This window comes from Pezoporus occidentalis, unplaced genomic scaffold (assembly GCF_034315485.1).
Source record: "Pezoporus occidentalis ecotype Australia unplaced genomic scaffold, CSIRO_AGI_Poc_V1 ctg23, whole genome shotgun sequence".
Taxonomy (NCBI): domain Eukaryota; kingdom Metazoa; phylum Chordata; class Aves; order Psittaciformes; family Psittacidae; genus Pezoporus; species Pezoporus occidentalis.
This window is the reverse complement of record NW_026914180.1, coordinates 5,025,951-5,170,129: the sequence shown is the minus strand read 5'-3', so window position 1 is coordinate 5,170,129 and position 144,179 is coordinate 5,025,951. Positions and strand designations below refer to the sequence as shown.

The following is a 144,179-nucleotide window of genomic DNA, read 5'->3' as shown; positions in this document are numbered from 1 at the left end:
GAAGCAGTGCTAATGCGATCCTTGGCCTACAAGGATGAAAGGGAAAAAATAATCTTTGAAAGGTGCATCTTTACAAACAATGGAATTGTTTCAGATTTTCATGAGGCCTGCAGGCACTGTTTATGCTGAGATTGTTAAATATAATTTTTAATATTTTGCATTTGGAATGTTAAAATAATTTTGGTTTTCAGGCCTGAAAAGAAGTGAGTAAATCCAGGAAATATGAATTTAATAATCCTGTCCTGGTTCCAGTAAAATTAGGAGCAGCATCCAGAGCATATCCGGGTGCACAGGGAGTTGAGCTGTTGCCTTAAAGCCCAGTGCAGGATCCTATGTAGCTTATTTTAATTCCAGTTTAAGTGAAAGCAAATATTGCTGCGCATCGGGAGTGAAACCACAAGGTCAGGACATGTGTTTGGGGTAAAAATATTTGTTTTGTTGTCCTGTGACCTAAATGTGAAATAAATATTAGATTTGCTCAGTTTGGTGTAAACAAATGTCCGTTTGTATTACCGAGGAGGAGAGGTGACAAGGGATGATGTGTGTGACATGACTGCAGAGGGTCTCTTGGCCACCAAACTCACATCTGGCTGCTGCCCAAGGGCAAGAGGACTCGGACATGGGATGTGGTGGGAGCACCATGCGCTTTGTGCAGCTCTGCCCAGCTCACTCAGCTCTAGGGACAGATGGGGACCCCTTAATCACCCCATGCTTATCTGGACCAGCTCTCTGGGACACCATGATGTCTCCCTTGAAAAGGGGATGTGCTCACAGGAAAAATATACTTGGGAATGCTGTATCATTCCAAGTCTTGAGTCTTTTGATGACATTTGCTGCAAAGGAATGGATTATAAATCTGCATGCAATTACAGCAACATCCTTTTGATACGACACACAGGCGCTATGTCACAGACCCGTCATAGGGTTTTGCTGCGTGGAGGAAGCTTATTTTACAAGAAGGGTACAGTTTTGATTTGGTTAGTTTGAGGCACTAAAATATTTCATTGCTTTTCTCAAACAGAAGGGGCCTCTGGTGGTCCCGGGTCCAACCTGGCCCATACAGGGCCAGTTGAGAACAGGCTGCTGGAAGCCACCTTCTGTCAGGTCCTATGTGTCTCCAAGGATGAAAAGGCACCCTCCCTCTGGGTAACTGGTATTGTTAAACATGCTAACATTTTGCCTAAGTATTGCAGAATCATGTTCCATCTACTATATTCTTTTCATATTCTTTTCTGGAGGGAAAACAGACCCAAGAGTTAAAGCAAGATTAGCCTTAAGAAATCCCAGATTCAAAATCTGGGACATTCAGATTTCTGCCGAGCTCTGCTTCTGCTTCTGCTCCTGCAGCCTGCACCAAGCAGAGACAGCTGAAACATTACTTGCCCATCTAGCCTTTTCTCTGTAAGTCATCCCCATGCTGTTTTCTACAGCAGTAAGCACTGGTTTTAATTATTGGACTGTGATGAATGCAAATAAGTATTAGTCTAAGGATTGCTCATGAACAATTCCTTTGGAATAGTCACTGTTTTGGTGTAAGCTTTGTTGGCTTTGCCAAATGGAGCCCTTTCTACTTGCAGAGTTTTTCTAGAAACAGGAGTGTAATAAGTGTACAGTATCAAACAAGTCTGTTCTGGCACAGTATTTTGTATGAATAACCATTTTGTGCTAACACAGTGGAAGCTGCATTCTGATGTTCACAGGCATCAGAATGTCCAACTGACATTCAAAGATTCGCAAATCATGAATCATGTGATCCCACAAATAACAACAAACTAACCTGGTTGCTTTCATTGAGGAAAATGATTGTGAATCACTGTGTACTGTGGGCTCAATCCAACAACCACCAGCGTCAAAAGGAGTCTTTCCACAACTTCAAACAGGCGGGGAGCTGAGCTGTGTTTGCTCAGCTTTACTTGCTGTATCCCTCACCTGCATATGGCATGATGAAATAATAGAATTTATCAGGCAAGCAGGAATATCCTAGAGCAGCCAAGAGTGGGCAAATGTCATCTCCTGACTGCATATGTGCAGCTCCCACTGATGTCAGTAGGGTTATGTATGGGCAAAATCAGGTCAGGCTGTGGTGTCCTACTTTACGTGCCCTGTGGTATTACACTCAATTAAGTTTTGTCTCCCAGGACGCAGCCTCCCTCCCACTTAAGTCACCAGGAACTCTGTCACTATACAATAGTGCAGGAGAAGGCATGAAATACTCATCTTTGATCTACAGCGCAATAATGTTTAACTCACATATTTGGGAGCATGCAGCTGCACTTTGAAAAGCAGGGATTAAAACCAGCAGAAAAATAAAAGGATCCATGAGATCCCAATGTGGGACATCTTCAGGAGAAGGTAACAGCTTTGCAAGCCCATGCACAGCCTTGCAGAGCATGGTGGTCTGAGCAAAGCCTTCTTCCCAAGGCAGCAGGTCGTCTTCCCTACCCTCTGCCAACAGCTCCCCACAGCCCCTTGCAGAAAGATCCTAAATATTATGGCAACAGCTTTTAGGCAGCACAGGAGAAACAGCCACATCTTCGGTGTGGGTGACCACACGCTACACTACCTTGAAAGTATTAACCACTGATTATGAAGTGAAACTATAAATAGCTGTAGGAATGCCAGCCGAAGGAGAAAGCAGTAAAAGAAATCCCTCATTACAGAGAAACAAGTTGCAAGAATGATGCTGTGCTTTGAGTGAACTGGGTTTGGCTCTTGCCCCTTTGATGGGGTTTCTTCTGATTTTGAGCATATAGCTTGTTGTCTCTCTGTCTTCGTCAGAGATATGCAGAAAAACATCTCTAAGGGTATTTTTCTCTGGTCTATGTGGTCTACATGATGAGAAACACAGTGACTCAGATACCATCTACTGCCTGAGTGTCAATCTGGGGAATCTCCTCTGTGCATACATGGTAAAACCCAAGGACTCTCCAGAACCTTTACACAACAGCCTATTTGAAAGCCCTCCTCCTTATATATAATTCTTGGTTAACAAATTGTATTTAATTTTTAAATCTCACAACTGCCAGCATTAGGCATCTTTATATATAAAATAAGCGTGTTTCCTACGTGTTTTTAAAATCCATTCTAAATACCTTTGGAAAAGAAAATAGTTGGCTTTTTACACAATATTAAACTTTGCACACACACGTAAGACACAAGGACACATAAGGCAAGAGCCGGCTCAAGGCTAAGACATGATTTTGGCTTCTGGTTGTGTCTTCATGTGTCTCTTCGTGCAGTCTGTGGGGCCTTGAGGGCAGGTTGGTTCCCCCTGAAGTAGGTACCCACTGTTAGGATGGAGGGGTCTTGGTGGACAACATCTCTGTGGACTGATGAGGGAGCTGAGACACCAAGACTTCACATAGACATTTGCAATTATGTCTCTGAATGTAGGTGTCCTAACTTAGAGATGAATCCTGCCCAAAATGTCACTTCAACCTCCGATTTCTGCGGAGGGTCCCCATGGAATGCTAGGTTACATTTGGGTTTTCCTGGACTCACACAGTGGCCCTGGTGTGGGCTGCATATAGAATTGCCTTAGTCCTGCGGAGTGATGATGCTCTGGGTATTGACATATTCACCCCCTCTCTGTGTCTGCACTGGGGTAAGCCCAGTGTAGTCCAAAGCCAGAGCTTTCTCTGGGGCTGGTTCTCTGCTGTGGGACGAGCTCAAGACTTCAGAGCAGCCACAAACCTCAGCACCTCTCTTTCCAAGTGTAAGGCACACTTGTTCAGCCTTGTCTGCATTGGTATAAACACTGCGCACGTACAGTGTAGTTAATTAAAACTATTCCCACTCAATTTTCCCCTTGGGGAAGGAAGGGAGAAGAGATAGATGCTCATGGGAGAGGTGCTCATCGCATTGCTTAATGTGATCTGGAGGGAGACACACAGTGCTCTGGGGATAAAAGCTGCAAAGGCCGAGGGAACATCATGGAGCGCAAGGAGAGCTGTCCCTGGAGAGAAATTTCCCTTAATCTGAGTGCTGTGTTTGCAGGAGAGAAAACAAGAGACCAAGACCATCCCTCTCCAAGGCAAAGAGGCGTGGATGGAGGCTTGCCCTGACACCCACCCAGTGCAGACTTCTTGCTTGGGACCTTTTGGAATCTTGGGAACCTGCTGTCTCCTAAAGCCCAGTTTCTGGGCAGCTCATAGAAAGGACAGGAGAAGTCACAAGCGGCTGGGTGTGGGCATGACGCAGCTGGGTCTGTGCACTGGCACTCAGCGCCGGTGACTCAGCCCTGATGCCAGGAGCTGTCCTTGGCGTCAGACACAGAATAGCCTCCAGCTCTCCCACTTGCTGCTCCCAAGTTACTCATAGAGACACCACGGAGTAATTCGGGCCTTTATTTTGTGGTGTGTGGATGTGAAAGGGCTCGTTCACAGACAGTGAATGACCTTATCCATGCAGCCAACACTGTGATATGCAGGGCTGTTTTCCACCTCTAGGAAAGACTTGGCTCCCAAGCACAAGGGCAGATGTCCTCTGTGTTAAACACAGGACGTGGGACAAGCCCTTCTAAAGCATTTTAATTTCAAATCAGCTCAGGTGTCTTGCTTTTCTCAGTGTTGAGCAGCTTGGCACTGTGCTGGTGGTGCCACTGTGGGAGGGATGCAGCTGGTACCCACCAGTGCATGGCTTTGTGCTGCTCCACCAGGTACAGTGGTGCTTTCCAGAAAGTGTTGAACAATAATGGGTGCAGAAGGAAAGGTGGAGCTTTGTGGAACTTCACCAGTGGTCCCTGGCAGACGCTGTAGCAGTCTGCAGCAAAAGCTGATGTCCGCGTAGTAAGAAGGACCTAAGCACCACCAGGGGATTTCCATCTCCCTGGAAAAGATCCTGGAGGTGAAAGGGGATTTTGCTTTTCCCAAAACAGGAATAAACCAACTGCACTTCATGATGGCCAGACTTCTGCTGGTGATTAGGGTAGGCGGATTGTCTCTGTGCAGCCCATGTCTAATCAAGGACTGAGCGGCTGGCAGCTGGGCAGCAGCGATGCTATTTTGGAGGGAACTGTGGCACGGGTTCCTCATCTGGGGCTCTGTAGCTTGGATCCCACAACAAGAGGAGCCATCAGGACAGGGCCCAAGTGAGCCCAGATGTCCAAAATGACAAAAAAAAAAGTTGGATTTAATGCTATAGGCTCCCAAGGAGGCAAATTGTCTTTTACAAATGTGAAAGAAATAAAGTTTGGGCTTCCCATGGAGTTGCTCTTTGCAGCAAGAAAACATTTTGCTTGATCACAAGGTGCTCAGATTTAGGGTGTTTTTCGTCTAATCAAGGAAATGTCTGCACTTTTTTTATCAACTGAAGCTGAGAACGAAGTACTTCTAAATACTATTTCACCTTTGGGTATAACAGAATAAGCAGCAAAATTTTAATATCTTCTTGCAGATTTATACATCAGAGCTATTCTTTTCCTATTTATGGGGATCCTGACAGGACAGAACTATTTACTGAGAGTTAAATAATGACATATGTTATCATGACTATCAAACCCAGTGGAAGCTGTTACATATTAAAAATGAAACTCAGGGCCAAGTTTCCTCTTGATGAGCATAGGCACAGCTTTATAAACTTCTTTAAAGTTTCACTCTTTAGACCAGGCTGAAATTCAGCACAAGGAGCTTCTACAAACAAGTATGATTTAGACACATGTGCAAAGAGAGCTGTTCCTTACAAGATATGTCACTGAGAAAAAGAAGCAGGAACAACCAGCCAGACCTTTCAGGACTCGTTCCTTTAGGTGGAATCAAAGTGACCTCTAGTGATTCCCTGTAAATCGTGCAGCTCGGCAGCCGCCAGCACAGAGCGTGAGTGGTGCCGTGGTAACGCTGCTCTCTCATCTAGTATAAATGCAATCGATACCTGATTAAAGCTAAATTATAGCAATTAATGACTGTTACAGTGACCATTCCTACAATCCAAGTATGAAATATTTTCCCCAACTCTACCGTCTCTTTTCATGCAAGTCGCACACTGTTAAAGGAAGATTGTTTTTATTAAGCCCATTAAAAATGAGCAACACAATGAATTTATTAGTAACTTATCATCCATGTGTCTTTTGGCACTGCTGACGTGCTATTCTTTGGGAATAGGCAGGATAGGAAGTGCGCTAGATTTGTGATATAACTCGTTTGTTCCTACATTTTGGAACAGTCACAGGCTGATCACAAAATTATTACCAGTTGTGTGAGTGTGGAGTGTTCCTGAAGGGCTAAGCCATGCCCATCTCCAGGTTCAGCCAGACTGGACATCAGGAAAGAGAGTTTCACCTCTACAAGGTCATTTTTCCCCTTTCAAAATATCAAGTATAAAAAAAAAAAAAAAGAAGCATAGAAAGAGGATTCGTCAGCAGTGGGGGAAACTAAATATATGAATCAGCCAAATTATATTGGTTTACCATGAAAATCAATAGAAAAGGGGGTTAGAAATGGGATGTAATCATTCAAAGGCAATACAGGGGAAGCTCAGTCAGCAGTGAGACAGTTTTGTGCTCTGGTCTAATATACCCCAGGGATATTTCAGGGTTGGAGAAGGCAGCAAAATTCATTGATCCCTTTGGTATAGGAGACAGGGATGGGCACGAAGGAGATGCTGAGCTCTGCTGAGGTTTACAGTGCAGATATCTTTTTTTTTTTAAGTTTTAATACCTTCCATAGATTAAACGTGTCAATCTCTGAACCAGAACTGGGTGGAAACCAGGGCACTATTCCTGCCAAGAGAAAACCACCCAACTGCTTTAGTTTCTATGTGTTTTGGGGAAGTTCATATCTGACCTCTGATTCTTTCCAGCTCCATAAAAGCTCCACTTTTTCCGTGTCCATAAAGGACCACAAGATTTGGCATCTGTGGGAAGAAAGACGAGAACATTGCTTCCCTCTTGCACTTTTTCCCTATTGCCAGCTTTCCACGATGGTCATGCTGGGAGCAACTTGCTGTTTGAATCCTTTCCAGGGTTGCTTTAGCATTCCCTGTAATTTTCATGGAGGCTCTGCCTCAGTCCCTGTAATGAAACGTGCTCCCTTGTTGTGGTCAGTTCTACTTTCATCACCCGCTTGCAATAAAGCTCCTTTTTTTTTTTTTTGCCTGGATTTGTCAGCACCTTCCACTCCCACCGGTGAGTATTATTCAGGACATTCCTAAGATACATTTCAGAACGATTTCTCATGGAAATGAGAAGTTTTGCAATGGATGCCATTTGACTTGCTGGCTTGCCCTGACCCCTTGCCTGCCTTACTAGCCCTGTGAAGGGATTCTGGGGGACCATCTTGCCTCTCTGAGGGATTCATGGGTAAAACTGGGCTGTATTCCTCATAACTGCTGCTCTCTACACCTAGAATGCCCAGATCAGATCTGGATGCTGGGCTGTTATTGTCAATCTATGGTTTCACTTGTCATTGCTCAGGAGCATCTCCTGAATTCAGCCTCCTCCACCCTGGTGCATGAAGAAACTTGAATGACTAAAATTAAGCACATGTTTGTCCAGGGCTTAGAAATTAGCCAGAGAAGATGGATTTGTCATCAAATAATGAACCCAGCTACCAGAAAAACCTAGCCCAGTCCCTCTGCCCTGCCTGGGTAAGCCTTCTTCAGAGCCATGACTAGACGAGCCAAGTGAAAGGTCCTGTCCATGTTTCTGTGTTAAATCGAATATGGCTCCACCTGTGTGTGCTTTTAAAGCTTAGGGACTGAAGGAAAACATGTTTATATGCTGTGAGAAGCAAAGCCAATAAAAATAGGTAGGCAAAAAAAAGCAGGGTGCTCAATGCAGGATGATCTGGCGTTAACTGAATTATCTTCTAGACCTGGATCTCTTTGTTGGTGTTAAACCAAACCAGCTTCTTTCTGTACTTTCTTTCACTTCTTTCACAAAGAAACTTGCACATTTTATTAAGTGCCTTATAAATTTTATTTTCATTTTGGATAAATTGATATAATTTTAATGAAAGGCAGCAGCCGCAAAAATGCATTTTGTCTTGAAGTAGTCACTCTCTCGTAAAGAACCATTTCCTTATTTTTAAAGCCAGGGCTGCAATAATCTGCAATACTTGCACAGCCTTTCAGTCCCAAACCTGAAAGCTGTAAAAACATAATTTATTTTATACATGCATGCTGTGGGTTTATTTTTCCAGCTAAGTAATGGGAATACAGAAGCTGGTTTCACTTTTGTGGTCTAATAGGTCAGTGCAGATTTACTATTTTAAACACGTGCAGCCATAAATACACAACAAAACAAATTGTTGCTACTGCTGTGATCCAAACCCCAAATTAAAACCAAATACAAATTAGAAATCCCCTTTAGAAATCTCATCTGTCTAAAGCTGCTGAACTATCAGCTTGATGCCAGAACTTCTCAGACAACAACAGTGCATAATAGTTGGACTTTTTACCGTAATTTTACTAAACCTGTTTTTTGTTTGTTTTGAATATCTAATACTTAGAGGCATTTTTAAGTATCTGACTCTGTGAGCCATGTGATTGCATGCAAATCTCAGGTTATGTTGTTTTTTTTTTCAAGTTAGCTTCCAGCTGTCATCATTTGCGGCAGAGATGTTACAAAGCTGAACCTGCAATTGTGGAGACCTGGAGGCCAAAATAAAAATGATAATAAAAGAAAATTAATATAAAACTTGAGTTTAAAATGGCCTTGTATTTATGTCATGGTAACATTTGCACAGCTTAAATTGGCATCAGGAGACGAGTCAAAAGTAGCACAGTGGGACATCTAAACAACTCAATGCTAGAAGCTACAGAGAAGTATAAACCAGCCAGCCCACCCAGCTCAACTGTCTTCGAAAGAGTAGGTCACCCTGGTCATGCATGGGCACCTGTCTGAAGGAGGTGAAACGTGATGGTGTTGCATATTTTATAAAAGGTCCACTGCTCTCCAAAGGAAAATTTCCCTAAGGAAAGTGGCTTCGACAACCTGCTCCTTAGGAAATGTCTCATTGGATTTATTGGGAGTTAAAGCAATGGTGGGGCGCAGAAACAGAGACTACTTAAATAGCCTGGAGAAATAAGGGGTGCTTAATACATTCCTGCAGACCCTTCACAACTATATGTCTGTGGAGTTTTGGTTTTCCTGCCCTGGCACCCAAGAATGCTGAGGAGGGGGAGAAGGAGTGGAAGGGTAAACACTAGGGATGGGGAGGTCCCTTCTGCTCCCGTCTCCCCAACATCTCCTGGCACGGGTTTCCAAATGGAGACAACCTCCCTGACTTCCCTTGTACCAGAGGGGGAGGAGTCACAGAATGGTAACAGCACAGCACAAGGCTCCCTGGCTCTGGGGGGAGCTGCCAAACACAATTTGGGGCCAAATATAAACAAAAAAAAAAAACAACATAAAGAGTTTGACAATAAAACCTTGTGTTAATTGAAATGACAATGTCCTCACTGATTGCCCGAATGCAGCGTGAAGCCCTCTGGAGATACTGAAACTAATGCCTGTTCTCCCTGCATCTTCCTGGGCTGTGTCTGTGCTTTATCCAATTTTGTGATACCAGTAAAGTTGAAAATGCATTTCTAGTCCTCTTTTGGCACTATTGCACAAGGTAGAATCAGGCACTAACACAGCTGCAAGCAGATTGTGCTCCTGGAGACAAGCTGGCAAGCCACTGAGCATTAGAGAAACCAATCTTTTTGAAGGTTGACAAGGAAAATTGCCAGAATGCAGGTTTTGTAGCTCAGCTTTCTTTTGGAAAAGGCTAAAGTTTTTGAAATATCCAGATAAAGATGAAGCTGAGCAAGGGTAACTTCATTCACCCTGCAGAGAAGGAGGAAGTCAAAGATACCTGGCTTAAAAAGTACCACACCATGCTTTGCAGGAGGATGCTGATCTTGAGCATGGAAGGAACCGAAAAATGGCTTATGCTAACAAGGGTATGTATAGAAAAATGACTGAAACTATCATGGAAGTTAAACTTGTTCTTTTATGTCCTTAAAACAAGCCTTGCTACTCTCCATCCAAGAACAGGAGGGAACCAACATGTGAGAGGACACATCCAGGAAGGATGATGTTAACCATATCCATCAAATTGGCTCTGTTGGCAGGTGAGTGGACAACTGCAGAGGTAGAAACTCTAATTTGTAGTACAGAGCAAGTGGCCTGAACAAGCACAGTGCAAACTTCTTCCCAGCATTGCACAACAAAACAGAAAATGTTTTAGATGAAAGAAGGATCAAAGACAGAGAGCCAAAGAGAAAATGGGATATATGGTACTGGATTGATTGGGTCAGTTAATGTAGAATGATGCTTTGATAAAGTCAGCAATCTTATTTTTAGACAGAACAATTGATCTAAGAAGAATTTGCAATGATGCTACATTAGTATATGCTAACTAAGCCCGAGAAGATAAAAACAAGTGTACGAGCTGAAGGCTTGGCAACGAGAGGCTGCGGAAGGTTCACTGTTAAAACGGAAGGAAGACACAAATGGATTTCCTCAAGCATGGATCATTTCCCTCCTCTATTCTAATACCCCTGGCAGAAATTTAGGAGTATGCTGTGACAGGTCACAGGACAAGAGCTGCTGTGGTCAATAAAGGTGACCAAAATGCTGGTCAGGAAGCATGAGATGACCTTGACTGCATAAGAGAAATTATGTGAAAATGAGTAATCAAAAGTGCTCCTTGTGTACATAAGGAGTAAACCCAGTGATTTCTATTGGGAACTGGTGGTAAGAGACGAGAAATGAGTCCTACAGGCATTAGCAACCTCCATGTAATCTTAATAAATGTAGCACACCCATGCAAAAAGCTAGTATGATGCTAAGAGGTATCAGGAGAGGTATTTCCACCAGCGTTAGGGGAAAAGCTTTGGGAAGCAGCACATATGGGTTTGAAGATGAAGTTTTTGCTTAGGGTTAAAATGAGTCTGACGATGACAGAGATGTAGGAAGAAACTGAGGGGATTATGAACTTTGAAAGATGAAGGCTTAGAGATGGGTCCTCTGCTGAAAGTTGCCCATTCTTCATGCACGTTAACGCTGGCCAGCCACACCAGTTATGGAAAAATAGGCAATCAGCGATACTTCACATCTCTCCAGGAATTTCATCAGGTTTCACAGCTATCTCTATAGCTAATTATTTGTTATTTAAAGCAGCGTTTAGCTTGCACTTACATGTCAGAACAGATTTTCAGGGCTGACAAGCCTAACCTGTAGGTGTAGGAGCAACAGTTAAGAGATGGATAGATGCACAGGTCACACTGAAGATACCCATTCAGATTCAAGCACCAGTGAAACAGGCATGTCAAGCCCAGAGGTTAGGGGTTTGGCAGGAGAGAGCTCCAGACAGCCATGGGACAGTTATGCAGAGCCGCAGCCCTGGATGCCCAGAAAGGCTTGCTTATGGCTGCGGTTATTCTTGGTGGCTGCAGTGAAAGGGCTAGTGTGACGTGGGTTGGGAAGTGATGACTTGTGTGGTGTGGATGGTGTGAGCACAGGACAGCAGTGCTCCTGTCCAGGAGCATCACCCCACCACAGAAGGGTGCATAGGGCAACACCCGAGGGAGGGTTCAATTTCAGGCTGTTCCTGCATAGAGAAAGGGAGTGCCCTGGTCAGAGCAGAGCCCAGTTTCTCCCCAGTGCAATGAAGGGATCTTTGCCTGGACAAATTCAAGCACAAATATCTGCCCCCAGCCCCAAGCTCTCAGCAGCAACCTTGCCTGCCCATGCCGCAGCCTGTTGCAGGACCTGCCGAGCCCGGGCAATGCTCTGAACAGCTGATGGGGAGAGCTGAGACTGCAAACCCGTAATTATAGAAGATGAATTTGCATGTCATGCTGGCACATCATTTTCTGTTAGATTTGCTGGATGAGTGCTTTGATCAGAGGGCAGGGTGCTTCCAGGGCGAGCATAAGCTCTGTATCTGAGCACACAGAGCCACGCTCCCTGCTAGCTTTTCTCCCATTCTGCATCTTTCCAAGGACTGGCAGTGAGTCCGAGCCCCATGTTAACGGGTGCTCCAGCTCCTGCCTGAGAAGAGCTGGGAGCTTCCCATTCAATTACACAACAGATGTCCATTTAAAGGCAGCCAAGAGGAAATGGGGAAAGCAGAGGAGCGGCTGGGGCCTTTCCTTCATCAGGAATGTGAGTGTCTGAGCAAAGCCTCATTGCCTCCCTGGGTTTCCAGGTCCAACCCCCCAAGAATGAAGCCTGTGCTGCTGCTCAACGCTGTTCCTGTCCACCCCAGTTCCCAATTCACTATTTCTCCCAGTGAGTTTCCTTCTGTTCAAGAACCTGATTTCCTTTAATATATCCACAGTTATTATTGAATCAAAACCTTCCGCTTTTCAACTCCAGGTAAAGAAAATTACAATTAACCTGATTTGGTTGTGAGTTAATTCATTTAATCTCCAGGTGCCTTTAGTCTTGAAATTAGTGCCCCTAAAACACTGCTAGATAGCATTCAAATCTCTTCCTTTAATTATGTGTGTAATGAAGCTCATTTAGAAGGCAGCCAGCAGGATGGAGACCACACTGCAGGCTTCACTCTTTGCCACCACCATCCAAATCACTTTTTCCAGGTTAGGCTGACACTCAAGACTTTGGTCCCCTGCCCTGGATGCGGCAGCCGAGGGATGCTCTGTCACCATGGCCAGCCTCCCAGCACCACCCACTGGCTCAGGTCCTGAAAAGAGCATCCAACAACAGCAGCACCTGGAGATTTTGAGCCCTGCCAAATAGAGAGCAGAAATAGCCTTGGTGGGTTCAGTTTGTGGCATGTCATGGCTTTCCCTGCCATTCCCAGCAGGTAAAGGGGTTTCACTGGCAGCAGTCGCTTCTTATTTCTCCCACCTCTCCCTGCATTAACCTTCCCCTCTGCTGCACATCAGCCAGGCTCCCGCAGCCCTCAAATGCTGTGCCTGAGCAACAACATTGACCTGAACTATTGTTTTCTACCTGACCTCCTCTGTAAGTCTGCAGAAAAGGAGGCTCAGGGGAGACCTTATCTCTCTCTCCAACTACCTGAAAGGAGGATGGGTCAGTCTGTTCTTCAAAGCAACAAGAGGTAGGACAAGAGGAAATGGCCCCAAGCTGCACCAGGGGAACTTTAGATTGGATATTAAGAAAAGTGGCAACTGAAGGGTTGTCAAGCATTGGAACAGGCTGCCCAGGGAAGTGGGGGTACAAGATGTGTGTATGTGGCACCCAGGGACATGGTTTAGTGGTGGACTTGGCAGTGCTAGGTTAATGGCTGGGCTTGATGACCATAAAAGTCTTTTCCAACCTGGCCGATTCTATGATACCTTGGTGTCCTACCTGAGGAGGACAGGAGGGTATGTGAGCTGTACAGCATTTCTACTGAGCCCTCCAGCAAACTTCTTGCTTCCATCAGCAAGGATGGTACTACACCTTGGGGAATCTTCACCCCTGATGCTAAAACCCAGGCAAAAGACTGAGGACGTACAAATCTTGCCATGGCCTCCTTCAGCTGGAGCAATGATGGTGACTGAGAGGACCAAACACCTGCAATGGGCTGTAGGCCCACAGTGGTAGGCAGTGAGGACAGCACAGCGGGTGAGACTAACTCTGGATGCCCCCGTGCTAGGGGATGTGAACTCCTCTGCCACTGCGAGGTGTCATGCGTAGGGTACCTGGGCTCACATGCCCTGGTACAATACTCAGCTTTTCACTCGCTTATGTTTTTGGCAAATTGCATGTTTTCTGCCAGGGTTACTTTGGATGGGCACCTCCATCTGACCACCCCTCATGACAGGTCACCAGGCACCAGCCCGCTGCACCCCCTGCACCAGGAGCTCAGTGTCCATCTTCCCTGTGTGTTCTGTTTGGTCACAGGTTGCAAGCTGCCTGGCTCCTGGCATGGAGTATGAGCGTGGCTGGCTCATGGGCAACCCATGCTATGGAGAGGTGTGTCCTGCAAGGAGCATCCTGCCTGCCACCCCACAGTGCAGCAGGCTGTGTTGTCAGAGCTGGTTGCTTCCTTGCCTGTTCATTATGTTTCTGTCTAAAGTCTTTGCTGGGGATGCCAGGGAAAAAAGAAAATAAAAACCAAACAAACCACCCAAGCCCCTTGTAATTAGTTCCTGTAACTGGGTTTTGAGCCTGGTTACATCTCTGGCTCAGTCTGACCTAAGGTTTTTCACACCCTTTCCAAAATCACATGCTAAAACTGGTTCTCCGAGAATATTCCGGGGCATTTGGCATAAACAATGCTGGTCTAAAATGGCAACAAGGAGTTATTTGGGTTTCTTTGTGTTTCCTCAGGACTTTTCTAATAATGGCACAAGGACCATATCCCCGTCCCTGTGGGAAATGAGGACTTGCTCTCCCTGCCTGCTGCCAGCTCCAGCCCCTGGGTAGCTCAGCAGCTCCGGCTGGCCAGCCCGTACACCCATTGCATGCCTCTCTGCACACCAGCCCTTGCCCAGACCTCTATCCTGGCTCCTCTGGGCTTGGCATAAGCAGGAAAAACTGGCATGACCAACACCATGTTCACCATCACTCATCCCCACTGGCACGGCATCGCTTCTGCCCATCCCATTGCTTCATGTGGATCCCTCCATCATGGAATCTTATTGTAGAGACAGGAGGAGGAAGGGGAAGAGAAGCACATAAAATGGATCTTTAATCAATAAAATGGATTAAAGATGGGCTCAGGCTCTTCTCAGGGTGGAGGGACCCTGTCCCAGGTGGGCCAGGACTCTCCCCAACCCATCGTGTGTGGGCAGCATGAACAGGACAGAGGATTTGGGAGGGGATTGGGAGGTGCTATCCTGGGGGAAGAATTCCTCCCCGTGCCTGTGGTAACTGCATCATGGATTGCTGGCCTGGGGATGGGCAAAGATGTGGTTGAAGGACATATACCAGACTTAAATAATTATGAGGCAGAGGAAGAAGAAAAGCCCTTGTACCATCATGCCCAGTGTAAGTCCTTGCATCCTGGGCAAGAAATCACCTTTCCAATACCTTCTAGAGAGCTGGCAGCTGTTGTTCGCTCTGTCTGTTCCTTCACTGCTGAGGTTCCCCCAAGCCCTGTTTGCACCATGGTGGCTCACGGCAGCCATGTGGTGACCACATCATCATCCTCTGAAGAAACTAGGTAAGTGATGGCAACAGAGCACTGTCAGGCTGCAGTCTGAGTATCCCCCCACCCTCCTGAGCTGACCTGAGTTGGCACACAGTTTTGCCCGGGGAGTAGGCAGCACAACCCCAGACAGACTCTTATGCAGTAATTATTAAGTTAGTCATCTCTTTTGATGTATCCTCATCAATGTAGTAACATAGCTAATAAAGCCAGAGGAACATTGTGACATTCAAGCCACAACCGTTATGCTTACTTTTGCGTCTCATTTCATGTTTCTTGGATGCTCAAAATGTTTAGGGTTTGGTACGTGTTTAAAAAAACCTCAGGATTTGGATTCAGTGTGATGAGTGAGTTTGCAGGTTTCACACTGGAGCACTGTAAGTCCTTTCCTTCCCTGATCTAAGTCAAGGTATTCACCCTTTCTAGCCTGCAAACAAATGCACTCATCACATTCGTTCTCTCTAACTAGAAAAGAAGAAGAAATGAAAGGTGCTTTTAAGATCCTAATGCACATCTTTGCAATAAGAAACATAAGGGCTCTTGCTCTGAAATAAGAAAGGGCTGAGAGACACGGGCCAGTTTTAATCAATAATGCAGGGAATACTTTGGCTCTGGGCTCATCTCTGCAAAAAGATGTTGTGCCAAGGTTTTGAACCTCCCTGGGACCAGAAAGAGAGATGTGCTGAGTCACTAAAGGACATCACCCTATGCAGGAAAAACCTTAGCGCGAGATGCTCGTGAGGGATTTAAGCAGCCTGTGTAGGCATAGAAACTGTCAGAAAGGATCCTGCCCTCTCCCGGGACAGCCCCTTCATCAGCAGCATTCACAGTGTAAGGACCCATTTCACCTCTCTGAGAGGGGGTAATTATTTCTTGTCAGTTAGACTCAATCACTGAACTCCAAACAGCTGGTGGTAGAGAACCATTTAGCCTCATTTAGCACCGTGATAGCCTTTTTAGCTCTTCCACATTTCACACGGTCTCTGCCATTTCGCCCATAAAAAAAAAAAATCATAAAAATTTATGAGGGGGGAAAAAAAGGGCAGAAAATGGAGGCGGCCAAGAGAAAAGGTACTGAAATTTTCTAATGAAGATGAGGTTACATACCCCCAGCTGTTTGAAGTGCAGTGATTGAGGGTCTCACTGATGAGGGATGATTACATTCCTCCTGCTCCTCACCCCCGTTAAAGGCAACGCGCATCCTCCCTCTGGATACGGTTGATTAGCAGTAACACAGGGAAGACCTGGGAACAGCCACATCCTCCCTGTTTCAATACGATCCATGAATTTTCCTGATCTTATTGAATGAAAACAAGCCCTTTTCAATAAGCTAGCACCTTTAAACAGTCTGAAAGGTTTATAGCAGCAGGAACTGCAGGTAACACTATGCAGAAAGGCCAGTTTGTGGCAGTCTTTGAGATGGAGAATATACACAGAAGTGATCTCCTCACTCAGTTAAATGGGGCTCGGCTTTCAGGACTGGTTTTGTCACATAAACTTCAGGCTGGAATCAGAAAAGGACATATTTACAATGCAGAGGTTCTCAGAGAGTACCCTGGGCTCCACCAGCCAAATCCTAGTTAGTTCCCTGGGACACAGACTTTGCATCCAGCTACTGTTTGCAAAGCCAGTTTCGATAACAAAGTTAATAACAATAATAACATAAAAAGCAATTGATAGGAGTGACAAAGAATAGACAGATATCAGAGCCACTGAATATCTGCACAGAAATCTTAAATTCATCCAGAAGCAAACACACAGCAGCCCTTCTGCTTTATTAAAGCCCTGTCTAAGCACAAAGCAGTAAGGATTTGCATGAGTGTTCAGTGTTTGTAATTTGACTTGCTGTCAGCTTGTCTTGAAATGTTAGATTTCAGAAAGATACTATAATTTTTTAACAATTAGACCATGCCAGTGAACAGGATTTTGCCTACATGCGAAAGACTTGATTCCAACCACCACTAACTTAAATATTATCCCTACATGGCTTAAACATTAACATCCCATGCTCATGAGTACCTGCCCCAAGACCATTTTGCTAAATAGATACCTCACACTTGAGAAAGTGCCCAAACCCCCTCTGGTGTGTCTTAGAAAAACACCTGGAAGACCCCAAGCTGTAAGAGCACACAGGTATCCCAACCACTGAATATCTTCTGACCCCTACCAAAACAAGTGCCACAGTGGCCTTTTACCTTTTCCTTTCAAGCTTCTAGCTATTTCCCCAGCCCACATGCCCCGCAGGGTGGGATCCGTGTTAACTAAGGCCGTGGAAAGCATGCAGCAGAGTGTTGTGTACCTGACTCACAGCACGGATATATGAAGGAAGAAGCCTCCAAATCTCCTTTCCTTCTGTTCACACTAGGTCTGCTGTAATGCTGTACTGGGATACCTAAGCTTTGGAAGACACAGCCCAATTTGTTTGTGACCCCAAGAAAACAGGACTGGAAAAGGCTGCTGGGCTATTGAGTCCATCCTCTCTCTGTTGTCTTAAAATCCTTTATGGAAGTAGAACCCTCTCATCAGTAATGAAAAGCAGGTAATAAGTTAAGAACCAGTGGAATATGGGATGAGAATCAGAAGAAATGGAAATGCTCCCAAGCCCTATCCAACCCATCCCTAATGCTGACCACATCTCCACAGAACAGTTTTCCCAGTCAGCATCTTTAATTTTTCACCAGTTGAAGACGTACCCTCCCCTGGGATCCTTTCAAAACATCATGGACGGGTGAAAATGTTTAATGTACATTCAGCAGTTACCAGAATTGACATCTGAAACCGAGGAGCAGTGGCACCGTGTGATGCATCAATTCTCATTGAACCCAACCAAGGATGTTTTCTGTAGCTTAAGCCCTGGTCTTTGAAAGGCTGAATGTGTAGAGCAAAACCACAGAAAATCTTTGATAGCTGAACCATTCAAAAAGCTCCCAAAATAAATATTCCCAATGGGAGGGCTGTAGGCAGGGAGGTGTTTGGTTGCTGTTTTGAAACCCAGCACTAAATCTTCATACTATACATGCTAATGTTCATTTCTGGAAGTGCCTGACCCATCCATCCTAAAAAGGCAGCCAGTTGTCTTTTCTCACAGTTCACTACATCAGCTATCTGCAATTAATTCACGGCTCCTTCTCTTTTCCCAGTGACTCTTACAGCAAACCCCCTTATTTATTAACAGCAGAGTGCACGGTCTTGCACTTTGCAAGATTAAATTTAATCTCACCTCTATTACTCTAATTCTCCAGCTCACCCAATTCCTCTGAGATGCTCCAGTCCTCCTCCTCCTCATCTGAGCCCTCCCTCGTGAGCCTCCCAACACGCTCGGTGAGCACACTCCAACTCCTCCTGCCCAGATTGTTACAAATTAATTAAGGTCAATCAAGACCAATTTTTGAAGCACTCCAGTCGGCACCTCAGAATTTGATTTCAAAGGTTTATTTGTACCTCCCTTCATCACTCCCTTTCCATCCTTTCAACTAGTTTTTGAACCCATGGATTTCCTCCATCACTGCAGTTGTCAGCCGTCTAGTTCTCAAAGCACATCCCTGCATGAATCCTGAAATCTTATGAAATTACAAGTTCATCAGCAGGACATTTTAACTTCTGAAGACCACGTGGACTCATATGCCTGATCCTAACCAGTGCTCTCAAAAAGAAAGCTTGTTCTCCTGTGCTGTGTAATGGTTAACCCATCCAGTTTATTGCAAGAGTGGGCTGATGAGTTAATACTCAGTGGTGCATTAACTTCACTAAAACACAAATCCAAGTCCCAAGACTGCAGATGGACAGAGGCAGGGTAAGAAGGTACAAAAAAAAGGAGATGTAACTCATCAGGTCTGGAGTTTGAAGGGTTTTGGTGAGGTTTAGTTTTACTTTGAGCTTTCTGTAGAGGAGATACAGAAGAGGTGATCCTGCAGCATCAGATGGATATTTACGGTGTGTACCTCTTATTAATTCAAACCAAAATTAAAAGCTGAAAACTAAGGTGGAACTTTGTAAGCAAAGGTGATTATTTATACCTTACTCACTACAAAAAACACCGCATCAGAGGCATTTTTAGATTGAGCTTTCTAAGATCACTGTGTTGCTTGTCACTAACATGTCCTCTATTGAGGTACAAGCAGAAACAACCACCTTGGAGTATCATTAGTCTGCCCCCAGGTTACAATGTTCTCTGGAGATCTACCCTCAATAACGATGATGTGACTTGCTAGTAATGCATCACTGAAAACATATGTGCAGGATCACAGGTGGCCGCTTCCAGTGACAGTAGGGCGATAGTGGGATGGTGTACATTTAACTTCGTAAATAACTTTAACGAACTATTAAGAAACTCTATAAAGTGCAAGGCAGCCGAACCCAATCTCTTTTTATGATACACATTAGCCTCCATTTCTGCTGATGTAATTGTGTTCAGGTTACAATTGATGATGACCATGCTAAGAGCTCCTCTTTACATCATAAGGTAGGCAATATTTGAAAGTAGAAATCTTTTACTAGACATGTCAGTATGGATGAAAAAAAGTGGAAAAGCTTTCACACTCCTATACCTGCAACATCCTTGTTAACCTCTAGACTTTTGGAACTGGCCACACAAGCCCAAGCCCCTTTCACCATCACCTATCCTCAGTCACTTGTTTTTCCATCTGGGTCACCTTCGCATGGCTCTGAAAGAACCCTGTGCTGAGATGCTGATGTAAAAGCAGGAGCCCAGAGATACTACCATAATAAAATAATATGGTATGTGGAGCTTTTTCTGACAAGCTCAAGTTGTATATCAAGCACCAACAGAGGAAATATGATAAAGATCAAGTTTTATTGACATATTTTAGGTACAATAAATAGATTTACATGCTGACATTTCAAACATAAAATTACATGTAAAAAAACTTGTACATGAGATCATCTTGTTTCCATTTTTACATTCACTTAAATAGGTACAACAAAGGTCTCTTATGGAAGTGTGGGATTTGGTATACTTCAGTATTACATTCAAGAAATTGGTAGTAAACACTGTGTGCAGATGATGCTGTAGAAAACATGAGGCAGACGAACTCCCAGTGGAGTCAGTATGATAGTCGGCTGTTGAATTTATATCCTGAACTGCTAATGAACAAACTCTGTAATCCATATTAGAGCAATACATTTGAAGTGGTTCTCAAAATACCCACATATATACAGCACTTAAGACTTTACAGGTTAGGAAGGATCACATTCAGTAATAGTAATAGGAGGTAGAATCATGTTGACAGCGTTCATATTTGTACGTGACAATAGAAAAAGCAGTGCTATTACTATCACTGAATTCAAGAACAGAACTCCTGAAAAAGTGAAAAGGATAAAAGAGTTGTTAATCCTGTTTCGCCTGGCTTGCTGCAAATGCTAGAGCATGTAAACGAAATGTTTTAATTCTCCAGCATGGGTAAAACTGCAAAGCAAAACTGTTAAGTGATGCTTCTCCACTGCTTTGGGATGGGCAGCATCTCCTAAGGCACAATACCTGTAAAAGCAACCTCAACTTTATAGACTAAAGCCTGCAAAGGAAAGTAGAGTAGGATGCACTTCCAGGTTTCAGGTATCCTCAAAAGAGCTGTAAGACCAGAAAATAGAGCTTAAGATTGAATGCAGTGCACTCCGATAGCAAAAAAGTGCGGAGAGATGAGCAGAGAGTGAAAAAGGCAGGAATGTAAACAAGGATACAAATATCCTTGTGGGAATGAAAAAACAGGGGCAAATGAGATGGAAATGACATAAAGCACAGGGTAGAGGCAAAGGATACCCCAGGAAAAAGAGAAAGCTGCCTTATTCTAAGGGCACTTTGCATCAATAAAAGCTGTATGCAATGGAACAGAAGATCAGCTGTGAATAAACGAGTGTTAGCATCTTGTCTCTGCTGTAAGTGGAAATGTGTATTAATTACAAGTTAAACCGCTGAAAGAAGTTTCACCATCTAAAAAAGAAATCCTGCAAAAAATGGTTTTGTTATTATATAAATAGAAATAAAACTGTAAGGTTCCAAAGTCAGCATGACAGACACTAGGAAAAAATACAACGTGTATTAAAAAGTATTTGATGCACACAATGAAAATCCTGAATTGCTATGTTTAAACACAGCAGTGTCTTAAATTGTGATCTTCCAAGTGACTACACACAACAATGCAATACAGCTACACTTAACTGTACACAGATTCTTTTATAAAAATAATCTGTAATATTGTTTTAAACTATAGGGCAAGAATCACTTAACCCAAGTGCTGTTACATTAAATAAAAGCAGTGTAACCTGTTGAAATACAGTGTGTATAAAAAGCCCACTTCCAGTTAGTTAGAAAACTCAGTGCATCCAACCAAGAAAAGCAACACAGGCACCTAGAAGACCTAGTGACATTAACTTTCCCCTTGAGGTTTTCTTTAGTGCAGTAAGGACCGTACTTCCCACCAAAGTAAGCACAGAAGTAGAAAATGGAAGTGTTTTGGTTTTGTCTATTAAAAAACCCCAACCCTGCAAAAAGCAGTGTTATGAAGAACAAAATGATCCTTCCCAACCATATTATACCAGAAGTTGGTATACGTAAGGATCCAATATGAATCAGTGTTTTCGTACACAAGACCCTGTGCTCATGTGGATAATAAGTCATCTCCATGATTAAAAAACAGGTTACAAAAAAACCTTACATAAAATCCTTAGGATTTGGTACTAATTAAAGTACTTTCAAGTATTACGTTTATGAATTAATTAGAGGTTAAGGCATGATTTAAGGTAACACTGAAACAAAAGCCCTATGTTACCCTAAATGACCTTTATAACACAGCTGACCTTCTGCAATCTGTTCAGGATTTGTTTCCTTCACATTTAATTCCTCATCCAACATGCTGCTAAAAAAATGAAAACACCAAAAAAAAAATTTAAAAAAGAAAAAAAGGTTCGTGTCTCTCTGAACAAAAAAATGCCTTTTTGACAGCAAAGAGGTGAATTCAGATTTCAACCTTCAACTATCACGACTCACGTAACAAACACAGCACTACGCGAAGGACAAGAACAACACAAGGCTACACCAGAGAACAGATGTGGGGTATCTCCCAGGTTAGACAAAAAACAGGCAAAAAAAAACCCTCAAGAAATGCCCATGCCCACCTCCCACCACCCCTCCCAACCCAGCTGTAAGGCACCGCACCCACACACACATACAGACACGCAGCTACTGTGTGTACCCAGAGGAAGCGCCTTCAGCAGCTTCTGGGAAAAGGGCACAATTTCAAGTTAAACAGATAAAAGACACTATGTTTAAAAAAATGTATTAAAAATTCAGCATGAAGTGAATGTTTTTTTTTCTTATTCCAAGCAGCCAGATAAAGTTAAGAAAAAACAATGAAGACCCTCAAGATTCTTCTGAAATAACCCACAGCTTTATAAAAAAATTACCTATATCCTTGCAGTGGAAACCTAACATTAAGTGCTCACTCTGCCTGGCATTTAAATGGCTGGGAGGACTTTTTTTTTAAACAGAAATTTGGAAATCTGAAGTGAATCTTCAAGATTTAAATGGGGGAATAAATCAAGTATCTGATGATACATTACAGAAGGGTGCCAGCATATACTCTTCTTCCCCAAAGTTGCATTGGAGATGTATGCGGGCCGTGAACAATATCCCTGTCTAAATTTATTCTTTACCCCTCTCCGAGATGAACATTGGCTCCTCCAGCTATGAGATGCTATGGACCTGTCCTCGTCCTGCTTAGCACCAACTACACCGAGCTTTCTGAGCATTGCACACTGTTCCATCATATAGCACGTGCCACACTAGTTACCAACATTCTGATGAGCCAATGTGTTACATGACCGACTTGAAATACGTGTAAAACCAAAATATCCCGAACTTTTGAGAACAATATTACATGACAGACCTCATTTGCACTTGCACAGCACAATGGAACAAACCTAGAAACCCCATGCCTTGGTCTGACAGTGCACTGTATATCCCCTCAAAAGTTAAAGGACAAGTTTTTTATTTTTTTAATAATAAAAAAAAAGGTAGAACATTCTAATAAAACACCACAGCTCATATGGCCAACCCAATCTCTTAGTCAAGGCAAAATATGTTTAGTTATCAAATAAATTCTCCAGTGCTACAAGAAGAAAACAAAAGAAAAGAATTTGGAAAAAAAAAAAAGTTGGTTTCATATAATCACCTCCTGGAGGTGCCTAGTAAAATCTTTATAAAGTTATGCTAATAAAAACTGTGAACAAATAATACACAGATGAGGATATATGTATTGACTTACTAGCATCTTTATAAAAATTTGAAGATATACACAAAAGCACATCAACATTTATGGAACTGTATCCATTAAACTTTGATGAGACAACACAAAAAACCTAACAAAGAGCTAAGATGTGGTTGACTGTAAGCACTTTGAGTAACATTTTAATTTTAAAAGGTCAATATTTACATACTACATTAAATGCCTTCCCTGCCCCCCCCCCCCCCCCCCCCCGCATTTTGCATTGTATTTTGAACACATGATAAAGAAAGAACAAGATAATGGTTGCAACAGATCTTCCAAGAAAGTTAACTTGAGATGCTCAGATTTAACTATGTGCTGAAAGAGAACATGGCAAGAACACATCCTTCTAGCTTTACCTCTACTTCCTTTGGGTTTTTTTAGGAGGAGACAGCAAAGGGATCTAAAAGAGCTGTATCACTCAAGCTGATCATTGCCAAGAGATCCACTTTTAAGTTAGGATTTGAGAACTAACAAAACACGAACATTTTAACAAATGACTCGCCTAACTGCTACTTTTGCTACTGAGTTTTTTAAGATATTAGAAAGATGATGACAACACAGGGTGTGAGTATGTATGTATGCTTATAATAAAATTCATATAGACACACATACATATAGTATGTTTACATACAGTAAGATACTCGGGTACTGCAATAAGCAGCTAAAATGATCACCACCGACCCACCTGTACCCTGCCTATGAACAAGTAATACTACTGCAACTGCCTTTAAAGAGGGTGCATATAGTCATTAAACAGGCACTGCTTATGTTGCCTCCAACATCTAAACAGATGTGAGGTGATCTCAGGTCTTTAATCCAGCCACACATTTACCTCAAAAATCTTTTTTTTTTTTTAACCCCAACTGAATAAAAATTCTTTAAACTGAAGCTGGCTGAACCTCAGCCTCTTTGGGATAGATTCAAAACCCAAAGCAGAAGAATTTCTACAAACTTCTTTGACTTTTGAATCAAACCCATATTCTTAGGCTCTAAGAAACTCTTAACTCCAGTAACATTTGGTTCTGACAGGACAGCTGATCAGCTGCAGATGTTCCTACTGCTGAACTCAGCTGCTGGCCTGTCTGGCATTTGCATCTAACCCAGATTTCCAGACATGCACTATTATCACTCCACTCCGAGACATCTTGCCATCCTTCTCATTGCAAGAAGCTGCTCCCTAACAGCGAGATGAACAACTGCTTCATGACTTGTTTTAAAGATAAGCATTTAATTATTAAAAAATAAAAACTACATAACCTAAGGAAGCAGCATAGGGATCCTACTGCTCACAGTGTGAGGAGTTAAGCAGCATGGGAGAGATCACCTCGTGTGAGTCTTCAGGGTTGGCTCCCACCGGGCACCTCCTACCTGCAGCTGGTTCTCTGTCCTGGGTTTGAGTCTACCTGAAGCACTAATAGGACTTTGTGTAGTAATTGTGCTGGATGTTACTAACTATTAAGCACAAATGGGGAACTACAGAGACAGATGCAAAGCTCAAAACTCACTTCCGTGCAAAAGTGTCACATTACAACAAAAGTTGTAAACGGGCTTAGAGTATCAATTTCTTTCCCAGTACATTTCCAAAGTACTACATTACTGTATTATTTCAATGAACAAAGAGCAGTTTTACCTAGATTTTTGACAGTATTTTATTATTAAATCATTAGTAACTTCTACTTAATTGAAAATCTGGACCAGAACTGTAAGAAAGCCTATTAGGCCTTTGTGACTTAGTTACCATTAAATCTTTATAAAAAAATTAAAAGAATTTAAAAAAAATGGTACTATATGGTACTTTATGATGCTATAAACTTGCTTACTTCACCTTCTACATTTGACATGCCTATTTTGGACCCCATTTGCAGCTGTTTCATTACATACCAATAGTGCTCTCCTGCGGTCACTCAGGTAACAAACCTGGACGGGTTCTGTAAGTCCCCACCTTCACGCAGTAAGTGGGGTACTTACTAAAGTATTTCTAAAATAAAGGATGAACCAAAAGCTCATGGTCTAAAACTAAGAAAGTGTTCATAAAAACTGGAATCCAATATAAAGATGACATTGTAATAAGTTTATTCAGAAGTAACTGAAAAAAAAAACCTTCCTTTGGCAACACCATCTAGATGGTTCTTAACCAAAAGGAAATAATACGGATTTTACTTTGAATAAAATATAAGCTCCTTAACGTTTGCACATTATTTTGGGAACTGCCACGTTCACCGGCAGACTCGCAATGTCATAGTCCTGTATTTTATTGGGAACACCACATCAAACCAAGTCCTTTCAGTTATGGGTTTCTTATGGTTCAACATTAGTCACAAAATAAATCCCAAAGAAAAAAACTCTAATCAAAATAAAGCATAAGGCAATCATTAAACGCTAAGCCAAGAGAACTATTAGGAATACAACACTCTTCCTATGTAGCATTTTTGAAGTGAGCCACCAAATATTTATTTTTCCTTGTATCTGGCAGCATCATCTAAAACAACCTAGTTACAACTTCGAGTTCACTACCCCACGATGCTACTGAAGGGCAAAGATCCTTGTTTTTAAAACCCAAGGGAAAATACAGCAATGTTATATCTACACAGGGTTTTACGGAATAAGTGGAGTTGGAAGGAGAAGATGGAAGTCTGTGTTGGAATAGAAAAATGCAAAGATGGATTTAACTTATTTACAAAGATCAGAACTACAATTTTCCAGTGTCACCTCCATAGCTTCTCAGCATACTGCTGTTCAGCGAAGTAGACCACGTTTAAATCTATGCAAGAATGCCTTCTATGCTCCCAGATATACAATGTAGCTAATGTGTTTTGTTTAGAAAAGTGAGTTTTCATTCAAAACTGAAGATAAGAGCAACCATTATCAAATATTCTTTGCTATGGAGAAAGTTTTTAAATCTTTCTATGTAAACGTTCTCTCTCAAGTCACTGTGGTCACACAGTAGGATCTTGAAGAACAGCATCTACGTGCATTGAAAGCGTTTTGAAAAAGATTCTGTAGTTCCATGTGGTTACAACAGAATGTGAACAAACCTAACAGAAATTCCACTTTGCAGATCCTCTCAAGTTCTGCTCTTCTGGAGAAGATCTTGCTGCTTTCTGTAGTTAGCAACTAAAGACTAAGCTGAAAGGTTTCACAACCCGATGGTTTTGCCACTGTGCCTCATGTAGCTCCACAGTATGCTCCTGTTAGTGTCAGGGTTTCTCTCAGCAGTCATCACTCAACTATCAGTGCCACATTTATGTGGGACAGATCTATCATGTGCCTGTTAAAAGTTAAAAGAAATTTAAACCTGGTACTCAAACCGAATCTAGGGGTGGAGAACAAACAAGGAGGTTCTATGAAGGTCACTAATAAACAGATGCTTGGCTGGATTAAGAGAAACATTGAGCAGAGAAGACTGATTTAATCTTTTGAAAGGAGGGAAGGAACTGAAGCAGCAGCACCATTTAATTATTTACCTGTGGAATTTCTGTTGAAATGCTAAAGCATGCGCTGGCTCCTTAAATTTTGCTATGGCCTTCCGTTGTTGAGGAAGCATCTGTAAACTCTGCAGAGAAAAAAAGCCAAAACACATTTTTAATATTCTCTTAAAGTTACACTTAAAAAACCCACTCATTCTGCACCAAACTGATGGAAATTCTGCCATATTTCTTTCTTCTTACTGGTATCCAGGAAATGGAAAGACACTTCTTGGACTGCAGTCAGGGACACAGCTGAAGGTGTTTCAGCTGCTACATTAAGCAACTGTACTGACTGGAAATGCCAGACCATCACACTTTAAGCAAAGACAACAGCTTCTCGATTCTACCCATATAGATGACCCAAACCCTGCAGCCAAATTCACACCAACTAAATAAGAAACATTCCACTGGGCAGAGCAAAAATTCACACACAAGCATCTGGAGTCACCCACTTGATGTACATTAAAGGATCAGGGCTTTCCACAGGTCAAACAGGGCAGAATCAGGAAAACGAAGTGGTAGGTCTTGATCTCTAGACTGCATATCCTCAAACGGCTGTACCAAAAACAAGTGGCTAACTTTTGACAGATGCTAACCACCAAGAAACCCTGATGAAATGGCTTAGGTCACCACTTCCAAATCCTCCTAAGTAATGGGAAACCATGCCACACACATCTACCCAGGTAAGTCCATCTGATACGTGCTTCTCATACCATGAGAGCAGCATTTCACAGTGCTACAACTATCAAAAAACCCTGTATACTATTGACCACTCCTCAGCCAGGGCTTTGGAGAACTTGTGTCCTTGCTCCCTGGTGCATCAAGAAGCCCTGGTAATGCCTGATGATCTCCGTGAGCAGCCTGTGGCCTTGGCAATGAAAACTTTTCAGACTTACTAAGATTAAAATTGATGTCTTGAGTTAGCATGTTAGGTATAACAGCATATTTTTCAAAAAGACAACTCGCAAATTTGAGACTACGAAGTTTTACACATCAAATAGGTACACACCCAACAATCAATGAGAACATGCGATAAGTATTCAGCATCGCAGAATATTCAAGTTAATCTGCACTGTATAGTTTTTGGAAATGTAGATTTTTCTATGATGAAAAGATTTAGTTAAGTCACTGCAACTTTTTAGTTTCTGGGCTTGTAGGAATGGCATTTAGTTTTAAAAATGAGAAAACATTTGGTAGATGATTTTTGTCTTTTTTCAATCTGAAAGCACTTTACAAGGTTAAGCACATTCTACCCGCAAGAATACAGTCAGGCTGCAGAAAATGCCAATGTCCTTTGACAAAGCTCAGTTCTCCTGGAGGTTATCTGCTGGAGTAGGTGAAGAAGGTACTGAAGTCTGTGTTCTCCTCCTTCACTGATGTCACTTTATCATGATTTACAGAACTGTATCTAATGCACATTCTCTTGACACTGCTTTTCTGGATAGAAAACACTAAGGATTAACTCAGTCCTATCACTAAGTTTTGAAGACTTAGTTAAAGGCATTAAATAAGATTTAGAAACAAGAAGCTTGGAATAGTTGGGGAAAATCTCTGAATTGCAATAAAAAAATAAAAATCAAAACCCAAAAGTAAATCTGTTCCTTTCAAAGAACTTGACACTTTAAATATGAGAAAACCTGTTTGAATCACTGAAAGGATGAATATTTCACAGAACAGTGGAGCTGGAAAAGAACCCAGGGACATATCCTTTCAGCTGTACCCTGAATGTCCTGCAGTCACCTGCTTCTCTCCCCATTCCTGAATCATCTCCAGCTCTCTTGCTGACAATCAATCCTCACAACAACAGGTCTCACTCAACCACAGGAGATTCTCCAAATGCTTTATGGTCTAGACCCATGTTGTGATCAAGTGAAGAAGCTACATTTAATGACTTCTTGCACCAAAATTGAGTTGTTATTGCATTAATGAGATGTATAAAGGAAAATTTCATTTTGCAGTTTATATACCCATAATAAAAAATTAATAAAAGTAATTAGCATATAAAATTGACTAAAGGAAGACATTCTGGTATAGTACAGACTTACTAATGAAATTAGGCAAAGTATCTAAATATTATTACAGACAAGTTACTTACACTTTCATACAAATTAATAAAGTTTATTGACTGACTAGCTTGGGTATTATGTCACAGCCTGTTCTTACGTTGTTTTATTGCCTTATTTTTCAAAGAAAAAAACCAAAACAATTAAAACACTAAACACATTATAATTTTAATGCTCAGCTGCTTTGGCAACAAGATATCAATTCTTTGGTAAGTCCATTGAAAAGCATCTTTATCAGATTTAATTTCATTTGTCAATACAGACAGTTGTGGAAATAAAAAGCCAACCCATCTCATCCTTTGCTGAACTGCCCAAACACCTTTAGAGAATCCTGGAGTAAGGCAGTAACTTCTAGCATCAGGATCTTCTCAACTACTGCAGTTACACATGCCTATGCTTTAACCAGAAAGAGAATTAAGGACTGCAAAAAGAAAGGATAAAATAATGCTACACAAACAATACTTCTTCAGTTGGAAACTGTCTGAAACATGTTAATTCAAATGGTTTAAAACCAAATTCTCATCCTCTACTGCATTTAAACTATGGTAATGAAAATGGTACACAATCACTTCACGTTTGTTTAGGTATATTAGCTATATACACCTTATTTAGGTAGAAATAAAAAGTTTGGGTTTTAACACAAAAAAAAGGCAATTACTAAGCTAAGTTAATTTGATGATATGACCACCATGGCCTGAAATACCAACATAAATACCTTTGCTGACAAAGATTTTTAATATCACAACATAAACTGTGATCTACATCATGTTTTCAAACAAATCCACATCTATCATGACCTGCAAGTATAAACATTATTTATCCAAGCTAACAAACACCTCTTGAAAACATATGTTCTGATTTTAGGGTAATATTTGCTTACTTGCATTACTATTTAAATCCAAGTTTTGTACTTAGCAACGCTGACTATCAGATACAGAAGAAGCAGGTACGATTTTGTCGAGTGTGTAGGTCCTGAGCTGCTGTTAGCCCACCCAGAGCAGATGGGTTATCAGCTGGGCATACAAACTAGTGTTCCACTTCAGTGGAAACCTGACGTAAAGTAACTACATACTCATCCTACCGGATTATTTCCATCTCCTTGGATTCAGGATGACATGTAGTTAGATGATGATAACAGTCTGAAGAAAACGTGGGGTTTTTTTTGTGTAACCTGTGGATTTTTATTAGCTCAAAATGTTGCTCAAGGCATTATCTTAAAGACTTACTTCACCACCTTCTGCTTTTGTTGATTCCAAATACATGTTGGGAAAGTACATACAAAATTAATTTTGTGTATCTTAATCATGCTACCTTGCTTTGTTTAACAAAGTTCTCCACCTTTGTTTAATAATTTGTCAGCCTATTTTTTTCAGTGATAACATGCAGTATTTCTAGCATCCATAACATTCTCTGATAGTTTGAGCGCTCACACATTAATTGCAAAGATCTTGAAATAAACTCCTAGAAAGCTGTTATTTTTAATCATGCTCTTTCATCAGACTATCACTGTATTAGCCAGTTTACTTGTAAAGAATGTCCTAATTTTGTTTCCAAAATTATTGGTACCACTATTTAATGTGTTTCATTAATGTAAAACCCCATACATGTGCAAGCATTAATCTTTCATTTCAAAGTAAAACCTGAAGTACTCCATTAGCTCTTGTAGAGCTTGTACAAAAACAGATGCTCACCTATGTTTTTATTATTTTTGTTTCCCCACAATGTATCTTAACTTCTATTTCCAACAATACTGTATATCAGGATAGATTTAAACTTTTGTCATTTCCTTTCATACTGCCTAACTACTTCTGAAGATTATGTTAGAACAAATTAAACAATGTTTTACTGAACAAAAGCTCTTCTTGCCTGGAGCATCTCCTCCCCTCCTTCTGCACCAACCTGGGTGTCTGCAGAGATGTTCCTCTCACATTTTCTCACTCTTCTCTCTGGCTGCAATTGCTCCTGCACACTAACTTTTCCCCCTTCTTAACTATGTTATCCCAGAGGTGCTATCACTGTCACTGATGCTCTCAGCCTTGGCCAGCAGCAGGTCTGTCATGGAGCTGTCTGGCACTGGCTCCATCAGACATGGGGGAAGCTTCTGGCAGCTTCTCAGAAACACTCCCACTGCCAAAACCTTGCCATACAAACCCCATACACATTCTGAAAAAGTACTTTAGTATGTTGGTTTTAGACCTGATGCAATACCACAAAGGTAAGAGCATCAGACTGGTCTTCGTATAGTACTAAAGACAGCTCTCTCATTTTCAAAGAACACATAGTAAGTACTAAAGTAATCCTTAGTCTTATGATCTCCATCATAAAAACATGATCTTCCCCAAAGTATCACGGCTCATTAGGAATTTGACCTGAATTTAGTATTATTCTGTAACCTACTGATTTCGAAAAGCCAGTCAGAGGAGACAGGAAACAACCAACAACACAGCACTGCCTCTGGAGACAGGCTGGTTTTACTGAGCAATACCTGACCTCCCATTTAATGGGAGGACACTCATGTTTCATCCACAGGAGCTTTCCCTGTTGCCACACTGCACTGCACTAGAATCACCTTCTATCATGAATTCCAAAGCTGAAATACCACAATCCTCCCAAACGTCACTGCCCTGAGAAAACAACTTCATTCACATTTCTCTTTAAGTTGACCTAGTAAGATGTTCACCAGAGGATGAAAACCCCTTCCCAGATCCACTCAGGTGTAAAGGATTGACAATACATACAATAACTGCCAAGGGATTTCAAACAAGTGGTTACTTTACCGATTTGGGTGTACAGATCTACCATACACCATTTCATGGGACCAACCTGAGATCAGAGGTATTCTTGGCATGTTCCTATTTGACTCTGTTTTCCAGAAATTACATTCTGACATATTCCCAGCATCAAAAATAAAAAGCTGGTTTAGGCTAAGAAGGAGTATTTTATATGGAAAGGATTTAGGCAGCATAGAGATCATACTGATTTGACTGTCTCCCTTTTCTGCTTCTTTAGGCACTGCCATGGGAAGACGCATACCTTATATTGAGCAGATACCAGCAAACCCCAGTATTTCATGATCACTCATGTTTTTTTGATATACAGTTTGCCTACAAACTCTTTTAAAACATGCTATTTAATTCAACAACTTAAAAAAATTAAACAGGGGCTCTGGCTTTTTCTGCAACTGAACTATTACCAGTGACTAAAGCATGAATATCATAAAAGGACTATTCCCTCTGCAGACATTTCTTCAGAGTCTGCAGACCTACACTGCCCTTAATTTTCTCCTTTACATAAGCTCTGCTATTAAATCTACACATTCACAATATTATATGATTCTATGATATCAGTGAAAATAATACTAAAAAGCCTGTATGACAGTAGCTGCACAATAATCTCTAGTTAATCTTTGCTGCAAAACAAAGAGCCTTGAGATAAGCAGCAGGACATCCATGAGTAGAAAGCAAGAGATCACTTGCAGAGAATAAGCATCTTTGACACCAAAACTCTCAGAGGTTACAAAGAGAAGTTAAAAGGGAGATAACAGAGCACTGGGAGACGGAAACCAAGCAGGCAGGAGTGAGACTGGAGCAAGCACTCATTTCAATTATAGGAGACAAATGAGAAATAAAAGTTTCCTCATTTAGTCAATTTCTTTCATTGAAGTAAATGGACTACCTAACAGTCTGCAAATTCAGTTCACCAGTGAGTTTGGGACTAGCAGTGGAAGTGCATAAGAAGCTGCTAAAAAGGGTCTATGCAGAAAGCGTAAATGTTCCTAACCAACATCATGTCCAGCGTGTGATCCAACATGCTCTGCAACAAGTCAAATAGCAGCATGGCAGGCACTTTCTAAAAGGAAAGATCAGATTTTAGTTAATTCTTCCCTCCCATCAATAAATGCAGACACATTTTTATTATCCTCGCAGCCTCCTGACACCTGAAGCATCCTTCCTGGGAACGACACTTCCAAGTCATTTCCAACAAGCATACAGGCTGGGACAGAATGTATTTATTTTATCCTCAGTTGTTGCAACTGATCTCTTCCACCTTTTGTCCCTCCTTCCTGTTTTGCTGCCATCTTTGAATTCATACTTTAAAAGTGCTCAGCTTTCCATCTCCATATGCAAGATGAGGTGAGAAGAAAGAATCTTCTCTCATTGAGATGGGCATCAGTAGGTTGAGAAGTTGAGCCCTCCAAAGCAGGGCTGAGCTAGACAGGATCAGGATGGAGCTGCTCTTCTCTTCCTACAGCCCCAAGGATGAAGCAGAACTACCAGCATCTGCTGAAAATATTTTTACAGAAGACTACACATATTTTTGGGAAGACTACACAGGTCAGCTCTACGAACCTTGTGTACTGCATCACACAGAGAACCACCCCACTGATCTACAAGAGCACTCATGTCCTGGGCATACTCATCCATGTGCGCTCGTCATTTCCACTGCTAAGTCTTGAACTAAATTCAGCAATTCTGAATAGGGTCAGCGCAGAGAGCTGCGTTTACCCTGACTGAGCACTAGGTAGCGCTGTCTCTCTAAGAAAGCAAAGAGAAACGCACCGACATAGGAATTGTTTTTCCCTCCTAAGACCAAAAAAGAAATGACGACGTTATCAAACTCATATTCATAAAATTACTCAAAATACACCTACAGTTGCAACATTCTTGTCACCTCTGATACACAGCAGTGGGTTGGTTTTTTTTTTCTAGTATTTCTCCCCCCTTTTTATTTAACATCAGAATTTGTAATCTTGAATCTTCACAAAGCAATGCTGAGATTTTTGTGCTGATGTTGTGTGCTTGCAACCATTTCACGTAAGAATATATAATTAAAGATGATGATGGAAGACATCCACAGAATGATCAATCAGTACTCAAATTATCTGGAGGTCTAGTAAGCGCTCCCCTCTGTCACCATCCTAGAAAAAATGTGAGGGTGGCAATAACTAGCTGAATGCAAGCCTCCAGAGACAGTATAAACATTAAACCCAGATTCAAGAGCTCCGGAAGAATGCACTTCATTTTTCCTGACCTTTGCAACTTATTAGTAATCTAGTTCAGCAAGTGTTTCTGAATGGATGTGTACCGAATGTTACTGCTTTAGCACAACCCCATGAGGCTCTATTTTGGTGATGTGCTCAGAAATCTGTACTTTCCAACACTCTGGAATACATAATTTCATTTATAGCATGTAATTATTTTAGGTTGAGCACTCTGATTTTACTGAAGGTATATTATTTGTACCTGAAAGTTTATCCTCTCCAGAAAGAGTCCGACAGCAAACTGTATGTTGAAAGGAAGCACTTTTCCTGCTAATTTAATTATGTTTGAATTGTAAAATGCAGCTATGACTAAGGGGGTGTTCCTGGAGCCCCAAATATTTTTTTTCTATTTGGTATCTCGAGAATCTTCATGGTATTTTATTCTCCTATGTTAGTAACAGAGCAGCTTTAATGAAGCAAGGATGAGAACTAAAGAGTCTTCAGTGATTAGGCAACACAGGGTATTTCAAAGCTCATACACAGGAAAAGATAATTTTCTTAATTTCTAGGGTATGGAGGAGACAAAATGCTCAATTGCCAACTACAACTGTAAAAGTATCCTTCATCTCTTACGCACACCCAGCTATTCCCAAACCCTGGCTCCCAGAACGCCCACCTCAATGATGGCAAAGCTAGGAGTGTTGAATATTATGAACTGAGAAAAGTTTTTAACTTCCCTTCTCAAGGTTTGTGCAAGGTGCTTGCACCTCAATGACACTGATACGAAAAAGCTAAAATAAAAATCCAGCCTTTCTGTACCCAGAAAAACAAAGTAATCTCATCCTCCCCTATTCACTCCACTGATATTGGAGTGACTTTTTCCATAAATACGTTAAAACTTTCTGTTACAGAATCATAGACTGGTTTGGGTTGGAATGGACGTTAAAGACCATCTAGTTCCAACCCCCCTGTCATGGGCAGGGACACCTTCCACTAGACCAGGCTGCTCCAAGCCCTGTCCAACCTGGCCTTCAACATTGCCAGGGATGGGGCAGCCACAGCTTCTCTGGGCAACCTGTGCCAGGGCCTCAGCATCCTCATAGTGAAGAATTTTTTCCTAATATCTAATCTAAATCTACCCCCTTTCAGTTTAAAGTCATTTCCCCTTATCCTGTCACTACATGCCCTTGTAAAAAGTCCTCTTCCTGAGAAAACACATGAAGGATTAAGCACACTGCAACAAAATCAGGAGTCAAACTGTATTTGAAAATAGGAGGTGGTGTGGGATCAACGGCTCTGCAGCAGAAACTGTTACACGAGGCAATACTTAAGATTTTTGAGCTGTGTTTGCACGTCACTTTGAAGCAAGATGTTTGCTTACCATTACAGATGCATGTCCTACCAGGTTGGACCAGATGATCCCTCAGGTACAGTTTGGAAACCTTTGACTTTAAGCAGGAATTTGAGTGCTGGATAATAAGCATGTGTAGTTTCAAAATAATATCCATGCAGGAAGGTAACTCCTTAAATTTTGATTCAGATTTGAAATTTCTTTTAGAATTGCAAAAAATAAGCATGAGTTTGACACACACATTTCTCCCCCACCCCAGGATAAATAAAATTCAAGAAACTGCTGTCTCAGTCTTCAGTTCAGTAAGGAAAAATTTGCTGAATATAGCCAATAGCTAAAGATAGAACACTCTACATCTTAAAGATGGAGTCAGCCACAACTGATTCACCTCTCTCTCCTCTTACTATCTCTTGAACTCCATCTGAACAAGCTAAAAACCTCAGCACCATGCTTCATTTCCAAAAGAGCAGCTAGAATTTCTCACCATGCCATTTTCCCCACATTAGCCATCTCCCCAAACTCTGTCTATTTTGAGTTCAGCAAGCTTTTCATTTAGAAGACCAGAGCTCTGCACTATCTGAGATCTCTTTGCTCTGGTCATGGCCATGACCTGTACTTGCCTCTCACATGAAATCCCTTAAAGCCCACACAGCAGGGAGCCCTTCCATTCACTACTGTGCTCTTTAGGCGCTCATGCCTGCACTCCTCATTGCAAGTCACTTACATGAAACCCATTTTAAAGAAAGAATGAGGAAATAACCAAGCAGGGTTATTTCTACCAGTTATCACTACCAGAGCCTGCTGGCCATTTCTAGTTGCAGGAGATTTAGTGCAGCACTGAGCACAAACACCAGTAAAAACATTAATTAACAGCCACAAAAGAATCCACTCATGAACTTCAGAATAGTGACCTCTTTGAAAAATCTAGCACCATCTGTCTGAAAGTGACTGCTGTGAGCAGGGACAAGACAGGTTTTCAAATATATCATTTTCAGTTCTTCAGTTTCTTGGTTCAAGGCACCTAGAACTGCTGCTGCCCCTTCCTCATTTAGTTTGTTAACATTTCTGTGGTACCACTTCTCAGAGTACCATAAAGAAAAACCAAAAACAAACCAAAAAGAAACCCCACAACCAACCAAAAAGCTAAATATTGCACATGGTAATACCAGTCTTAGACTCTTCCTACAGAAGGATCACTTCTCCCCTGGATATCTATCTCATTATCCACATTTGTGAAACATTATTCAATCTCAAACTAGCCAGGAAATTCCTAGCCTTCTACAAGTCAGACTTGAAATTCAAGTGCAGAATTAGCGAGAAGGCCTTCTGCCCTGTTAGCTAAATTCAAACATCTCTTTTAAAGTACTACTTCAAGATCTCTGATAAGGTGAAAATGATGATTTAGAAACCCTCATTTCCTAAGGTACAGCTGATGTTGCTGCAAGAATACAAGTTCTGTAGGGCACACGGATGTATCAAATCCCACTACAAAATGAGTTACCTTTTTTATTTCCTCTAAGTAGATCCTTCTAAATTGATCTGTGACATTGAATTGAGAGACCAGAGTTTAGATTCAGCTAGCAACAACTAGCTAACAGGAAGTTTTGAATAAATTTTTTAGTACATTCTCAGTAACTTCTCTCAACTGTGAGTATCTCCTAGCAGGGTTTCTGTTAATCTCCTCCTAAAATTCTCATGCAAGATTTAGCAAGTAAACACTGAATAAATGTGCTTTGGAACTGTATGAATAATTTCCTAGAGTACTACAGAACATGAAGGCACAAAGTATGTTGTGAGAGTGTTTTCGCTTTCACAAACAAATTAAACCTCTCTGAATTGACGACATAAATAATTCAGCATTATTCCATTTACTAAATTGGGAAGAAGTGAGGCAGAGTGTACATCTTTAAGAGAGCAGTGTGTTTTGCAACAGAGAGATGATCCCACTAACAGAGAAGTCTCCCAGAATACCACCAATTCATGCATTGCATTTGTCTGAAATTGTTGATCCTGTCAAAAGGAGCACTCCAAACTGAAAAAAATCAAGGAAAAAATCCTCTTCATCTGTATGTTTCATTATTTATTGACTGCCATTTTCAAACGCACTAACAGTAAGTCAGCCAGGACCTCCTAAGCCCTTCAGCGCTTTGAAAACCTCCTGTATTCCTAAAGTCAGTTTAACTGATACATCATTTCAAGGAGGCAGTTTACAAACAGAAGCTTCACAGGAGATATATCAGTGTGTGTGTGTTTGTGTCATTACCTTGCTCACAGGCCCTTCCTCAAAAGAATCCTCTATAAAAATGAAGGATAAATAAAATCCTTCAAAGGAGACTGTGTTTTTATCTGAAAAATTCAATGGTGCTACATGATAAAAAACCTCCACTGGGTAGTGGTCATTAAGTGCTCTTACCACAGGACTGCAATGACAGGAAAACGTAAATGTCAATAAAAGATGGTAGGTGCAAGTCAACAATAAAAGCAAGGACAGCAACCAAAAATACATTTGCTTTTATATGATCATCTGTTTTTAACAACCTCACAGAATAGACAGGCTTGTATTGTGTAAGAAAATATGGGAGACAGCACAGGAACTCCAAAATGAAGGAGACTTTTGCAGCAGGAATGTGATGGTTAGCAAAATCCTCCTGTGCTGCAGTATCATCATGTGCTTGTCTTTCCTACCAGGTGTAGCATGTGTGGATGGGGGTGCCTTCAAACATAAATTACCAATAAACACACATTGTATTTAGTGTCAGGGAATTAATTGAGCTTTCTGGAATGAAAGCCTTTTGGCACAAAAATGATAAACCGAGGCTGACCTACCTGAATGGGTCCCACTGACATCAGCAGGTTTTTCAGTTGGACATCAGTAGTTGATGAAGAAAGCCCTTCAACTGACACAATACAGGGCTGAGGTTTGCACTCCACCACTCGCAGGTTCTGTTTATTTGGCATCAAGCGTCCTCGGCCCATCTGGCCTGCTACTCCTCTGCCTCTGCCATGCATAATGACCTGCCAACAACAAAAGTAACAGTATTTTGATTTACTTACCTAGAGCTTCTGCTCACAGCATTTGACAAGTGATACAGAAGTTGGCTATTTACTTACAGACTTGATTAACGAACAGGGTGATGTAAAACAGCTTGTTGCTGTTTGCTGATTTGAAATGCCACTTATTAAAATATTCACCCACTGCTTATACAAACCTTTTTTAGAAGGACAGCAAGTTGTATATTGAGTTATATATATATTGCATTGAGGCTAAAAGCCGTAGCTTTACCACAGACCAACAAAGCAGTGGAGTTTCTCAGACCAAAATACATAACTTAATTTTCAACAGGCTAGCAGGATGTGTTCGGCTCCCATATTTTAAGTCTGAACAAAAACCCCACAAATCACCCCCCTCCTTTTTCTCTTCTCAACCTACAGGTAAATCTAATGTACCCACAAGACCAGCAAACTGCTTCAAATGCCTCCAATCTCTATTGCTACCAACTCTTGGTCTGGTATCAGGATGGACTACTTGCATATGCTAAATAATTTTAAAACAATTTTTCAAAGTTCCTTTCCCCCAGATCCTTAGGACCTGGCACCACCATATGCTCTGGAGCTGGAAATGTGTGGATTTAACTCTTGTAAATGAAAGACTGAACAGGTGGAAAGAGGTTAAATAACAATGAAACAGAATAACAAACATTAAACAGAGTTAACACTTAACACTGAGTTAACACCCAACATGGTTTCTCCATTCCTACCTGGAAAGCCTACGGAGGCTAACAACTTTCTACACCCCTCCACATCAGCAAGGAAACTTAATCCTTACAAGAAGCAGGAAGACTATGGCCAACAGTTCAAAACCAAGAAATTAACTTGGAAGTCAAAATAACAGCTATCTTCAAGGAGCATGCCAGTTTGCAAATGCAAAGGCGACACAGGCCACTGCCACCCCAACCCTTGCCCTGCCGCCTCCCAATGCATGACCAGTGCAAAAATCAAGTTACAACATTACCAACTGTTTTGAGTGATATAAACTTTGAGGATCGACCAAAGAGCAACCTGAAGCAGTCACTGTGCACTCCCCTGTGTATGCCAGAAACAGCTGGAATAAAACCGTAAGCACAACTTCAGAAAAACTCTCAGTTTTAAAGACAGAAAACACATTGGCTACCACCTCCTACAGCAGCTATCTTGGGATGCACTCACTTTCCTAGGGACTACTGTGCTGGCCAGGAAGTCAGCAGACGAAACAACCTGCAGGCATCACCAGCCTGCACTGGGTACAAACAGCTCTCTCTAAATTAAAAGCTTGATGTGCAATTATGCTTCTCCTGGGTCATGCAGCCCTGTGCTAGCAATTGACAAACAGGATGCTAGTTATTAATAGAGCAACACAGCTAGACAGTAAAATTTCTAGCAGTGACATGTATCTAAAAATCACCTTTTTAGGTTGATGGATTCCCTGGATGTTTTTGACCCCTTGAGGAGCTGGTGAATGGATCTGTGCCTGCTGCTGCTCTTGGTGGTGCTGCTGCTGTTGCATTCCTTTTGTCAATGTGACCTTCCGCACTGGCTGCTGTTTCGGCTCCGGGGGTTGTTGAGGCCGCTGGGGCTGGCCCTCTGGGTGAAAAAAGCCAGCATCATCTCCCCCCTGCTGAAATCAACACAACAACAGGCGGCTCAATGTCCAGGCACTGCAAACTGCCCCATTCAGCTTGCTCAGTGCAGAGAGAACACCTAGCGGTTTGTCTGCTAAAGCGAACCAGTGGCCATGGTAGGCATGGGAAGTGTGTTCCAGCCTAAAATAAACCCAGGGTATCTGGAGAACAGTTTACTTTGTTCAGGCTTTATTATAATTACAGTGGTAAATTAATGTCTTTTCATACACCAAGTAGCAAGGTGTTTTCACTTCTCTTTCCAAATACTTTTTCCTTCCAGGGTTACATGTAAACTATGAGTTTATTTTGTCATTACTATTACTTATTACTATTATTTTTTAGAGACATACACATTGCAGAAGGAGCAAAGAACTGTGAAGGCTGGAAGAACCAGGTAAATGCTCATCTTTAAAACTTCAACCTCTCTTTAGTTAAATGATACCTACTTTGAAGCATGTACTTTTTCTGCCAGCTTCTATACCAACAGCCTTTTAAGCAGCCTCCTTCCTCAAACACTGTCTCTACTTGGAACAGTTCTTCCCTAAGGTTGTTTTGGTTTTCTTTGTTTTCTAAAGCTCTTACAGATATTTATAATCACAAACACGACAAAATACCACCTCAGTGCCTCTCTCATCCAATGTAGCTCTTTCCATAACACCCCTCAGTGCAATCAAGCAGAATAAAAGCATAAACTGAAAGCACTAGGAGAGAAATGATTCCCTTCCACTGCCTCTACGCAGAAAGTTCAGTTTTTATTACAGACTGATGATTCTTGAACCTGTATCCTGCTGTCCAGATCACATCAATTCCTGAAAAACATCACATGGAGAAAGAGACAGCAGAGCCTGACAAAAGAGAAGTATTTTTTGCATCTATAAAGCACATCACATTACTGCATGGTTTTAAGAGCAGTATCTATACCTCGACTGGACTCCAACTTTAGAACTCAAATACTAGCAAGGCTTGTATTTGCCAGGGGAAGACTTCATTTAAGTCCCTAACCAACCTCAAGAAACCCTGCCAAAGCTCTCAAAGAGAAGGCATATCTAAACAGAGGGGGAGGGGGGAAGGAGGAATTATGAAAGCATCTTTCTTTACACAGGGTTATTTTCCCCCTTTCCTTAAATATTCACAACTCAAAACTCCTTTTTCATCTGTAACATATCTCACAAACCAGAGTGTTTCATGCTAACTGCCATGTTTCTTGCGGATAAGGAGACAAAATACAAGGCTGCAGAAGAAACAGATTTATGGTCTAAGAGCAAGATTACATTGATTGGGAATAAAAATCATTACACTTCTACTGGGATTAAACAAAAGCAAAAGAAACACTTACTGAGGACTGGTGACTAAGTCTCCTCACTATCATTTGAAGAGAAATAGTCCTGTACATGTGATATGCATGTTTGCAAGTTCACTAGTTCACAACTCACGCCCTTAAATCAAGTCCTCGATATTACCAAGTATATACAGGTAACAATTTCTCAAGAACTAGTTAAATCCCAGACAAATGAGCTTCACTGCCCCCTTGCACTGTCTACACTACAAAAGCACAATCTGTCACAGGAAAAATCTTGAAGCTCTTCCCACGTATGGGCTTTCAATGACAGTGTCCAAAGTGAGAGGGCATCCAGTTTTTCCACTTCTAATCACATACAGTGTTTTTTTCTCTACTATACTGAATGGCTCCGTCGCTTTCCAGAAAACGTGATATATAAACCTTTGAGAGAAGGAACTAGTGAGAAATTATAAAGCTTTCCCTTTAGAGTCTCTCTCTTCAATTACTGCTCAAAAATATAAGAGCAATAGCTCTCCTCCTCTCCTGAAAAACCCAAATGTACACATGCAAACAAAACCTTACCAGGAAACCAGCATTAAATCCTCCTTAGTTTAGTATTAATTCAATATCAGTATCACCATAAGCCCTATAGCCTGATGAAACAATTTCTTTTATTCAACCCTACAGCAGCTGGAAGATGATGAAACTAACAAGAACAACAAGCATTTCAGGAGGAATTTAAATGCAATAATTGGGAGCTAAATATCTAATCTCTGCTAACTGCCTGCTGTGAAAAACAGCCATAAATACTTGCAAGCATTTCTTTCCAAGGCAAAAAGCAATCCCAATACATAGGAAGAGCATGTGAAAGTGAAGCCCTCAGGTACAAAACACATCCAACATGCTCATTACAGAAACTTCAAAAGCAAACAATCATTTCCCATAAAAGGCTAGCATAGCCAACAACCGCCCAATATTTAACTACCAAGCCCAATTAGCACCAAATAAAACTGCGTAGGCTAAACACACAGAGTTGAAGACATAACACACAATGTTAGGTCACACTGATGAAAAATCTGACAGGGTTTGCTCCCTGCTGGGGTCTTCAAATGCCACCTTTGGGCTTCACTGTGAGCATGATGCTCTGGCAAAAGTCAAAAGGTAGAAAAATCTCCACACTTTTTGATGAATTAACACATCTCAGAAATAAGAAAACCTATGCAAAACAATAAATAAAGTCCATAGGGTAAGAAAAGGGCCTTGAGCAAGGTCTGCTTCTTCCTGCAACAAGAAGGAATAACGGGCAATAGGATTAAACCCTTTCTTTATACTACTGCTCTGAACATCCACTGCTTTTTGGGATGACTTGAAGAGGGGAAGCAGAGGTGAACCTGCAAGCACCACCTCCCAGGAGAGGTCAATGAGTGAGTGACTTGGTGCTCAAGGACTAACAGCGCTCCCTACAAGTCAGCAGTACATTGCTTCCTGTTACAGATAGCCCTGGCTTCAGCTGAAGACAAATTTTGGTGGTTTTCTTATGAAAATGAAAACCAAATGTGACTCCTAGGTCACTATGCGCCTAAAAAGCAGAACACCACGGCCTCAAATTATGAATTTTAGAACCAGTTCCTTTTTCACTGGCTACAGATATGACAGTGCAAGGACAAGCACTGTCTGAGCCAAAATGAACTTAAGTAGTAGTATTTACTGGCAAATTAAGACTCACCACCACCGTCATCCTTTAAATTTCTACGCAAGACAATCAGTGGCTTCTTGAGGCACATAAATGGAGAAGAACTAAGCCAAGCAAACACCCACAAAGAGCTTTGAACATCTGGACTTCAAAGATACAAAACCTCAGAACATTACACACAAGTTATACATTCATACAAGATCATTAACATTTTAGAGAAAAGACGTATGACTAAAGATGACTGTAAAGATGACCATAAAGATGACCATATGTAACATCAACTCCTGATTTTCACTCATGAGGTATACAATAAGCTGGCACCCATAAGGTAAATCAAAACCTCCAGCAAAGCTACAGGTGACTAAGTAAACTGTACTGCAGAAGCTACCCAAAACGATGACTAAATCATAGAAGCTAAATTGCTAGCACCTCTTCTACTTAAAATGTCTCAGTTCTAGACCATCTGAAATCACCTTTTGCTTTTCCTAAAGTCAATTTCACCATTGCTCATTTTTCATTAGCTTACATCACTGCCCTCCCCAGATGTAAACATGTAGCAACAGAAGAAGGTATTAAAATTTTGAGTCTTCTCTTGCCAAAAAAATATCTTAACTCATTTTTTTCTATAGCATTTTGACATGTACAGGACAACACTAAATTTTTCAGAGATATCTCTATTCATTATCATGGCCTGCCTCATACAATTTGATGCACAAAGCGCTGAAACCAGGTACAATGCTTCTCAGGCCACCACAGAGACTGGCGATTGACTGAAACAAGCTCTGATTTTATACTACAAATTTCCTCTAAAGTCCTCTGCAGAAAAGCGAATTTCCATTCTTTGTCTGCAAACCAATAAAGGAAGAATATTCTTCTGTTATTGTCTACTGCTTGATTTCTATATTACGTATCATTCTGACCTTCAAAGTTCTGAATTTCCAAGTTTTTTAAAAGCTCTGCTTTCACAACATACAGCCAGGAAAAAGTTCTCTTGAATGAAACTTTACCATTATTCAGTTAACTCTGGAATAATGAAAATGCCTTCTTTAAAGTTGCAGGAGTTCTGTTCAGGGGAAAGTATAAAAACTATCTTTCAAATTTCAAGCACTGCAAGATTATTTGCAGTGCCAAAAAAACAAGTTAATTTCAAAGACTCTGCGTAATTAAACAAAAAAAGATCAAGGCAAAAGGGTTTATCTACATGGTGAATGGTTTTCAAAAGTTCTACTGTGGAACAGTCTGTGCAGTTTGATCCAAAACTGGATCAACAAAATGGTCATGTATTTTAGAACCAATTCCCTCATACTTATTGAGACTGCTTTTCATTAATGAGACTCTCTCACTATACACATAGTCAGTGTTGTGTTTTGAGAAGCATAGACCATTCTGTCAAATATGAGATCACAAATTCTAAAAGCAGAATTTTATGAGGAACTGCTTGAATTTAGCAAGCTGAAGCTCTCTCTTCTATCACAATCATTATGACAGTTTTACAATGAAGTTTTTTTGCCACCAACATTAGCAGGACAAATTTATTTATAACAAATGCTTTAAAATGTACTGATAAAAATGCCTATTGATACTGTCAGAGCCACTTGCAATTTGACAGATCAAATCTTATTTTCATTCTTAAACCCCATGAAGAAATGGTATCACCAACTTGCATTCTGTAGTGAGCAAATTGATTAATCCTCCTCTATAGAAATCTCAACTCTTGATTACACCTATCAGACGTTAAGCAGCATTATTCTAGAGTGACAACACTTGACAAATTCCCAAACCATTTCTCTCAGCCTTTGTGGCCCTGCTAGCTTGTATTAACCCTGATGAAAAATTAATTTTCCTTATCTTCTGCTAAACCCCAAAATCCAAATCCGCCAAACTGGCAACTCTTTCTGTAAAGGTATTATGAAAACCTCTAAAAGATTAATTGCATGTCTTCAGGTGACATTAAATTAATTTCTGTACTCGTGACAGACATTTGATACTCCGTACTGAGAGGACAGATAACATTGTCAGGATACACAGAAGGACAGTGGTGCAGTGTCCCAGGGCAGCCTCTTATGAATTCTCCTTTCGATAAGGCCATACTTCACTGTCATTGGCACTGTTAGTGATCTTGCAGCCCATAGACCTCACTGCACAGGTTTCTATTAACTACGACAATGCTGTGTCTATCCATGTAATCTTTATAAAGCTAATTCAAAATCACCCAATAGTAAAGGGATGTGCATGCTGGATAAAGCACTTAAAGGAAATAAACTCTGGTTGATTTGTGTAAAAATAACAGAGAAGCAAAATGTTTTCATCTTTTCTTCCATGCACTGTAACTCAAATTCTCTGTAGCATGATGAAGGCTTAAATCTTGCAGGAAAATCTCAATCCAAAAATGTCTTGTAATTGATTTCCTTTAAGAAAGGAGAAACCCCTCATCTGTTACTAGTTTAAGTCAATATTTCCAGAAATTAGTACCTCTACAGTATCACACTAGTGAAGAAGTGAAAAAAAAAAAACATCCTATAGCTTATTAAGTTCATCTTCACTTCAAGGACAAGAGAAACTACTATTCATCAGCTACATAGGTTGTCATACATAAACTTGTATTTTACTGAGACTGACTACAGTAAAAAGGACAGATGCCTACACAGACAACTGTGTTCCTCATGTAACAAACAGATGGAAAAAAAAAAAACAACACTTAAAGCAAGAAGGACTATCACCTAATATATATGAATATTTTTCTCATTACAGTTATCAGGAAGAAGTATTAAAGGCAAATCCCTAATAATATGCTATTTCTCTTTGACTGGTGCTCCAAATGCTCTAGCACTTTGATATGGCTAGTTGACAGATGGGGGAAGTGGGAATCACTTGCCAAATATCCCACAACCAAGTGATGTGACCAAGCACTGTTTCTGAACAGCTGAATATCTGTTTTCAATCTGTCAAATGACACTGAGAAACACCTGGAGACTTTATTTTTAAAGGCCTTCTAAGACATTTAGAAGTATCTTTTTAAGTTCAAGAATAACAGTACTTAAGAAAACTCGGGCTCTCCAGCCAGGCTAGAATACATTGTCAATAGACAACTCATCATTAACAACCAGTTTAAGACATACTAATGGTCTAGTTTTGGCCGAGAGTACACACAGAAATAAGCTACATCAGACTACACAAAGCAGAAGAACAACCAAAGCATTCCCCATCCACACCAGAAAAAAAAAAATAAAAAAATTTCTGGTACTAGCCAGTGAATTACAGGTTATTCTCCCAGCCTAGAACTTTTCCATGGAACTAACTTACCTCAAACAAGAGCACCCAGACTATGCAATAAATGAAGTGCAGAAATAGTTCCCGTCCTGTGACAAAAAGACAGCACTACACTTCAGTGAGCCATGATGTGATGAAGACTATCTTCTGCACTTCATGGTGTATGAAAAGTCAGAACAGCAAGAAGAAAACATCTTGCAGAAAAAAACAGCCAATTCCATTTAATCTCATGTACTAATAGAATTCTTACCTTAAGTATCTCCTCAACTGCCCAAGAAGAAAATTAAGGCATGGAGAAGGACTGGTCAAAATGATGCTAGAGAATTCAAGTCACAGCCATGCTACACTGAAGTTTCACCAGGAGTGCCAGAAACACAGCTGATCAGACGTTGAATCACGACTACATGTTTTTCTAGCACAACCACCCACGAGTTCATAATGCAAAAAAATATGAATTCTGTGTCAAAGCTACAGGAAAATCAGAGTTCAGGACTGGATATGTGTAATACTCTGCGAAGTAGCCTCATTTTTATGTTGCTGTCTGCAAAGTATATAATGCAATGTAATGTCAATAAACATGGCTTTGAGCAAGTTTCCTGGCTCCTTCTCGATGTGATTTGAGTGGCACACAGGGGAATCACCAGGAGAAAAGACTCCTGCTGGAAAACATCAGCAATTCAAAACTTCTGACAGCCTAAAGTTCCTAAAGGAGTACCTCCCAGCACAGAAAGCCGGCACTGGATATCAGAAACCAGAACAATTAAGAGTTTGCCTTCTTCTGTCATGTCCATTTTTTTGGGTTTACGTTCCTTGAAGCTTAAAACTAATGGCATCAAACCCTTTTGGTGTGCTCCCCTAAGGTCCTTGTACAGTCTTGATAGACAACCTGTATTACCTCCCTTCCCAACCACTTACAGTGTTAGGATTCTCCCACACCTCTGTACTCTAGTCCATTCCAGCTGGTCAAACCTGAAATACCATTTAACAAACGCATTTGTGACTTCTGGAAATAGTAAATTTGAATTGGACAAATCTACATGCTTCCCTCAGTTAAGAGACCGCATTCAATTCATTTTCATTTCAAAACTAGCTCTCTTTGTAATTGTCATGGTTTAAGCCCAGCCGGCAACCCAGAAACCACACAATCATTCTCTCACTCCCCCCTCCTTCCTCCCCCCGCTCCTGGAGGGATGGGGAGGAGAATCAAAAGAATGTAACTCCCACAGGTTGAGATAAGAACAGTCCAGTTACTAAGGTATAACACAAACCCACTGCTGCTACCACCAGTAATAATAATGATAAGGGAAATAACCAGGGAAGAGAATACAACCGCTCACCACCTGCCGACTGATACCCAGCTCAACCCGAGCAGTGATCTAACCCTTCCAGGTAATTGCCCCCAGTTTACATACTGGGCATGACGTGCTGTGGTACAGAATACCTCTTTGGTCAGTTTGGTCAGATGTCCCATCTCTGCTTCCTCCTGGCTTCCCCTCCTCACTGACAGACCATGAGACTCACAAAATCCTTGGTCAGACTAAACATTACTGAGCAGCAACTAAAACCATTGGTGTTATCAGCATTGTTCCCACGCTGAAAGTCAAAACCACAGCACTGCACCAGCTACTAAGAAGGAGAAAAATGACTGCTACCGCTGAACTCAGGACAGTAATGCACTTTAGAAGTGCCAAGGCTGCCTTTAGTCATTTCTAGCAGGAAACTGGGCTACTAGATACTCTAACACCAACATCCTATCAATATGAATTCTGCACTATAACATGATGATAGAAAAACTCTCCTTTGAGACTTAACAAGAGCGACAAGCAATATCAAATGCCTTGCTTTCAGGGTGTTCAGGAGAAAGCAGCGCTCTTCTTCAACATACAATTTAAAAGTCTCCTGAGGAAAAGCAGAAACCTGTTCTGAAGCCTACAACAGAAACACTTTATTGCACTTTAGTTCCAAGTTATCCACAGCAAACTTAAATTCAATTTAGGGCGATCTTTCTTCCCACTTTCAAAGATTTTATTAGAAACCCATAAAAAGTCCTGTCTGCATCTGGTGGTGTTGTCAGTTTAAATCCCTCTAGTTGCTAAGTGCATCCACGCCTGCCCCCGTATTTCATCTTCCCGGTACCCGAATATGCCCCAAACAGTAGAACATAGTCTGTCTCACTACCCTGAGCCATGAAATAGTGTCTCTATAGGGACCCTCTTCACGAGAGGACTGGGAGGACAGGGTACTGCTCATTTCCAAATGTTTCATGAAAATACCATGCCTTCTTCATAACTGGAATACCAAAGGGCTTCCTTTTTTTTTTTTTTGAGATTGAAGTAATGAATTAATGCCCATTTGTGAAATATTTCCAGACTGAAATCTTGCAGGTTGTGGCAGGCAGTCCTTTTCCAGCAGTACTTGTATTAGTACTGCTTCAAGGGTTTTGCCCATTTCAACACTAAGTGACAAACATGATCCCCAGGCACTCAGATACGACGTTTTCTGCAGCTCCTTCAGTCCACAGAGTATGGACATCATCCATGCTTCCTTCAAGTAGTGGTATACAAACAAAACACAATGCCATTCTCTTGCTTCATAAAAAATAATAGGACCACATATGGCAAGCATTTCTGTGCTGTTTCTCGCAGATGGTAGCACTGCAGAGCTGGCTAAGGGGTTTCCTCAAGAACTTGTCAAAGAAATGACAAAAATCCTAGTGCTTGTAATTCCTGACATATTTAGATGAAAGGCGCTATAGAGCTTTCAATTCAAATATTTTTAATTACACTTGAACATAAACATGCAAGTAGAAATAAGTACAAACATTAAGTGAGGGTGTATGATAAGGTTACATTATTGAACAAGAATCATTTCAATCAGTCTTTTTCCATACTTAGAACTCCATATTAATTTCTTAACACTTTTCAATTATTCTAAATATGAATCAAGCTTGCTAGCTTCCATTCCATTCCAATTCCCTTTTTCTTTTTATAACCCAATCACAGTTTTTGTGACAAGATTTCCAAACAAAAGAACGTCTCAGCTCTTCTTCAAGCTTTTCAGATGAAGCATTCCAGGTTTTCAGGAATTACGATCACTAATAAGATATTGCTTTTAATGCAAGAGGGAACAATGAGATTTTTATGTATTTTTATCTATTACGTGTTTTTATGTATTTTTATACATCCATGAAAAAAACTCATTGTGCAGCTTTCCACAGTGACAAAGACTGGTGTGTTCTTGGTGCAGCATAAGAATCAGCATTTTCAGGCCTCTGGGACAGACACACATCTCTTTGAACATGGCAGGCTATTTTCTGGCTAAAGAGAAATCACCCAACAACAATATTAAGATGGCTGAATGATACAGTGAGTTTAAAATGCTATTTCCAACAGAAAATCCAACTAAATGAAAAAACATGTTCAGCACACATTTCATATAATCTTAAGATATCTAAGGTCACAGCTAGTACAAACCAGCTCCTCCATGAGTAAAAGGACTGCTAATATATTGGCTTAAGAAACTCAGTTGTACTTGGTTCTAGAACTATTTACCAACAGACTGATCACAGAGAACCCAAAGACCACCACCACGAACAGCCAAACTGTGAGAGAACATGCCCCATCAAGAGGGAGTGAAGGATATTAGTGCTCAAAAACAGTTAAGAGATCTTTTAAAAGAGAAAGTGCCACAAAGGGATATAAATTCTTTCCTGTCTCTCTCAATCACAGAATAGAATCACGGAATCATGAAGGTTTGGAAAGACTGAAGTTTAATTCAAATAGTCATAGACTGAATATTGCAGTTTGGTCAATATAAGAATTCTCCTTAATGTGCACACTGGACACTGGAATAGATGGCCAACGAAATCTCCAATAATGAGATCTCAGAAATAGACTGAAAAAATCTGTCAGTAATGCTACAGAGTTCATCTCCACCTTCAAAACAAAATAAATTATTTCTATGGTCCTTTCACCCCTATTTTCTTTTATACCTGGAAAGGATGGCTCTGAAGCCTTGTCACACAAACCATAAATGACACTGGATCCACTAAAAGTTATCTGGGCCTCCATAATAAATAAATCAAATCAGAGTTCATTGCTAACCACTGCCTTATTTTCAGGAACATAACATTTAAAGGGAAAGAAGTAGAGGGATTTGTTTAAAAAAGCAAAAATATAATAATAACAAAAAAAAACAAAACACAAAACAAAACCCCAACAAAAAAAAAAAACAAAAAACCCCAGACAAAAAAAAAAAATCACTGACAGTACCCAACATGTGTCACTTAGATGTGCAGACTTAGTCTGACATACAAGAAATGGTGAATTATTTTCTAATTCCCTTTTCTTTAAGAAACCATAGATTAAGGCATCTTATATATCACATAAACTAAAGGCATCTTATATATCACGTAAACTAAATTAAATAAATAAAATTAAAATACTTACTGGAATATAATTAGTAATTCTTACAATTCCATAAAAATACTTATAAAACAAAATCTCCTCAAGAGAGAGTATTATGGAAACAGACATTTTGACTTCTTCCATAACAAGGGATACTTCTACTTCGAGGTCAGAAATCCTCTGTAGTACTGCAGTGCCCAGCAACACAAATTAATGTAGATGCTTAAACTGGGAAAGATACTTCCGGTAGTACTTGTATACCACAAATCTTAACAAGTACATCTCCTATCTGTTAAAAAACATCACCAACAGCACAGCATCATTTAATCCTGGTTCTGCAGATGGTCCTACTAAATTTCATAGAATCACAGAATGTTTTGGCTTAGAAAGGGCCTTAAAGTTCATCCAGTTCCAAGCCCCTGCCATGGGCAGGGACACCTTGAAATAGACCAGGTTGCTCAAAGCTTCATCCAACCTGGCCTTGAACACTGCCAGGGATGGGGCTTCCTTATATAAATTTACACAGCCCTTGCTACCAGCTCCTGTTTCAGGTCAATTTGGTCCACCAGCTTCTTCTGCTGGCAACTCTACTATCATGCTGGCAGGCTGTAAGAGAAGGGACTTTCCAAGTCTTTACCAACATGAATCAAGAGAGCTCTGAAAAGGAACCTGCACTGTGTCTAACCTACATTGCATTTAATCAAAAGCCATCTAACTTTACACAGGTATTCAAAACATTTCTGCACAGAGCTCTAGAAAGGAAAAAGGGTACTAGCGTTTGGACTGAGAGCAACAGCAGGGCTGCTTAACTGCAGGATCGAGTCAGTGCGTACAGGTAAGGGATACCAGCCAGCCCTTTGGCCAAAGGCAGGGAATTAGAGAAGGCACTAAGGAGAATGGGTAGAAAACATGAGATTTGTTTTTTGCCTTATATTTAACACTAAGGCAAAAGTTGTGAAAAATAAATAAAGCATGTGGCAGGACTAAGCACTAGAAACAGAAACTAAATGTGATCTGTGATCTTTACAGTATTCAGAGTCCAAGCAGCTTTTAATTAATTCTTCTTCAAAATCCTGTCAAAATGGACAAGATTGGCCCCCCTGCTGCTCAATTTTTTCTTTTGCCTTGTGTGGTCAAAGAAACAAAGTCATAGATTCAGCTTGTCACTAATTAAAAATTAATCAACTACCTTGATCAATGTTGAATAACTAATTGCAATGCCTGCTTTTATTCTTCCACAGTTGGAAGGAAAACTTAAAATGGCCATGGCAATACAAAAAGAAACAACAAAGGCTACACGTGAAGAGCCTGCTTTATCTTGCTAAACCCTCAGTTTCTGAAAGTTAAGATGGACAGAGCAAATCTGTTTCTGTATGCAATGAAAGAGGGGTTGCAATGTATTTAACAAAGCTAATTGTTCTTGCTTACCATGAGGCTTATCTGAAACAAAACACGGTTTTATGAAAGAGTATTATGATAAAAAAATATTTCATTGAGAATGCTACTGTGGGCACTGATAACCATTTGTTAAGAGGAGCTGTATACAGTGGTGACTGGCATTGTTTTGTTTCACCACATAATAAAAGAAGTTGCGCATGATTGCTTTATTCAATTATTCATGAACAACAAACCTGTCACACCTCTTGCAGGCCACTGGGATTCCTTCAGACGTACTTTGTATATAAGTATTTTTAGCCCAACAGAATCATTTTCTTTCAGCTTCTTGCAGTTTATTCTTCTGCACTTAAGTTAGCCTGTCTGAGGAGGAATTAGACATACTCCAAGCTAAGCTGCTGTCAGCGCTATGTGGTCACTAAGGCCCTTAATGTTAATATTTTGAAAGACCACATGGTCATTATGCAGTTCACGATTTTAAATGCATTTAAGTTTTATGAGCGGCAGAAAAACGTTTCTAAAAAGTAGTTAAGACTCTGGCATTTTGACTTTCTCCCCATTTTACAGAGGAAAGTCTAGCCTCCAAAGCCTTGTTCAGTCTCTGTAAACACACTGTTCGCTTTGTTACAGATTTACAGCAGTTCTGCAAGTTTCCCCAAAGAATGCTCTGAATAATTTAAGTAGCATTCTTCCAAAACAAACTACCTCCAATGCACCACAGCATTAAGCCTACACCACATCCTCCCTTCTTCCTCAGCATTAAACCTGAGGACAGACTTCGCACTGATAATGCCATCTCACTATGTCCCCTCCTCTCACTTGCTTTAGAGCCCTAACAAATTAACTTGTCTTTTCATTAAGACAGAAGAAATTTGGTAGAGATACCTTCTAACCAAAGCCCCAAATCTTAAATAGGCACACTGCTATCAAGATCAGCATTGTGACTCTTCCACAACACCAGTGCTCAAGGGACATTCTGCAAGATAATAGATCCCTAATCAAAAGATAAGGAAATCTCATTTAGATGCAGAAGTGAAATGGTAACATTTCAAACCCAGCCTGTGTCAGAAAATATCCCCCTCAGATACATTGCTTAGTTTCAAAACACACTTTCCAAGAAAATGAAACAATCTTCCCTTGTGTACAGAAAACACATCAACACTAGCACACAATCAAATCAGGTGGCTTCAACTACTAAGTAAGCAGAGCTGGCTTTTAACCAAACCTTAAAAAGAGCCATCCAAACCCTTTTCTCTGACCAAATATCAGACCTATTAACTTTAAGCAAAAGGAGCTCTGCGGAGGAGTCTTTCAGACTCAGGTTACAACTTATAAGAGTATTATTTCAATGATGTTTCAGTGATAATTGCTTGGCAGTAAAGTATCACAGGAAACATTAATTTCTGAGTGATAACTGCTAATAACTTACAGTTCTGAAAACATAAAATATGGACTATTACATCTGCTAAACCTGCTACTTCCCTTATCAGCTTAGGCCCATATTTTATTTGGGGATTGCACAGAATGAAACACACAAAAACAAACCACGACAACACACACACACAATATGAGCCTTGGAAACTTACCCCTCCTGACAACTTAATCACCCTGACTTTGCTGCCGACATGGGGCTCATCTCCACTACCACAGTTTGTCCGGTGCATGACAGTCCTTTTCACGCCAGATTTCAGTTCCTGTGGCCTTGCTTGTACCGAAGCCACTCGAGCAGTCTGTGTTGTGGGCAGCGATGCTGCAGCAGGCTTTGTCTGCAATACTTTCTGTGGCGCCTGAGGTGAACTCAAAGGTATTGTTCTAGTCTGCCTCAGCTGCTTCGCTGGCTTCATCTGCTGTCCTTGATACTGCATATTTGCCCCAACCTGTGGGAAATCTGTGGGTTTGGGTTGGATATTTGGAACTACCGTATCTTGCTTTCTAACAAGGAGTCTGTTTTTCACATTCTGCCTGGTCTGTAAGCCAGAATGGGGTATGTAAGGGCTGCCATTGGTGGGGTACTCGGATGAGTCGTCCTCCTGCTGCATGTAGGACTGTTGCGTAGAAGGTTGCTGCTGCTGCTGCGCAAGTCTTTCAAGCAATTCTCTCTTTCTAGCACCAGCCTGCTGCTGCCGCCTCAGCTCCTTTTGTTTCAGGATTTCTTCTCTTAGACGCTTCTGCTCTTCTATCTTCAAGCGATACAATCTAGTTTCTTCATCTTCATCTGGATACTATACAGGAAAATACAAATGAATTTATTAAATTCTTAACAAATGCCCAGCTTGGTCAAAACAACACTGAATTGTTGTTTCAGATGTTGTAAAGCTATAACTCTTTGAAGAGCTTTTGAAATTATCCGTGATACCAAATTAAGGCTACTACTGGAGTGTACCTGCTGGAAAGTTTTAGTTGCTATTCATTACAGACAAACAGCTCAAATTTGGTTTAGGACTTACATATACTAACTTCCTAAACAGAAAAGCTTCAACACCAGCTGAAAAATCTGATCAGAATATGAAAAGAAAATTATTAAAATCTAATGAAGTTTTACAAATTGGAACTCATTTAGACGCTTCTAAAACCAATTAAACTATCACTGTAATTCAAGATATCAAAATATGTTTCAAATGGAAGGTAACAATACAGAGGCAACCCACTGTCACACAGGTTTTATCTTGCTCTTTTCTGACAAAGTAACAAAAGGTAGGGTGGTAAATGACCTGAAAGGCCCTGATTAGAACTATTGATTTTTCTCACAGAATTTTCAGCCTGATCTCAAACTCATTTGTCACACAGTAATTGGTTATAATGAACAGCACAAGTCAATCTCTCTGACCTTGAACTCATGCACTCTCTTCAGAATCAAAATGTTGCCAAATGCAGTGGTGGAATATTAATAGTATATAGAGAATGCCTTTAATATTCCAGCCCTGGGCTCTTCTGAAAGAATTACACACTAACAAATAACCTTTCTCAAGGTTCAACTTTGGCAGAACGGGTTCTTACGAAAAGTTGTATAAATAACGGACAACAGTCAAGGAATGCTGATGCTCATCATCCCAGAAAAGAAACCAAACTGCTCGTATGATATAATCGCATGAATTTTTCAAAATTACAAAGCATACTTTTTTCATTATACTTCTTTCTTTTCATCCATTTGGAAGATTAAGTTAGATACTTGACATACAGAGCCTGCTTACAAATAAGCACAACATTCTACTTAGTATATATTAATCACCCCTAACAAAAACAGGGTCTCAAATTAACGATACTTTGCATGTCAGTAAATTGCAGCATAAATACTAAAATATTTCTCAAAAATTGGGAATCCACGATGAAGTTATTTACCCTGCAGCAAATGACTGCAAACTCTTCACAACATAAATGCCATTTTTTGTACACCAAATGTGTAATTCCCCCCCCCCCCCCCCCCCCCCCCCGTTAATTTAAGGGCTTTCATTCCTAATATGCCCCAGAATCCTCACCAACCCAAGGGGAAAAAACAAACAAAAGAAACTGCAGAACTGAACAGATACAACCATAAAGTTGGTTCACAGATCTAAAAGTCCAGTTGTCATATTTGTACTCATAGAATCCAGATGCACAAATCCTGAATGGCTGTTTTCTACAGCAGTAACTGCTTCTTTCCTTAGCACGTATTGATAGGGTTTATTCCCACAATTACTAAAAAACAGCTGCATGTCTCACACTAGACATCCAGCCTAAACAATGGCTAAGACTCCTCTAAAACTGGATTTGCAAAATTTGTTTTTTTTGTTGTTTTTTTTTTTTTTTTTAAATTCAGGGATGAGGCCTAACGCTTTCCCTTTTTATGAGACTGCTTCACGTACTAAAAGGTTCTGATCTTCCTCTATACTTTTCGGACTATGGTGGTGGTAATTAATAATTAATCACTGTAAGAACAAGATTACAGGTCACTGTTGATAGACAGAAGCATGCTCCTACAGAAGGAAACTCAAGTATTTCACCTTATATTGAAAACTGGAGATGCTGGATTGTAGTAAAAAAAAAAACCACAAACAAAAAACCCCAACAACAAACTACTATCCTTACAAAATACAGTCAAAGGGTAAGGCCCTTTAGTTTTCATATGATGAGAAAATACAGATAAGATACAGACAGGAGGAGGATATGCTGCTATGCTGATCCTGATGCAGCAAAGAAAATTTTCAGTCATTTTCAAAGACAGTAAATATCTCAGTTACTGAAACTGCCCAAACAGAAATCATGTTTAACTTAATGAATTTGTTTATCCATTTGCTTTCCTTCAAATCATAATATTCAACATTTTACCTAAACAGGTTTGATGGATTCCAGCAAGCCAGTACCAAACTTACCTTTGGAGTATTTTTAACTTATATTCAACTTAAGATGTCAATACCAGCACAAGTCTGCATTAAGACCAGCTCTTCTATGAGCTGTCCTTTATTATTAGGACTGTCTGCTCATTTTATCATCTAAAAAGCTCTGAAGGCCTCAAAAGAGGTGGATCATGATGTATAACTTCCAAACATTACCGCAAAGTTACATATAGCAGCACAGGTATGTGAACTTTGCAGCACACTTAAATGAGTCTTGCCAGCAGACAGTAAATGAAGATCCTGAGGGACTCTGGCCAATACATCCATGCAACATCGCTTGAACAGATACGCTGATTTCCACTACACTAGCATTAAACTCAGAAGACAACTGACAAACTGTAACACCAACACGTATGAAATTAGATGAATGTTTAGTAGAGTATTCAGGTAACTTGAGCTCAAATACAATCTGAAATTTTCCTTTCAGGAACTAAACTCAAAACTTGGGAAATCAGTAATAATCCTAAGAAGTCGATCCCTTCTTAAAGAATAATCTTAAACATCAAGGGCCAAGAGCTCTGAGGTTATTTCACAACTGCAGATCAGCCTGTTAATGGGCTATAGGTAGACCTACATCCTTCACCATCATAAGCAAGTTCCTACTACTGTTCTCAGTAAAATACCCTTGCAGCTAGAGGAAGACCAAATAATTTAACAGCTTGATGATTAACAGAGTATCTGCATTAGGAGTCAGGTTTAATTGAAACTAGTTGCACAATGACCCAACAGAACAGATTCAGAATGACAAGAAGTTCTTTACTAGGATGAAAACAGTGGCAATTAAATCCTCTGCTGATCAGCTTTAAAAGCACCTTATGTATACGGTATTACAGAGTGTGGGTGCGCGTATATATATGACCTATGGTACGTAATAAGGAGCTTCATCGTACAGAACAGGCAAGACAGTACTTTGGGTCAAAATGGAAACAGTACATGATACCGACTGATAATGATTTTCATCCTGTTAGTTTAATAAGCCCAATACAGATTTTTCCAACAAGCAGTAAAAAATGCATTTCGCCTCCCCTGCGAAAAAAACAACAAAAAAAAACATCTGGGAAAGAGTAGATATCCTTCAAAGTTGTCATAAAGTTCAGAGCTTGTGTTTGGAAGTTTGATGCCAAAACCAACATTATCTGTAGGTGAAGCAGCAGAAAAAAACCCTCAGAGCAGCCTTTTTTTTGGATAAACTACTGATGCGTCACACTTCGTAGAAAATTCCACAACATGAAAAAAATGGTATATTGGAAACAGCTCTTCCTTTTAGAGAATGCTACAGCGTATAAAAGGCCAGAGATGCAAATCAGTTCCCTTGGCTTTGTGAAAGTCTTTTTTTTTGTTATTGTTGTTGAGTTTGGGGAGTTTTGGTTTTTGTTTAGGGGACAGTCTCATCCATCTTTGAACAGTTCGTGAACACAATATATTTCATTCTGGTTTGAAGGGAAGACTGAGCCTTAGCTATAGGCTTTTCTTCTGCCCCAAGATCCAAAGCAGCTTTGATGGCAAGTGCCAAAAGAAAATGTTACAGGCAGCTTTTCTGAGTTTAGCTGAGGAGCAGCAGTAAGACAAGTAGCTGTCTTCCATCGTTCTCCAGGAGAACTTAGAATGGCACTGTCAACTGAGGAGAAGACAGCAAAGACATGCTCTAAACCAAGGAAATAAAATTTCTAGTGAAATTTAAGTCTCAGTATTATTAGCTTGCTTTTTATATAGCAAATTAAACAACTCATCCCACAGCTTTTCAGAGCTCTGCAGGCTTTATTACTAGTTAATAGAACCACTGAGTCGTACAGACTGCAAGTGTTCTGGTTTGCTATCAGGGAACAAAAAAACAGAATCACGCAACCAGGCTCACTTGTGTCCCTCAGCAGAATGGGTGCAAGGACAGAGTAATCAAAATGGTTTGATCTGTGACATAAACAAAATCTATTCAGCAGGCTCATAGTTATTTTTTTCAGTTGCAACATTAGAAACAAAAAGAGGCTAGAATAATTTGTCAAAAAAAAGAAATCATGACAAGTCTTCATAAAACGTAAGGCCAGATCCAAGCTGCGTCATTTATCTGCTTGCTTTCAAAACCACAACGTATCTTAAATAAACGTATCTACATCCACATCATATATTTCACGTTGCTGATATCAGCTCCTGAACCCTCAGAAGCTATGAGTCACCCTACCAAACACAGGAGCTGCACATCCTGGACAAGCAGGAAGAGAATTAAGAAGTTTAAGTTACTCTGAGAAGCACACTGCCCTCTTGCGATCTTCCAACTGGAAAAAAAAAACCATCACGATGAAGAAGAACCTTCTAAGCATAAAACAGAAGGCACCATTGCAAAAATTTAGAAATCAAGCCTATTTAAACTGGACAAAACTCAAATTTAGACACATACAATTTCTCAGGTAGTTAATTTCCAAGAAGATGAAAAGATGTAGTTACATTTGGTCTTGTAACTTAATGCAGCTACTATTTTTCATACTATGAGCCTTGTTAAAACAAACAAACAAGACAGCAATATAAAACCCAACAACCCAACTACAAAATTCACTGGATTTGGGAGAACGACATGTGAAGATTTCAGTATAACAGGGCTATTTACTGCAAAATAAGTAGTTAATATCAATACAGTTACGACTATGCAGCATTAATTTCTCTTCTGTTTTGAGCTCCAATACCCATTTCGTCTGAATAGCTTCACACCACCTTTCCACATTCGTCCCCTCCTTTAAATCCAAAAATTCTTAATACTGTTCTTATATTATTGTCTCAATTCCTCCTATGCTAAACTAACCTCAACATGAGCAGAATTAGGCACACAGTCATCACCCACAATTTCCAATTCCACTAACAGAATGATTTTTCAGACTGAGGGTATGTGAGTTTAAATCTTGAAGAGTTACAACTATTCTGAACAAAGGCACTGAAAAATCAGTATTTTGTAGCCTCACAGGAATGGGAACATAAGCATACCGTTAGTAAAGTAGAAATAGAGCTTTTAATCTTCTAGTCAGTCAGGTTGCAAACCTTTCAAGTATCTATTCTGAAGGTGAGCAAAATCTCTTATAGCCAACACTGCTATTTTTTTGGTGCTTCATGAATTGATAGGACATTCATAAATATGGCCACCGACTCTTCAGAAAGAAGGTTACAAAGAGAAGTCTTAATAATTTTCCAGTTGAAGACACTTGCAAAATAACCTGCCCAGTTCACTTATGAGCAATGCAGCTTGAAAAGATGACAGAACTTAACTCTTTCTCATCTTCATAGGGAGCTGAAGAACAGGAAGAAGTTAGGTAATTAGAAGAAAAACACATGAAAAAATACTGGAGAACATTACAATCTAAGGAGGGAAATGTAGCAACATACACTGCAACAGTGAAGAATATGATTAAATGCTTAGGAATGAACATTACTAGTGCAGCAATCTTGTCTGTAGAAGTGACAATAAGTGGCATCAGTGAACAAGACTACCACAGTGGCGTAGCTGAGGAGGTACAACTGCTACTATGCTGCTTGCAGCACAAGGCTCTCTTTCATATTCCCTCTGGGAAAAGAATGGTTCTGTGTGGGCACACATTCACACACTTTTCTAGCCCTTGCTAAGTGTATCTGTAAAGGCTTTACTTCTACAGTTAATAACTGGAAACTCCAGGAGACACCATTTTTTCCAAGACAGCCTTTTTTTTTTTTAATCCTGTTTTGCAAAAACTGACATAAAAGAGGTATCAAACTGTTTTAACAGATAGCTTTGACATAGCAATAAGGCTTTATTTTAAAACACTAAGAATTCATACAAGCAAGATCAGTTTGTCTTGTAACTATAAATTTGTAAAGATGTGTTTAAAACTTAAACTGGAGAGAACAAGATGACTGCTTTGGGGTTTTTTGCTTTGTTTTTTTGTTTGTGGGGTTTTATGTTTGGTTAGGGGTTTTTAATTAATTTGATTAAGAGCGGTGAAAAAATATTAATTTGTCTAAACACTGCCAGAGATACTTTGGAATTAATGCCTTAATTTTTATATGACTAAACTCTGGAAAAACTTTAAGATGTCTTAGATGGAGAGGCCCATAGCTGATTTGCTTCAAAATTTACCTTACTAATGGCCTAACAGACAGAGGCTTCTCTAAGAGGCATTGCATTTTTGTGACTTAGGTTATTCCAAGAGACAGACTTCAGAGGAAGGGGATTACTTCAGTCATTTTTTCAATGACTGAAATTTGCATCATGATGAAAATTAAAAGCTGAAAAAAGGATTTTTTAAAATATCTCCAATGAGAAGCAAGTGCACAAGAGGTCAAACACTGATAGCTATGGGTTTCTTTTGTGCCTCACTTACGAGTTATGACCATCCTTAATTCAAGAACAAGATGAAAAAGCTAATCATGAGCAGCTTAAAGGGAATGCAGTATTACCACAATTAAAGCTTTCAACAGCTGTTGAAGAAAACCTGGTCCTTGAGACAAGATCCACAGTTATCTAAACTATAAAATTTACAGTTCTGCTCAGAACAAACTGACACTCCGAAATTATACAGGGTGCATTCAGCTATCATGTTCCTCTTGTATCTCCTGACATTCAGGATTAACAGCACCATCAGTGCAATCCTATGCACTCTCTCAAACTAACAGTGGGAATGGAGAGTCTTCTCTAGCTTCTGGGAGAATCTGTGCAGGGAAATGGTCATCTGTTCACACTGCATGATGTAGCCGAGGCCTAAAATACTGGCATCTCATTCTTTTGATTGTGAAGAAGTACTAGCAGAGCTAAGAGTAAAATTTTCTCCAAAATGGAAAACTTAAGAGCATTTCCTATTTTCCTTCATGCCAAAAGTTTTCATAAAACACAGATTTTCCTCTTCAAAAGCAAGAAGCTCCATGGACAATGGAGCTGCAACCCCCTGCATGACTGCTCAAGACCCTAAAGGAGACTTAACAGCCTAAAGGACAACAGCATGAGAAAATCAGGTCACAGGTCTCCAAACAGCCTCTTTTTTATCCAGCCATACAGCATTACAGGAAATGGAAGAGAAGAGGACTCCTGACTTAAAGAATGTGACTACTGGGAAAGAAAAAAAAAAATAAGGGATCATAATCCTGGGAGACAAGAACAGGCACAATGGGTATTTCAGAGGCTTGCATCACTGATGACCCTTACTCACCCTCTGTCTTTCATAGTACAAAAGCAAAACAGATTCACCACAGCCCTGCCAACCTTCCAGATGTCTTTTTTAATTTTTTGTCAATGGAGACTGAATTTGCTATCACATTAAAGTACAACTCAGAAGGGAGGCCTCTAGTGGTACCAAAATTTATTGGGCGAATAATGCATTAAATGCGCTTACAGGTCACAAGTGAAAACTAGAAGAGTTTTAGAAAGGTCGGAGTTTTTTGTTTCTTGGTGGGTTTGGCTGTTTGTTTTGTTTTTGCTTCTAAATGAAAGATTTTGTTTTACAAAGCCTTACCTCTGGTTCAGATTTTACTTCTGATTTTGCTTGGCCCACTGGGGTGATTGCTTTGGCTTTCATCTCAGGCCTTCCCTGTGAGTTTCCAACACCAGCTACAGACTTGGTGGCAGACATTGTGCTGGTAATGGGTTTGACCTGAGCAGCTGGGGTGGAGGTTCGTCTGTTGTTGTTCATTTCCATAGCATGTGATGGTGCTATCGGCAACTCACGCAAGTTACTATTTCTTGGAGCAGTTGACTGTAGCTGCTGATTTGGACGCTTGACAATATTTTGTGATGGTGTACTCTGAAAAGCAGAAAGGAAAAAACCTGCAGACTTCTACTACAAATCAGACTGAAGTGCTTCGTGTTTCACATTTTCATGATTTTGAAGAGGCACAGTAGAAATGAGACTATTTTAACAATAGTCTTAGGGCTTGGTTGTTTGTTTTTTTTTAACTAAAAGCAAAAGTGAATCTTGTTTAACTTCTTTCTCAGAATCAGCCGCACTGTGTGATTTCATTTCCTAATCAAAGCAATTACTTTGAAGTACAGTCTCATTATCTCAAGCACTGCTACAGACTGTTGTGCTACCCAACCAACAGAATATGCTGCACAAAGGCAAAGTCACGAGACATGAATGGCACTATCTGAACCAGAAAGCTTATTTGCAGTGATACAGAGAGGCCTTCAAATTAAAAGACAGTGCCAGAGTATTGCACTCCCACACAACCACAGGCTATCAGCAGTTCTGAAGTCTTACTGAGCAAATCTATCTTTCAGAAACCCTTTATTGCCAGTTTTTGGGCAACTGAATCATCTCTTACTGGACCCAGATCAAGAAAAACACCCAAGACTGGAGAAGAAAATTAAAAGGGAAAGATACAAGTGCTATTTCTGGATGTAGTGCTATCATCCAAGTGCTATCATTTGGATGTTATAAAATGATCAAAGCAGAAAAGGAGCAAGAAAGGGTGGAAGAAGGGAACAGAGTAGGAAGGAAATAAATGGGACTGGAAAACCATGCTGGTGAGATCTGAAGCCTGTGCTTACATGTCTGCTACTCATGCAGAACTACACAAGGCAACAACATTGACATATGTGGTACTTACATGCCTTGGCTTCATTGGACCCTGTCGTGGCTGACACTGCATCCTGTTGTTATTTGGTGGCTGCTGCTGTGCGGCCTGCATGTGAGGCCTGAACTGTGGCTGGTTCATAGGCATCAAGGGCTGTGGCGGCCCTTGGAGATGATGATGGTGTTGCTGCTGTGGCTGCTGGTGATGGTGTTGCTGCTGCTGGTGATGGTGCTGCTGAGGTTGAGGTTGTGGCTGCGGCTGTAATGGAGGATGCAAGGGACCCTTCACATGAACAAAAAGATTATTTGGTTTTAGTTTCAAGGTAATAAACTCCTGAAAAATAGCTCCAGCCTTCCAAGTCCTCAAAAACATCTCTAAGCAGCTATGGACTAGGGTAAACCAAAAGTATACTGAGTAGAAACCAGACTAACAGAAGCTGTACAGGGTTGTCATTTTGCACTTAAACCTGTGTAAGTCAACAGTTGAAATGGAAAAAGACACCTGCAAAGGTTTCTGCCCTCTGTCTCCTTTTTTAATTACTTTTAAATTTGTTTGTTTGTTTTTTTTTATGATTTTTCCCTTCTCCAGCATCATTAGACTTCAGGATTCCCCCAGGTTCAAAGCGCAGACACTATGAGAAAACCCCGCATAAATCCCACAGAACATGCACGGCCCTATACATCACTCTGCACAACCCCAAATCATTTATCCATTTCAAACATCACTTCAGCTTCCTTCCGGTTTGCAGGAGGCCCCCGGCTCCCTGCCGGGCTCCGCAGGTGAGCGGCAGAGGGCGCTCCCGCCCTGCTGCTGACCGGGACAGGGGCCAGGCCGGGGCCACTCTCCCTACTTCTGTGGAGCTAAAGCAACTTCAGGAGCCAGGGCTGAGCTGCAGTCTCACTATCTGAAATGCGTTAGTGCTGCCAACTAGGTAGAAGATTAATCACTTTTTCAGGTACAGCAATTAAAAGTACTACAGGTCCATCTGCCTCATACCTGTAATCTCAAATAACTCTTACTTGAGCCACATTACTCCTTACATGGTAGCACTGGGCTACTTCACATGCTCCTCACAGGCCCCTTGCCACTGCAGACCCATACCTGCATGGTGGGCTGCGTGTGTGCAGCAAGGAAGGGCTGTCCCGGAGCCTGCAGGAACTGCTGTCTTGGAGGGATGAACGGCCGTGGATTTGCTGAACCCGGCTGGTTGAAGTGGAGAATTCCCACAGGACCTTGAGGCTGCATGTTCGGACGAACCGGCCGCTCCCTGGGGAACACGGGTTGCTGGCCCTGCTGACTGAAAGCTGGCCCGGGCTGGCTGAATGGCATTGGACTTTGGGTAGGGACAGGATGTGCGCTATTAAGAAGTGGAGGAGGTGGTGGTGGTGGGGGGCTTCGCTGCTCAAATAAGGGATGAGTTGGAAACCTTGGATCTGTGGAAATCAGGTAAGCAATTAAATGACAACCTCCCTGGGACACAAACAAGCTTTTGAAATGTAATGCTCTATACTGATTTGGAAGAGTTACCTGAAATTTGTAGAAAGCAAAACTGTATGGGATGTTTTAATTTCAAAAGCTACCTTCAAGGCTATGTTTCTCTTGCTTCTGCCACTTGTGTATAAAAGGAATTGATGCCTGAAAGACCAGCACAACTGGTACTTTGCTGGAATTAGCAACATCTTTTAGAAATTCTACTTTAATGAAAACAAGGGAGGATTCCAGGGATTAGAGTATACATATACACACACTTAGCAGCTATTTTATTTGCTACACTGTATCATTTTAGGTAACCTTAACAGATTTCTTACAAAACACCCATTTTCCAGGTGGTTAAAAACTTACTGGTGGAAACTAAAGCTCATGAAGAGTACTAGTACCATAACAAATTACATACAACTGTATTGCAACCACCACTTACACACTAACTTCACTTTGTATCTGTATAAAAATATCCAGGTTGACGGCAGTTACAGATACGAGACATTACATCAAAGTAGTAAAACCGTAAGAGACCACTGGAATTTTTGATATGTACTAGTCTGGCTACATCAAACAGGATCTTCCAGCCTTCAGGTTCTTCCAAACACTTCACATTGTATGATAAAATTTACACTGCATAGCCACTTTACAAAAAGTGGATTGTGTATGTTAATGGAAAGGCTTACCTGCTATGAAGAAAGGATCTCTTTCCTGAGGAGGTGGAGGAGGGAGTGGTGGTGGCGGTGGCGGTGGCCCTCTCCACTGGTCCTGGATTGGCAGCCTTGGGGCTTGGGAGAAGTTGGTGGGAACTGGTCCAGGCGTATGCTGCTGAAATTCTGGAGGGCCCTATTTTATAAGGCAGAGCTAAGATTAAGACTAACATCCAGGAATTTATCTATTGCTTGCTATAACTTCTCTTAAAAGTACAGTTGCTTTATGAATTATCTCCTATCATCTGCACAAACTGGCAGCCCTTAGTGAGTCATTCTTTCACAATGGAAGATCTATTAAACCAAAGTACAGTATCTTGAAATGAATTCACAATGCTTTAATAATCACTAGCACCGCAGGAATGCCATTTCTTCTCAAGCTTATTGCAATCCATGCAATTATTGACCTTCTTTGCCATTAATCCAAAAAAATCTGAATGTCTACTTTAGAAGACATTCCTGACATTTATCTTCTTAAACCATGATATTCTTTACCATCAATTCAGTACAACGTAAGCTATAGAAGTGAAGCAGCTTTACTTAAAAAAAAAGGAAAAAAAAAAAAGAGGGGTGGGGGAGGACAATTTATGGCATCCAGAAAATTAAAGAAAACATCTTTTAAAAATAAATGACAGTAGAGTCACACTCCCATCTATTCACAATGTACCATCTAAGGCATTAAAAGCAAGAGTACAAAATTATCTTTCATCCAGTAAGGTGGGTCTGTCTTTTTTATTCATTCAAATGTGAAATGAGCCTTTATATATTACAAAAACCAGGGTGGCAATCCAAAAGAATAACATTAATCCAAAAGCAGAATTTTGCTCAAGACACACTTGAGTCACACTATCATTTATATATAAGTTGATAAAATACGTTAGCAATGTCTGATAAATGGAAGAAGCTTTGCTTCACAAAAATTATTATATGCAGAAGTATTTCCTTATTATGATTAAAACAAATGACGAAAGTCATCTATGAACACCTTTGCTTTCCTCTTTTTACAGATTCTGCAATCAGTGGTGGCATCTGTTCCGTTTACATTTGATGCTCACCTTAAAGCTTTTCAAAACAGAATTCAGGTCAAACACTCCCTGCTAGACTGAAACACAGTCATCAGCAAAGGACCATACAACTACACTGCAGTGGCTTATAATCTGCTATACCAACAGTATGTGCAGTCTCACACTATCCTAGCTGTACTGCAAAAAATATGAGCAAAAGCAAGTCTTCACATAGCAAAAATAGCCATTTGCCCTGGAAAATGAAGTCTACTCACTACTGAAGTAGCACAAGACAGAGCTGCTTCACGTACTCCTACCAGCACAATACAAGTGGGATTTGCAAGGCCCAAGCCAGTAGCTGAGAGGCATTGGGGATCACAGCCATTATTAAATCTCTGGCCCTCTTTAAACTCCTAAACAGGGATATGTGAGATACTAAGACCTCTTACTTGGAAGCAAGACTGTGACTACTTATGTCATTATACAGCTATCACTTGTAAATACTTTTTCATTCCTAGAGATTAAAGGGTCTATATCCCGTCATCAGTGCTCCTAGTCAGCCAGTCTCCTCTGGGTTTTCATTTAGTGGAAAGACAGTATATTACACTCAAGCATGACAGTCCTCATAACATACATGTAGTTTGTAAGAGGAGCTGCTACACTTCTACAAGTGAACAGTTACCAACAGAAAATATTCTTTCTACCTTGGAAAAGACTAATGCCTTTGTATTTTCACAGGCTGTCTGCAAACAGCAGCAGCTGGAGGAAGAGCAAGCTATTTGGGATGGAAAAAGTGACATTTATTTGTCCCATCAAAATCCATTCAGGGTTAGCTGAACAAGGCTGCTCAGCTGCATTGCCCTTCCTCGTGTTGAGCTGGACAGCACTGACTGCCTGCCAAAAGAGCAACTGAACACAAACCTTCAGCATCCTGACCCTTTGCTCTTAAAATACAACTTTTAACATGACTGCATGGAGAAGCTGCCAGAGGTACTTTTTAACTAAGGTTAAATGCATTCCCTCATCTTGGAAGCCGTGGTGATAAAAGCCTATTTCTCAATGTACTGCTCTTACAGCCATGCTAGGGAATACACAGTGCTTCTGCAAGCTGCACAGCCTTGAGGGAGGCATCCCGCAAACCAACTGGTATTCAGCTATTTAGTTATTTGTTTATCAATGCATGAGGTCATTGCAACACAGGCAAGGGAAAACCAGTTCATCAGGGCAGTTTCACACAAGACAGTTTTTATCTTGTATCTTATTTACAGCACACAGTCACACGAACATGTCACACCTGGGGAGAGAAAACAGTCAGAACAGACAACCTGTTTTTTCCTATTTTTGGAGTGCTTGGCTTGGAAGCTCTGCAATTCTCCCTGTATTTTTCTCTAGACACAATATATACCTGTATGTATCTTAGCTCTTTCTAAAATAGACAGCAAAAAAACAAATTATGTGGAAACCTACCGTAACATGGGCTAATAAAACATACTTATCACATATTTGCCTTTTGAGCTGAAGAACTGGCAGCAGTAATGATATGGCTGGGCTTGCTTCCAAGCACCAAATGGCACTACAGCAACCACAGTCTCCTCTGCCTGCTTCTTCTTAACTCAATGTATTCTGCCCTGGTTGCGGTACCAGACCAGAGTCTCTCCTCTCGCTCTCAAATGTCAGTTTTAGTGCTAGGTTACAAAATACAGACTGAGGCTATGAAATAAGCAGGTATCTCTGCTTCTATGACCAAATTTGTAACACAGTATCAAGCATCTTCACAGTACCACAGTATGCTAGAGATTGGAAGGGACCTCAAAAGATCATCCAGTCCAATCCCCCTGCCGGAGCAGGAACACCTAGATAATGTTACACAGGAATGTGTCCAGACGGGTTTTGAATGTCTCCAGGGAAGGAGACTCCACAACCTCCCTGGGCAGCCTGTTCCAGTGTTCTGTCACCCTCACTGAGAAGAAGTTTCTTCTTAAGTTTAAGTGGAACCTCTTGTGTTCCAGTTTGTACCCCTTATCCCTTGTCCTATCATTGTTTGCCACTGAGTAGAGCCTGGCTCCATCCTCGTGACACTCCCCCTTTATATATTTACAGACACTTATAAGGTCACCCCTCAGTCTCCTCTTATCCAAACTATAGAGACCCAGCTCCCTCAGTCTTTCCTCATAAGGGAGATGCTCCACTCCCTTAATAATCTTCGTTGCCCTGCGCTGGACTCTCTCCAGCAGCTCCCTGTCCTTCTTGAACTGAGGGGCCCAGAACTGGACACAATATTCCAGATGGGGTCTCACCAGGGCAGAGTAGAGGGGAAGGAGGACCTCTCTCGACCTACTAACCACCCCCCTTCTAATACACCCCAGGATGCCATTGGCCTTCTTGGCCACAAGGGCACAGTGTTGGCTCATGGTCATCCTGTCGTCCACTAGGACCCCCCGGTCCCTCTCCCCTACACTGCTCTCTAACACGTCGTTCCCCAACCTATACTGGAACCTGGGGTTGTTCCTGCCCAGATGCAGGACTCTACACTTTCCCTTGTTATATTTCATCAAGTTATTCCCTGCCCAACTCTCCAGCCTGTCCAGGTCTCGCTGGATGGCAGCACAGCCTTCTGGCGTGTCAGCCACTCCTCCCAGCTTAGTGTCATCAGCAAACTTGCTGATAGTACACTCAATTCCCTCATCTACATCATTGATGAATATATTAAATAATACCGGTCCCAATACTGACCCTTGAGGCACTCCACTAGTTACAGGCCTCCAACTAGACTCCGCCCCATAGACTACAACTCTCTGGCTTCTCTCCTTCAGCCAGTTCACAGTCCACCTCACTACCCGATCATCCAGTCCACACTTCCTCAATTTAGCTGTGAGAGTCCACACTTCCTCAATTTAGCTGTGAGGATGCTGTGGGAGACTGTGTCAAATGCTTTGCTGAAGTCAAGGTAGACCAAATCCACCGCTCTGCCATCATCCATCCACCGTGTTATTTCCTCATAAAAGGCTAAGAGATTGGTCAAGCATCATTTCCCCTTGGTGAAGCCATGTTGACTGCCCCTCATAACCCTCTTATCCTTGATATGCCTTAAGATGGCACCAAGGATAAGGTGTTCCATCACCTTCCCAGGGATGGAGGTGAGGCTGACAGGTCTATAGTTACCCGGGTCCCCCTTCTTGCCCTTTTTGAAGACTGGAGTGACATTTGCTTTCCTCCAGTCCTCAGGCACCTCTCCTGTTTCCCAAGACTTGGTAAAGATGATGGAGAGTGGTCTAGCAATGACTTCCGCCAGTTCCCTCAGCACCCGCGGGTGCATCCTATCTGGACCCATGGATTTATGGATGTCCAGATTGCTCAACCAGTCTCTAACCATTCCTCATCGACTAAGGCAAACCGCTCCGTTGACCTGACTTCATCTAAGGTCTCAGGGGTACAGGGCTCTTCAGGACTGCCTGCAGCAGAGTAGACAGAGACAAAGAAGGCATTCAGTAACTCTGCCATCTCTGTATCTTCTGTCACCAGGGCATCCATCCCGTTCATCAGTGGGCCTACATTGCCTCTGGTGTTAGTTTTATCTGCCATGTATTTGAAAAAGCTCTTTTTGCTGTCCTTGACCCTTCTCGCCAGGTTTAATTCTAAGAAGGCCTTAGTCACCCTAGCTGCCTTCCTACATCCTCTAGCAGCAGCCTTACATTCCTCCCAAGTGGCCAGCCCCTCCTTCCATGACCTGTAAACTCTCCTCTTCCACTTGAGCATACCCAGCAATTCCCTATTTAGCCACGCAGGTCTCCTGGCCCTCTTCCTTGACTTCCAACGTATCGGGATGCTCTGATCTTGAGCTCGGAAAAAGCAATCCTTGAATGCCAACCAACTATCTTGGGCCCCTTTACCTTCAAACAGCCTTGCCCATGGGATTTCCCCTAGCAACTGCTTGAAAAGGCCAAAGTTTGCCCTGCTAAAGTCCAGGGTTGCAATTCTACTTGCTATTCTACTGGTCCTACCACACAAGATCCTGAATTCCACCATCTCGTGGTCGCTGCAACCAAGGCAGCCCTCAACCCTTACTGCTTATCTTCCCCAATATGAATTCTGTGTCCAATTAGCTTTACTGTTCTTTTGGTCCTGCTTTCTCTTCAGATACATTCTCGTACCCCCATTGCATCTTCTGCTTTGCTGTTGGTTCCTAACCCCAGCATGGATCCAGCTTTCCAGCTCCCTGACTCCATGCTGGCAGCCCTGTCTTGTGGCAGCCAGTCAGAAGCTCTTATTTGCCCCCAGCAGACCCTGCCATGTTTGCCTGTACACTTAGTCCAGGCAATTCCCACTCCTTTGCCTGTCAGGGAAGGAGTAAATGAGAGCACAGGTTGAAAAAGATCCTCTACTTATGTTTTAAATACATACTTCTTTGTACCAGCTTGCCCTCTCCTGCCAGCCCGTACCCTCATCATTATGCCCAGATCTACCTCATCCCAAAGCAGCAACGAATTGCAAATGCATGGAAAGTCCTGTTGAATTTCACACAGGTCTTCCATACCAAAACATCCCCAGTGCAGCCAAACTCAATTTTCTTCCTTGAAAACCTGGGCAATAATAAAATGTTTATAAATATTTTTCCATAATTTCAATCTTTGAATGAAACTATTTGGAAAATTTCAACCAAAGCAATTCAAATTGAGGCAGGCAACCAACATATCATCTTGGTTCAAGGCACAGAAGCCTGGTAGTACTACACACACTGGGAGCAGCTGTGTATTTCCCATCATAAGGAAACTTTAAACCCTTATGAAGTAAGCTTTAGTTAAGTTTTAGAACTGAATAACACAAGGGGGTTTTAGAGCTAAGAAAGGTCACACTTTAAAAAAAGTTATACTATAGTTTATTTACAAAAATATTCCAGAAGCCAATAACCAGAAAGATACTTTACTGCTACAAACATATGCAATACTGATTTCAAGCTCCCTTCAGTACCAAAGGTGTCCACCCAGCTAAATTTAAGCAACAAATATTTACTGTTTTCTAACCACTTTCAATAATTTTAAGACATACTAACAGTTATCCAACTGTTATCAAAAAATCCCAACAAATGCCTACCAAGATACACTGAGAAAACATCTTTTTTCCTCTAGTTTTATTAGTGGTGTTTTCATACAAGTATATCCCACAACACGTCTGGGTCAAAATAATTGAAACCAGTTCAACAAAATCAGAGTAAGATGGAATTATTTGATGTTTGGAACATTTCCTATTGACCTCTCTTTTTTCTATCCTTAAGAATTTGGGAGGTTGGATGGTTGGGGTGTGGGATTTTTTTCCACTTTTAAAGATTCCAGTTAAACTTTGTGGCTCAGAAGTTTTTAAAGATAGCAAATACTTTCCAATCCTAAAGCCAACCCCTCCTTCTCCATTTTGCATTAAAAGAACATGAAGATACTTTTTATATCCTGCAACAAACGTAAGTTGTCCCCCTCTGTCAGGATTCATTAGTGCCGAAACAATGACACTTCCCCGCCAGAAAGCTTACCCCATGCACAGGGTTGGGTTTTCTGAAATCAAAGTTTCAAAAAAGGCAAAACTATGAAAAGATGGCTGACATAAGTCACACCACAGTATGTGCATGCACAGTATATGCATGCTATACAGGAAATTGAGTACCACTAAGAAATGCCTACTGAACAGATTTTAACTTCATGTGTATGACATTTTGAAGAATTACTAAAATATGACTGATCACATTTCTTGGCTGATAACCACAGGCCCCTCATGCAAAATTAATTGCAAAGACATCTGTTATTTGCTGAAAAACGAATTACCAATATTTGCTAGTCTGAGTCTCTCAATTAGTTTGATCCTCTTCCTCCTAACATCTGTGAAAAAGACTGACCTCTGCTTTTTCCCCTACACCAACTTAGCTTCTGCTATCCCTAAAGAGTGAAATAAAATTTTGCCCTAAATTACAGTAACATGGGCAGGGAGAATCTTGTATTTTCAGATTTTTACATCGCTGAGATTTTTCTTCTGGAAAAAAGCTTTCAGGTCAATTCCAACAAGAAATTGATGGTGTGATGGATCAATTTCACACATTATATGTGAAACTTGAACTTTTAAAGTTCAACTACAGCTACTACTTCCAAAAAACACAAATTACTTTTTTTTTTTCCTAATTTGTAAGAAAATATGTAAACTATAGTGGATATTTTTCTAAGTTATGATGTGCTTGTCTGTTATTCTGAAATACCATTACATCTTTTTCTTTTTTTTCAATCCAGTTCAATAGGAACAATTCTACAACTTCATCTTTTACTAATGGTGAATTCCAACTTTCCTAAAGTTAGTACAAAGTAAAGGAACACTTCTCCACTACTTACCCTTTTTGAGGGTGGGTTTGGCTGTAGTTTTTTGGTTGTGGTTTTGTTCATTTTTTTTTTTTCCCTTAACAGTATTTAAACTATAATTCTAAGAGTGGATTATTTCCCCATTAGTGTTAAACTCTACATTCAGCAAGTATCTGGTGCTAATAACCCCCAAGTGCCCTCTGGTATTTTGCAGAAAAGACCACTCAGACCTATTTAACTTTAAAAATTAATGAAGAGCAGGTGCAAAACACAGTTTTCATAATGGTCTATTTTTGATAAAATAAGCATACTGTAACATAGATGCATAATAAATCTCTATATGCACAGTAGTTACTCCCATTTTTCACGGTTTTGCTATCCGGACAGTTTCAAATTACAACCAACTATTTAGTACACATGTCAATGAAGACTCCCTACAAAAAATAATTTTAACTATTACTTTACTGTTACTAAACCTTTTAGGAAACCTCTCTACTTACTAAATTTCAGTCTTCAAAATAACAAAAGAGAGAACTGAAAATTCATACTATCAGCTGAGGCTGACAGTTTCTACTTTTCAGTCAAACACGTGGGGAAAAGACAAAATATTTACATGCCTTTTCAGCAAGATTCCACAAGGCTGGTTCACGTTCATACAGAAATGGTTATAAAGATGGTGTTAACAAATGTCCGTATAAGAATGACCCAACAGAGCACTTCCTGGAGAGCACTTCTCCCCTTCTTGTCATTATTGGATCATATAGTACCATTATTATCTAAAATCATTAACATGGATTACCAGATTGATTACTTGGAAGGGCACCAAACTGCAAGACTTCTAAAATGGAGTTTTTAGCTAGATTTAAAGCTTGCTGCACAAAGAGGACAGAATAAGGAAACAGAGGAACACTTGAAGCAGATGTACCAGTCATGCCACAGTCTGGCCTTGAAGTCCTTAACCAATCAACAGGTTCCCCTTAACAAAACTGCAACCACTTCAGCACTGTAATTTCTTCTAAACCACTACCTGTAGCCCTGGTGTTAACCATTTTGAAGACCTGAGAGACCAACTGTCATTTTGGAAAGCCAGAGGGCTGTTGAACAGCCTCTCGGCAAGGCTTTGTGGGCCACAAGGGAACCCAGCCCTGGCCATTTTCTCTTTTCTGTGAAAACCAAAATAAGCCCATGCCTTAACACTGAAAGCAGGGTACTAAAGATTTTTCTTAAGCTACCAAAGAAAGCAAATTTTGGTCTGTACTTTTCCCTGATTTTTAGGAGTGTGCTGAACTCTATCATTTAATTTATCTTCACGCAATTTTACTTCAAAAATTCTTATGTACCATCTTCCTTTAAATACAAGAACTAAGGTCTAGAAAGAAATTACACTGGAAATAGGGTTCTGTGTAGATTTCCAAAGAGACCACAATCCCAGGCATTTTAGAAATACTTCAAAGGTGAAGATAACAGCACACTGAAGTGCTACTGACAGGTATTTTATTGTCTTAAATTTTTAATTTTCTGAAGTTTACTCTGACAAAGAAAAATAAATGTACCCACCCTTCCTCCTCCACACAGTGTAATTTATAGCTCTGATATTATATAAAAATGTCAATTCTGCATGCCTGCGGGTTGTACAATTTCCCCTTTTACTAACTCTCATTATTTAATATAGCTAAGGCATAACTTACACCTTATCAATCACTTTTGGAAAAAAAAATGCAATGCAATAGTGTGTCTACAATTCATCAGAATTGTGAATAGCTCATTGAACATGACTTTCACACACTGGCAATCCCACCTTCTGAAAGAACACGAGATAAGGTTACTTTAATCCTTTCAAAGAACTGCACTCTTCTGCCTTCCTTTTATCCCTTTAAATATCCTTCCTAGTTAAGAAATTAACATTCTCTCTCATACAATTCTCACACAAATTGTACTTTTACTTTTCTGCATCTCTTGTTAATTACATGATGTTATCTCCAGTAATCTATTCATGAAGTACAGATAACTTTAGTTACCAATAAAAGGGAAAACTTAGCATAAATTGCTTAGCACAAAGTTAATCTTATAAAGCAAGGAATAAAGAGGATCTAACAGCTATTATATGACTTATCAGCTTCTCTAAAAGGGTCACTCTACTTTTTTTTTCATGAGACTAATTAAATACCTTAACAATGTCATTGAAACTTCATGAATCTTTCAATAAAATACACCCTGCCTCTACAACATGTTTTCATTTATTAAGCTCACTTAAAATGCAAAGAGCTAGGAGAACCCCATTGACAGTTGAGCAGGGCCACTCAGTTAATTCTTCTTATATGGTTTAAATGCAAAGAATAATGACCACTATAACCTATAAAACTATAGCCATCTGTCACAAGATGTTAATCCTCTTATTTCAGCAGCTACTAGACTTTACGAAAGGCTTTCTTACAATGCCTACCTTCCACTGCAAGGAATTGACTTTTCATCTGCTTGTGTAGTAAGCCCTGCTTCATACATCATGGATGTATCAAAAATTTTCAGGTAGAAATGTATGAATCTTACAAACATGGCTCTTCATAGTATTCCCATTTATTGTGTACAACATACAGAAAGGAAATGATATACTGAAATTTTATAGTAAAACTTTATTTGATATTTCCTTAATTACAGTTTAAATGACTCAGCTGTGTCACACAGATCCCTGTGATAGTCAGGTAATTCCATCAAAGTAAACAAGCACCATGATTTTTCTAATGGATTTAGTATTATAAGAAAACCTTATATAAAAACTCATGCCTTAAATACATTTCAATCAAGGACAAAACTTAAAAGTCCAGAGTAATCATAAAGCTCAAGATAGCAACTGTGTACTACCCATACACGATTCTTTTCAAAGCTTCTGGAATATATCTTTTGAGGGGGAAAGTGTAAGCAGACAGTTAAATGCTGGTTCAAGTATGTGGGCTGCCCAGATCCTAGTATTATGGGCAGGCTGAGTTCGAGAAATAATGGGTCGATCTTTTCCCCAGCTGAGCTGAGATTTTTTTATATTAAAATGTACCACATAACTGGGACAAGCTTCTCTTTGATACTACACAGCTCCAAAAGATAAGAAATGTGTTAGGAGGTTTAGGCCTCCTGACAAGTCCAAGTCATCAGTTAGAGAAGTCACCAGTGCCTGACTTCACTGTTTAAGGTCCCAAAATAGAATTCAGTCACCATGGAAAACCATTACAAGCAAAGAGATAGGCATGGAATCCCTCATTATTTAAGCCAAGTCATGATCAAATAGCTAAAATAAGAACACAGGCAATACAAAAAAAGAAAGATACTCCAACCATACTAATACAATCCCAAACAGTTCACGAAACTAAAGCTGAAAATCAGATTCATTGTATATTAAAAATATCACTTTCCAGCAAGTTTCAGGGCATCCTCCCCTACTACATCAAGCAGGGACATACTTATGTTGCAAATAGAGACAAAAACACTCCCAACCTCAGTGTATTTCTGTAAGAGAAACGATAAAGCAATACAGCCCACAAGCAACCAGCTCTTCATGGGTGGACCTTCTGAACCTCCATTTGTTTTGCCATCAAGGTATGTATGTTAGAAAAGGCAAATCTGCAGGACATGCGATCCCAATGAAGAACAATTCTCAGGAAACACTCCTAAATGAAATGCAGGCATAGGAAAAGTATCCCAACTCTAGCTTTAAATTCCTAACACTGCTGATGCGCAGAAAAACCATGCTCTAATCCATCTGTTTTGTATGGATGAAGAAAGGGTGTCTCTAAGCCAGCAGAGCTGCCTCTCCCCAGCCACAGTAAGAAACTGTGTGACAGACAAGTTGTAGCAGGCTGCACTTCTTCAATAAACCCAGCCCCTTCAGATTAGAGCATAAACCTAAGTAATTTCCTCAACAGGTGTTTTGAACTAATTCATCTGGAAGATTCAATTTCACTTTAGTTTACAATCCTCTTAAGGGGTGTGGTGTTATTTCTGTTTGGCACCCTCTAACTTTTTAACATTAAATACAATACAAACAGAACTTGGAGATAGTGCAAGGGATATTAGTGCCATTTAGAATTATGAACTTTCCCTTGAAATAACAAATTCATACTCATTTTACCTACAAACAAAATCCTTCTGTGTATTTTTTGTTCTGAAAGCCAACAGTTTCAGGAACGTGACAAAAATTAGGGACCCAAAAGTTCTGGACCTCCTCTGCTTTCAGAACTAGTGAGATAAAATAACTAAGAAGATTCACACGTTTTCCTTGGACCTATCCCAAACTACTCCATGGAAGTATTACTGGAGGTCTTGGGGACGATGTTTCTCCCTTCAACAAAAAAAATGCTCAGGTTGCTATAAAAACATCAAGAAGCAGCTAGCTTTAAAGAAAATAAATATTAGAATTTGCAAACACACTGTTGCGAGGACTTTCCAGATCCAGAGCTCCCACTGCGTCTACAGGTACTACTCGGATGTTGTACATGAAGGCCTAGGCAGTTTTTGCCTTCTGGAAAGGCAACCCCATACAGTCAGCCACTAACATCCCTCTAAACTACCATATTTTACCGTAAACAGTAGTATATGACTGGTTTATAATGAACTAAGCTTTTTTCTTTCCACATTCTAAACAATTAGCAGGAACTGAAGGTGCAGATTGAATAAATACCAGTTTATAGATTTATAATTTTTGTACTGTGATGACACTAATGCACCGAATTATCTTTTAAAAGGACATTTTTCTCAACTCAGTTAAAATAGCTTAGAAGAACTACACTGCAGGACTCTAATAATAAATATATTTTAGCTCTTCATTCAGTGTTTAAGCACTAGATTACTCTTACTGCATTGTAGTAGGATGTCAACCGCATATTTTAACTGGATTTCTGTATGAATCCTGATTTCTGTGAAACATCTCTAATAGTGCCTAATTCATGGCTACATAGCTATATGCACAGTACTTTTTCCTCAATAAAAATTTGTGTTTGCTTGCAAGGCTTAAAAAAATTTTCATATTTCATTCATACAAATATATCAAAACTGATGTACATACCCATATATGTAAAAAGATATCTCAGTTTTTTTACTGTGAGGGTGCCTGAGACTGGGACAATCTCCCAGGCAGGTTGTAGAGTCTCCAACCTTGAGACGGTCAAAACCAACATGGACAGAGTCTTGAGCAGCTGGCCCTGGGTGGCCCTGTTAGAGCAGGGGTTGGACCATATGACCTCCAGAGGTCCCTGCCAACCTCAGCCATTCTGTGATTCTGTACCTATCAGGTACTAAAGCTGAGATTTAAAAACATCTAGCACTGCTGACACAGGAAAAAAAATTAATTCTACAACACTAGTTTTCTTGGCAGTGCTAAATAGCAGTCGCTTAACACAAAGGTAAATTACAGTAACTATAAAAGTCTTCCATTTGATTTTAACACCTATGGAGCATGTGTACAGGGGGGAGCTAGTTAAAGGGTTCCTGCATTTAGAAATCATCTATTTCTCTCTTATTTAATAGCTGTTACCATCATGTTTTGCTGCTGCCGCTCCTCCTGCAGATGGGAATTCACTGATATGATTAAATTTGATGGTATGATAATGTATGGTAATCGTGATTAATCAGAAGCCCACTAGCAAATGGAGGATGTTGGGTATTATGTCACCTGCATTTTAAACTGCATTCCCTCTATGCCAGCCTGACAATACTTGACAGCTGGTGGGATCTCATGCTGCATCTGCTTGCTACTACTTATAGATCTGATAAGAGAAAGTGCCTATCATTCCTTCACTATCTTAAGTGCTGTAATTATACAGCTTTGCAGTCAAGTTGTGAAAACAGTGTTAAAAACAAAGCTTTTTGCTAGCTGCTGAACAAGCTCAGTCTCACATCTGCAAGGGCTATAATCTGAAAGAAATGTAATTTGATGCAGCAGTCTCATTCAAACATGATTTGCATGAAATGCTGTGTAAAGCAGCATCCAAGAAATGTCAATCAACACCACCTGATACCATGTATCCTGTTAAACGAAAACAAAACGCTTTCTACACTACCTGTGATCTGCCACTGCTACACAGTAATAGAGTGAAAATTTCATTTATTCTTACTCATTATAGTAAAGCCATAACTAAAGCAGAATAATTGTGAGGAAGTAGGAAAATAATTTTCACAAGTGGCTTCTTATTTCCATTAACAGTTTGTCTCCTACATACATACTGTTGCAAACACGTACTAGTTACTAAATACCATTACTTACTTAATGCCAGTTTTAAATGATTGACTGTACTCAGATGCAGGACTGTTTAAGTTGTCCTTACTGTAAGTACTGGAGAATATGAGCCATGATCTTAGTAGCAGCTGGCAAAACCTTGATTCGTATGTGGCAACGCATGGCCAAATTTGAAACAACAGGAGTGAAGGGCTACCTGCACTTCCCACAACAAACAGAAAGCACTACTACAAGGAGGTTTGTTTTAAAAAGCACCACAGCTACATACTGCAAGAGGTGTTTAAAGGCATACTAACAGACCCAAGAGCACTAATATCCATTAAACTGACCCAAGTTTGCTACCATGGTGTTGTAGGCTTATTCAAGTCAGTCCCAGGACCGCTCTGGGGAAATAAACTATGCTGAAGTACCTTTTATAATGAATTTGTATAGCACTAACATCTTGTTTGTCTAAAAGAAATGTACCAAACAAGCAGCAATGAAGAACGGCAATCTCTTTTGAGCAACAACTTGAGCACATACTTAAAAACCTCTCAAAGATTAAAAGCCTAAAGAAGCATTTAAAAATAGTGTTTGAATTACAAATAACACTAGAAAGCTTAGAATTCAACAAAATAGGGTTTTCAGAAATGGTGGGGAAAAAATTAATCAAAACTAATCAACTGCCTCTGACAGCATTCATTTAAGACAGTACCTCATGTCCTGGAGAAGCTGAATGAGAATATACAGGAAGTTTATATAAGATTTCTACAGTTAAAAGGAAAAAAAAAATCCACAAGTATTCTTTGGGATAAAGATTATTTTGAAAAGAAATTGTAAGGTAAGTGCTAAAACCAAATGATGTCAGAATCCCCTAGGAACTGAAAAGACATACAGCGGAGAATATTCACAAGGGCCTGAGGACAAGTCACTCTATTGAAGTCTTTTATTTTTCAATACTGAATAAAACATTAAGTTATACAATTCAACTTTTTCAGACTTAAATTCAACGGTTACCTAAAAGACATCCAGCGCACTAAGGTGTCCTATCAAAAGATAAAAGCTTTGTTCATTAAAAAACGTCAAAGCCTTCCTGGCATAAATTAGTCAGGCAGACACTAGTGCCACTTCATCTTGTGCTCCGTATCACTTCAGACTATTCTTACTCCAGTTCTGAAACTCAAGTTGATTTAAGTTCATAAAATGTATCTGTGGGTTGGACATGTGCCCAGCTCACACCACACCTAGGGTATCAGATTAAGAACAGTGGCAGAACTGGCATCACAAAATCACAGGATGGATTAGGTTGGAAGTAACCTTAAAGATCACTTAGTCACATCCCCCTGCCATGGGCAGGGACACCTTCAATTAGACCAGACTGCTCAAAGCCCTATCCAACCTGGCCTTGAACACTGCCTGGGATGGGGTAGCCGCAACTTCTCAGGGCAACCTGTGCCAAGTGTCTCAGCACCTTGATAGCAAGAGTTTTTTCCTAATGTCTAATCTAAATCACCCCCCCTGCCAGTTTAAAGCCATTACCCCTTGACCTGTCACTGCAAGCCCTTGTAAAAAGTCCCTCTCTGCTTGTCCAGTCAGCCCCTTTAAGTACTGGAAGCTTCTCTAAGGTCTCCCCAGAGCCTTCTCTTCCCCAGTCTGAACAACTCCAGCTCTCCCATAGGAGAGGTGCTCCAAACCTTAAGAGCATCTTCATGGCCTTCTATGGACTTGTTCCAACTTTGAGAATTCTCCTGGCAAAAGGCATACAGCTGCATTAACCGGCTCTGCTCCCTTTGCAGTGGTTTCAGAGAAGGATCCAAGACAGAGACAGGGGGGAAATGGCCTCAGACCCAAGGAAATACTCTACTTTGAGCCATGAGGCAGGTTCCCCCCAATTTACTCTTCACTCTAAATGCCACACTCCAACCACAAATGTGGATGGTAGGGATATCCCACAATTTCTGGCTGAAGAATGTTATCAGTGAAAACATCTTCCCTCTTCTGACACGCTTTGTCCCATGGCAGGCATGACAACAGTCACTACACTTTTTATCTCTATCTCTAAAATGCACACACATGCCACACAGTTATTACTTCAGTGTTCATTAATTTAATGATGTCTGAAGTAAAAGGTCTTTACAAATATTTCTTCAGGCAAATGCTGAAATATTTCAGGCACAGAATGTGCTGTGGACTCACATAAGGGATGAAAAGACGTGGACCATCAACAGCTCCCACTTTTGTATTTAGTAATGATCTGGCCTCTGTAACAGTTGATTAGCAGCAGCTTACATGTAATTGTTTAGAAACACCTTTTACATTTTCTACTGATTTTCTTCTTCCCTTGTTTTACCCCACCTTTCTTCACAGAACTTTTAAACTACTCTCTTAACAGGAGTTAAAAGAAAAATTAGCCAAGATAACAAACACTGGAGGACAGGAACCACAACTGTCCCTCTTGTGTAACAAGAAAAACCACAGGCTCCTGCAGACAGGCATCTGCAGGAATTACTAATGTGGTCAGAAAACATGCAAAAAGTTCAGGAGACTCATACATACACATAGTCTCTGAATAAACTATTCCATCACCTTCCTTGAAATGGATCAGTCCCCATAGCAGACTGTTATTTGTGAAATTCCAACTGTGACACTAAGACAGGATCTTGGAAAAAGACATCTTAACCACTTTAAAGCAAAGGTAGATGATAAAGCAAGACCTTCAGAAGGACTCTGACAGAGGCTAGCTTAATCTGTTCTTTAAACAATTTAAAGAAAACACGTGCTTGGCACTTGCACAGCTCCGCATTAATTCAAATACCTCAAAAAATATTAGCATTGACTACGCTTGAAGATTGGATTACTATCAACCACAGCCACCTAAAGAGAACTGTGCAATTCAGACAAGCATAGAAGCCTTCACAGAACTCTAATCTAATTCTGAGTTACCACAGGTTCACCACATTTCTCAGCTGTAACATGCTCAGATTCACCACTTACTCAGTTTTAGTTGGCTGAACATATCTCTCAAACATCACTCACATAAGTCACCTTTGAACGCTTATGAGTAACAGAGAAAGCTTCCTCATTTGTTTCAAGATTATTGTAAATGTTAAAATAACTCTAAGTAGGGAATACAGATTTATCCCATTGTGTCCTTTCTAGTAATTCCTCTCTAAACATTTCAGGAGTTAAGCTCTAAAATAAGAAATAGCTTAACAATGAGCCCTATCCTGAAATATTAAAATTTAGATTCAAAGTGAAGCAAGTTTAATCAGTCCCAACTCAAAGCAGGTTCAATCCTGATCAACATTACCCTGATTTAATACTACATTATTTCCTATGATTTAGAACTCATACCAATATGCTAACATGTTCATTACAACTTTCCCCACCTCCTCAATTACATCCTTCTGCAGAAGGTTGTAAGAAATTAATCATTACGTGGTTACAAGTCTCTTGATTAGCCCCAAATTAATAATACCTGGTTTCCAATGGATTTATGACTTGCAATTGATTAGCTCTGATAGAAGTTCTTCCCATGTTCAGAGCACACATAGGCTCTCTGTGTTGAGAAGTTTCTCTGCTAGGTAAGATAGGAACTTAAGAGGCATTTCTTTCTTCAGTTAGGGCACTAGTCACTTTTAGGTCTCTCCCCTGCAAGATGTTTATTACCTTTAATATTTCCAACTCTGCCACATTCAATCAAAATAAACCATCCAGCTCGAAGTTAAAGGGGAAAGCAGGCTACAAACTTTTAATTCTAACCCCAAAGTGGTTTTTTTTGGAAACTAAGCAATCAGAAACTGCAATTCAATATTATCCTGTGATTAGGCAATCCTAAAACCAAGAGCAAATTCAAGTTATTACATATCCAGAGATTCTTCCTACAATCAGCAAAAGGATGAGTGAACTACAGTCTGGAATACTTCTTTGATCTTTTCAAATGGCTTGTCAAAGTTGTCTTAAGCATTGCTATGAGTCAACGTTTATACATAAACAAGTGCATTATAATAGCACAAAGGCATCTGACATGTAACAGAGCAAAAAAGGTAGTTCTGCGATAAAACATTCCTCAGAAAGCAAATTTGTCTTCAGCTCAAGAGCTAACATACTACATTTAATAAAACAAACATGAGATATGTACACAGTGACACTTAATTCCTAATCCTAATATGACTGATAACCTATGCAAAATTTATAAAGTACTTCCTAAGGGAAGTACCCATTTCATAACTCGTGAGCCATGGAAAGATTAAGTAACTTTCTCAGGGTCATACAGGAGGCTACCAGCTGAATTAGGGTAAATAATTAAAAAAAAAAACCACACAAACAAAAAAACCAAGCAAACAAAAAAAAACAAACAAAAACACCCACCCAAACCCCCCCAAAAAACCAAACTCAGGTCAAGCAAATCCCTATACTGAATCTTCTTACTTAAGATAGCCCTTCTCCTCTTCATTGGAAAAGAATTACACTGATTCACTCTCTCCTAGTGCGCTGCTCACATGAAAAGGCAGCAAGCAGTCAACTATTTTCCTTCAGGCAAAAAGAGTGAGTCCTACCAAAAATATTCAGTCAATTTGATTCCCTTTTTAACACTGTTGCACACTAGATTAGCAAGGTTTACAGTACTTCTCAACTTGCAAACCCAAAAGTGAACATAATTAAAATCTCATTTCACAGTCAATTTAAAAAAAAAAAAAAAATCCAATTTTTCTACATTGCTGTAAACACACTTCAAAGATGTCAGTCACAATGCCTTTACAGATAGTTCTTGTCCCCCAATTTCTTTTCTATCCCAAATTGTGTTTATTGGCAATGCAACTTAGTGTTAAAGGAAAACAAATGCAAGACACTCATTTGCATAAAAACCAATCAAAATTACTTTCAAAATGCTAATAAGGTCTCCACATAATACTAAAGGCTGCTGAAGAAAATAATTTCTTCTGAAAACCACAGTATCTTTAAACACGAAAATATCTATGGTTAAATTCTGACGATAAAATTATATAACATGAATTTCCCAAATGTAACTGTGGTTTTAATGTTTCATCATTTTACACTTCCCAAAGGAAACATGGCAAAAACTCAGTTACTATACAAAATAAAGACATCACAATTCTTCACCTAGATGTCCTGTACAAAATATACTCAGTGTCATAAAAAAAACAGGTATGCAACATGGCAATCAAAAGTCACAGGTTTCTGAAACCTGCTTCTTTCAAATACATCTGATCTCTATCGAAGTAATTTACCGTGTAATACTACACAGATGCTCGCAAACATCTACTTTCCGCCTTTAACACTGCACACGTTAACAGAGGGTAATTTTTGTGTGCTTTATGTAGTTGGGAAACACAATATATGGGTCTTTGAATATTTAAGGTGATACTGCACAAACTATTTTTTTCTTTTGCTTATTTTGATACTCTGCAAACCCCCCAACCTAAAAATTCAGGCCAAGAAAGCTGAAATGGCAAGAAAAGGTCTAGCACCATCTACAGAGCTAAAAAAAATTACCAAGTGAAATCAGCCCACTGAAGCAGCTTAGTCCCTTGTTTGTTTTAGAAGTCAGAAACATAAGAGAAAGCAAGGTCATGCAACGCCATTCCCATTTTTATGTAAAAAAACATGAGGGCATTAAAATGCCTGAAGAGACAATAAAAATGACTGCTGATTTTTACAATAAATGTATATTACTGCTTTTTAAGCTTAGGGATTATTAGCCTTTTATTATATCAAATAAAATAAGGATTCCATTTTCACATAAAGAGTCAAGTAATAAAACGAAGCCAATATTCCTTAAGACAAGACGCATTCATGCCTCTCCCACTGGAGAGAGTAGTTCAACAATTTTACAGTTAAACAGAATTAATTCTGCTCTCAAAAATCCATTGACCTTAAGCTTTTAACAAACATTTTGAACTGCAGAGTGTATTGTCAATATTTACAAATCCTTAAAATTATATTTCACTAGAACCGCTTTTATTTGCTATATTAATATTTCCTTGCAAATGTATGCTTATCCATATCAGAGAAGAAGAAACAGCTGCTACTCACAGGAAATCTCTGGGGTCCTACAGCAGGTCGTGGCTGGGCTGGAACTGGCAGCAAGGGCACTGAAACAAGAAGCACCTTTTAACACCATTTGTTTTACCTAACAGTTGTTGCTGTTATTTCCAAAGTCAGTTGCAATAAGAAGCCATGATTAAAATCTGCTACACTTACCCTGACAAGTCACAGTTCTTACAATTAACTTTAAGCAACCATTCCCTCCCCTGCAACATGCAACAGGGCAATTAGGATTCTCCTTGTTAATTTGCATAATTTAATTCTGCATTTTCCAGAATTAAATTGCTCCTTGTTGCAGGAAGGAAAACTAGAATACTTATTCAGCCAAAGACATCTCTTAGACAAAGCTGACAGAGACTCTAACGATAATTTCATGTTTCAGACAGAAGGATACATGATTAATTTGCCTTCTCAACTTCACGCCCCTCAAGATTTCCGAGGTATCTCCCAGTGTCACCACCAACCTCCCACAGCAAGCACAGGCATGAGAGACTATCTGGTATAAATCATTGTTCATAGGAAGGTAAAATGAGGGATGCAGTGGCAATTAACAGCTAGCAAAAACTACTTCATCTGGCCCTGCCACTGTAATAGTACATGCAACTGGGATCACAGTTCATGTAACCACAGAACTGCTGATCTCAGATTAAAGACTGCTAGTTCATAAAGAGACACCAAGAATTAGGAGACCCTCTTCCTGAAAAACAACCTCAAAAATTAGTATTTCAGGGAGATTAACATGGATGACTTGTCCATACAATTGCATTTTAGAAGGCTAGTCACAAAAAAATATCTCCCCAAACATTCACTTAAGGTTATGACATAGTGCACAGAGAACCTACAGCTGGATCACCCTGGGGACTGAATCTACATTTGAATTGCCAGTACAAAGTGTATTGACAGATCTCTCATCTTCCAATGTGCTTTTTTATTTCTTCAAGTTGTCAAAGTAGTTAAAAATACACGTTTCAATGTTACACCAAAGGTCTAGAGAAGTGAAATGCTGTTAAATACAGCATTTCAACAGCACCAAATGTGCCTACATATTTACTAAAATACTTTTAGTAAGGTTATTTTTCCTCAGTTTGTTTTTAGCACTTCTGAAAGTGACAGGAAAATCTTTCCCACACAGGGTTAAACATCAACTTTGTAAACAACTACTGTATGCCACTCCAGAACAGGAAACATGTTAAGAAAAGTAGCTAGTTTAAGGGAAAAGTTCAGTACATTGCCCAACACAGGAGTTTGCCAAGATGCCTCAAAAATCTCTTTTTCCTTGGCAACTGAGGCACAAGAACTAATGCATTAGTGGCTATTTTTAGTCCACGCCCATTGTCTAGCTTCTGTCCACTTTTGTTAAGTACTTGTGGTTTACTAGTTCAGGGACTGATGGGATAAACTAATTGCACAAGTCTTTCAGCACCAAAGGACTGCGCACAAACTTTGTATCATGTTACACAAGAAAATTAGTCAAACAGTCTCATCTTGGCTTCTAATGAACATCTGTCCATACTCAATAGCCATAGCCACTTGGAAAAAATTGACAGGGTGCTCTTGACAGACCTAGGATGAAAATAGCTCAGGTCAGAGAGGCACTGAGAAAAATTGCTGGAGGTCAGAAATCTAGAGGAATGTCAACTGAGCATGGTACTTGCAACTATTTCAGTATCCTGCCTCTGGCAGTAGCATAGAGAGATATATTTATATATTTTAAGGAAATGAATTTAATACTCATGAAAGATAGTAGTTCAAACGTGCCCTTTGGATGCTTGGACACTTGCTGAAGCAGCAGTATCAGGCAGGCATTCATTTTCCTGATGACAAATCTTCCATAGGTTTTAAAAGTATGTTTCAAAAATAATGCACAGTATTTTGTTAGACACTATTTTAAGGAGACTTAATTGCTTTTGGCTCTAAATGCCAATGCTATACTTCAAAAGATGAAGAAGCAATTCCCATATTAATTATTTAGGAGAAATATAATGCTATTTTTCCCAAGATACCAAACAGTTTTGAAAAGGTAAATGGCATACTGATCTACTGAGCCATATAGTGCTCATTAGTTCATGTCAATTTTGGCAGCACCACAGTAACCTTGAAATAGTTGTTTGTGGTATAAACATGAAGGGGAAAAAAAAATCAATACTTATTATCACAGGTTGAATTAGTATTTCATAGTGTATCTACATACAGTCTTCCAGTATTTGTAAACTGATCATACTCAAAGCATTGGAGATGCATTCAGCCAAGAATTACTAACTGTAGCTCAAAACTAATTTAGGGAATAGGACACAAAGAGAAAACTATTTGACAAGCAAGCCACTAAAGGACATGGGATTCAAACATCACAAAAGACAACTGAATGCCAACTGAACAGTAACTGCAACAGGTATGCACAAAGGCTCACATAACTGTTCTAGGGAGGGGTTGATACACTGAGTCCTTCTTAATCATTTATGAAGCTTCAAAAACTAAAAATAGAAATCTGTTCTAAAAGTAGAAAAGTTTGGTAAAAGTAGAAATTTGTTCAAAACAAGCTGAAAGTAACTATTTTTTTTGAACCAAGATTCAAAGGCCAGGCAGGGAGATGGTGGCCACTAGAAGAGATTTGCCTTGGAAACATTGAAAGAACAAGCAAATGATAGGATTCCTCAAGAGTGCTTCAACTCCCTTTCAGGCTGCAGTAGCTGGTACTACAGCCTTTACACATGCTCTTTTACTCACATGAAAAATTCATAATTTACAAGAAGTTTAAGTCTATTTTAGAAAACACTGATACACTCCATGGATTTCAAGACTAACTCAAACAGAAAAGATGTTGAGAAAGTATATGTCTATGATTTACAGTTTGAAAAAGTGTTCCTGGTGCTGACAATTAGAAGTATCTGAGCTTAATCATGCCAGAAAATTAGAGAGGAAAAAATGCTAGTCTACACTAAAACATGACAGCACACCATTAAAATTACCAGAACCTAAGTGTGCATATCAGGTACTTCCAGACATGGCATTTTTAGCTTCCAGGCATCACATTTTCAACAACAGAATCCCAATAAACTTTGCACCTATCCGACTGTATTCTCCCATGGGTAAAACCCCTCATGTATCTGGAAATATATTCAGCCAAGAAGGGGCAAGACATCATCAAGAACATGAAGTCCATCTGATCTTTCATACCTGCCATTACCCTGAAATAAATGATGCTGCATGAGAAATGCATCCTAACGCTGTCCACTACCAGTCTCTGTCAACTGGGCCCGCATGCAGAAGGATTAAACTGAGGATAACTTTTTAAGAGGAAGTTTATAACAGCCCTCCCTACACTGAAACTTCTGTCTACCATTTGCCTGCAGTGACAACTGCCACTGAAGATTTTAGAATTATGCTCATCTTCCCTGAAGAAGACTAGTGATTTCCTACACATTTTCTTAAGGTGTGCAAACGTATATTTTCATGTAACATAACTGTCCTGCTGCAGACTAAAAGACTGAGACGGCCACTGTCAGTCACTGCAGAAAATTCAGCTTCCTATACATGCTTTCTGATCAAGAAGATTAAAATTCTACAGTGATTTAAAAGATTGCACTTAATAGGATGCTGCACACCTATTAGCAGAAATATTCAACAGTCTTGCCAAGGATTCCTTCAGTAAAATGTACAGCACAAAGGTATCTCGTGTGTACTAGTTGCCATCAAAACCCATAGCAAAGATCTTTCTCACTGAAATACAGGTCTTCAAAAACGGATCACTTATTCTCTAGGGCTGCATTATTCATCCAATAATTAAGACCTTCTAACATGCAGGTGGTACACAACTTTATTAAAATCAGGATCTGCAAGTAAAGACAGAAGAACAGACTACTGAAGATCAGGCAAGGGCCTTAGAATACCCACAATGCCACAGATGCAGTAGTAAGGCTGAAACAAGCCTGAAGCCACCTGATAATGTGAAAAGAAAAATACCTCGGACAAAAGAAAGATGATACACTGGCATACTTTTGATGTTAGGCAAAAGCAAAAATCCTCAGCAGCCACTGCTGGCATTAGGAGGATACTCCTACAGACAATTTGTTGACTGTTTCACAGGAAGAGAGGACAGGCATCTAGCCAATTTTTGCCTTTCACAGAATAGTAACTGTTGCTTTGGAAATGATAGGAAAATGCACAGAAGGCATAAATCCGAGACTAAAGGACCTTTTGGACTGCTTCCATATAATCTGTCCCAATGCATAATTTAGTGGAAAGCACTGATTTCATTAGACAAGGAAAAGCAAAATAATCTCTCCAATACAGCTACTATGAAGCCATCTGCGATAAGCCTAAAAGATCTCTATAAACTGGCAATATCCTATCCTTCCAAATTCCTACTTTTCACTGGTCAAATAAATGAAGCAAAGATAGTACTGGCTTGGAGTTCTGCTGATTCGAAAGGGGGAAGAATACAGAAAATCTAATGGTGAATCTGCATAAATACTAAGTATTTCTTCACTTTGTCTCGTCTCAACAGAATCAGAGCTATGCAGGTGTCTCTTTTTCCCTCTTAGGGATTAAACACTTCCTAAGTAATGTTAACAGCTCTGCTAAGAAATGCCCTAAAAAGTGTAGCCCAAAGACTGCTTGTGTTAAGTTATGGAAAAAATGTACTTGCAGGCTACAAATCCAACAATCACAAATGTGCCACTGAAAGGAGAAGGGTATGTATCTTGGTAAGCAAGGACAGCAGCTGGTACTTTTCACAGAGCGTTTACAGTGCAAGGAGTGCTTTGGTGTATTCTCACTGAAATAGGTGGGTGGGCATTCTGTGAATGCAGTACTTACCCGGTTTGAAAACTGACATTCACTACTTTTAAAAAGCACAACCTCTTTTCAGTTTCCATTTTTACTGTGCTTTGCAGGCTTTACAGTAGAGTAACAAAGATGATAAAGAAGTGAAAAGACTTTCCTATTTCAGCTGGCCACAGTCCAACAACATTATGTCTTACTTCAGGCAAAACATTTGTTTCAAGCTTAAGGAAAAAATACCAGCCTGAAGCACATTTCCATGAAGTGATAAACAAACTGCTGCATCTCTGGCATAGAAGATGATGACTCACACTTGCATGACTGGGAAGGTGTTCAGAAAGCTCACCTTGTACAGGTGTCACTACTGTCCCCTTGAAATGTGGATTTATGTGTATGTTCTTCGGTTGCTGAGGTGTCACTGGAGGTGGAGTCATCATTATTCTAGGCGTTTCTATCTGAGGGGGCATATGTAGCCCTGGAGGAGGAGAAGAATGATGCTGATGCTGTAAAGGAAGCAGAGATTGTAACTGTTGCTGCTGCTGCTGCTGCTGTTGCTGTTGTTGCTGCTGCTGCTGCTGTTGCTGTTGGTGGTGGTGCTGCTGTTGCTGCTGCTGGAACAGACTCCTAACAGGTTGCTGGTGTGTTGGAATTAACCTCTGTGAATGCGTCTAAAGTCAGACAAAAGAATAAAGTCAATAGGCTTTAAAGTTACAATATCCTAGCATAAACCAGCACAAAACCAAGACACCACTGGCCAAATATGAACAGAAAAACTTCTGTCCCATATCATCAACTGGAACTGTTAAGAACCATCAGCACAGGGACAATTGAAGACATTAATGTGAAGGAGAGGATGGCAAAGAGTAAGGAAGCACACAGGAAATGAAGACAACCATCCACTTATTTTTAACAGTGAAACTGTCTAGTTTCATGTGTTAGAGTCCTGAATGTATTACTGGAAACTGTCATCAACTGCAGTAAGGTATGTGTGATGATGACTAGAAATCTGAACCCTAGTACCAAAACAAGTCCATTAACATCTACGTCATGTGCAGAAGAGCCTCTCTGAGAAAATAGGCCTAAGAGTAGCAACACAAATCAAAACACAGATTTAGCTAGATTCTTAAGGTATCAGTGCAGCCCATCTATCCATACTACTTGAAGAAAATAATACTTGACAGATACCTTTCAAGGTACGTTTCTTAACATAAAAGAAAGCATCTTGCAACTGAACACTCTCAAATATAATTGACAAAATCAGTTATAATTAAAAAAGTGATTATGTTCAGAAACATTCTTTGCTTCTAAACTCACTGATACTAGATATCAGTCCTAGTCAGTAGGATCAGTAACTTATAAACAGTAGTGCAAAGAGTCCCAAACAGGCCTTTTAGTAACAAGTATGTGACTTTTTTCAGCAGCCATATACCCAGAGCAAAGTAGCTACAGAGTATGGGCACTCACTGTGGTGTGTGCAAAAATGTTTACATTTATGATCAAAATAGCTAGCAAAGACTGCAGCAATACAGAAGTAGGACACCACTGTTTTAAAAGCATGACATAGTCTACTGCAGGGCTCTCAACCGCTGAAATATCCACCGACTCCTGCTAGCGATCAGCACCTAGAGTTACGCTGTTGGAAAAAAATCCCCTTTGTTTAATACAGATGACCTTGTACTGCAAAGACATATACAGGCTTTGTTCTACAATCTCAGCTTCCAGTATGTTTTATGCCAGTTAACAAAGGTAAGTGTGGCCTACCTCTTGATCACACGCTTGTGGTTTGTTTGGGGTTTTTGGGTGGAAAAAGTAGCATCATTTAGATTGTGATTCAAATCACAGAGTGGAAAAAGAGCAAAGAGGCTACCTTTCATCTGAATTCCAAGATACTAATTTATCTAGTGTGAACACCTTCTTAGGGTTTTGCCTCCGCAGTATCATGGCAGGTATATAAATAGATTTTTTTTATTTTAGAAGTATCAGCAAAAATACGTTTGACAAAACCCAGTAAGTATTTTACAGAATTGTATTTTTACATTTAATTACTTTTAATAATGTGGGACTGAACATGTGCTCATGCTGCATGTAGAGGACTTGTCCGAGTAACCAACTTTCTCCTCCATCTTTATGCAAACCAGTAAGTAAGCCTAATTATATTGTATGAGTTGAAAAACACATTTTATTTGAAGGCTTTGAGGTTCCTCAAGTTGAGGCTGGTAGCAGGACTAAAAACACTCTTTACAATCACATTACAAAAGCCCATCCTGCCTAACACTACTCTGAAAGAGAAAAAAAAAAAAAAAAGATTCACTATTTATAATGTATTTCTCTAATTTCCTGAAAGTATTTTCAAAGAATACTAAGGATTAAAGGTACCATTGTTGATGGCTGGTTTGGCAGCAGTGCAGGCCTGTGATCCTTCATTCTTCCCCTATCATTGTCTCTCCTTTGTTCTCCCATTCCATGGCACATAACTGAGCCTCCTCTTCGCCCTCCTCTCCTTGAGCCATACCGTCCCTGTTTAAGCTGCCTTTCTCTCTCTTCAAATTCAAGTAATGCTGCTTTGGCTTCTGCAGAAAGTTCTGTTGAAAGACAGAGATGAGGAAAAAATATTTTAGCTTTGTGCTGAAAATCTGGAAAATATAATAACCAGAAGCATCCCTGCAACTAACAAAATTTGCAAGCACTTCAATCTCCTTTAGGTGGCATGTTAGCATTTCATTATAGACATGTTTAAAAGGAAAAAGCACAGATACCTGTGTCTGTTGCACAAGCAAAAAGCAGCAGGTAAATGAAACGAACAAAAAAAGTTTGGTTGTTGGTTTGGTTTTGGGTTTTTCTTAAAGCTATTGAAATTTGCCTTATGCTGTAAGAGGCAGCTGTGGCTCCTCTCAAATTTGTAGTATCTTAAAAATCCCACTTATCAGCAGAGATGTCATGCAGTATAATGAAACCCCCAGCAAACTTTACAATAAAGAATATGCCGAGTCTTCCATATGAACAGATTTAATCCACCACATTCTTTTGCACATTGGACTGTGTCAAAGAATGACTCCCTGGCTGCTTAGGTGTTTTCCCAGTATGTAACTACCTAGTATCTGCTCTGTTGCATGTGGTTTGAGAACCAGCTGCACTCTACAAGGGATAATTCCACTTAAGAGAGCACACATCAAAATTAGTGCTAAGCTCAAGCCAAATACATTGCCACTGTTAACACCGACTCACATCACAGGCGAGCACCAGAAAACAGATGGTATTCAACCAAGATTGCCAAATTTGCTTGAAACCTGGGATTTATGCTGATAATATTAAAAGAAAACCATATAGTAACAGTCTCAGGTAATCAAGTTACCTGGAAATATAGAGAAAATCTATAACAAACTTAGAAAATACATTGTGACAGCAAAAACAGCGCCATTTGCCAGGTTTCAATTACTCAAAAAGAGATAAACTTGAACCCATGGAACTGAGGATTTTGCCATGTGCCAGCCAGATTCCTTGTTACCGCTAAAATTAACTTCTGCCTCTAACAGGGCAAAATTAAACTACTCTACAAGAAACACATTCCTGAAAAATAAAAACATATTTTGAATTCATATAAGAGGCAATTAGTGCAAAAATTCCAGTTTTCCATTTACAAATTTGCTCTTAATGTTAAAGGAGACTGGGCACAGGGATCACTTTTCAGGATAGTGTTTCTACTTATTAATACTACACATAGTGGCTGAACATATCTGAACACATATCTGAACATCAGAATAAGAGTAGTTTCTATCCAGCAGCTGAGACACTACTACTACATCTCCACGTATCACTACACATCTTACATCATAAAGCAATTGGAAATTATTTAAATTTCTTGTGAGTCTAACAGCCAAAGCTACTTAAGCTAACATTTTAAGCATCTTCATAAATAATTAGTCTTTGTAGTTGAGGACTGACAGAAGGGCAGAAAAGGGTGAGCGCCATGCATTCCCACTGCAGCAGTTGTTCCTACTTGGCTACAAAACCTACCTGCATGAGTGAGCTGTAAAGACTAAATTTGCATGTCCTGGTTTTCAGAGCTATTCAGCACCTCCAGAAAGCAGGAGCTTTTTTGATTTTTAAAAGAAAACTTTACAACTTGCTGACTGTCTAAGAACACAGCAAACATGACAGATTTCTAAAAGCAAAGGATCTGCCATACAGTTTCCTATTTCTTCACACTGGCGATGAGACAAGTACGTGTACCTCCTTTTCTCTCCCCTCTGACACTGCAATTAAGTGTCATAAAACCTTAATTTATAATCATGCCAGATACTCTTATGAAATGTTGCTTTGCCCTAGCACCTGCCTCAAGACATTGTCAGAATCCAAGACAATCAGACTTTATCAGGAAAATCCCGTACCATGCTTTTAAAGGGGTAAGGAATCACACTCCCTCAAGTCTTAGTATAGTATTAAATGTGCATGCTATGGATTTCTGAGAAAAAGTAACACAAATATACTCTGTCCGAAGCAATCAAAAGCATTAGATGCGACTAAAAAGACCCAACTTATCCAGCCTCAGCTGTCAAGGGATAAAACATACCTGGCTTAACAGGAAAAACAGAGCTCTGTTTTCAAGACTCCTTCCTGTCAGGCTTGGCTAACATGGGCTTTTAGCTGGTCTGCAGGAAAGACAGACCACTAGGCCCCATATACTTCTGGGAAGAAACTGTGCCATTACATTGCAAAGTGATAGCTTTCCTCCCTTTAACCAGAGAGAACCCAAATCCTGCAGGGCACTCTGGGCATGCTGCTAGCTGGAAAGAGATCCCGTTTCCCTCCCTAGAATCTTCCAAAGCACAACCAGGTAATCCACATGAAAAGGTTCACTGCTTCTCCCTGGCCAAGAGCTTGTGTGTGTTGTGACCAAAACACGCTGAGCCAGGCTAGATGCTGCCATGTCCCCTAGAGAGTGCATGCAGGCTGCAGGACACTGCCACTGGCTCCTGCATACACTAACCCTGAGCACAGGTATCCACAGCTACATTTGCCTTAGACTGCACCCTGCAAGGAACAGCATTTCAAATCCCCAGGTCTGAGAATCCCAGAATCCCTATTATCCTGGATAATGCAGAGATTTACAACATAAAGCACATTCCAGAACAGCTATTAAAAAATAGAAAATACATCTGCACTTACATATACACATAATCCAAATCAAGAGAGCAAATACTGTCCTTTGTTTTAACTTCTCTCCATTATCCAGACTTGCAACATGATTACACTATGTGCTTCTGCACACAGTGCAACAGGACAACAGTGAAACCACTATTTTTACTTTCTAGTCTTGACCAAAATCTCAGACACTAGTTATCAGAGTCAACATAAGCCAGCTAAGCAGAAGGTAACTACCACATCCAATAACCTTTGTTATCACTTTGCAAATGGATTAAGTGTAAGGGTTTGTTCTGTTTTAAATTAAGTACAGAGTGAATACTTTAGTTTGGTGATGCCAAACAAAGCCATTTTTCTTCACGCTCCTTAAGAGGTAATTAATCCAGAGGCATAAATGATAATTCCTACTCCAGGAAGACCTTCAACTACATGCACTGAAAGAAGTTATATATTTCTCAAAGATGAGAAACTCAGTATCTCTAGAAATCAACTGCATAGCTGTCCTACAGTATCTTTCCTTTAAACTTTTCAAACCACTGCTTACACATTATCTTGGATAAAAAAGGGTTTTAGGAAAGCACTCAGCTACATTCAAGAGAATACTCCATATTTTTAAATATTTTTTACCACCACACACTTATTCTCATCTTGACTGTACGGTTCTTACACACAAAGTTAATGCAGTGAATCAGCAATTATTTTTCTAGTGTCTCTAAGTGTCAAGATTAATTTCACTATCGCTGGTAATAAAATGGTTTCAAATGACATCTTTAATCAGCAAGTAAGAATGCACTCCTCCAATAGAGACAAGCTGTCACAAAAGGTCACCAAAATGTGACAGGATGGAAATTACATTTGTAACTTCAACTGAAATGTTAATTCCTCTTTAAAGTGTTTCCTCAACTACCTTCAGACTTTAAAGTAAGGAGATGCAGCTCTGCAACCAGTAGCATTCATAAAACTTCTCTATAATCTCATAAGCAAGCAGGTATTTATAAGCAAACAAGTATTTTTTTCACTGTTGAACTCTCCACCACATGGTAAATCATCTGGTCTATCAAAATATTAAAATGAAACACTAGTATGAATAGAAACCATTTCACAACAGCAAGACTGCCTTTTTGCCAAAGAATAGTTTCAAAAAGAGCTCTTTGGTTTAGAGATTCAGCCACATTTGCATCATCTTTTCTTTATTATCCAAGAGCTACATCCCAAATCAATTAAGATTACACTTAAGAAGAAGTCTAATTCAAATCTTTGTCCCTTTAACAGACAAGCTCCATTACAGTTTTTCTTCACATTGGCTGGTCTTGTGTTTACATTAAACTATAAGGTAAATCCAGATACATGAAAACATATGCAATTGACATTTATTTTGCTATTAAGTGCAGAAATTTAGCTATTCCAGTGCACTCTTGTTTTTAAAAAGAATCTGTTTTGTTAAGCCACCAGCACCTTTTGTACAAATATGATATGGTCTGTATGTGGCATGTAGAACTACGGTCTTATGACTGAAAACACATTTGGAATACACTTCAGCTAAAATATCCCTTCCCCATATAGACTACTCTGTGCCTCTAGAGGGTTCCCTTCAGTCTTATTCTAATCAGAATCAATTCCCGTTTATTAAAACAGTGCTGAATAAAGGACCTTAAATACACTTCCCCTGAAACTGCAAGTACAAAAAGCTGTTTGCTAAATACAAACAACGGATGAGAAAGATCTGATTCAAACTCATGCACTGACATCTCCCTCTCAGCATAACACAGCCTACATGAACACCACTGCAAAAATCTGGTTCAGCCTCTGCAGCTGACTCCCTGCTGTTCATGAACAAGTCCTCTTAGCCACAACACCTTTGTTAGAATTAAGGCTTCTCAATTTTTGCAGGCATAGTAAAAGCCCAAATTCACTGTAACTTAATTGAAGGATTAGTAGGCCATGCAACTCAAGGAAAAAAAAAATTCACAGAATTAACATCCTTTGCAAAGCAAGGCTTTAAAGGTAAGAGGAAAATTTCATAAGGATGAATTCCAGCAACCTAGGCATGTTCTGTAAATGCAATTCCAAAATGTCCTATTGTCTCAAAGACACTTACCTGGAACAAAAGCAGAAGCACACAGCTTCCAAGCTCACACTGTGTGGCATCACTCTTAAAGCAATGCTGTGTGAAGAATCCATTCCTACAGCCTGGCAAAACCGTGTTTATGCTGTCTGGTACTTACTTGCCAGCTGGGGTAAACCATGACACTGAAGTATCATCAAAACATACATATTCTCCCAGTTGTATCTGACAATTAGCCAACAGTATCTGACAATTTACCTTCATTACCAGTTCACCTCTCTTGCATACCTTGATTCTCCTCAAAAGATCAGGCCCTTTTCTCCACAGTTTGAATTGATATTTTGATTCAACAGAAAAACCATGAGACTGGTACAGCTTTCTGAAAGCAAAACTTAAATTTCTGCCTACCTCCTTAATATCACCATTAGTTTGACTTTTTATTATTATTACCACAACTGTTAGACAAACAAAGAAGCAATACAGTTATCCCCAGTGGGGTAGGTAAACCACCAGTATCAGATACTCAAGTACCCAGGGCACACGAGGGGTCTTGACGTTAACTCTCTAAACCATAAACCAATGTGATTTTATATATAAACTAAAATACAATAGCTGCAAGGAAGTCGCAAAACTATTGTTTCTTCTGAACTAGCAGTGGCAAATTCATTAGCAACATGAAGCAGCGTTCCTAGAAACACACACACTTGTGCTATGCTATTCAAACACGAAGAAACGCTACCCTTTTAGACACCACCTTAAGAATCAAGGTAATAAGAGGCTGATTGTTCCATGTCAGAAAAGCTGAACTAAGAAAATAGGGATTTCTGCAGTTTTTCTAACACACTCAACCCCCCCCAGTATGTTACAATTCCTCTAGGCCAATAAAAAAGGAGGAACACAAGAGATTCACAGCACACAGATGCTCCTGGGGGAAAACAGCAAACCTGCAGGTATTTCGCCGCAGAACACAAGTAACAAGATTTGTGTTATTAACTGAAAGTCTTCCAAGGATATAAGTCCAAAGGAATTTCTTAAAATGTATTCTATCACGAAGTGTAGTGAGAGATCAGACAGCCACTGCTTGAAAACAGAAAAGCTTTTAAAGACACCACAAAAGTCACAATGAAACATTGCACTGGTTTTCAAAACATCACATGCATAAACATCATACCCAAGGAGACAGACAGCACATATACTATGACAGACTACATATGACTTCAACAACTTGGATATAGGCCAGTCTAAGTTAAGAGACACTTCCATCTTTTCCCATTAAACTCTTTTCTAAAAGTGTCAGCAAAAATGTCTTTTACTTTCTTTTAATTACAGCTCTTCAAATAATCCATTTTCACAAAACCTCACCCAAAGTTTCTGGAATGTTTCTTCTTTCTCTTGTCACATCTGAGAGCCTAATTATCGTTCCTTCTTTCCGTTCAGTTTTGAAACGCAGTCGTCCAGACTCTTCATCGTCATCCTCCTCTTCATCAGATTCTTCTTTTCTTTCTTCTTGAAGTTCCAGAGATGTAATAGCTGCCTGGAACACAAAACAGAGGACATGCAACCTGAAAAATCCACTTTGTTGTGATCAGTGTCAAAACCCAAAGACTTCTTTAAAGGTCCCTTTGAACAAATATGGCTGGCATTATACATTATTCTCATATTCGGTTAACATTTCAGAGCTTGCTTGTTTGGGGGCTTTTTATAAATATATAGAATGTATAATAAATTATATAGTAAAACTACTGACAAAATCCATTTTTCTGAAATATTGACGGGAATATGGGAGCTCCAGTTAGAACCACTAGCTGATTAGTATCTACTTTTTGCACAGATAGACACTTTATCACTGAATTGGCTAAGATGCAAACCTGGGATACTACCATGCTCAAGTAATACAAACATTAAATCATTGTTTTTCATTTGTCGACTGTCAGCAGTGTGTTGTTAAAATCAACCAAACAGAACAAAAAAAAAAAAAAATCAACCAACAAAAAACCCCATCTCAGTTTTATTTCTCTAGGTATGTACAGCTGCACTTGTCCTTACTTCTTACACTTCTTGAAAAATTCCCAGTTTTAATTCAGCAACTGACGATGCGAACAGAGAACAGCATTAGGTAAAACCTGAACACAATAAATTTGTATATTGGAATGCTACTCCCTTGTCCTCATTTACTTTCCAGTTCACTTTATAACAGAGCAATTATTTTGACGAAACAATGTCCCAATGAAAATGGATCCCTCTCCTTCAAATTAACATAAATTAAAAAAAATAAATCAAATCCACTTTCCTGTGCTGGCATGATCAAATTAATGTTCAGGATGTTACACAAGTTATATTTGATTTCTAGAGTTGAAAATTAGAAGCATTCTAATATAATACGATTTTCCATAAAATATTTGGTTACTGTGTATTTGGTCATTTCTTGTACAAACCCACTTGCTCATTTCTTAGAACCTGCACATGCATTTTAATTCTTTGCAAAGCTAAAAAATACATCATAACTTTCATGTTGCTTGAGAACAGTTAAAAAAAATATTGGCTGAAATATAACATGCAGGAAATGGTTTAATCTTCTAATAAATCAGACTGGTACAGTAATTTATATAAAAAGGCACAGCAACTATGCCAGTCAGGTGGACAGATACTGTCACAAATCAAGAATTAATGGCAAAATGGTGCGAGAGATCGTAAATGTCCTACCCAGGAGCCCAACTTCATCCAAAATCAGAAAGAAACACAGGGAGCAAGACCCAAGACAGGATGGATCTGCAAGACAGCTTCTACATTAAAAGAGAGTACACCACATGAACTTGAGCTCAAAGGTACTCTAACTTTGGTCTGGTGAATAAATGATATGTGTATGTTAGCTGCTGGGCTTTAATGGGTTATTGAGCCCAAGTTATTCTCATTTTATCATCTCCATAACTCAAAATGTGTTTTCTCCACGCCAGGCAAACATTCAAGCAAAACATTTCCTAACCTCACAAAAATATTTTAAGATGTACCTAAAGTTTACAAAAAGCTTTAAAGATTATATTTTTAAAACATATTTACTTTTAGATAACTTTATCTTATAAAAAAATGCAGCTAAAAACAACAGACAGGATAGCAGGGAAAAAAAAAAAAAAGAAAAAGAAAAAAGAACCAAAACAAAACAACAAACCTTCTGAAAGACTGAAAGAAATCCAACCCTCAAAACCAAACCCAAATTGAGCACAACCGGTCTGATTAACATATCCATGTATAATCAAAGCACCTCTGAGAAAAGGCAGTTGTGTCTCATGGAACAGAGGAGGGATGTTAACAAGGAAAGAGATGCTAAGGTGGTTTTAATAAAAACAAACAAAAGCAAGGGAAAAAGACAGGGTTAGCATTTTACTTTCAAAAGAGGGACTCCCAAAAGAGAAAGGTGCAGCAATATCTCTATCAAATCTATGTTTTCAAATATCATAAACCCCATTAATTTTACTGTCTCAATGCTTGCCTTTAAAAACTTTCAGGTTTGTGAGACATGCTCTCTCACTACACTGAGCCTCCTGCTTTACTTTAGAGCATAAGCCCCTAACACATCCACTCTCTATGGCCATGACCCATAAAAGCTACGTTGGAATTCAGTTTTTATACAAAGACTGGTCTCAACCATGTAACCTCATCTGTGAGTGCAAAACTTACTCATGCAAAGCTCCATATATGGTTCAGACTGTAGAATCAGTACTAGAAAGCTTAATGCATTCTGCATTACCTTGAAAAATTTTACAATGCTATAATGAAATGCTACAAGAAAATACCTGTGGAAACTGTTGCTTTTGGGTAATTATTCATTCTGGAAAAAAAAAAAATGTATCCATTCTAAAAATACCTCACCCAAGTTGTAACAGACTACAAGACAACTACTTTCCTATGCAACAATAATAAACATTTCTCAAACTCTTCTAGAGTAGAGCAGCATTATTCTGTTCTTCAACGTTTCTACTAATTCTGTACTCTTCTAGGTCTAACTCACTCTATTAATTAGTATAATGCTCATGCCACCTATTAACAACCAACAGCTGTACAAGCATTAAATATCAAAGACAAAAAAAATCAAAGGAGCTAATGAAAAAGCAGGCACCAAGGAAAGGCAGTGCTCGGGAATGCTAACTGACCCATGTCCAAGTCTGATTACATGTATTACTGAGGGATTTATATTAGTTGTGATGGAGACACAAGTATGTCTGACAGCCAACCATATGTTCTCCACATATAGCTCCAGGAAAGGTTATCTGAGCTATGTAGGGGCATACACCGTTCCCCCGCAATTTGTTCAATAGTTGTAGCATGCAAGATTTCTTTAGATCATCTTTTCCAACTTGCAGCCTAACAGGATGAGGTGTTATTTCAAGACTACAGTGTATGAATGGATCCTGTGTTTCAAAAGAAATTTATACAGGAAAAGACACAAGTGCAGACACAGAATTCATACACACTTGTACTTACAGGATTCTATTTAATACTTACTAATCATGAATATCTCTTCATATACATAAACAGTCCCTGAAGAGCCACTTGAGGTCACTTTACTGGACTAGCCAGCCAAGGCTTCTTAGCAATTCTCCTCTAAGGGAGCTTAACATTTCCCATTACGACACCTTGCAAAAAGCCATCAAAGAGCTTTGCTGACTCTTCCTTACAATGAAAAATAAGGACCTTTCTTCAATCACAAGGTATGAGTTTTCTGCCATCCTTATTAAATAATTATGGCATAAATCCCATCCACAAACTGGAACTCCCCACGCTGATTTATGATCTGCTGTGGACAAAGAGTAAGTACTCCTGCTCCAAACAGCTTACCAGGCAGTTACAGAACTGATAACAGACACAGCCCAAGAAAAGCAGAAGGAAACACTAGTCTGTATTATAATCGTTGATCTTGGCACAGGATCCTCCTACACATGGGACTGTAAACTGTTCTGGAGAACTTTTTGTCAGATAGCCAAGATGTACAAAACAGGTAAGCACTGTAAAGGCTAAACCAGATTCCTTCCACATGAAACATTACAAAGGTGAAACAAAGAACTTTCATTAACAAGGTAGTGAATAAGCAGTGGAGACTTCTGCCAGAGGCTAACACTGAAGCAGCAGCAACCACTCAATCCTAAGGGATCAAGCATTAAGCAGGTAAGAGGATGTCACCCTATTCCAAGTGCACCTCCATTCATGGCTGAAAAACAGGAATCAAAAACCAAACCTAAGAGCTTCTAAACATTTAAAGCTTGGCCATTTCTGCTTGCACTCGTTTCATCATTTTCTTCCAGGCTAACAGGTAGTGTCTTCAAATTTGAGCAAAAGAACTAAAATGCATAAGTTTTGGCTTAACAGATGGAAAAATTCAACGGACAGGCACATCAGCCTTTTTTCCGCCCTCAAGTCTGTATTCTAGCAAAAGAAAAGCAGTACGAAGCATTTCTTTATGAAACATTTTCTTGATTGAAGTCCTCATCATTTCTTAGCACCATAACCAAAGACATGATTTAAATTTATACAATGAAAAACATGCTGTCACAGACTTCACAGGAGATTAGTTCCAATATAAAACAGAAATTATGAATTCTGATTTTATAATGTATATTTTTATAAACGTCTTGCAGAAAATTACTGGTATTATTCCTTGAAAAATATTTAGGACATGATAACTCACATAACTGATGGTTTTGCCACACTTCTTTGCTGCTGAAACTTCTGGGTAGTGGGTTTTGCTTTGTACCTTATGAAGGCAAAAATATTTCCTGAAGCATTGCTACATTTTTCAAGGAAGCTCCAAAGATTGTTATTTATTCAAAATCCAAGATTTAAGCACTGTTTCAAATCAAATATCAAGTGAAAAAGCATGCCTTGAACCTGAGCTGGTCAAGGACACAAAATTCTGCCTCTTTCTCCCACCTGAGTGCCACTCAACAGGTGCCTCACTTTTCTTATTCACCAGTTTCCCCCTGCCATGTTCCAATTCCCCAGCTATCCAGCTTTTCTTGTTTTATGAATTTCCTTCATGCACCATAATAAGAGAGTTTATTTAGGTTTAATGAGGAAAACGCTTAGAATACAACACTACCACTCTTCTCTATCAGCTTGCTCTCAGTTATTCAGATGTCAAATTTCAATCAAGAAATAATAATGCCATTTATTTGTAACACATCTATTACAGGTCCATTCTTGTGTTGCATTTTCTACAGAAGAATGCCAACAATTGCCCTCACTTACAAGCAGCGAATGTTATGAGATTTAAGGAGGAGTGCTGTTATATAAAACTAGAATAAAGAACAAAACTCCTTAGAGCTGGAGGCATGCATCTAACCATGTAATACACAAAAGCGCATGCTCCTCAAAGGTTCTCTTCTCTTGGTAGCGTTCTGATTTGGAGATGCAATTGTGAGCTTCCTGACAAATATAAGTAAAATACATAGGAAATAATAAAGGAATAAAAAGGCGGCATTTTGGAAACAAGAAAACTGGCAATCCGCAAGCTACCAGGATAAAGGCAGAAAGTAGAATAACTGAATAAAGACATGGCCAAAACATTCATGTTATATGATTAACAAACTCTCTAGAAGCTCTGTTAACAAAATCAATTAAAAACTTTACTATTAATTTTTTAACGAAAGGAGTTTCATTTTGAATTGGACAAAGACATGACCATTACAAATTCTCTTTAGTTCACATTCTGAAAATGAAGCTGTGCTTTTCTAAAGCAGTAAGTCTGACAGTGAAACCCAACTATATACTTAGAAAAACTTCACACAATGTGCAGTGCATTCATCATCTCATACAAACTGTGGCTGCAGTCAGCACAGACCCATCAGTCTGCTTTTAAAACACCAGAAGGAAAGTGTACGTAATGCAGAAAATGAATAAAAAGTGTTTCACAATTATTTGGAAGGGTAGATTTAATACTTAGTAGGAAATCAACTACGTTAAGGTATATTTGGTGTAAGTTGTCAGGCTTGCAACAGCAAAGACTGAACAACGCAGGTAGCCCCTTTGGATGCATCTCTCTACCTACCAAATAATATTACTTTATTACAGCAAGTTTGATACAGCTAGAGTATCACAGCACACCCATTTTCAGAGAATAAAACACTACTGTGTCTTTAAGGAATTAATTTTCTGATGAGTTAAAGCTCCAAAGAGGGAACACACTCTGACTACACTTCTCAGCAGGTAATCCATTCAATCCTATTTAATTAAGAACTGCAAAAAAAAAAGGAATATTAAAGCAGATTCCTGGTGGGGAAAGGAAATAAATCCCACACCAAAAACTCATGGCAAATTAGTAACACATATACTACTGATCCAGGCTATAACTAGTTAGCATATATTTGGCAGGTTTTGGAATAAGCTTTGCTCTTACAAATGAAGGAAGTCCTCCTTTCCCTAATCAAACAATAAAGATAAAACTTCACAGAAATTTCAATCCCAACACATCTTTCAAAAAAACAAACTATGCCTTTCTAACATGGAACCTTCCACACTCACACTCCTCCTCAAAACAGGATACCCAAAAACTGTATCTACACTCCCAAGAGCAGCAAATTAACCACCTGGAAAGCAAGGCACCACAGCTATTACCAATTTAACAGACTGTATGCAGCATTACTACCACTGCCCTGCCAAAAGGGCCCCTGAAGTTTCTGATGTTGAAACTACAATTAGATATGGACATTCTGAGCTCTCCCTTATGATTTTGATGCCAAGAGAGAGATGGGATCTGGTCTATCTGATAATACAGATGCTATTGCAATTCATCTTACATAGAGTAATATCACCAATAACATCAAAGTTGCATCAGTTCTTACCCAGCAATATGGACAATTCTACCAATTCAAATTCTGAAACAATTAGTTATTTTAAGTATCCATTAAACACACAACGTACTTCTGATTCATTTGCCATTGCATGGGATTCTTCCAGCTCCTCATCAGCTGTATATTCTTGTTCTTCCATTCCTTGCTCATTATATGACTGCATGTAATCTTCATCCTAAGGCAGTAACACATGCAGATGAAATGACAGAGGCCAACTTTACAGAATCATAAACCCATTAACAAATGGCATCTGTATGCACTGTTACTGATTTCAGAACTGTATCACAACTGTCAATTATAAGTGACATATCATATAATTATTAAAAAAAGTAACTATAATAGTTTTCATTCAGATTTCAGTGTCAAAGATCCCATTTACTACTGTTTGCTCCATCTACTTCTGTATTCTATTCCCATTTCTTATAAAATCATGAAGCCAGCACTGCAGTACTTTCTTACCAAAGGAAATGTGCATCAATAGCACATACACATTAACAACAGATGTTACGCCATGAAAAATATAAACATTCTTAAAACATTCTGCACATGCTTACATATGAGAGCAAAACCTTTTAAGTTTGCTTGTATTTGAAAAGACCTCACTGATCACGTACAGTTTTAATTAAGATTAAATAATTTCACTAGCAATTAAAGTCAGTTCATGTTCTCTAATACACTGTTTAAATTATATTGAATTATGCAGGTGACATTTTCTGAACTAACCTCCAATCTCTTTATTCAGGTTTAGACAGTTCTCAGTTACAAAAAGGATGATCGAGCAGGACATCAATCACTTTGGGATATTAGCACCTTAAAGATGTCTTTAGCAGGTCAATAATCTTTTCACCTTCGAAGGACTTTATCAGATCTTGTCTAAAGCCTGGATAAAAGCTTTTGCATTAAGTACTTCTAACAATTGGCAGTGTATCTGCACCACACAAAGCTGTTTTCTTCCTTAAGGATACAATCCTCAAGGTCATGATTCGAAACTGCCTTCCAGCATGACAAAGGAGCATTACCTACTGCCAAACAAGCTGTCAACACAAACTTTGTCACAGGCTAGATAAAGAAACTGGCAGACAGTGATAATAGGTCTAATTTCCCCCTCCTCCCTAGGGAGATAAACAGATTTCAAATCAGTCTAAAATCCTATGCACGTGAGCCAATGTTATCTTTGAAGATAAAATAGAAAAAAAAAAAACAACTCACTGGAAATTCATCTAGGGGTTCATTGATTTCAAGGTCTAGCACTTCATCTTCTTCTCCAGGCTCTTCCCCATATTCTATTTGGTCTTCAGTCAGTTCAGGATCATTGCCTTCATAATGTCCTTCCTCTGCATACTCTGAAGCATATACGTCAGATGCTTCAGATTTGTCATAACCAATTTCATCTTCCCCTTGGTCATACTCAGACTCATGTTCTAGTGATGGATCGTTGATGGTCTCAGAGAGATCGTATGATGTAAGTATGCCAGATGTAGCATTGAGGCTAACTGTGACACTTTGAGAACTATGGTATAAGGGGGGGAAAATTCAGAGGTTGAAGTGTAACAGTCAACTACTCACAAAGATTTAGCAAAAAAAAAGCCAACAAATACAAATTCTCCAAGTTGGTGGGCAAAATTATACCTCATATGCTATTTGACTCCATGCCATATTCTTATAATGCATACTGTATGCAGCTTATCACCACCTGCAGGCTATTTGACCAGGGGAATCAAACCAACCAGATGGTTTAGCAGGTCAAGCTGGCAAAAGTCCTACTTGGTAACCAAAGAAGACTGGATTCAATTTTAACTCCAAGACTAACAAAAAATACATAAAATTATTATAACTGCATCTGTTATCCCAATCTTTCAGAACACGTTAGTAATTTTTTTAATTAAATATAGTATTTTTCCTTGTTGATTATCTTAAATTCAAACTTCCATTTTTATGACAGATTTTATGTTCTGCAAAAAATAATGTAAAATACATATAGTCAAGAATTGTCATTTAAATGCCTAAGACTTGTTCTAACTTTGTAACAGCACTGGCACAGACACTGTAAAAAAATAAAATCAATACAAACAGTGGCAAGTTTATCATCTGGCGAAAAAGCAAAACTCAGAATTCACTGTTTACAATAACTAGTGCCATCAGTACATACAGGAGCAACCAAACAACTGCAGACTAGCTAGAAAAGTGGGGGGAAAAGCTCTTCTTGATTTGAAGGCTCTGCATACAAGGAAACACAAAGTTTTTTATTTTTGTTTTTAAATTACATTCTTAATTCACTATTTTCCTGTGATTAGGGGAACAAGATCTAGGCAGCTTTGAACTATTTGCATCTATAAGATGGAGAAAATTTAGCACCAAAATGAAGACAATATCCAGGATTATCATTATCCTCCCAACTACAGAGGCATAAATGAGTTTCAATGCAAATAGAGAGTAGAAGGAAAAGGAGTGGAGCAAAGCTTACACTCTGGCAATAAAACTGCTAAAAATGCGAGACTTGTCTACAAGAACATGGTTCCATTGATAAATATTATCACACTTCAGGTACTTTCTCATTGACTCACACAGCCATCCCTGCTGCCCAAGGCTCACAAGGAGAAAATCCAGAGAAGCAGCAGCAAGGAATTACAACTGGGATTCCCCATTTTGAAGGGAACTGTCCAACCCTCACTCATGCAAGTTAAGGTAACAGGTAATGGAAAATTGTCTGAGGTATTTCAACATACCCTCATCAATCCAACACAGGGATAGTAATCCTTATCCCATTCTAGCCAAGAACAGAAAGATCTCAGAGCATATATATATATATATATTTTCATAGAACAAGTAAAGGAAAAGCTAACAAAACACACAGGTCATTAAAAGCAGCACTGCATCACTTCTGCATCACAAGCATCTTCCTTCCCTTTCAGTCCAACACGAAGAGTAAAAACGTCTAGACATTGATTTTGACTTGTAATGCCCACAATTCAGTTGTGGAGCTGTATCATCACAGAGTATTCACAGGGTAGGATCCTCAGAAAACTCCCATGGAAGTACCTGCTTATGCCTATAAACTGTACAAAATTTTCTGCTGTGTAGTTGTACATATTAAGTTACAAATCAAGCCTTACAAACTATAAAGCTCCCCTCCTCAGGATCTCTAGGAGGCAAGATACATTTTTAAAATTCAGATGGCAGAAAAGGACTTTACAGGAGGAAGAAGCCTACAACAATATCAAGCAAGGCACAGAACGAGAGCTCTGTATGTAGCTATAAATTCTAAATGCACAGATGACAGTTTCTTCTTTAGAAGCATTTTTTATAGAGTTAAGTTGAACAGATTCAAATAAAAATATTTTACTGAAAAGCTAACAATGTTACTGAACACATACATATGTACATCATCAAGTCGCTCACTAAATAAAAAAAGCTATTTTAGTTATATACCAATAACTTCAGTTTAGTAGTTACCAGCTGTCAACAGTAGTGGTCATTAACAACTCTGAGTTATCCAAAGTACAAAATTTAGAAAAGAGATACCGAAATTCTTGTTCCTCTTCATTGTCACTTTGCAGAAGATCATCATTCAGCTCTTCATCTGACAAGTCTGACTGATTCTAGGTTTCAGAAAAAGTCAATCATGAACATCAAGGATATCAACTTTCAACTAACTAGGTACCAAAATTACTGACATTTCTGAACATTTAGGTATCTTTTTGCAAAGAACACAACCCAGACTAAAACTATGATGATAAAAATACGCCAACAGAAAACAACAAATATGAAAATAAATATCTGACAGTCTTATTGAAATTTACAAAACTCAAATCTCCCTAGGTATCAACACTTATCATTGATGCATTCCGAAATACAGCCAATGAGGACAAATCACTTAAGAAATGCCAGGAAGAAAGAAAGGTTAGCTTTAGTATGCTGCCTTGTGACCTTGATGCAGCAGACAGGAAAATCTACTATGTTCCTGCAGTTTCTAGACAGCAGAGATACTTTTTACTATTATACTTTTTCAGTTGTTTCACTTATTTTTTTTTTTAGTAATTACCCACTAGGAGGAAGTAACTGCAGTTTCGCTAAGCAACATTATTTCCATCTCTAAATAAGTAGGGGAAGAAAGGTTGTATAAGAGTAGATTTATCTAAAAGTACTGGGATGAGATTAAGTAGAAGCAAGTTTAGCCTAAATAGCCCAGGAAAAACTTCTTGAGAAATCTAATATTACTCCATCATATGAGTCCATACCCACAGACACTGCTCAGAGCCCTGTAGCATGGCAAACTGAAACCAAGAATAGAAAAAACACAAGAACACACACTACATGAGAGAAATCTAGTATTAATGTTTACACCATTTTGTTTTAACATAAATAAGTACTTTTATCAACTCACATTTCAACTATGAACACATATGCAATATTAACTGCTTACGTTTTTGATAACTGTGACACACATGCAATCCCTATCCTCCTGGAATTTTTTTTAAACCAGTACGTGAGGCAAAGGGAATACGTATCTTTATTAGGGATTTCTTGCAAAATAATTTGAAGAAATTATTTTGAATCTGAAACATTCAAAGTGTGATTGTAAAAAACAACATCAATTAAAACTCAACTTTTACTAGATCCCAACCAGAAGGAAGTGCAGCAAGAGGGCCAGGAGACCTCCTTGGACGGATAAGGAGCTCCTGAGGAAAATTCAATTGAAAAAAGAGGCTTATAATAAGTGGAAGCAAGGACAGGTGGCATGGGAAGAATACAGGGATGTTTTCCAGGAAGCTAGGGACCAGGTTAGGAAAGCTAAGGCCCAGTTAGAATTAAACTTGGCTAGGGATGTTAAGGATAACAGGAAGGGATTCTACAAGTACATAGCAAATAAAAAACAGACTAGGGACAACGTAGGCCCCCCACAGGAAGCTCTCAGGAGAACTGGCTACACAGGATTTGGAGAAGGCTGAGGTTCTGAGTGACTTCTTTGCCTCGGTCTTCACTGGCAAAGGCTCTGACAAAACCACCCAAGTCTTGGAAGGCAGATGCAGGGACTGTGAGAATGAAGACCCTAGGCCCACTGTAGGAGAGGAACTGGTTCGAGACCATCTTAAAAACCTGAACGTGCACAAGTCCATGGGACCTGATGAAATCCATCCACAGATCCTGAAGGAGCTGGCAAAAGAAGTTGCTAAGCCACTGGCCAACATATTTGAAAAATCATGGCAGTCAGGTGAAGTTCCCTAAGACTGAAAAAAGGGAAATATAACCCCCTTTTTCAAGAAGGGGAAAATGAATGACCCAGGGAATTACAGACCAGACACTCTCACCTCTGTGCCTGCCAAAATCTTGCAGCAGATTCTCCTGGAAGGCATGCTAAGGCACATGAAAAACAAGGTGCTTGGTGACAGCCAGCATGGCTTCACTAAGGGGAAATCCTGCCTGACCAATTTGGTGGCCTTCTATGATGAGGCTACGGAACTAATGGACGGGGGTAGAGCAGTTGATCCCATCTACCTGGACTTGTGCAAAGCGTTCAACATTGTCCCACACGACATCCTTGTCTCTAAATTGGAGAGACATCAATTTGATGGATGGACCACTCAGTGCATAAAGAACTGGCTGGATGGTCACACACAAAGAGTTGTAGTCAATGGCTCAGTGTCCGGCTGGAGACCAGTAACGAGTGGTGTCCCTCAGGGGTCGGTGTTGGGACCGGTCTTGTTCAACATCTTTGTCGCTGACATGGACAGTGGAATTGAGTGCGCCCTCAGCAAGTTTGCCGATGACCACAAGCTGTGTGGTTCGGTTGATACGCTGGAGGGAAGGAATGCCATCCAGAGGGACCTTGACACGCTCGTCAGGTGGGCTGATGCCAACCTCATGAAGTTTAACCATGACAAGTGCAGGGTCCCACACCTGGGTCGGAGCAATCCCAGCCACAGCTACAGGTTGGGCAGAGAAGAGATTCAGAGCAGCCCTGCAAAGAAGGACTTGGGGGTGCTGGTCGACGAGAAAATGAACATGAGCCAACTTCAGTGTATGCTCGCAGCCCAGAAAGCCAACCATATCCTGGGCTGCATCAAAAGGAGCATGACCAGCAGGTCGAAGGAGGTGATCCTGCCCATCTACTCTGCTCTCGTGAGACCTCACTTGGAGTATTGTGTGCAGTTCTGGTGTCCTCAGCATAAAAAGGACAAGGAACTGTTGGAACAAGTCCAGAGAAGGGCCACAAGGATGATCAGGGGACTGGAGCACCTCCCGTATGAAGATATGCTGAGAAAGTTGGGGCTGTTCAGCCTGGAGAAGAGAAGGCTGCGTGGAGACCTCATAGCAGTCTTCCAGTATGTGAAGGGGGCCTATAGGGATGCTGGGGAGGGACTCTTCATTAGGGACTGTAGTTATAGGACATGGGGTAACGGGTTAAACGGGAAGTTTAGACTCGATATAAGGAAGAAATTCTTTCCTGTAAGGGTGGTGAGGCACTGGAATGGGATGCCCAGGGAGGCTGTGAATGCTCCATCCCTGGCAGTGTTCAATGCCAGGTTGGACGAATCCTTGGGTGACATGGTTTAATGTGAGGTGTCCTGGCCCATGGCAGGGGGGGTGGAACTAGATCATCTTAAAGGTCATTTCCAACCCCAAGTATTCTATGATTCTATGACCTGGGGTTCTTCACAAACCCATTCACCTCCATCTAAACACTGGAAATTACTTTCTAGATTAATTTATTTAGCAGATAAAGTGGAAAAAAAAGGTGACTAGCCAATTCTGATTTCCCAAACAGAAGTCCTGTCTTCTGTAGGTATCTGGCAAATCCAAACATGCAGTTCATTTCAGAGAGTTCCAGTTCCAGTTTGGAAATAGGCACCTGAGTGAGGAGTCTGTAGCAGACGTGAAAGGCTCATTTATGTTCTCCAGTGTTAGCTGCTCCATATTCTTCCCTGACTGTAGAAGAGGAAATCTCTGCCTACTTGTCAAAGTAGTAGTGTACTGCATACACTAAGTGGATCTTTAATAGACATCACTGATTGCTTTTTTATTTACTCTCTGGTAAATACCACTGGTACTTTGATAAGTAACTTTTAATAGTCGGGAATAGTAGAGTTTTGTTGGGTTTGGGTGTTTTTTAAATTCATTTGGGGTTTCTCTGATTTGGGGGTTTGTGTTTTTAATTAAGTCAGTATGAACCAATTTTGAGAACCACCTCCTTTTTAAAGTGTGTTACAAGAAGAAATATCTCAGAAAAGAAAGTACAGGTTTTCTAAAACTTGTATTTTAAAAAGCCACACTTGGAGGTACTTCACAAAAGCAAACAGAGATGTGGGTGCAGATCTGGCTACAGGGCAGACCTCAGGTACCTATGGGTGTCAGGCTTGAGGGAGGTGATCATAAGATACATAAGAGGCTATACCAAACAGCTGAAGTTGGCAAGTTGAGTAACATTAGTATTTTAGTATCTGTAACACTTCGCTTCGATGCACATCTCTTTCTTACCTTTTTGCCAGTTAGCAAATCCTCTCCAAGCAAGTCATCATCAAGTTCACTGGAAAACATTAACAAATTTCAGAAGCTGAACCTCAGAAAACAGAAACAAACACCATTTAGGGTATACACCTTAAAAAACTAACTTAAGGAGAACTGATACCGAGTCTGCACGAAGCTTTCCTTTACCAAAGCATTTAAGAAGCTGAAAAAGGAGAAACATTTTAAATTAAATAATAGACTGTACATCTTTAGACCATTGCTGTGCAGTTATTTTCATATGCTCTCCTTTCCATGTCCCCCAAAATATAACACAGCACATAAACCTAGAGAAAGCGCAGGCATTTAAAGCACACTTAGCCAGGTCCCCACTCTACATCCTTCACTTCAAGACCATGTGGGCATAGTCTCCACAGTGTTGTTTCCCACCTCCTCAGGAAATAAACAAGTGACATCAGTGTCCTGAGGGCAAGACTCAGTGCCCAACTGCACTTCAGCAAGGAGGCACTGGGAGACCAGCCGGCCTGGGAGGTCGTTTAGGCCTAGATCTTCCATAAATGCTCCCTCCACCTCACATTGAGACTGAGGTCAAACAGACATTTGTAGAGTAACAAAATCAAATGCATGCTTTGCCGTCTTTATAAGTGTGGCTAAGAATTCAAGAAGCATAGAAATACCTGGCTTACAAAACTTCGGCCAACACGTAGCATCTGTCCCATAAATAAGATGCAACACAAGGAACTATAGTCCAGATTAAGTTAAACTTTAGGACAGCTGATTAATCTCATTTTTTTTCTTCAGGGAAAGAATTACCTAGTGACAGGAGTAAAGAGATTCTCCTTTCTATAATAAACACTTACTACTCACAAATGTCTGTGTTAGAACATGCATGTCTTAATACTAAAATGCCAGTGATTTGACATGAGCTGTAATTCAAGAATGAGACTCTACCAGCACCTCAGAAAACAAATAACCCCCCCCACCATGCCTTAGATACATCAGAATTAAATACCCAAAAGTGAGAATAGGCTATATGAACAGAACAGGAAAATGGAGAAGAGCTCCTTAGGATGACAAAAGAAATACTTGAAAATGGAGAGGTAATCCCAAGATGTAAATCAGTGCCAAGAGTTATTTTTGCAGATGGTTCCTACACAGATAATGCAGGAACAGATTATATTCAAAATCAGCTCTAAATAGGATGTTATCATGAGTACACAGTATTTGTCCATAGTTGCTGATCTCAAACAGTTCCAGGAATGACTCAACATTAACAAATACCAGTTGCTTTGTCTTCACTGAAATATTAAACAAAAATTGAGACATAAAACATATCATACATTCCAAAGAGCCAAATCACCAGAATTTAAGGTCTTTATTTCAGAGACAGAAAACATAACAGAAATTGGTGCCAAAAAATTTAGAACCAAAACTGAAGCAGGAAAAAAGTCACTAATCTAATCTCTTCAGTAATCTGACAAATGCACAAAAAGGTTTGAAAATATTTCCCAGCACTATGGGCCACCACTGACAGTTTTTAACAAAACTTAATTAGAGAAATTCCAAAAGGCAGCAAAACCATGTGTTATAATAGCATTCAATGATGAAAACCAAGCTCAGGTAGTAAGGAATTTAAATCAAAAGAATGGAAAAGGGAAAGATTAAATTATCTAAGCACTAGCACATAAGTGAAGCTCATGACAGAAACAAAAGTCTTTCACAGAATGCCCCTCAAAACCTATTATAATATTCACTGTCGCTCAATTTTTGCATTGATAAATTAGAAGAAAAATTACCATGGTAACTGTTTGAATAAACTAACAGTGAAAAGTCTACACAGTAAAGCAGACCTATTTCAAGCTTCTTTTAAGCTATCCAAATCTCAAGTTATCTATCAGAAAGACAAGGGATCAGAGTTACCAGATCTGACTATTTTCAAAAAAGAAACAAGATTCAAAAAGATACTAAAATATCTTAGGCTAGCTGAGAAAAACTGACAAACATGAATGTTTGCAATCTGATACCACACGACGCCACATAAACTAAACTGGAATAAAAGTACTTATCTGTGATTGTTCCAAAGGCAACTCACCCTCACTGCCATCAAGACGCAAAGGTCTTTCCAAAAACCACAATACTAGGAAATTAGTGTTCAAATAATCTAAAAGTTCTCGCCACTCTCACAGGAGACAGATCCATTTCCTCCCCTTCCTGAACTCTCAATACTCAACATTCCCCTCACTTAATAAATTCAGCTTACTAAATGTGGAAGAGAAAGTAACAGGAAAAAAAAAGACAACAAATGTGGAAAGTTTTCTACCAGTGTAGAGAAACTAACAAGCTCAGAGAAGGGTCATAACAAGTGAGTTTCAGCAAAAGTCAACCACTAAATCAGCACTGTCATCTCACAGGATAACACCAGAACCACATCTTTTTCCCAAACCAAATCTCTGGGCTCTGTACAGAGCTAAAGATATAAATTAACAGCCTGTGATAAAGATGTCAGACTGGCCCTTTTTGGCCTCCAATTTCATGAGCATGCCTCATTAAACATGAGCAGTAGCAAGGACACAAGTGTTTCAGGAAAAGAACTCATAAAAAAAAATGTAATGGGAAAAATTCTCCAAGAACAATGCTACATTTGTATTCGCGAATCACAAGGGTATGTGCTTGGGAAAGGAAAGAGATTTAGAAATTCAAAATTATTTACACATCTTGGAGATAGGGCTCAGTTAAGCAGCAACACAGTAAGAGTTGATGGTTGATCAAGATATATGACCAACAGCATAACCCCTTCACCATTCCCCACAAAATAAATTATTTAGGATGCAAAACAAAGCATGAGCGAGATTTAAAAAAAAAAAAAGAAAAAAAGGTGTTCATTCAGCCTTTTTACCATCTTCAAGAAACTGTGTCCTATACTAAATTAAGCCAGTAGTTAAAAAAAAATCAAGCAATTACAGCAGGCAACAATATATCCATGTACAGCATTAGTAACTGCCCAGACAACCACAGAACTTAACATTTCCAAAGACAGCTCCCTCTAAAAATAATTACTGTATTTAAAAAATCCAACACATGCAAATAATGTTCTATTAGGTAAAGATGGAAAAACAAACAAACAAAACCCATAAGAAAAACCCATAACATTTTCTGAAATTACCAGCAAGATGACTTTCTGGATTTATGATACTAAACTGGGAGGAGTGGCTGACACACCAGAGGGCTGTGTTGATATTCAGCGAGACCTGGACAGGTTGGAGAGTTGGGCGGAGAGGAACTTGATGAAATTCAACAAGGGCAAGTGTAGAGTCTTGCATCTGGGGAAGAACAACCCCATGTACTGCTGTACAGGTTGGGGGCTGACCTGCTGGACAGTAGTGAAAGGGAAAAGGACCTGGGGGTCCTGGTGGATAGGAGGATGACCATGAGCCAGTAATGTGCCCTTGTGGCCAAGAAGGCCAATGGCATCCTAGGGTGCATTAGAAAGGGTGTGGTTAGTAGGTCAAGAGAGGTCCTCCTCCCCCTCTACTCTGCCTTAGTGAGGCCACATCTGGAATACTGTGTCCAGTTCTGGGACCCACAGTTCAAGAAGGGCAGGGAATTGCTTGAGAGTCCAGCACAGAGCTACAAAGATGATTAAGGGAATGGAATGGAACATCTCTCTTATGAGGAGAGGCTGAGGGAGCTGGGTCTCTTTAGCTTGGAGGAGACTGAGGGGTGACCTCATCAATGTTTACAAATACATAAAGGGTGAGTGTCAGGATGATGGAGCTAGGTTTTTTTCAGTGATGTCCAGTGACAGGACAAGGGGCAATGGGTGTAAACTGGAGCATAGGAGGTTCCATGTGAACATCAGGAAAAATTCCTTTACTGTGAGAGTGACAGATCACTGGAACAGGTTGCCCAGGGGGGGTGTGGAGTCTCTTACGTTGGAGATATTCAAGGCCCTCCTGGAGAAGTTCCTGTGTGATGTACTCTAGGTTACCCTGCTCTTGCAGAAGGGTTGGACTAGATGATCTTTTGAGGTCCCTTCCAACCCTTAGGATTCTGTGATTTCCAGCACTGCACCTTCAAAATTTTACCACTGGCAATAAGATTACAACTTGCAGTACAGCAGCTGTTTGACTCTTCCAAATCTTCTGAAGTGGTAAGAGTAGGACAGCTAAACACAGATGTGGCCAGCCAGCATCTAAAATCCCATCTGTTCATACAATTAAGTTAGTGAAGGCAAAAAGTTCAGAAAATATTCTAATATATTTTGCCTGTAATACTGACTTCAGGAGTTCTGAATACCCAGAGCTGGGGCTGGGAGGCAGCACAGCACAGTGACCCAACCTGAAGTTATTTTAATTACACTCTTACACTGGATCTGTCCCTTGCAGTTCAGCAGCCAGCCCTCAAACAGCTGTCCTGGCTTGAAAGAGAACAGATACCCCTCACCAGTGTACAGCAAAACACCCTGTACACTGAAGCTATTGTTCAAACCCCTTATTCCTTCTTACTCACCCCTAAGAGCAACGAAAACTACCCACTTAACCCAGCAGAAAAGCACAGAAGAGGAAACTAATTCCTCTGGAATGACAATAAATGTAGAGTACCTGATTCAATCCAAGGGCTCAGCTCGGTGGAAAACTACTTGCAGTAATTTTTTTTTACTATAATCACTGGAACTATTAAAAAAGACAAAAATCTATTTATATGTTTGGGATTTTTTTCCTTTTTACAGTGAAAACCACTGGCAAAGTCTGAAAAACTCTCCCTTTTACTAAAAGGGAGTGATAATTACAAAAAAGAGGAAAAAAACAAAACAAAAACCAAACACCAACCAACCACAAAAGTGAAATGTTTTCCCCCACAAACAGGCAAGTCTAGCCAGCAGCTCAATAGCTTGATTTAAGTCCTCCCAGTTAGAGTGCCTTCACATAAAAGAACATGTTCTTATTCTCTCCCAAAATAACTAAGTTCATGCATACTTTAAATCTTTACAGCAGTCATATTTTTCAATAGAAGTCCATACCTGAGTTCCATTACTCTTCCCAAATATAAAACTGAAGTAGAACTTTGAGAATAAGAATTTAAACATCTCATTAAAATTTTTAAAAATTGGACAAATTCAAGTACTAGCAAAAATTTAACTACTTAAACCACTGGGATCTATTAAATATTTAAAAGGAAAACCAAAACAGTAATTGCAAAATTAATTACACACCACAAATACTTTCTATTTATCTGATTTTAAATGGTATCTCCTCATAGCGCTCTTATATTCCTCAAGGCAAGTATATGTTTGGCACAATCTAGCATCAGCTGACATGCACAGCTACCAACATCTTCATCAGTTTCTAAATGTGTGCTGCTCTAAATGTTAGAATACAAAATGACAGAACAGGAAAACAGCAATGCAATTCAACACACAGAAACTGAATGTGAAAGTATTTTACCTACCTGTCCCAGTCATCATCTCCAGCTCTTCTTCTCCAAGACCTTTCTGCACCAGGCTTATCAAACTGATCAAAGTCATCATCTGCAAAAAAGGTGACTACGTTAAACAGTTCTCACTGAATTGAAAGGTTCCTGAAACAACCATATAATCAGGATTAGTTGGTGGGGATTGTTTTTCAGAAGATGCAAAAAATACCTTTTTCTGCTTTCCATGTTAACACAAGGAAAGCTGATAAATACCAACATGCCTCACTAATTAAAAAAAACCCATAATATACTATGTAGCTTTTTTCTTCACCATTGAGTTGAGGATGACCCAAGGAAAACAGATAGAACAAGAGATAAATCACTGGAAAATTCTGCCAACAAAGGTTAATTCCAGAGACAGGCACTCCCCAGGAATGCACAAAACTGAGGTGCAACAGAGATGAAGGAAATGTCATCTGCCAGTTCTCTGCTTGCCTTGGGGGCCACAAGCTTATCTACCTATACTGAGCCTGCAAAGGCACTTTGCAGATAGGAGTAAACTTCAGGTCAGCACAAGGCAACCTGGCACAGAGCAAGGGAGTCAGGTGTAATACACCATCAGTTACCTCAACTGGGGCATTACAACCATTAGAAGTCACTGAAGCAGGTTACTCCAGGTACCTAAGCATAGAAGATGCCTTCCAAGATAAAACTGATGCTCCATATATTTCTCTCAACAAGTACCCTCACTTTAGCCTATCAAATCACAAATTACTCTTGCATAGATTAGTTTGCAAATTATAATTTTGCTACTTAAAAATCTTAAATCTTCCATTTATATGCAAAAGAAATGCAAAGCTCAGTTGCTCTATTCAGACACCCAGATGTCTCTATCACCTGCAAACTGGAAGCACACACTTTCAGAAACACTCAACCCTCACTCTCCCATCCTGTGGCTAAAGCCCAACAGAAAAGGCACACCTGGATTTAGTGTCTTTTCACACCTTTTAATTACTTCTGTAAGAGTCAAACAAATGCGGAAATTAACATTATGTTTAAATGAGAAACCCACTGCAGTTTAATGGTCTGCAAAATACAGGAGGCTGAGCAATACAGTCCTTGCAGTCTGACAGTCAGAAATTATGATCACTAAGATGCCATATACCCAGTCAGTCTCCTGACTCTATCTGGATCTGACTCCTTGAACGAGTAAAATGAACAAGTAAAATGTGCGTGTTTTTTCAGTAAACCTTCAAAATCAAATCGGTTTTCAGCTCTTCAAACTCAACCCAGTATCCTTTAGTGAATATACCCCACATGCAACAACAAACCTATTCACTTCTTCCTTCATATTATCAAAACACAAGTGATAGTGACCAACTAAGTTTAAGAAGATGTAAAAACATCAAAAATATAAAATTCAGTTCTTGCAATGTCACTAAACGAAGAGCTTTCAAACCACGAAATTCAGTCATAAATAGCTACGAAAATAAGACTACCCTGTAGGAATTAGGATGCAACACAAGCCCAGTGTGGCGACTCTTTTATTCTGAAACAGTAGCTAAATAGAGTTACTTTTTAGCAGGTTCTCCATTTTACTGCCTACAGATACTTTTATATTTTTAACTAATCTTCTATATTTAAACTAATTTACGGGCTAACACCACTGAAACAAACTGTCAGTTTACATTTCTCTGCAAACTCCTTCTATTCCAATTCCTATTTCACTCACAGGGGAAAGCCACACAGATGTAAGTTTACTAGCTTCACCCAATACTGAAAAAAAAACAAAAAACAAAAAAAAACAAACAAAAAACACCATAAAAAAAAAATCCGTAAAAAAAACCAACACAACCACACAACAATAAAAAAAAAAAAACAACAAAAAAAATGCCACTAAAAACAAACCCCACCTTGCCCTCCTTATGGTCATTCAAAACCATACTGCATTGACCATCACAGAATCACAGACTGGTTTGGGTTAGAAGGGACCTTAAAGCTCAACTGGTTCCAATCCTCTGCCATGGATAGAGACACATTCCACTAGTCCCAGCTGCTCAAAGCCCTGTCCAACCTGGCCTTGAGCACTGCCAGGGGGCAGCCACAACTTCTCTGGGCAATTGCATCTCTACTGCATTGCCATTTTAAGGGTGCAAGTATCCTGCACTGTCATTGTTCTGACAGCTGGACTGCAGTAACCCACTGGCTTGATGTAAACACCTCCTAAGTGTTTTTTTTTCTTTTGGTTTGTGGGTTATTTTTAGGTAATAAGGTAATTGCTTTTGCAGCAACCCAAAATTACAGTGTCCACATGTTGACTAACACAGCTTGAAACACCACTATCAGGAAGAACTAGCTTCTTTTTAAGCTATGCCTGCTTGCTTGCAAGATACAATATTTTTTCATGCCAGACACCACTTGCAGAACTCCAGAGAGCTGCATTATAAACCAGCACTACTTGAAGATCTTAGCTCTTCAGCACACAATTCTTACACTTGTGGACCTTTAAGTCAAACAGGCTTAAATCTAGAAAAGTTATGCGCCAAACCCTTTATCTCTGAGATCTCTCTACAGCAAAAATGATCATTCTTCAGTACAATTCATAGTACTTTTCCAGGCCAGATATTGAAGTTCCATGGCCATACAAGTGCTACAACCTAGTATTACTACTAGTAAAGAAACAATACAAAAGAGAGTCCACATGCCTGTCAAGTTTCTAGTGTAGAGCCAGACCTCCACTCTATCATGATACCAATACCACGAACCCCCAGCTCTTCCAACCCCTCCAAATTTCTCACTACCTATTCCTTGGTTTTGAGCCACTCCTATCAAAACCCAAAGCTGAGCTGCATCCATGCAAAGCCCTTTTCACTAGTCTAGCAGGATGCACACGAAAGCCCCAAAAATGAACTTGTGTGTGGTGACCACAGCTTATTCGAACTGCTCCACCTACGTCCCCACCACTGCCCTGTCCTCATCTCTCCTTGTCTCATTACATTCCAATGACACAAAGATCTTTGGGACAGAGGAAGACAGCTTTTTTATACTTATTTGTTCTTGACAGCTGGCAGTGACAATGCGCATTACAAATTATGCTATTTTGACATTAAGTACTGTCAGAGCCCAAAGCAGATTGTAGCTCTCCTTTAGAAAAGAAGGTCACAACAATCACACATCTACAAATAGCATTCATTGCCAGCTTCATCATCTGTGAGGCAGCAAGTATTGCAATAGACACAGGCCTTACACCAGCAATGTGATCTGATACCTAGCAAACCTCAGTGAGGCATCACTTTTTTTACGTTTCCAAAACTACACGTTTTCATTTTCTTCTGTCTAAGTAAAACAAAAGAGCAGTAAACAGCAATCAGCATAACATTTATGGATGTTTCTCCTTAAGAAACTCAAGTCAATGTTTGTGTCAAGCATGGTTAAGTGCCTGTAAAACATTAACTTGTATATAAAGAGGAACACTCAGCATCAGCAAAGCACAAAACCACTAACAGCAACAGCCAAAGACATATTTATATATCTATATAATTCTCAGTACTGCGTAGGAGGTGAACAGAGAAGAAAAAAGGGAGGGAGGAATCCATGAACTTAAGCTTTTTAAGCAGAAAAACATTTATTGTAGAAGCGGGAAGAGGTTTTGTGTTTCTTCCAGTGGCATTAGTGCAGCCTAGAAAGGCAGTAGTACACAGGAACTGTTGCTAGCAGATGCAACTCAATGGTACAGCTCCTCCTTTCAATGCAAGGCTCTCTTGGCAAACCTTACCAAGATGTATGCACATTAGCTGGGTATCAACTGTAAGATCCTAACAGGTGATCACTAAGTACGCTAAGCCTTCTCTCTAACTTCCAGGCAGCACTAGAAGGATTGGAAAAAAAAAAACAAACAACAAAAAAAACACAAACAAACAAAAAAACCAAACCACACTAAGCCCTGTGAAATACCAAAAGCCACTAACTGGCTAAGGAAGCAGGGCAGGCCAGTTATAGAGGAAAACAAAAGAAATAATCTACCACATAGCTCTTCCTACTGCAGGAAAACCACCATTATCAAAGTGACAGAGAAGCTGCAGGATGCTGCAGAGATTGACTAATGCTGGCTGCTTTGGAAGGCCAGTCTGCCTGACAAGGCTCTGGCCAGCTGCGAACCAGAAGAATCATAGAATGATCTGGGTTGGAAAGGACTTTAAAACTGTCTAGTTCCAACCCACCTGCCATGGGCAGAGGGACATCTCCCACTAGACCAGATTGCTCAAGGCTCTGTCCAACCTGCCCTTGAACACTGCCAGGAGTGAGGCATTCACAACTTCCTTGGTCAACTGTTCCAGCGCCTCACCACTCTCACAGGAAAGAATTCCTTCTGTATATCGAAACTAAATCTCCCCTGTTTAAGTTTGAACTTAAGAAGCACAAACCTTCATTAAAATGTTCCCATTTGCTTTATACTTACCCTGGTGTAGCACCAGCAGTGCTAAAAGTTGTTCTATACAGTTGTTGTTTTTTTTTTTTCAGTTGTTTTATGATATATACCCAGAACTGCTTAATAAGAACAAATCATCCACACTAGAAAACTACAAAATACAAGCCTCATTTCCTCTTTGGCTATGCCAGTCACAGTTTTTAACTCTGTAGATACCCTTTCAATAAAACCTTCACTAATCATTTTTCTATGTAAAATGGAAGTCGTAAGCTACACAGTCAAGTCTCACAAGTGTAGGAGGTGAATCAGTAAGAACACTGGAGAGCTTTAAACATCTTAAAATGGTACCAATATAGCCTAAAAAGGTAGTCCTACATAGCAACTGTTGCTAAGCTGGAGTATTTTACTGCAATGAGATGGCCAAGACTTCTCAACTAGGAAAAACATTTGATGACTGCATCATTAGTCTTCCTATAAATACATCTGCCCACTTTCTGGAACACTAACTACATGTTGTCTCATAAACCTTAACAGTTCAAAATTTTGTATTTTGCTTCAGTATCACACTATCATGGACATAAAACATACTATTAGTTTCAGGCATCAAAGATGTCTCCTTATCCAAAACAAGACGGAGATGCCACAGTGATCCAACAGTTCAATGGATAAAACATATTACACACTGTTTACCCAACAGGTCTTTTAGTAACTCAGCTACACTGCTTTGGGGCAGAGCAAGTAAGAGTAAGGGAGGCATTTAAAAAAAAAAAAAAAAAAAAAAACTAGAGGAAAAAAATTATTTACCCCATGAAAAAATTGCAATTCTCTGCGCTCAGATTTAATGCTGAACATAAGTCCATCTTGACCTATCCCATTCCCTGGTATCACATTTGAAACACAACACAACAACTTGACAGCATTTCAAGCACAAGTCTCCAGATTAAAAACAGATTACCATTTTATCATTATGTAATAGTTTGGTTTCTAGTGAATATTTTTCTTTATATTTTGTTGTAAAAGGTTACACAACATACAGGTATTGTAAAGCCTCAGTGTTCTGGAACTGAGTATATACATTTATATACTATTTTTCTGCCTGGTAGTGAACTGAATTTCAGTATCTCTTGCTATGCAATACAGAAAAGTAACAGGTTTCACAAGGAACAGACACATCTAGAACATAGGCTGGAAATGTAACTACTATTAACATCAGTTGAATGGAAACTTTGGGTAACAAATCGTGACAGCATCCAGCAATAAAAACACAAGGTCAACAAGAACTCCTATGCCTGTGATGTAAATCTAAGACATTATGTAGCACACTATGAATGCAGTCCCATTTATTACAGATACTCAAGCTCTCTACCCATTATTAAAAAGGGGGGGGGAGTCACATTCACTCCTATTACTGCATTATGCAAAAGAACACAAATATACCACACTCAAACACAGTTTAGTTTATCTGTTCAAGAACAGACATCATAAAGCCTTTATACTGGTAAACACTCACAGAAGCCTTAAGTATTTATAACAATGCAACAGCTGCTTAACATGGTCCCCAACTAATGTATTTCATGCTTTCTTTCCAAATTACTCTATAGAGTTTAACTTCCTCAAAGAGACAAAGTAGAAAAAATAATTTCCACAGAAGTTATTTTTACTGTCTCAAAACCAATTTTTCTTTTTTTTTTTAGAGAGTTTGTTATGATGCAAAGCAGCCCACTAACAATAAGCAAGAAGAGAACTAATTATGATATGCTGTCTGGAACCATCAAGCCACAAAAAAAAACAAACAAAAAAATTAAAAACAAACAAAAAAAAAAAACAAAAAAAAAAAACCACAACTCCAAAGTCTGCTTGGCTTTGAAAACATATCTGTCTTGGAAAAAACATTTTAAAAATGTCAAAGTCTTTGCCTCACAAATGTGGAACAGTGAATGATGGCCAGAGCTTAAATGAAATTCACATGAACTCAGCTGCCAAATGGCTTTGGACACTGATGAGAAACTGCAACTTTCCAGAAACTCCCCAGCATCTTTCACAGTCACCAAAAGTTACAGTAAAAACAGAGGCTGCCTTACAGTAGAATATAACACAGGACCAAACACATTACTTGGAGGTTTTTTGGCCAAGTCACTAACAACTATCTTCTTAAATTATTCTGGAGAACAAGTCCTATGTGACCTAAAATCTGAGGTTGAGTATTCGACACAATAAAGCATGGTTTGGATTTTGTAAACACAAGTGATAGTATGTTTAATTTAGATGACCTGAGAGAACATTCAGAATAATGAGACTTTCAGTGAAAGCTTGTCAAAGAAGCATAGAGATTACAAATTGCTACACTTTAAAGCAAATTTGCCTGCCACAAGGTCGTTCAAACAGTAATGGGTTTTGGCACTTAGCTGGTAGACTAGCCTATGACCATGTATTTTTATTTCATGAATTGCAAATGCTATAGACCTTTGACACTTAAAGGAGTTTCACTGCAATATGCACACACTAAGTTATAGTGACCAACTGTATCAGTCCACCTAACAAAATAGGATGCACCACCCAGAGAGACCAAAATACAGCCAGCACTCCACACACTTTCAGCTAGGCACAAATGCAGAATCTGTTTCCAGCCCATGTATGCTACTGTTGAACAGCCTGAAGCAAGACAAATTCAACTGAATTTGTCACGCTAGAGAATTTTTAGTCCATCTTTGAAACTGACAGTGACCCACAACACAGAGAAAGGTGCTTGCTGTGCTAACAGTATATAAGCTTTTCCAATTTTTATCAACTGCTTCACAAGAGGTTTTTAAAGCCACTAAATTGCTGAAAGCACAACAGCAGCCCTTAGATTACTTAAACTGATGACAGCGTAAATTCAAGCTGGAGGAATAACATAACAAGCTAAGAGGTAGAGAAACACCCGTTCAGCTACTGTTAGTACAGGACCTCCGGCGGGAATATGAGGTAGACACGTATAGACAGAGCCCTCTTCAGCTCCTCCTCCACCCCTGTCATGATTCATACCCCAAGAATATCTACACTAAAAGTCTTGCAGACTACTGCAGTTCATCAGCAGTTAATTAATCTGAAAGGAAAAAAACTTACAAATAGTTTTCCCTTACTTCAGTATGACAAGCAAGATACATGCTCCTTGCTTTGTTTTAGTAATGGTTTGTTGCTTATCCCACAACCATCTCTCCCTAATAAGCTTAAAATCTAGCTGTAAGCTGATTGCAGTGAACACCAAGAAAAAAATGTCAGCATCCACACAACACAGTTATTACATTATACTATAAGCAGATGATCACTAAATCATAGAACAGCCCAGATTGGAAGGGACCTTGGAAGACCATCTGCTCCAACCTTTGTGGGACAGGAAGCCTAGGTGAAATAATTTTTCTAGCACCCTTGTCCAACCACACCTTGAAAACCTCCAGTGATGTAGACTTCATTATGTACCTGAAGGTTTTTCCAGTGACTGATTATTCTCTATGTAAAAACAGAATTAAAAAAGTATTTCTTTTATCAAGTGAAGCCTCTCCTGATGCAACTTGTAGCCATTGACCCTTGTCTTCTCCATGTGGCTCCTTGTGAATAGAGGGCTTCCACTCTCTTTACAGTCACCCTTTGAGTAAGATTATGTTACCCAACATTCAACATGTTTGCTCTGACTCTGTTTTTATATGACAGTTTGAATCAAAGTTTGGGAACCACTGTCTTACCGTATCAGTAGACTGACAAGCAACTGTAAGCTCTTAAAGTCCCTCATCATTACTAGCACACACATCTTGAACTTCTACAATACAGCCACTCTAGAATTAGAGTAAACCAAGTCTGGCTACATAGCAAAGGAATTTGTGAAGTAACATGAAGCTGTGAATCACTCCCAGATACCACCACCTGAAAACTTTCCAGTTTATGTTTGTGAAACCTATCACCAAAAGAGCCTTTACCTTCACCCTTAGAAAACTTAGTTTCACCAAGTGGTCACAAAAATACATACAAAGACTTTATTATTATGAATCAAGCCTGTATTCCCCAAAAGCCTAAAAACTTGTAAATAACCAGTGAGTCCAGACATGCTGTCCAACAGATCACCTTCCTTCCACCAAATGTATCTAAATGTTCAGCCAACACAGCCATTTCACTCTTTTTCAGCCATGCAACACAGCCTTACAGAAGATTTAAACTTTAATCTACGTCTTCAAAGCCAAAACTTTCTCATGTTACCCTGAAATGTCATCAAATTAACACTCTATTTACCTTCTCAAGACCTATTTTGTACTACTTTACCAATTATTAGAGCTTTAAAAACAAAACAAAATAAAAATCACCACACCAAAACAAGGTGCTGGTACTGCCATATTTTAAAGTCTTTTAATCTCCCCCAAAATATAAAAAAAAAAGCTTAAATTCTACAGTTAAAACTTTAACTGATCAAAAACATTTAAGACAAACAACCATTTACTCCTGGGCTTCTTTCCCATTTGTTAGTACCATTGACTTTGGACAGTAGTCCCTTTCCAAGAAGAGTTGCATATACCACTCCTGTAAATTCTATACTTTTTTACTGAGTCTTAGAAACGTATCTAGCAATTTCAAACAGGAATTTTCCTTGACTAGTCATATGGCCATAAGTGTGTGACACCTCTTAGTTTCTTCATTAACACAAGTGCTGCACAGTGACCATCTAGGCTAGACAAATGCTGTTTATATGGGGCAAGGATTGTATTTATAATTTGCACCATTTATTGATAAGCATAGTGTTAATGCTGAACAAACAACGGCTTGTGCCCACTTAGTACAAAGGGACCCTAACTCATGGCTAAACACATACAGTACTCCACAACTAAAAACAGTCTTGAAACTGCAGTTTCACCACTTCATTGAAGGTTTTTTGCTGCATATACCTTTGCACATGAAGGCGTATTCAGTCGCCTTGCAGTAGTTTTAAACACAAGAATCAAAAGGACTCGAAAGTGACACTTTATTTAAATTACTGTCCTCATAATAGTACCAAATCTCCCACAGATAGAACATGCATACAAACTTTGCTTCCACATCACATGTAACTGATCTGAACCACAGGCTCTAGCACCAAGGTTTTTTGTAAAATAACTTTAACATTGCAACATATTTAACAACATTAAAAATGCCCAAGATATTAAGATATTGTTTTACCCATCAGTGCTGTCCTTCCTAACCTTCTTCCCAAACTCAACTCCTAAACTTGAGAATTTCTTTGTGATATTTAGCTTTAATAAGAAGTTTAATTTTGTTTATGTACGCTGTAGCCAATTAAGCTAACAATGCAAACAGTCTGACCACTTTGGTGAGTGATCACAAGGTTGAGCCATGCTCTTCTTCATTACACCTACTTACAGAAAACAAACACAGACTAAAGGGCAGATGGATTAACTGACAACTCCGACAAGCTTTTATCAAAACTGTTATTCTAAGTGAAAGCAAGGCCAAAAGCAAGAGGGGCCCTGCCCCAGACAAGGGAACACAAGAGTTCCCACCAGCGCACAACGCCGACTCCCATTAGCAAGAGCGGAGCCCCTGGGGCCTTGCAGTGCCTGTAGAGCTCCTGTTGCCCCGCGGCAGCACGGGGCTCACCCTATCCGCGCCCCGCCGGCGCAGCTGGCCGCGCCCGCCTAGGCAGAAGAGATGGCGGGGTGCAGGGGCGCCACCGCCCCAGGAAGGCCCCGCAGCCCCGCCAGTCGCTCCGCCCCGGCCAGGCCTCGCGCCGCGGTTCTAGCCGGCCCCGCCCCACAAAGCTCCGAACCCCCGGCGCAGCCCTACAAGGCCGTGACACCCACCTGCGCCTCCTCCCAGGGCGGCAGCCATGGCTCTTCGTCTTGCCCAGGCAGCGGCGGCTTCCAGCGGTGACCCCGTGCCGCCCGCGGGAGCGGCGGGGAGCGGGGGAAGACGGAATGGGGAGAGGCTCGGATTCAGCGCCCGGCGGTGCCCCCTCCCGCCGCCCCTCCGCACGCACCCACCACAGGAGAACAACAAACTACCACAACATGGCGGCCGCCACCACCGTCGCTGTCGCCACCGCCCCCGCGCTGCATCATGGGATGGCGGAGAACCGGTCCCTCCCTCGTGGGGAGGGCGGACAGCGGGCGTCGCTGGTTGGCTAGACAGGGCCCAGGCGCTCCGGGCGCGGCCATCGCCAGCGCCCTCTGCACATGCGCCGAGCCTCCTCCTGCCTGCTGCGCCTGCGGCCCGGGCTGAGCAGGAACGCGCATGTGTCACCGTGGAGGGGCTGGAACGCGCATGCGCGCCGGGGGAAGGGGTGTGTGGGGGGGGTGTGTGTGTGTGATGTGTAGTGCAATGGCGGTCGGGCCAGGGACGTGCGGCCGCCTCCTTGGGCCTTAGGTCCGAGAGTTACGCAGAGGCTGTCGGGAGCCGTGGTCATGGGGCTTACGCACCGTGCCCAGGGTTCTTGCGAGCAGGCCCCGGTGGCCTGGGCCTAGCCTCTCTCCACCCCCCGTCACAGTGGAGCAGGGTAGCTGGCCCTGAGGGAGGCTGCTGTCCGCTGCTTGGTTGCGGTGCCTTTGCCTAGCCGGGACCGGTCACAGGGAGTGGGAACGGGAGGAAGCAGCTTGGCAGCGTTCGCATGCTTCCCTGGTACGGATCTGTAGGTGTCTTTTGCCAAAGTGGGCTGCTCGCAGTACCCCCAAAATGCCAGGTGCGCCTTGGGCACCACTGAGGCTTCACTAGGTCATGGGGCCAGCTGCTGCTCCTAAATTGGGCTGCCTCTTGTGTCAGAAAAAAAAACCATGAGTTAATGGGATTAAAACACACCATGAAAAGGACAATTTGGGCTATGTTAAGGACATATGTGGTCTTTCATCTTTTGAGCGTACAAGGAGGTTTGAGCTTGCATAAACTTAAGAGTTCAGGCCATGTAGTTTTTGCTTCACTGAACCTGGGTGCTTTACAGCCATGGTGTTACAACATCCTAAATCTGTTTACACTGTTACGATCATCCTAAATTCCAGTGCAAGCTGGAAGTCCTTTTCTGCTGTCTCTCACTGAGCGCATCCCTCCTGGCTGCCTGGCAATGTGCTGCCCTTCTCCTTTTCAGTTGTGTGGCTGTAGAGTAGTTCAGTTTGGATCACTGATTCCACAGAAAAGTAATTCTCCAAAAGGAGCTTTCCTTTTGAGTTTCCTTCCCACCTTTTAACGGGGAAGTCAGAACTTTGACATTCTGCACACGCCAGATCAAACACAGAATAAAATTGTGCCTTTGCATAAAACAAACTTTTAGGTTATACTGCTTGCAAAGAAGCCAAATCTGATCTGAAGCACTTCAGTGGAGCCTCCTATAACAAGACTAGTTGAAGAGAATGGCAAATCTTTCCCAGGTGAACAACTCCTCATGGAAATAATTAACAGTGTTAGTATTTAAATTATCGGTGTTACCTGATTAAACCATTGCTATGAGAATAGGGAAGTTCTCATGTCACTTTGTTCTGGGCTCTCTGCAGACTTACCTCATTTGGTCTCATTTTTCAGATTTTCTTCAGATCTGTACAGCTAGACATTTATTCTTTACATATTCCTGTAAATTCACAGCCAAATTCTGACTTCAGTTTAGGAAACAGACCGTCAGTAGGAGATGCTTGCTGATAATTTAACACATTAAACAACCAGTCCAGCCCTGGTTGCCTGACATGGAGACAGTGAGATGAATGCAACTGCTATCAATAGTATAAAACCATGACGATTGAGTGGTGCCAGGATTTCAGCCATCGCTCCTTGGTGTTGATCTTTCTTTTGGTTAGCAGGTTTGCAACACAAGAGCATTTCCTGGTAAGGGAGGCAGTTTTCTGAGCCCTCTAAAGGCTGGATGGAGAAGTGGGGGAGGCAAGGCTCAGTTACTCAGCAGCAGCCTTTTAAAATTCACAGCTCTCTTGTCCTAATTCTCTGTATCCCTTCTCTTTGAGGCTGGGAAATTACATGTTAAACAGAAGCACTATTCACAATGAGCATTTCTGTAGCATTCAGACATTTAGAAGAGTGTATTTTATGCTCTATATTTTTGCTCATGGTGATGGCTGATTTTATTTCCATGACAGACTGTCCAAACATAAATCAGGTTACCATTTGCTTAACACACTAATATTAAAAAAGAATAGCATGATAGTTCACTGTTACTGTGTTAATATACAGACTCTTTAGGCATTTCTCACAGTTCTAGTACAAAAAAGTGACCATTCCCAGATGTGTGAAGTTCAGCAGGTGTGGAACAGGGACTTAAACTACAGCAACAGGCAGGTGTAGTTGCTGTATTTGCCTTCACTCAGGACTTTCACTGAGTTTTGAAATTCTGGGAGCTATAGTTGCTCTGGATTCTGCATAAAAATTTCTGATACTACCTAACCTGTGCTATAAAATTCATGTGTGCTTGTGTCTTTTCTGTACATGGGATTAACATAATTGCTGTCTCTGGAATCCATGAATTAATATGACTTTATGTGAACTAGTCATCATCAATTTGTTAAATACTTTTGGAAATTCTGCATAAATAATTTATTTGCCATATGTCTTCCAAAGCAAATCCAGTTGCAGTTGGGAATGCAACAGATTGCCTGCAAGGAGATTAAGTAAATAACTGAGCCAGAACTCAAGAAACTTTTAATCCTGGTTCTGCACTTGCTTGCTGCATTACTAGGGCAGGTTGCCTTGCATCTGCTGCTTCAGATTTCCCCCTAAACTAGGGAGAATAATGTTAAACCACTGTTTTTTTTCTGATCATTTTAAACCTTTCAGTAAAAATGGTTGTGTCCTGACCTCTACATCGCGCTGTTTGCATGGCAGTAGTCATTATCAGTTTTATTTACAGTGGTTTTGGATCTTAATTTTTTTCCCCCAGTGTACTTAGTAGCTTAGTTTTGGAACAGGCACATTCAATTTTTTATCTGTTTTGGTTTGGGTTTATTTTGTTTCTTACTTCAATTATTTATTTTTGCATGCACACTGAAATGGTTTGAAATCACCAGTCAGAAACACAGTAAAACAGCCTTCCAAGTATAATTTTATTAAACCCCTAAAATAAATACAAAGTTATTAAGGACAGTGTTATTGACACCAAATGACTTCGAATTCCCTAGAGAAAATATACTTCTGGTTTATTTTTTAACCACAGTTACCTCTTTGTGAGCTTTCACTCTGGTCTGGCAAAGCCAGGCTATGTTTTCATAGCGTGCAGGCTGGCTGAGATGAGTGCTCAGGCTGTGGGTTTGGCTCGTAACCTTCTTGTGGTGAACCTCTGAGAGCGACATCAAGCACCATCTTCTGTTTAAAGTTAAGCCTGTCTTGGGCACTAAACAGGTCTTGGGTTATGTCAGCAACATCCTGTGATGCAACAAATATTCTGTCACACCTGACAGGGAATTCTGGATTTAAAGTGTGCACACAAGGAGTGAAAAAGCGAATTCAGTCTCTTTGTGAGTGCCACTGGGCCTGGTCTATGACCTGTTGGCAGCAGCAGCAGTACCTCTTAAAAGGTATACACAGGTAAAATAGGCTGCTTCTTTGAGCATATTCCCCAGAAGGGCAAAGGCAGAGTAGGAAATGGGAAAGACTCTAAAAACTGACTATCTTACTTAAGGAAAGGGAACAGTATGAGGTTAAAACAACTAAAATATGAAAAGGCTGTTGTGATAAACTTTGAACACAAAACATTATGAGTGTGTTACAGCCTCTGGACTGACTGTAGTTTCAGAGCTGCAGGCAGTGTTTATGTGTCTCAGATTTTGTTACTGCTGCAGTTTTTCCTTCTATTTCTTCTCGCATTCTTGTTACTTATTTATCCACTTATTGCAGCTTATCTGCCTTTTTGTCTGCAATGCACTTGATGCATTTTATTTCAGCTGTAATTTGTTCAGAGCAAGGTGACCTAAGGACCCCTGAAACAGCTGCTAGGGTAGAGAATAGGAGAGCTTGTGTACTGCTAAATGGTCTCAGCAAGCAATGTGTCTGTCAAGTGTATTATTAATGTGTCACATGTGGAGTCCCTAGAAGGCTGGTCACCCACCACGGTTCAGAATCTCAACAGAACACATACAGTGTTGAAGTATAGTATTAAATATATAGATCATTACTAGCTCTAACTGGCTGCAGGGAGGTTAGGGCTGTATCTTGAGTTCTGAACTGAGAGCAGCATGCAGAAGACTGGGTATTTGCCCTGGACCCCAGTGTTTGCAATATATTTTAGGGTTCTAGAGGAAATAAATCAATAAACACTGGAAGAATCCAAGTGTTAAGCATGGATTTTATTACATTACAAAATATTAGATTACAAAAATTTACAGCATTTTATTTCTTTTTTTTTTTTCAGTCTGGATGCTGAAAGTCTTGATGACTAAGCTTTTCTTTGTTTCATAAGGATGCCCATCTGGTGTCAGGGGCAGCAAGGGAGTTGGGGCAAAGCTGACAAATGTAAGGCAGTCCTTCCTTTCATGAATGACTCAGAGTGGAAATTGTCTAAGATGCATCATTCTAAGGCAAAGGGAATGGTACCCCATAATAAATATATCAGAGTAAGTAAAAGTTGGGAGCGTTTCCCAAACTTTTCTGACAAGGAGCCAATGTACGGCATCGTTGGCCTTGCTCAAATGCCAAGTTTTGGGAAGGGCTTGCTTTCTCTGGACACAGGCCAGGGTGGCCCCTTCCACTCTGTAAAGAGCAGAACATTTGATGGATCTAGGCAAACCTCAGAGCCTGACAAGCAACTTCTGTGGCTGAGATTCTTGTGGCCCATACCTGTGAGCAAAGCCCAGTTCTCTGTGGAGGCCCACTGAATGTAGAGACATTGTACACAGGTTCTAAATGTCAGCTTTCATACATGAACTTCCAGATCAGAGCTTATGTTCCTAAGAACTCCTTGTACCAGAAGGCTATAATCCTGTTAAAAGCCTTTGGGAACTACTGAAATGCAAATAATAGTAGCAATAATTAGCTCTGCTTTAATTGATACTGTGTATTCCTCAAATGTCAGTGAAAATTTACTTTGCTAAGCCAACAACTTCTCCCCTGGTACTCTGCTGGCTTTACCAGAATTACATGAGGGGTGAATTTGGATCATTGTAGGTTCCTGGCATAAATTATCAGCTGTTGATTCCTTGCCCTTTAGAACTTGGCAAGCATACAGGAAGAGTTTGCCAGACATGCAAGAACTAGGTCTATGCATTTATGGGGAAATCCTTCGGGACTATGCACAGAAAGGAGTACAATTTGCTAGAAGTACCCAGCTGTGAAATCCAAGAACTGCACACAGCTCTAGCAACTTAGAGCATATTTAGCCTGGCCTCAATACTGGTGGTTTCTGGAAGCAGCTTTTTATGCCCTCAGCTTTATGAAAACATGAATGTGATTGTAACAGACCCTGTAAATGTGTGGAAATGCTAAATTTACAGAATAGCTCTATCAGGGAGGCTTTTGGTTTGCATGATCTAGGTAATTTTATGCTTACTCCTGTTTATCCCAGTGGCCAGGAGTTGTGTCTGCTTAACATTGACAGTGTAGTTCTGAGCATATCACTGGCATAAATAAATAAAGATCATAGAATCATAGATTAGTTAGGGTTGGAAAGGACCTTAAAATCATCAAATTCCCACCCCCCTGCCACGGGCTGGAACACCTCACAATAAACCATGTCACCCAAGGCTCTGTCCAACCTGGCCTTGAACACCACCAAGGATGGAGCATTCACAGCTTCCTTGAGCAACCCATTCCAGTGCCTCACCACCCTTACAGGAAAGAACTTCTTCCTTATATCCAATCTAAACTTCCCCTGTTTAAGTTTTAACCCGTTACCCCTTGTCCTATCACTACAGTCCCTAATGGAGAGTCCCTCCCCAGCATGCCTATAGGCCTCCTTCAGCTACTGGAAGGCTGCTATGAGGTCTCCACGCAGCCTTCTCTTCTCTAGGCTAAACAGCCCCAACTTTCTCAGCCTATCTTCATACGGGAGGTGCTCCAGTTCCCTGATCATCCTCGTGGCCCTCCTCTGGACTTGTTCCAACAGTTCCATGTCCTTTTTATGTTGAGGACACCAGAACTGTACACAATACTCCAAGCGAGGTCTCACGAGAGCAGAGTAGATGGGCAGGATCACCTCCTTTGACCTGCTGGTCATGCTCCTTTTGATGCAGCCCAGGATATGGTTGGCTTTCTGGGCTGCAAGCATACACTGAAGTTGGCTCATGTTCATTTTCTCGTCGACCAGCACCCCCAAGTCCTTCTTTGCAGGGCTGCTCTGAATCTCTTCTCTGCCCAACCTGTAGCTGTGGCTGGGATTGCTCCGACCCAGGTGTGGGACCTTGCACTTGTCATGGTTAAACTTCACGAGGTTGGCATCAGCCCAGCTCACAAGCATGTCAAGGTCCCTCCCTTCCTTCCCTCCAGCGTATCAACTGAACCACACAGCTTGTGGTCGTCGGCAAACTAAATTTTATTCTGTTTTATTAAAAAAAAAAATAAAAACATGCAGATTGAGCAGACTGGTGTGGGTTGGCAAGTACATATGCTGGACACACTCTACACAAGATCTGCAAACAGGACATGACTGCAATTGGGCAGCACAGGTCTTGCAGAACACTGTGTGGCCACAGGGACAAAAGGTCGAATTTATTTCCTCTTCACAACATACCATACAAAGCATGGACTTTCAATAGCACCCTTCAAAGCAATTGGCATCTTCAGTATGAACAAGATCTGCATCTGGACCTTTTGTCTTAATGAGCACCCAAGAATGTGTCATAGCAGTGCTACAGCTCACACTCATATTGCTACAGCATGCTTATACTCCTCGGGGATTCTTTCTAAGGGAAAGAGAAATGTTCCTTAGCTCTCGTTGCCTAAAAGTTAAATGCCTAACCTAAGCTCACTGTGTGAACCTCCTCTGTTTATTTACATTGGATAGGCTGAATGGCAGATCTTAGCTGTCTTCGTAAAAGTGAAGGGGGATAAATGCTAGCCATAGAGTCTCTATTTTGATAGAGCTGAATAAGATTAGAGCCAGTGACAGCTCTCAGGTCTAAAATTTTGCACATTTACCAGAAAAAGCATCCTAGCTTGTAGAGGTTCAGTGTGTATTGGAATATCAAGTAATGGGTAACGGGTTTAGGCTAGAGTGGAGTCCTTCAGAGACTTGGAGATACAGTGCACCCAATTTTATGGATTATCCATATTATTATTATTATGCACAAAAATGTTGTCACTCACCAAACTCAGGAACAGATTACTCTAGCACATTATCAATAGGTTAGTGAAATGAAGCATTTTAATTATTAGACTTCTTTCTGCAAATATGTTTGTGTGGCAAAGAGAATCATTTGAACGGGGTTTAGTATTCCAAAAGACTTTGCCAGGATGATATCTGGTGATAGTTGCTATAGCTATTATTGATCAGTTTCTTTTTTCTCCCAGATATGTGTGGGTATAAATACAATGAGTGATGTAAGCTGTAATGAGTAAAAGGATGGTCAGGATTTACACTTTATTGTGTGTTCTTTTCAGTAGCTGTGTTTGTTCTACAGGTTTCACAACACCACCTAGCATTAACTTCGGTTATACTATTTTTCCATTGCGGTGATCTGTAGCATCGGTATTTTATTTCGGCCACAATCCACAAATCTTTCACATTCATCTGAGTTCCTTACAAGGAAAACTGACAGAATTAGGCCCTACACATCAAATCAGTCTCATCTGGGGACCTTAGTTTATCTAGTCAGGTCAACAGATTTATCTATCACAGCCTGTCCTTGCTAAGCTGAGCACCTTTTCTGTAATGAGTTCCTTGCAGCCCAGGAGCAGGTTATGGAACATGAGCCGTTACATCGTGCTGTGGTACAGGGAACCAATAGAGATGCATTATCCAATGCAGCCACGATTTGAAGTGCTATCTTGTATAACAAATTATTGACTTCATTGTACATAGTACTGGGATTTAATTAAGCGATAAGGCCCATCATAGTGGTCCTTTGTCTAGCAGATAAGGATTTACCAAGCTTATCCAAGAGGTCTTTATCTGAAAGATAAGGAAAAGGTACATAAGGTGCCTTCACCTGTTTTTAAATTGTTAATTGAAAAAGACCTTATTTTTTAAGTTCTAGGTTGTTGTCTTTTCTTCATGGCTTAGTGTTAAAGATTCAGATGGACTTTTGTAAAGGAGGTTGTAACAGGTAACAATGTCACCCATGGCCTTCACTGGTGAAATTAATAGGATTTATATAGTTTTTATCCACAATATGCCAGCTTTCAGCTTAAATGGAAATTTAGCTTCTGATCTGCAGGAGATTTTCGATTGACTCCATGATGCAATGGCCATAGAACAGATATGATTGTTTCTGATTTCAGAGGGCTACAATTGTGATTATGTTGTCAAGTTTAGGGAAAGAAAATGGGTTACACAATAGAAGAAAATGAGAGATTCACATAATTTCAAGACAATTCTTTTAATGACTGTATTTTCAGCTAAGCTAATGATGCCAAAATCTCTGGTCCTTTACCTGTTTGATCTAAAGACATATAAACAGAAAACATATAAAGAAATTACAGCTAATGCAAAGACTTGCACTTAAGATTAACACACTGGAAAACACAATACTACTGCTAATGCCCAGAGGAGAACGCAGAGGAAATGACAGAAAAAGGAGAGATCATACGCTTTTTTTTTATGTGAAAGGCATATAAGGGCTACCGTGTGGTCAAAACCAGGACAGGATCTTTGGATTTAGCAGATTTAATCCCTCATGTTACGGGATTTTAGTATTTTTTAATAGAATCCTTTCATAAAGGTCCAAGCTTCTTTTAGAAGTAGCTAGGCTGTTGCCTCCCCTCCCTTAGAGGAAGGCTGTTGTGCAACATTCTTATGCTAGTAATTACCTGAGATCTTCCAGTTTACAGTGTGACTGTACCTGTATCGCTGGCCAGTCCATACTTGTTTGGTCTTATGTGCTGATATTATCACTCACTGGGAGTGAGTGAACAAGTTACCTGACTGGGTTTAAACCACGACACTAGTATAAGTAACATATTCTTTCTTCCCAGTGTTTTTCCTTCCCCATACAAGCCCTGACAGCAGTCAGCCTTTACTGCACTGTGTAAGCCGAGACCCCCTTGGACCATTCTGCCCTTGCAGGCCCAGAAGTGACAATCACAGGCTGACTCCATACCCCTTTGGGCATCAGGGATGTATCACACGCTGTTTGTTCCACCTCAGATTGCTTTGTGAAATCCTCGTGAATTTCCAGGCATCCAAGAACCTAAGTTGCCAGATACTGGAAATCCAGTAGGTTAGTGCCCAAAGCAGTTGTCTACCACATAAATTGATAGTGTTGGCAGCTCTGCTTGTGAAAGACTCCCTGTTCCCCAGATTGTATTAATCATCTTGCTCTGCACCTGTTTCAGCTTGAATTCTTCATGCTTGAACAGGGGCAGTAAAGTAGGGTCTGAAGGGATCAGATTGTATTAGAAGTGCTCGGAGCAATTCAAGCCAGGACTGAGTAGCAATTATAATGAGGAATACCCTCCAGGTTACACGAGAGGCAAATTGCCTCTGCAGTGAGTGGAACTTTGTAGTGCTGTTCCAAGCCTGTTTGTTCTGTAACCAGGGGATTTCATTTCCATTGTTGACAATCTGACACCTTTTATGGGCAATTGATTCACTTTTTTAAAAAGTATCTGGCACAGAGACAATAAGTGAGTGGAAAGGTGTGAATTAAAATGTGTACACAGCTAAAGACAATTACTCAGATATTTACTTAGACCTGAAATCCCAGTTGTAAAGCTGGGATTATTCTCTTGCTCCAACTACCCTTTAGTAATTGCCTTGTGAGCAATTTTTTCTGCTGTGTCTTTTTATTTATTTATTTGCAACTTTGAAAATTGAGTGGCCTTTCTGCTTCAGAGAAAGCTATAGGCACAGTCCCTCACCTTAATATACCCCATATAGAGTTCCCTCACCTTGGTGTAGCTTCTCATGCCTGCAAGCCTTTGGAATGGGTCTCTGATGGCTCATACTGCAGAGAAGCCAAAAGAGCTGCATCTGCTGGCTTCAGTAAAATAACTTTCCCACCACATACTTCATGTTTATTTCACTCAGAAAAATATTTTACTTGAGTGCTGCTAGCAGGTACTCTGCTGTCCTTCCTTGACAACTAGGGAACAAAATCAACCCCCTTCATTTCCACGTATTTCAACACAAAATTATTTTGCTTTGTACATCTGAATGGTATCTTATAAGAAGGGATTTTTATTTCCTTCTAATCACACTCTGGTGCGAGCTGCCCCAGTCAGCAATGTGTGCTCCCTTGCTCTCTCTGTGTAGTTTTTCCATTAAAGTAGTGTGAAAGCTACAGCTGTGTGTCCAATGTCATTCTGTATTAGAAGTCAGGTAATGATATGCAAGCTTGATCCTTCTGTAATACTTTCCTTGGAAGTACAGTTCTTCCATTTCTGCTGTCAGCCTGCATTTACAGTGCGAACAGTGCTGCATGACTTGAAAGCAGCAGTAGACAACTCCCAGTCTAAGCCTTAGACATTTACATATTTATGCTCACTTCAGCGGAGTAAATATGCTATGAATAAATCCTATTATGTTTGAAACTGTACTTGCAGTATAATAAAAACACACAGTACAGTGGTGCAATCTCAGGTTTTCTTTCGATGTCAATGTGGGCATATATTTGCTAAATTATTTACTGTTAACATGGTATTCAGCTTCCAGAAGCTGTTGGAGTACTTTGTATAATATGAGAAAATAATGATGGAAAAGTCCTTTAGACTTAAACAAAAATTGAAGAAAAAACACTGGCTGCAGGTAAACAGTTCTGCAGGAAATGGCCAGTCCATAAGGGGTGACTTTAGAGCTGTTACTTTTGTTATCATTGCTTTTGATCTTGTGTGCATCTGAGTATGCCATCTAATGTGAGTGATATTTTCAAGGGACATTGCCATGTATTGCTGGTACCATGCTGCCATGTTGTACATGTCACAACCATATGTAGGTGCTGCATTCTGGAGAAGAAATTGTTTGACACCTGCCAAAATTTCTCAGAGTTTCATTACTGGAAATGCGTCTGGCTGATGTTTGGGTTTACATGGTCCCCTCAGCAGTTACTTCATCATTACACTAAGGTGAGGGATTCCTACAAGAAGAGAGACAGTGTTTTCCTGTTACAAAAGCCCCATCCAGAACACCTGGTTTCTCTTCTGGGTCTTGCTACCAACCTTTTCTGTGACCTTCCTCAAGGCACACCACCTTTCTCTGCTTCCATTTCCTTTCCATCCTTTTCCATGTGGAAGTTGTGAACTCTTTGATGATATTGTTATCCAAAGGAATTTTAAACATTTGCATTGTTTCCACATAACTTTCAGTGTGCAAACCTTTAGTGCAAACCATACAGCATATCAACCAGAGAAGCCCAGAAGAAACCAAGAGGTTGTTCACTGTAGGAGGCTCTGTATAAGTGTCGTGGTTTAAACCCAGTCAGGCAACTTGTTCACTCACTCCCAGTGAGTGGTGCCGAGCTGACAACAATCGAGGGCCATCCCCCCCCCCCACCGGGGCTCTCCCCTTCCCCGCTCCCGGAGGAACGGGGAGGAGGATCGAAAGAGTGCAACTCCTACGGGTTGGGACAAGCACAGTCCAGCAACCAATGGACAACACAAATCACCACCACTACTATCAACTACAACAATGATAAGAGAAAATAACAAGGGAAGAGAATACGATACCACTGGCCAAGAAACGAGTCCCACCCAGAAGCCCGTGTCCTTCCAGGTAACTCCCAGTTACCCCCCACCCTGGCCATGACGTGCTGTGGTATGGAATACCTCCTTGGCTAGCCTGGGTCAGGTGCCCCGTCTCTGCTTCCTCCCGGCTTCCCCTCCTCCCTGGCAGACCATGAGCCTCACAAAGTCCTTGGTCAGGGTAAACATCACTTAGCAACAACAGAAAACATTGGTATCACCAGCACCGTTCCCAGGCTGGAAGTCAAAACACAGCACTGCACCAGCTACCACAAAGGAAAAACATGACTGCTACTGCTGAACCCAGGACAATAAGACTCCATGTTGCTGTGGATATCCCTGTGCTTTTACAGCTTGATCCTAAATCCACTGAAGTAGAAGAGTTACACTTTACCTCAGCACAGACAAGCCTCTAATGTTTGCAAAGAGCCTTTCAGTAAAACCAAAGATTAAGCCTTACTCCATCTGCTAGATGGTGTATGAAGACTATCCATTTTAACTGGAGTAGGTGTAACATTTTCCATGGAGTATTTTACATCATCCATCTAGGCTTAAGTTGTCACTTCTTCAGAGGTGACCTGTACTGCAGAGGGAACTTCCAGTCTAAGAAGCTCAAAGGGGCTGAATATGTGACAGTTTTAGAATCATAGAATAGTTAGGGTTGGAAAGGACCTTAAGATCATCAAGTTCCAACCCCCCTGCCACGGGCTGGAACACACTAAACCATGTCACCCACGGCTCTGTCCAGCCTGGCCTTGAACACCGCCAGGGATGGAGCATTCACAACTTCTTTGGGCAACCCATTCCAGTGCCTCACCACTCTTACAGTAAAGAACTTCCTCCTCATATCCAAACTTCCCATGTTTAAGTTTTAACCCGTGTGTCCTCCCACTATGGGGTACAAGGAGTGTCTCATGGAGAACCTAAACAAGGGAAAAGATGCTTACAAGACTTGTGCAGTAAGGAAAGTTGAAAAACAATAATAAAAAAGTACAGAACTTTAAAGTGCTGTAAAAAGAAGACAGAGCTCAAGCTAAGCACAACCGAACTCAAACCATAGATAGTCATGTCAGGTTACTGATGATAATTCAGGCTTTGCTGGACACAGGGATTCGGGATGAATCCAGTACCATCTGCTTGACAGAGGAAAGATCAGAATATTAATTAAATGCTTTGATATTTTCCATTGAGACCAAAATGTTTTTCACTTTGAGGGAAGAATAAAAAAAGCCAAAAACCCTCCAAAAGGCACTTGATGCTCACTTTTCAGGCAAAATATTATCTGTGAAATTTCCTGATGGAATACTTTATCTGAAAGACAAATTTTAACAGGCATTTGCAGGAAGAAGTTTGTGTTAATATAGTCTGCAGCCTTGAACAGCACAGGACTGTGTGTTGAGTGAGTGATGGGTAGAAGAAGAGTTGCTGTAACCTGTGCTTATCCCAGAACAGTTTTACACAGTATTGAAGTGGCTGTGCTTACTTTAGGACATAAAATGTGCAACTTGCTTTATGTGGAGTTGGCATGCTGTGACCGTTTCAGTTCTTATTATTGCCCCTCTGTTTCTTAATGATCCTCGGGACTGTCTTTTAAATATATTGGTCTTGCTTTGTATGTTTACCTTATGAAGTCTTTGAGGTAGGGACAGTCACAAAAGCTATGAAAAGGCAGATTCCGTCCCCAGTAAGAGTCTCCAGCTGTAATGAAACACAAAGATCTCATAAGGGCATTACTGGGGTCAAAGTTGGAAGAAGATTAAGAATCAGTATACAGTTCCACTTTAAGCAACTACTGGAAAAAGTAGTTCAAGATACAGCAGAAATAAGTTGTTTACTGCTTTTCATTGATGTATGAATCAAATTGTTTATATTTCTTTGCAGTTTTGGTTTAGGGAAAATAGAGATTTCCTTCTGTTAGGCATCAGTACTACCAGGAAGTGTTGAGATTGTGCTACATTCACAAGCTGTTTATTCAGTCAGTGCAATCTCTCTTCAAACCATTTACCACAGGATCATTATTTAAAAAACAAATGAGTCCTAAAATGAAGAGAGTGGCTACACCTGCATCGGTGTAAATGGCACTGAGACATCAGATGACAGGAGACACCAGAGATTAATCTCTTGCTCTGGGGCTGAATGGCCCAGCTCAATGAACGCCTTTACCCCCAAAACAGGATGGCCAGACTCACCTCACCAGTCAGCACTGTTGTCCCCATTTTAAAATGAAGAATAAAATGACACAGGAGGACTAGTGGACTGTAGAGATATTTGAGCTACCTCAGCTATTGCTAGAAGTCTAGTGTCACAGTGTAGGCTAATTTTCCAGTCTCCTCAGGTCTGTGGCTACAGCTATCCCCTCAGGCTTACAATGCAGAGATCAGCATAAAGATACCAGCATGAACACATTTGAACCTGTCTCAGTACCCAGAAAGAGGCCATCCACAACAGCATAAGGCTCCAGATACACCAATTCTCCACAGTCGGATTGCTTCCCAGACACTGCAGCGTAGACCTTCACAAGGGTCTTGTGCAAGATCACATAAGAAGTTTGAACTTATGGTAAAATTTAATTCCTCTCCCCTAAATCTCAGCCTTTTATGGGACTGTTGATTCATTGCTCCTCTCTTTAGGAGATTAGATTTCATTTCTGTGGCAAATCAAACACGGGTCTCCAGAAGACCATTGTTTCACAGAATAGACTGCTGGCAGTTGTTCCCAGACTTGAAGGCCTATAAAACAAGCTGTGTGGTTATCTGCTGGGGGGACAGAAAGATACTTTTAAATGAGTAACAGATATATTTCTAGATTGAGTCTGTTAAGATCGCAGTGTGTAGGAATTTTGCCATTGTTTTCAGAGATTACAGCCCTGAGAAATTTGAAAGCGTGAAGACCTCGAGTGAGTTTTTAGTTTAGAAAACATGGGAAATGGTATGCAGAGAAAACTTTTGTACAAACTGCAACAACTTGACAGATCTTCTGCTGAGGATAGAGCGCACCAGAGCAAACCAATATGTCTTAATTAATAACCCTGTCTACTCAGTACAATTGCAGTAATACTAATCGTTTTCTGCAGAGAATCTTAGCTGAATACAAAGGCTTTTTAGACTTCTGTTTGATTTGCTCTTTCAGAACAGTAGTGTTTTGAAGATAAATAAAAACTGCTAATGAATATGTATGTGTTTCCTGATGTAGAGTATCTCAGTGAATATTCTAGGACAGTTTGTAGTCTGCCATGAACATGCTCCTTTGAAGTTTTTACTGGTTTAAAAACACAGTCATTATGTTTGGGTTACACATCAGTTTACTGATTCAGTTAGACAGTGAAAATAACTATACAAAGTATTTCAAGACAAGAACACTTTTCAACCTCAAACAGCAAAATGCCTTGAAAATTCTTTTCAATAGCTGCAAGACAATTAAAAATTCATTTAACAACACAGAACAAGCTTGATTTTTACCTGTTAGGAAAAAAAAACCAACAAACCCCACCATTTTCTCATCCGCTTAAACAAGAAAAATTAATGAGCTGAGAGACACCAGAGGACTAGAGATGTCCATATGAAGGTTGCATGGAGACTGTACCATGCAGCACCTGCTGGCCAGTGTGCTGACTTTGTGCCCTGCTGCCCAGGGAGAACAGAGGCAGCTGGGGTCTTTGGAGGCAAGTGCCTATGTTCTGCACCTGTGGGCAGTCCCAGGGACAAGAGCAGACTGGCTGCATGGCTGTTTGCTTGGTGGCTGTTCATGTGGTCTTGTTTCAGACTCACAGCTGCAGCAATGTCCTTTGACTTGGCTTTAATGGGAAGCCAAGGTGGGTCTTCAGTTTTACGTCAAAAGTAGGGGAAAAAATGATCAATACTTAACATTAGATTTCCATTTTCTCTTTGTATTTTCAAAATACCATGGTCTGTCAAAAGACTTCAGTGAGAGCATCATCCTGTTGCAAAAGGTACTGCACAAGCTCAGGATATGGTAGTTCCTGCCCCCCCAAAAAATGACAGTCTAAAAGATAATAGAGAGAAGACAGTAAAAGGAGTAAGGGCTCAAAGAAGAAAAGTCATTTACACTGGATTATAAGCAGTGAAGAATGTGATGTCCCCTCCAGTCTAATTCACATGCTGTCAATAGATTTGTGGGCAGCATCCTCACAGAATCACAAAATGCTTGCAGTTGGCAAAGAACTCATTTGGTCCAACTCCCCTGCTCAGCAGAGACACACAGAGCCAGTTACCCTGGACTGTGTCCAGATGGCTTTTGAATATCTGAAAGGATGGACACTCCACAACCTCCCCAGGCAGCCTGCTCCAGTTTTCTGCCACCTTCACCATAAAAAAAGTGTTTCTCAGTGACAGAGCCTCCTGCAGTTTTAGATTATGCCCATTGCCTATGGGCCTGTCAGTGAGAACTCCAGGCTAAGCAGTCCCAGCCCTCTCAGCTTTTGCTATAGGAAAGATGCTTCATCATCTTTATAGCCCTTTGTTGGACTTTCTCCAGTATGTCCATGTCTCTCGTACTAAGGAGCCAGAACTGGACACAGTGCTCCAGGTATGCCCTCACCAGTGCTCAGTAGTCTCCTGGACAGTAAATGTTAAACACTCACGTAACAAGCAATTACAGCAGCCTAATGCTAGCATCTATGTCAAGCCAGTGATCTCCTTGCACTTCACTGTGTGGAACATCTGCAACTGATCT

General features: G+C 40.1%; 1 protein-coding gene across 6 annotated transcripts; it reads right to left on the bottom strand.

The window, feature by feature from the left end:
* Positions 1-23,536: 23,536 nt before the first annotated feature.
* On the bottom strand, positions 23,537-127,879 carry RBM33 (RNA binding motif protein 33). 6 transcript variants are annotated; one of them, XM_062621465.1, is made up of 19 exons: positions 127,538-127,879; positions 117,323-117,401; positions 111,887-111,935; positions 107,933-108,009; positions 105,620-105,920; positions 104,481-104,585; positions 97,932-98,103; positions 91,739-91,944; positions 89,709-90,030; positions 84,572-84,630; positions 64,956-65,115; positions 63,892-64,223; positions 62,824-63,072; positions 61,731-62,018; positions 53,482-54,117; positions 39,636-39,848; positions 38,021-38,209; positions 26,797-26,885; positions 23,537-26,600 (listed from the first exon to the last, which is right to left on the bottom strand). In XM_062621465.1, exons 1-19 carry the CDS (start codon positions 127,563-127,565, stop codon positions 26,552-26,554), a joined length of 3,603 nt encoding a protein of 1,200 aa, XP_062477449.1. In that variant the 5' UTR covers positions 127,566-127,879; the 3' UTR covers positions 23,537-26,551. The 6 variants fall into 6 exon arrangements, with proteins under 6 accessions (XP_062477449.1, XP_062477450.1, XP_062477451.1 ...); XM_062621466.1 differs by having other exon boundaries at positions 39,636-39,845; XM_062621467.1 differs by having other exon boundaries at positions 89,709-89,865.
* Positions 127,880-144,179: the final 16,300 nt, after the last annotated feature.

Coding starts and splice junctions, on each gene's coding strand:
- RBM33 (XM_062621465.1), bottom strand. CDS start 127,565: ATGGCTGCCGCCCTGGGAGGAGGCGCAG. Junction 111,936..117,322: donor GGAGATGATGACTGGGACAG/GTAGGTAAAATA, acceptor AATGTTTTCCAG/TGAACTTGATGATGACTTGC. Junction 65,116..84,571: donor TAGGACCCCAGAGATTTCCT/GTGAGTAGCAGC, acceptor CTTATAAAATAG/GGCCCTCCAGAATTTCAGCA.